Source organism: Pogonomyrmex barbatus, unplaced genomic scaffold, assembly GCF_055798465.1.
Source record: "Pogonomyrmex barbatus isolate J1 unplaced genomic scaffold, ASM5579846v1 scaffold13, whole genome shotgun sequence".
NCBI lineage: Eukaryota > Metazoa > Arthropoda > Insecta > Hymenoptera > Formicidae > Pogonomyrmex > Pogonomyrmex barbatus.
Genome location: NW_028297109.1, coordinates 7,020,831 through 7,159,625, shown reverse-complemented (window position 1 = coordinate 7,159,625; position 138,795 = coordinate 7,020,831). Strand labels below are relative to the sequence as shown.

Below are 138,795 nucleotides of genomic sequence, written 5' to 3'. Positions count from 1 at the left end.
TGTTTCCGACGACAAATCTATTCTTATAAAGTGCGACATTCCCGGAAATAATTTGTTCGACTTATGAAGAGAATAAATAAAAGAAGAAACACGAATTATTATTCGAAAATGCGTAAGTTATTTTTGTCGTATTCGTTCATCTTTCCTAAAGAAGAATTTATTCTTTATCATAATCATCATCATCATCATCATCATGTCACGTTCCTTTCCTCCTTTGACAGTGTCTATTGCAGCGATCACTAATTGACAATCCCGCATTATTGGTAGACACCAGTAAGTAAGTCGACATGATATGCCATTAATTTTGCGCACAGCTGCACACGTTTGTATGTCGCGAACATACTTTGCCTCTTCTTCCTCGGCCAAGGAAGAAGAGGAGACGAGCTGACCCGACTGTCTACGCCTGATATCAGCGAGAATGATAAAACCGAATTGTAAACACAACATGCAACTCATTAAACCCATTAAAATGAGAGTACGTAAATCAGAGATGTAACTTCCATACAAACTATTCTACTAAAACAAAGATTTTATTCTGATAAAACGCGAGAAGAATGCTGAACTAGATAACGTTAAATGAACAAGATTAAACGTGACAAGGCACTTTGTGTTCTTTTTTTAACTGTAGATAAACTAACTGTCGAATTAATGATGGTCGATAGCGTTAAATCAACGGAGAAGAAGTGTGGAAGAATTGAAGGAAGAGCGCTGTCTTCGTCGAAGAGTGCTCCGCCGGTATCTTTCGGGAGCAACGAGTTAATCTCTTCTTGTGCAACAAAAATGAAGCGGTGCCTGCGGCGAGGTTAATTAGCAAAAATCATGGAGGGAGCAGATAAAACAGTTTCCTCCTCTCCTTTTCTCTTCATTTGCTTCCCTGTCTCTTTCTCTCTCCTTTGCTGGGATCCCTCGCTCCCCTTTCCGCCCTAAGTCATCCCGCTTTCTTCTTCTCCCACCGCCGCTTTCGTTAAATCGAAGGCAGGAGGGGAACTCCTATCGAACGAATAAAAGGCTTTTCGTCTGCGATGAAGCCGGCTGCAATAAAAGCTTAATTTATAAGACGACCTTCGACCTCGCCTTTGGTAAACGAGAGGGGTACTATCTTTACATAAGCATGGACGAGTACGAAGTTGAAAACAGGCGTCCGTGAAAAAAAAAAATGATGGAATGCGCGTAAAATAACGAATTTGCATTTTCTTTGAGAAAGAACTGCGCGGTTATCGCAGACAATTATTAAATAAATGGAAATAGAGATTTAAGTTAGTTTGCCAATATCGTATATGCTCGAGCCAAAAAATTGTGCGTTGTCTAATCGCAAGCGAGACGAGAGCACGACGGGAAAACCATTAAGAGCCGACCCGTTCCCCCGAATGACACGTAACGCGATCCGTAATTTCGGATTTTTGTTTCCGAGTGAAAAGCCGGCGTAACCCTTTAATTCCGATGTTTTCGGAGTCATCGGCCGCGCCCACGGCGCGACGTGGCGGTCCCCATGGGAGGAATGTGAATGTGGCGTTGATTGTGGCGGGAACGGGCTTCCGGCTCCGCCGTCCGAAGCCGCGGCCGAAACTTAAACGGCATGTAATCCCTCGTTATATCCCGGTCGCAAGAATTATCTTGCTTAATGTAGGCGCAATTGCGCGTACCGTCGATAATAAAATGGACAGCGCGTTAATTTCCTTCTCGTGGTCGTTCGATTACTGATCGCTGATTGACCAACAAATTACGTACCGATATTACCTTTAATAATCGCATATCGCTACAACTTGTACTTTTTATACAATTCCCACGCCGGTTTTTGCGTGATCCATGAAAACGCTGAGATGTTGCATGCATTAACTGTAAAAACTTTGAACTGTTTGTTACTAAAAAAAAAAAAGAAACGAAGAGATATCTTATTTTTTTTTATTTTACAGAGTCGTACGACCTTAAAGTATTAATATAATACAGTATGTAGGAATAATGGAGTGTAAACATATTTTGTTACAACTAGATGAAAGCGTCGACAAAGACGATTGTTCGTAAAATTATGACGGTCATAGGGCGGTATGAGCCGGCATTTCCGGTCCACCGGGAACCGGAACTGCACGCATAGTCGGCTCGGCTGTCGCATCGCGGATACCTTCCCCCCCCCCCCCCCAGTTGCAGTGAGAAACTCGCCCAAAGTCATTTCACGCCCGGCAGAGCGCGGAAACGAGCGTTTACTCGAGATTTCGTTCATAAATCAGGACCTGCCCGAGAGTGTCCTGCCTCTGTTCCCTCGCCGCTCGCCCGTTGCAGCACCCCCGCGGTCCGCCATGGTTATGAGGGTTCCACTAGTAGTCAACAATGAAATCTAAAAGCTACTAAGCAAAATCGCTACGGAAATCAGCATTCTCAATGGGGGAACAACACATTGCAGATAAAATTATCGTGCGAAAGCGGAGGAGGAACACAACGATCGTTTATGAATTTACGAGAGATAAAAGGATCGACGATAATTTTTTTTTTTTTTTTTTTTTTTAATAAAAACTGTCGTTCATAACTTTAAAAAAACTTTCTATTTTTCTTCTACGTTTAACAAAAATTGCCACTGTAACAATTCTAATGGACATTCTATATTCTAGCAATGTCATGGAAGAGCTTATACATAAGAAAGAAACAGGAAGCATCCTTTTTCTAATATGATAATGACAAAGATATAAAATTTTATCTCTCGTACGCGCCGTAAGTTACAGCTTCCGCCACAATATTTATGTTTCCTCGGGAAAATTTGAGAGAAAAAGACGACTATCGAGAAAATATGGTAACCGTGATATTATTTTGATTTGAGTGAAAATCAACAGGTGACTGTCGACAGCCGGATAGCGAGTGCCAGGAGCATATAGAGGAACACGTTTTGTTCTCTCTTCCTCTTTCATACTTGTTTCGGATCATTTTCGATGTTATCCCTGTAGCATATGCCCGATACGGGGCAGATGGTTGAAAGTGTTAAGTTAGTTACCTATATATCGTGCGACATCGGGCGATTTAAAAGAGGTCCCGCATTTTCTTCGAATTATTGACTAATCGCATCGGCCGAATTCGTTTTGTTGAAATATTGGCGCAATAAAAATAATGGCAGCTCGCAAATTATAATTTGAACAAGAATTATGATATGCGAGGCTTGTTGCCGTTAATGTTGCTGTTAATTAATATACATTTCGAGACGCAATTGGAGCAGCAGTTGCAGATGTGCCCGCGTCGCGCAAGAGACGGATGAAAAATCGCAACAAAGGCAACTCAGCTCTCCGAGAGAAGGAGAAGTAGCAGGAGCCTCATGATCATGTCTTCCACCTGTACGCTGGTACACGCATGTGTATACCACCAGCACCAGCAACGGGGGATACGTTGGTCCCTTATGTACAGCTACAGCTGCCGGAATGTCTCTCGAGCGTGTTCCGGCAGAGAGAAAGGGACGTACAGGTGCGATCATTAACTCAATTGAATTTCGATATGTAAAAATGCGCGAGCGGCACTGTTTCGAAATAAAATGCCTCTATCATTCACACCGCGATTATCACACATGTCCGAATCAGCGAAGTCGACGATCTCTCATTCATCCGCAACAATCGACTGCTTTTCACGCACGCACGATAAAAAAAAGGTACAAGTTCACTTTTCGGTAACGTTTAATTCGTTCTACCTAATGACGCGCGTTTTGCCGCGCGACTTCCGAGGCGTTTCCTATTCTTCTCCCTTTTCTTTTTTTTTTTTCCGTTTCCTTGGGAGAATTAGAAGTGCCACGTACACGGCCCGGTGGCACTTCTGGCCAACGGAAACTCGGAAGGACCTCAAGGAAGGCGAAAGGTGCTCGCGTGTATGCGTGGTTGCCCGCGCTCGTGTGGGACAACGTGTCATTAAATCGAAAAGGCACTTGTGCCGCCTGCACTTGCCGTCCAGGAAGAAGCACCTGACGGTTCCTCCACGACAGGGTGGGTTTTTAACGGTCGAAAACACAACGTGCGGCATATATAGTGATTCCGAAGGGTAGGCTGCGAGCATAGGGAGCGGATCGATAGATGATCGATAATAAGACGCAGGTGCTTCCTCCGCGCGGTATTGTTCCCGCTGGTTTCCTCTATTCCTCTTGATCTTCTTCCTCTTCTATTTCTTCTATTCTTCGTCGTTCTCTCGTTCCGCTTTTTTGTCCCGCCACTTTTCCGCTTGGCCTCTCTTGTTTCCCTCCTGCCTCATTGCATCGTAGCATTCTTTTGCTCGTGCGCTGATCTCTTTAAGCTTCTCCTTCTGCCTTCACGTTCTTTCTTCTCTTCCTTTTCTCTTACTGACCCATTCGTATTTTCATTACTATCCCCCATCTCTTCGTTCATCATCGCAATCTCGTCAATTCGTTTTTTCTTTCTTCGGCGATCCATTCCGCGCGATGTTTATTACTTTGCATGCCTCTCGGCGTACGGATGTCGTTCTGTTTAATATTACGATTCTATTATGTTAAATTTTATATTCTGTCGGGAATAATTTATTACATATTAATTTTATTGCATACCACTATTACAAAGAAGCCTTTCCGTTCCTTTCATTATCCATTGTCTAAGTAAATTCTGCATAAAAGGTAATAATTATAATCTCAATTGTTGATCACGATATATCTTTCCTAGACATTCTAGCGTTCTTTCAATCAAAAACCAAAATGCGTAGAGACCAAAGACCAATTTGCTCAAGATGTCGTTATCCGTTGTCTCGTTGGTACGACACCTTCGTGGGGTGGGAATGCTGGAGGGTGGTGGCGCTCCGCCGAAAACGACGGTTGAAAGTCGCGTCGGCTTCTCGCGTGGGACTTTCAGGTAGACATGAAACTTTTCAGCTCTCCGCAACGCTCTTCAAGGCGTTCGGGGTGTGCACCTGCTATACACCTGTTGGCCGTTGGTCGCTTCTGCTGTCCGTCGCGAACGAGTGCGGCCGCGCGTACGTGTGCGGAGAAACGTATCTCTTCGAGACCGTTAGAAAAAAAAAGCAAATTGATGCAATCTTTAGGAGACGATGGTAACAGGAAGTGGTAAAGGGCGGAAGAAGAAAAGGAATATGCTAATAAAAATAGAAAGAAAATCGAAGCATCGAAGACTAACGAAGATCAGAGCCTCTGAAGTTAGTATGTTTATACGCTTAGAAGCGCATATTTAAATGGCTTTCGTCAAAAATATGCATTTCGAATGGACGGGAATTTTTCAAAGAAGAATCCTCGCGGGCTCTTTTTCTTTCTTTCTTAAAGGCATTCTTTTGCGCGCAAATTTCAATTGGCGAATTCTGCATAAAATGCAAAATCAGGCTTTTGTGAGGAACGTTTTGCCAAACGAGAATGTTATGCCGTTCAGAGTCGTTCGCAAAAGGCGACGCGGCGAAATTGTTTCTTTCAGCAGGTAAAAGCTTGGCAATCATACGCTATTAGCCTCCTCCACAGCCTGATCCAGCACGCGCTCAGGCAACGTCGGTTGCGAGAGCAATTTTCAAACGGGCCAATGGCATCGGTCTCGCATCGGTAGCAAGCGAACGAAGAAAAGGGTAATCGAAGAAGCACACGTACCTACATCTAAATGTCCATTGAAAGTCTTCGAACTCTTCGTTTTTAGATTTTTAAAAATAATTCCTTGCACTTGCGTTCCCCGTTGTCATAAAATTTTTCCTAACTCGCGAAAAAATATATAAAAAGTGTTTTACAGCGTGAAAATGTTCGTTGATAACGATTACGACGTATAAGATATATTTTTTTAGGTCTTTTAATTAATACTTTTTATAGAATTGCATATATACTTTATGCTTGAATGGTGTCTCGCGTATCAGCGGGACAATCGCTAACGGCTCGCAATTTGCAGGAATGGGCCCGATCGCGCGCGCACGCACAGCCGGATCGTTTCCACCAAAGGCGAAAGACGAAAGACGAAAGACGAAAGACGGTTGAAGGGCAATTATCGTGCGAAGGGCCATCAGGTATTCCGTGGCGTGCGGAGGAGTATACAGGCGAAGGAGGACGCGGAGGAGCAACGGAGAGGTATGGCGAACGGAGGGAAGAAGGGAAGCAGGGAGCGCCTGATACACTTTTAATACGGGACCGAAGGAGCCCCCTGCACAGCAGGTGCACCGCAGGTGATTCTCCTCGTCCTTCTCGCACACCGCGCGCAGGCTTCCTCTCACGATTCCTCATGGCCGGCCCGCACCCTGCGTACGCGATCTCCCACAGTGGTGGACTCGTCTTTTTTCCACGCGGAGGGGAACAGAAGGAGGGCTTTTTCGCCGTCGCCGGGACTCGCTGAGAAGAAAGGATCGATCGGTAATAGCTGTGCCAAATGTGCCCGCCTGCCTAATGATTATCTAATCATTACCGATTTATCTCGCTCTCCAATTTTCCAATTGGACCATGCCTCGATCCCGGTCTTCGGTTTTATTCCCCAAAAATACACAAGTATACACAAGTGAGAATGAGAAAGAAATGCTAAAAATCGCGAACGAAACGAAGTTGAACGTTCTTATTGAGATATGTAAGTCAGTTTTCTTGAAATGTGTTGCTAATTTGTCATAAACTTCATAGACTAAAGCCTTTGTCTTACCTATGCGTTTGTCTTACTTCTGTTGTGTCGATTTTTTTACTCTCAGAGATCCATAAAAGCCCTCTCGGTTTTAAAAGGGCGTCGCTTGTGGGCCGCCCGTAGTCGAGATCCTCGCGTGGGAAAGAAATGGGGCGCCAACCCTTTTTTCGAGATGCCGTGCAAGACGCTGGGGGTGGAAACGTAACCGATACGCTCGGCAGGACCCTGTTTGAATTTCATTAAGCGACCTGACGCCACGTCGGGATTCGTTCTGCTTGACTGCCGTGTCCGTCGAAGCGACCAGAAACGCCACACAAACTGGATTTCTTGCGTGCATTCCATGACTTTAAATGCCGAGAATAAGAATAAACGCATATTAAAAATACGTGGCATTAAAAATCTCGAAATCTCGAATCGACTTGCAAAAAATATATACGTCATCTTGACTAATTTATTCGTTCTTATATCATTGTTGAATTTATTTTTATGCTCTATGACACTTTTTAACATAAAGTACGCATTAATTATATTACATTGTCATTGTATATATCTACTAATATAGTAGTGTGTGTATACATATATATGTATAATATCTATTAATAAAATGGCATACGCACAAATAGAAAAGGATCTTTAAATATGTTGATGCTAATAAAAAAAGATATACAAACGTGTTGCTAATTCGTGCTGCTGACGTAATCGATTCAAATTGATTTCAATTTTAAAGAAAACCGTTTCTATACCGTTCACGAACGTTTGTCAAGCGATTTCGAAGAGGCTATTTTGTGCTGCGAAATTAAGCGACGGTTATACGCGCAAGATGATTCAAACGCGATTCCCTCTTATCGCCGACGGGCGCGCGTGTTACAGAGTAACTTACGGCACGAAGAAAGTAACTCGTATTCTCTTAGCCGGTATTATCTAAATTACGCGAAACACGCACATTCGCGCGCGCGCCGAACGCGCTCTTGGCGCCGCAGATGAATAATCCTTCATAGATCTTCGGTATCCCGATCGGCTCGTCTCACCTGCTGAATAACGAATAAATTTTGTCATAATATGTTACCCGTCCGTGCTGTCGCGCGTTAACATTACCGTTGCGTAATGCAATTTGCATCGTGCGCCCGTTGTCCATAAAAGAAAAAAAGAAAAAAAAAAAAAAGAGAGAGAAATGAAAAGAAACGCACGACAGGCCGCGTGCAGGCGAGGCGCTAACACTCGCGAATTGACACTTACTTTCTCTCGATAACCGTCGTCCACTCGAGACTTGAAGCTTCACGGCGTAAGCCGCGAAGCGTAGAGCAAATAACGTAAAGCGAGAATGAGCAGGAGAATGCAGTCGAACGTAATGCTGGAGAGTAACCACTTGTTGTTGGGGGAATGCAGTGATAATAAATTAAACGATAACCAAGCGGCCGATTAAGCTACGTAAATAACATGAAGCCTTGTTACCTAGCGTATACTCTAGAGCGATTAATTACATGCAAGGTCGTCCATCCGACCGTCACCTCGCCTCGCCTCGAAAATGGAATATGCGTGTCACAAGTGCGCAAGCTGCGGCGCACTTGGGAGCGGCCGGACCCCCATAAAAGATCGGCGCAGCTGGATTTTTTGGAAAAAATCCCGAACGAGCACGGGCATGCGGTTGCCTCGGGGAGGCAGCCGCGGAAGAAGAAGAAGAAGAAGAAGAAGAAGAAGAAGAAGAAGGAGAAGAAGAAGAAAATGAAGAAGAAGGAGCCAAAATGCTGGCGGGATAAAGGCCGCGAAGACGGGGAGTAGTACGAAGCAAATGAGAAGACGAAGGAAGACGGCCTCGGTGAAGAATGAAGGTAAGGCGCGAATGGAGAAACAAGAAGAAGATGAAAAGATGGAAGAAAGATCCGAGGCAGCGGAAGAAGGATAAGAAGATTCGAAGGAAGAGTCCGTCTGCGGCGGTGGAGTTGAAGGAGGACAGTGAGGCGGGCAAGGTGCTGCCAAGGTGGCGGTTAGGGCAGCTGATCTTCGAATAGCAGCAGGTGAATGTGAAGAAGCTCACGTGGATGAAGCGAGACGGGAGAACATGGCGGTTGTGGTGGCGACCATGAAGGAGGAAAAGGTGGAATCCACGCGTGCATAAAAGGTGTTTCGTTATTGTTACCAGGCGAACGGCAGCCCCTTGGATTTATTAATCTTGTTCTGCCGGCAACATGGTCCCGTACCGTCGCTGTACGACTGATAGACCAAAAAAGGATGATGCCTTCCGCTCATCCGCGATGAACGCTGCCATACATATGCTCAAATTTCAGAATGCTGGATCTCAGAATCGCCAAACAGGCAGGCAAGTGCCAGATCTTTAATTACGATCAGCTGCGCGATATATCTATATCGTCCTACATTCCGTATCATTGATTGATGTAATCTTTATTATATACATAATAATTATAAATTTTATAATTACAAAATACATGAGATGACCTTCCTGAGCGTTATCCGTATTCATTACAAATTACATATTAATACAATATAATTATACCAAGTAATATTCTTTGTTAAATATTTTTGCAGCTGAGGGAACAGCCTGTATATGTTTTTAGAAAGATTCGCAAATCAGTAATAAAAATTAACAATATTGGAATTTTATCATGCTCGGATTTAAGGATAAAAAGCTGAAAGTTCTGCAAATATTATACATACATCTGCGATGCCACTTGAATAAACTGTAACAAAATATTGCTGCTCCTAATTGATCTATTTTCAGCATTGATATTATTCAGCGTATGATTTAAAAAGATATTTGCGGTACGCCGCGACGGTGATAGCCCTCGTAGAGGTTTAACGTTAATTATTTCTCGCCAACAAAATATCGCTGTTCGTTCATCATCGCGTGTACATATACCTGATCGACGACATTCTTTCCCGTATCGAATACTCCGTGGAGGGTACCGAGAATGAAGCCACGCAGTGAGATCGGAAAACACAAACAAGCCCTCTGGTCCGTGCATTCCCGTTGCGGTTTTGGGCGTATACGAATACGTACATATTTACCTTCATTATGCCTGTTGTTTTTTACCAAATCTTATTCCCCAATCGTATTTTAAGAGAAATAAAGAAAAGAAAATATTTCAGATGGCCACATTTTTTTACTTTTATTTCGCGCCAACCAAGAAAATATAAAATATAACTTTGTCTCTTCGTCAATATAGAATATCAATATTAATTTCATCAATGATTTTGACTTTTTTACTAACATTAGCTCACATCAGCTAATTGTCAAACTGATATTATAATATTCTATAAAATATATTTTTTTTACATAGAATTTAATTGTATCTTTTTAAGATTTGTGTTATATATCGCGATGTTCATTGCTCGTAAATATCGTTTTTATGCAATTTAATCGCAATCATTCGAGCAGATCGTCGACGAGGATGAGGTCACACGCACACCCCCGCGTTTACTTTGCCGACAGAAAACGAAGGGGGACATGCATCATGTAGGGACCGTTCGACTTCCTTGCAAAGGTCCGTTCCCATGTTCTCTCCTGGTTCTCGCTTCATGGGGCTTTCCGTTGTCGCCACTTCCCATGGACTTCCTAAACATTGACTTCCTTAAAGGAGGCTCGAGGAAGAGCAGATGGTCTAAAATTAATTCGATGACCGCGAAGAAACCACCGCCACCACCACCACCATCATCACCATCACTGTTACCACTACCAACGCGGACACCTTGCAACATGCATGGACGAAAAGAAACCTCACGAGACGCCCTTCCCAGACGCAGTGCACGCACTTGTCACGCCCGTTTTCAGCCGTTAAATTTGTCGAATTCCCCAGTGACCTCGCAATGGCACAGCGGGAAAGCGGAATTTTGCATTTTCTCAGTAACCTTCTAAAGCTAAATTTATATACATGTAACAAGGACAAAATTAATATGCATAAAATATTGTAATTAAAATCCAATGATTATCACGTAGATCATATTTAAGAGTGACACAGTCGCCTCTCACTGTTGCTGTTATCTCAACGTGTTCTGTAAGATCAACGTCATGCAATGTGCAACAACTGTAACGATAAGTAAAAGACACGTAATGGATGTCTTATCCAGGAGATGAACAATTTGCATGCTGTTAATGACAGAATGTTCTGCCGGGGGGCAAAAATTTGGAGTGTCTCTCTTAACAATCCAATCTGCGATGGATAATTATTACTGAGTCATTCAAGTTTTTCTTTTCTTTTCTTTTTTTTTTTTTTTTTTTGAAAGTCAGAATAAACGATAAGCGCGTCGGAGAATCGAGAGCCCGTTTTATCTCATATCAGTCGATCGATCGATCGATCGACAATAATAACAGATCTGACGGTGCACTTTGCACCATAAGTCGTCTGTACGAAATATAACATTAATAACAAAGCCGGCTGGGACGACACTTTCCGACGAGCGATAGCGATGGGTATCGCTCATGAAAATCTAAATTAAAGCGATAAGGGCGATTTTCTGCCCACTTAGAGGTGAGGCACAAAAAAATCTTATCATGAAAAATATATTCATCTGACTATTATCAACTAAATATCATTATTTATAATTAATTTCATCAATGAAATAAGTTATTAATTGTAATTAATATTATTAATTAATAATCTATACAAACATATTTCAAATTTAAATTTATGGTATTATTATTAGCAACTTTCTCTCGTTTCGTCGGACACATTAATTGAATAATTTCAGAAATTGCAATGTTACATGGGAAAACTGCACTGTCATTCGCGCGGGATTGATATCGAAAATAATGTGAGAAAAGACATGTGTGCCTTCGTGTCAGACGGAGAAATCGGCGAAGATGTCAGGTTCACTTATGCAAGTAGGTTTTATACAATCAAATATTATGCAATTAATTTCCACAGAGATCTATACGCAAATAGTCTACGCAATAAGATGCGATAATGAACGCTGAACTCCGCAATTCCTTCGACTTCCACTTGAGTTACGCGTTCGTTTCCATTTAAGTGTTCTTCGTTGCGCTTCAAACTTCCTCTCGTTCTTATATTACATGCTGATTATTTTTATCAGCATCTGTATATATGTATGCGCGACTGATCACTTGTATAGTCATTTTAAAAATACAAGCTACACAATAAAACAAGCATGTATAATGCGTAAACTGATGCGTATCAACGAAAAAAAGTTTTAGAATGTTATATTTTAGGAATGTCAAATATTTATTAAATATTTGTATATCTTATTAAGACACATGCAGCAGACTGTCTTTGTTTATATTTGAGATGGCCAATAACTTTTCGCATTTCTTATCTTTCGTACATGCGATCATTGCGGAATACATAAGACAAACAAATTAATTTATATCGACATGTGCACGCCGATAAATGAAGCTATTTTTATTTATTTAAACTTTCTGAACGATGTATATTTGTAATCTGTTGTATCAGGCGTTAACCAATAAAGTGATAAGTGGATAAATTTTTCGATCAATTTTAAGGTAGGACACGCGTGATAAAAACTTACCAGCGTCAAGATTCCCGTCATAGATGAAAGAACTCTATTCGAATCGTTACGATCTAAGAAATAGATAATTCCGTGGAATGAAATAATGTCAGAAGAAGAATAAAGATCCAAGGACCGTGGAAAGAGAATGACGAACGAACGGGGTAGGAACTACCGAGGTAAACGTAGAGAAAGAAAAAGGGGAGATAAAGAAGAGGGGGATGAGCGCGATACGATCTACGATGGCTCCTGTCTTCAGCGTGACTCGTAAAGGGCTTGGATCTTCGGGATACCCTTTGATAATTGCCGACCGTGAGCAGACCGTATTTCAAAGTATACTCTCAGGTACTCCCAAGTATTGTTTTGACGTTCAATTACGTTCTCTAAATTGTTGAAGCATCTAAATCATAAAAAGATATCCATAAATTACAAAAAACAATAAATAAATAAATCTTTTTTAATTTGTTCCAACAGATAAATATAATCTTTTTTTAAATATAATCTTTTTTAACCTTTTTTTTTACTTAAAACATTTCACGGATGTGATTATCTGAAAATATAGAAATTTTTTATATAATTAATTTCATAATAAACAAATAAGAAACCGTTCTCATTATGCAAAGTAGCACAAACTTTTACTTATATTTTATATAAGTTATATTTATTAAATAAAAAAGTCTAGTCAGTTATACAAAAATTTTATCGAGAAACTTACGGAACATGAAGAAATGAAATTTATTCTGTGGCAGAATGAATCCGGCTTGTAAAATTATCCAATCTTCCGAGAGTTTATAATAATAGCTATTTTTAGCAATATATATATAGTTACGAAAATTCTATTTTAAATTCCAATCTGAAAAAAGCAAAATACGTCGCGACGATATCACAAGTGAAGTAGACAACTAAGAAATCGGAGCAGTCAAACCGTCATGACCCAGTGATGATACTGGAATCTCAGGTTATCACTTTTTTGACCGCTAGTGATAATTACAAATTAGTAAATTAAATATTAGAGAGAGTCAGCTATAAACTATTCAACTCATAAATATTTTTAATTTCCGTCGCTAAAAAAATAAAAACGTTTCTTTCCTTAAACTATTCACGAAAAGGAAGATGCTTATATTTTTTCCTCTCCTTTTTTCTTATGTTAAATTTGGTTTCCGGAAAACTGCAACTTCTTTTCAATTTCGGTCATCTCCCCATGAGAGGGAGGTACAAATCGGAAATCGGGAAGAAAAGAGAGACGGGAGGGGGGGGGGGGTACGGCTATTCGTACGAACGACAATGGTTGCATACGACTGCATATGCGCTTAATGTGTACGCACATGGATCCTCTTGCCCTCCATGCGTTTTGTGCCAGCTCAGTGGAAAGAGCGTGAAAAAGAGCCTCAGGAAGAAAACTGGTTGGCGTCCTCACAATGGCGGGTGGGATTACGTAGGCGCCCTTGGGATCCCCTATTCAGGATAGGCTTCCCCTGAATAGAATCTCGGAAAGGATAAGTGCCTGCCTGCGTGATCGTGTGTTGCCTGTACGGCGGCGCATATTCAACGTTCTCTACACGGATTGCAGAGAAAGGGAAAGCTTATAAAAAAAAAAAAGAAAAGAAAAGAAAGGAAAAGAAAAAGAAAGTAACGGCAACGACAAAAGGAGGAAAGACACGGATCCCGTAATAACAGTCGAGTATTTTCCCTTTATTCGTATTACTTGCGCGATATATTGATGCTTATGCATCCAGACGCGTTGGCAAGATTGAACCGTGCGAGGTCCTGTATCAGTGGTGAATTAGTGACACGCAGATTAGAGGATTGCCCGAGGATTTGCCTGGGTAACGATAATTATGAGAGGTAAGATGACCGGTCTTTCTTTTACACTTGGAAAACCGATCTGGACGGACCGACGGACGGACGGACGGACGGACGGACGGACGGCATGTATACGCGAATACATGCATACGTGCGCATTATACATATACCCGTATTATTCAAGACGCGTATGCACGCATCCACCTGTTGCCCCTCCTTACCTTCCTTACCACCGCACGCAGTAAAGGCCCACGCATATGCGTGCGCTCCACGCACACGCCTGCATGTACGTGGGACAGCCGTTTCCTGAAGGCACGATGAGTTCTAACCTGAGAGGATGACGAGGAGGGAAGGGAGGGGGGGGAAGGGATGAAAGGAAGAGCAAAGAGAAGAACGGAGATGAGTGGTACTGCGTACAAGAGGAAAGAAACAAGAGGAAGAGAAACGAAAGAAGGTAGGGAAAGAGAGAGAGAGAGAGAGAGAGAGAGAGAGAGAGAGAGAAAGCTGAAAGCAAAAAGAAGATTGCCAAAGAGATAGATAGAGAGAAGAGTGAGAGAAGAGAGGGAGAAAAAAGGATAGCGTTGAGCCGCCCCCAGCAGAGAACGCAGCATCCGTAGCTCGTCCTGTCCCACGCCAGGATACGGTTCGCTCCGTCGGAGTTCCAGAGAAGGCACTTTGAACAGTTTTCTTCCCGAAGAACTCGTTGCGAATAAAACGACAAATTTATTTCTACAAATTGTATTATAATTTGTATAATTTTTTTTGTGTAATTTTGATAATTGCTTCTTATTATTATTCTTACGTTAGAATTTCTTCAGGATAAATTTTGCTTTTTATTGTGGCATAATCAGAAATTATTCTATTAAAAGTAACTAAGAAGATAAATAATTAGCAATATGATTATTTATTTTGATTATTTCATTCTTCAATCATTTTTTTGTAATATTATTAATTATGAATTTCTACTTCTAGATAAGGAAATAAGAGCTCTACCCCCAGCAGAGTCTACAGCACGTGTTTCTTTTTTACTCCCACGATAAAATATACTATATTCGATAAAAGTTCTATGGTAATTCTATTCTGAATAAAATTTATACAATTTGAAAAAATTATTAGTATTGTAAATATAATATATGTTATTTGTAAAATTCGATAGATAAAATATTAAAAATATTTTTTTTGGAACAACTGTAAACATTTTTCAAGACACATTTTAATAAGTCTGTTAAATTTAAAAATCATATAAAAACTAAATAAAAATCAATATTTGTATAAAGATATAAACAAGTGCGTGATTTAAGCTTAAATGATATCAGCACTTCTGATTATCAAATCTATCTCGTGTTCATTGAAGTATAGGAAAATTTCAAAGTCTAAAGTATAACTTCAGTCATCATTTTGTGATAATAATTAAAAGATCTCTTGTCGCTATCTTATTATATACTGATATAAATTTAAGATCTGTTTGCTAAGATGCGCATATATATCAGTTGCATGTAGTAAAATTTGCTACAATATAACGCGTAATTTCTTAAATACTGAATTTATTAAAACATAAAAGATTCTCAGAACTTCACAGTATTATTTACCTTAAAATTTTAATCGTGTCTCAAATCAATTAAAATATATCTATAATATGTCTATAATTTGGATGAACATTAATGTTATTAAAACTATAAAAATATTAAAATTCAAATCTAAACTAGATAAACTATAAAATTAATTGCGAATGCTGATTATCTCCTTATTTTTTAAGAAAATTCTGAGAAGACATCCTCTTTTGTAAGAATCGAACGAACCATAACTCTTTCGTATGACTAGCGAAAAATCTAATTGTCTGATTGAAATCGTCACTGATCGTCAGCTGGTTCATCACAGTCCTGGTGGATGTAACACGAGCTCTTTTTCGGCATCCCGAGTGACCTAATTGGGACCACCGTGCTCGTGATCCCTCATTGACCAATCACAGCATGCCACCGCCCGCGTAATTAACCCGAACTACTGCGGTAGGTCCTACAATATTTTAACAAACATATTTATTCAAGATATTCAATTTTAGAACTATTTGTTTTCGGAAGAAAAGACATTGTAGTTTCTCATCGTTGATCCTATTTCTATGTCGTGACTTTTTTTTTTTTAAATTGCTAAAAGAAAGAAGGCACAATTTTATTTATATAAAAAAAAATATTTCAAGCGTTTAAGTGTTCTAAAGTAATTCCAGATCATCTTCCGTACGGCGCATTCATGGTCACGTGATCGCACACAAAGGGCGCTCTCACGTGGCGATTTAATTTTAAATCGCGCAGCAAATTTTTTGGGCTACCTTAAATCTTCGGCCTGACTCACGGATCTCACGGCGAACGCATCGTGAATGCACGCGCCCAACAGCGGGTGCATTACACGCACCGCGAGCGTGAAACGCATTCGAAGCGGAGGGGGAGGGGGGGGGGAGGCAGATCTGCTGCCTACGTCTTCTCGGGATATATTAGGATGATTCTTCTCCTTGCTCGCGCGATGCACGCGTGTGCGTTACGCAGAGAGAGACCCGCGCGTGTATGCACGGGAGCTCAAGCGCGGGAAGCCGATGTCCCCCCTTTGAGAGCGTACGTGTGCGCGTGTGGGTCGCCCTGTGGGAGTCTCTGCAGCTTTCTTATTCCTTCCGTGCCCATCATTCCGCCGAGTCCGGCTGCGTTCGTACATAGAGGGATATTATAAGACGTTTGACATTTTGATCTTGAAAGATGGAATTAAGCGAATTAAGTGGATAGAAAAAAAAAATAGAATAAATATTTTGCGAGATAAATCTGTAATCTGTAATCCTTGCGATCGAACATTCGTCGTAGGTCGTGTCTAGGTTGTCTATATACTCGACTTGTGAGAATAACAACATGTGTCTCTATTTTGATTTCAATGATTAAGACACAGATATAGAAACTCTGTTTATGAATGAAATACGCTCCATCCAGTCTATATTTGTTCTTCGTCATCAATTTCATAAACAGTCGTATAATTATTGTTAGATAACACACGCTCAATGTGTCATAATTAAAAGATTACGGCATGTTATCTGGCTTCAAATACTACAGCCACACAACGCACGTGGCCCGTCACGTACCTACCACCGGCGAGCTGGCAAACACCTCCGCTCCTTTGCTGGGTTCCGCTCACAGCAGAGGTAGGGGTTGAGGGTAACACATGGTGGGGAGGGTGTGTTTCAGTCAGGTTAAGTTAGGTTAGAATCCCCCTCTCCTGATGGCACAACGACCGCCTCTCAGGGGCCCGGGGGGCCCACAAACGCCGCAATGTCGGCCCTGACGAAGGTATGAGAGAGAAGACCGGTCGAGAAAGAAAGGAGTAAGCGAGCGAACAAGTGAACGGAGACCAGGAGACCAAACCTACGTGGCGAGAAAGAAAGAGGCGCTAGACGGGAACGAGAGAGAGAGAGAGAGAGAGAGAGAGAGAGAGAGAGAGAGCCGATCACGAGAGCGAGAGTGATGGAGAGGAAAAAAAAGGGAAAAACGAACCGAAAACCCACACCCGAGCCGGGGACTCTTGAGGGACCTCTTCGTGCTCTCAGTTCAAACCGAGCATCCTTGGAAACCGGCGGTTCGATTCCAGTCTTCGATTTCTTCGTCGTGTTTCTCATCCTTCGCGTATTTCTTCTTCTTCTTCTTCTTCTCTATCACCTTTATTCTTCTTCTCCTATCTTCATTATCATCATTATTGTCTTCCTCTTTTCCTACCTTCTGGTGCTCGCACGTGTCTGCGAGAGGAGCATGATATAATCGTAACCGCGAAAGATTCATGAAGAGATTTAGCGTCACGTAACATAAATATCTCACTACTTGTGTCCGACCACGTGGAGGAGATTTTCACTGATCTGTCTGCGATCGTACACCGTTGCGCGGCACACGAAACTTTGTTAATCGCATGGGATGATAGTATTTTCTATATAATATTAAGACAGCGGCAGTGGCAACGAGGATCTTCTCGGTTTTTCTCTTCCTGTGAGGTGAAGACACTGTGAGACTACCCGAGGAATTTTTTCGTGGATTTTGGATTTCGATGATCGGAAAGAGGATCGAAAATATCGACTAATCTAACATTGGTGAGTTACAAATTACTTTATAAATATATTTCTTTCCAGTGAGAACGATGGGACTTCTTCATAAGTTTATTTTATATGTAAATGAAATTTTATCTCTCGCAATTTCTTTCAATCGTAAGAATAATCAGACGCATAAATTCTTCTATTATTTATACATAACGTATCTTTAATCAATGCTATTGAATAATATTCTGCTTATTATTAATGTTGAAAAAGAAGAGTATAAAAAACTTTTCTATAAAGTTTCTATAAACTTTTCTATAAAGTTTAATGTAGTCACTCAGTAGCGATCTCCTTCTCTTCGACTTGCGAATTACACATTTTCTTTTACACATTTTGTTCTTTGCATGCTTCTTGTAATTGTTTTGGTTAGACAGTATCGATCTATTAATAAATACAAACTTTCTACAAATCTTCTCGATTTGATTCATCCCAATGTTCTAATTGCCGCATACACACAAAAATCGTTAATTAATATCAAGATATTATGCTTATCATGATTTAAACAATTTTAGAAACCGGTCAAATTTAAGTAATTTAAATTTGATATTCAAATTATATCTTAATTTCTTATACATACGATTACACTGAAAAAGTCAGATTCTATATCCTCTACATCATTATTTACAATATCTATTTTATATTTTATGCAATATGATTTAATATTACAATGCATGAAATAAATTAATTATAAAAAGAAATTTTAAAGAAATTACGAGCATTTTATATAAAAAGATCAAAGACGAATATAACAAAAACCTTACAAATAATTTTACATATTTTTAAGGATCAAATTTTTAAATCGTTACTTTTTCACTTTATGTATGTATTATGGAGAAGCCACATCGGGATTCGACTGGCCCAACGAGATTTTCGAAGCTGTCATCTCGCGCTATCCATATGAGAGATCATTTTTTCTGTTTTTACTTGTTTTTCGCTTGACGTATCGAAATCGATCCACGATTTATCGTGATCAAATTTTCGAGAAGAGCTATCGATCTCCCAGAGATTCCACGAAACGACAGCATCGAAAGGCCTTTGAAACCAGTTTCCTAAGCTCGCGGACGTGAGAAAGATTGCGAAGGACGAATCGCCTTTACAATTTTACAAAACCGATCAAAGACGTGTAGATTATAATACTTGTTTGCCTTCCGACTTGTTTTTAAGATATTTTTCGATATCCGCGTTAAAAACATAATATGTCATTAAATTTAAATTCATCGATATGGAATTTTAAAATTTGTATCCGGTATTTTTAACTTTGCTTTGAAAAAATGTTTTCAATTTTATCTGACATACAAATATGTCTGCTGACATTTCTGACGCTGAAATCCTCGAGAAAAATCGATCTTGGAAATTGGGATGATCTATTTTCCAAATCCAAAGGTAAACGCAGAATTTCCCCTAGAATTTTCAAGCGAGAAAAATGGGAAGTGACAAACGTCGTTGTTGGTGCGAGATTCGCCATAGCGTGACAGGCCAAGGGGAGGAATGACAGATAAAAGGAAAAAGCGAAGCGAGGATGGGGTACTTTCGAGCAGAACCCCTATAGACTTTTCGAATCTGCGGGAGAGAAGCAAGTAGGGGGGAGAGGGTACCAGATTCCCTGGGATAAAGCACACATGGTACCGGGATGAGATTATCTCAGGTCAGGTATGAGAATTGAGAATTCTCGGACGCATCGTGTCCCGGCAACAATGTGACCCATTGCGAGTTCAATGAAATTGCGTAAAAATCCATGCGGCTCATTCAAAGTGTGGGAGCTGCGCGCAGGCAGATCCTCTTACGAAAATATAAAAAGGCCTTGATGCGACAAACAACGTAATTTTTTCATGCCGCTTCCTGCCAGTTTGGCGCGTCTCAGAAGACCTGTTTAAATATTAAATTTAATAAAAGATATTTATAAACTTTATAACTTTATAATATAAATATATTTATATTAATATCTTATTATAAATTATTATAAATTTTATATTAACTTATACTAAACACACAGCTAATTCATTAGAAAATTCGTTATCCAAGCTAAAACGAAAGTCACCAGTGAAACCAGTTCGATTTGGGTTACATTTTTTTTAATGCATTACTCAAGACGGTCGCATCTCGTGAAAGAGAGGAGACGCGTTCGTTGGTCGTTTATCGTTAAAAAAGAAATCCCGAGCCTCGTCGTAACGAATCATCCGACGTGTCCGTGGAAGGATCGGGTCCAGTCCCTAGAAATCTCCGCCTCGCGCGGCCGTTGACCGAGGCTCGCTCAAAAGGGAATCCAGAAAGACGATCACCTATGAACCCACCGGTGACCGTTACACGGTTTCCAGCTTCACCCGAGTCATTTTTCGAATTCGCCTAATCTCGGCCTAGACAATGGTGCGGCGGTGCGCGGCTGGAAACAGGACGAAACGTCCCGCTTCAGGATGCGCGCCGGAACCGGTATCCTGTCGCAGGACCGTTGGCATCTCCGGGACACCTCGCGGAAGGGGCTTGGGGAAGGAAGAAGGATAACGGGGACACGCGGAGGGAGTGTTTGAGGAAAGTTGGCGGGATCTACGGGAGGGTGCATATGTATGCGCACGTATGGGACGACGTATGACGCCTTTGCGTCTAGCGCGAAGCGATTGTCCTATTGTTACGCGGGATAGGCGAGACAGGTTTCATTTATGGTCACGTATGGTAATGACTCGCCGTAGAAGGAGAGGAAGAGAGCGGCACGACTCCCATAGGTCTTCGGGCTCCGGTCGCAAGTGGGTAAACCGGGCAGTCAGGCAGGATGAGGAATCGCGCGCCGGGATATACGCATATAAATTTGCATATTTTCGGCCCGCATCCTTCGACGCCCGGCCCACGTGGGAATCTATGGGCTTCTGAGCAACCGGTGTCCCGGTAAGTCGTCCGGAGAGTGACGTGAGCTCTTAACGGTTTCTTTTGTCACGGGCTGAAGAATTTCATTTTGGCCTCGCGAGCTGCGAGCTGAAATGACGAAATTGCCGCAATTGCGTGTGTCGCGCATTTAATATTATCGTATATTTACTGTACAATGGCAAAATTTGATTGGAATACGAATATTGAAATTAGAATATGAGATGGTTACTGAGAAACAACGTCACCATGCCAATTGTCCCGAGATTATCCCTAGTGTATCGGAATGCAAGCACGACAATCGAATAACTTTTTCCATCCTTCGGCGCATTAATGATAACGACAACCGGAATCGGCCTATTTTCGACCAGATTTTCGATAGGAAATCACGATTGCATCCTGCATTGCAATGAGTTTTTGCGGACTGTCTGCGCCGATAGCACATCGTTTCAGTGCACGGTATAACGGAGAAACCCACCACTTTTCGTAGGCAAACCTTTATAAGCAAGATGATCGCAGGGATACCCAAAACATGCCATAAACGGAACAATGAGATGTTTTGGTTGGCTGGTCAACCTTTACTCTTTTCTCAATCCACAAAAACAGTTCCCGCAACCGATGGTCGTAGACGAGAAAGTCGTCCCTTTTGTAAGACAACCTCCGACCAGTATCTTCAGTTCCGTTCGTAGGTGGTTGGTAGTAAAGATTTCGCAGGCACATTGACAATCGGTTCTGAATGTAAAGAGGACAATGAGCCACCAGCGTTTAAAGAGGCACAATTAATAACAAAATACGGGAAACCTCCCGCCAAGCATGCCAGCAAACTTCGGTCTTCTTTTCAACCCGCATGAATTTTAGGCAAGCAATCTGCCACGCTTGTGGTCCTTTGTCACTTTCATCCTGCGACGAATATCGTTCGATAAAATCGCAGCTTATTTTGTCAACATCGATCACCGTCATATGATCGAAAAGATTTGAAGAAAATATTTTATTCCCCGTTATAACCGATAAAAATCTCATATGAACGAATAATTAAGCGTAAGTGCCTTTAATGCCTCCCCCCCCCAAAAAAAATCATCATAAATGTTTCGAACTACCACATTATCTGACCCTTCCAGAATAGCCGGTAATTGCAACATCGTCCCTATTAATTTCGAGCGACAATTACGTTTTCAATTACGTACGACTCGCGATTTTTCGTGCCGATGCCGTAACAAGGCGTCATGGACGGATGCTGGAACTCTTTTTTTTTTTTTTGAGGCTCCCTTTTTGAACGTGGTTAATGGCATGACGGTTAAGTGACTCCTCTCGGTTTTCTCTCCTCCGCGCGCGCCCGCCATCGCGCTGCGTCCTTCCACCGGTGCTGCTTTACCGTCCTTTTATTTTTCCCAAGGAACAAGGAAGAACGCGTAGAGGCAAGTGAGTCGAGGAGAAAGAGGGAAAAAGTCGAGGGGAGGGGCGATCCTTCGTGTGTGGTCTTGCCGGAGTTCTCGGTCAACTCGGTCGGCCGAGGTGTCGCGTTGTGTGTGGTATGCCACGGTGTCTTACGTCGCATCGAGACATCCCATGCGAAACGCTATAAGCACGAGAGGGCTCGAGGGAGGACACCATACACAACGACGAAACGCTCATGGGCCGAGCGTACGATCTACGCGAACCTCCCCCCTAGAGAGATGTTGGAAGGTCTCATGGACCACGCGTCCCCTATTTTTTGCCCATTTGTCCGGATATCTTCTGTCGGATGTCGACTTACTATTCTCGACATTTGGAATTTAGTACGTTAGAAGCCTGAACGTGACTCATAAATGGAACTTGACCAACCTCAAGTTAGAGTGGAGAAGTTTAAGTTAGAGAGTAAGAGTTAAGTTTTCTTTATAACTCGCTCTATCACATTTGACGTAGTCTCACATCTTAGGCTGATAACAAAACCTGTAAGAAACCTGAGGAATTTAGGCTCTGTATGTGTTGTTGGTTACATGAATTCCTTAATTCTTTCTTGTAATTCTGTAAACTCAATAAGAATTGTATTTCAAGATTTTTAAGTCTACGATTCTAGAGATATTTCCTTTTGTATCTTTTGTTCAATTTGTTTTTGTGTAAGTATGTATTTTATTGAGACTTTTATGTTGATCTTTACTTATTTAATCGCTTTTATGAATCCATTAGAGCCTTCTAACAGGTGATATCCTATTATATGTTGCTCAATCGCGAGCATAATGCGGGTGCAGTGTTTGTATTATTATTAGGAGAACGATAGTCTCGTTCAAAGATACTTAAGAGATATTATGTAATAACAAGGCTTACAATGCCACCATTCTCTTGTAATAATTTTCTTTATTCTTCTTTTATTTTACGTTATTATGTTACTATCTTATTATCTTAGAAAAATAACAAATTTTTAAACGATTTCGGAAATAATATCTAATAATTAAATAAAAAAATAAAACAATTGTGCATAATCACACACTCAATTGAAAAATTAATTAAAATATTGTTAAAGATATATTCTTATAATTTTAATTAGTAAAAATTCGAATAAAATGTATTTATTATCAGTCAAAATTTATAATTAATAACGTTACATATATATTAGTACAATGATTATAATTAAATGTTTGATACACTAAAGATAGAGAAAAATACTTATCTTTTTTATAAACAATAAACATAAAATTACGTAAAACATAAAATTAGTTGTAAAAATTAACGAGAGAGTGATAAAAATAAAAATTTTGCAAGAGAAAGGATAAAATCTATTTTTAATCTCGATCGTGTCATCTCAGCACGGCCTTAACCTTGAAGCAACAGAAAATATATAAAAAAAAAAAAAAATGAAGGATGGAAGAAGAAAGCTACGAAAACGTACGACGGCAGCGTTTATTCAATGTGGGAGGTCCTATGGTTTCCCTGACACAAACTGTTCGAATCATTTGTCAATGCAGTCCAGTTTAGCGATTCGTCTCACCAACACAGAAGTTCTACAGAGATGCCATGGGTGTTGGCATCGTTGGCACGGTCTAGAGATATCTCCCCCCCCCCCTCCCGTGTCCCCCGATTCTTTTCATTCCAGATTCCCCTCCGGAGTCTGAGCGAGGATGCGGAGTGGGGTTCTTCCGCATCTTTCTGAAATGGTTTTCTTTCTTGCGGTCTACCGAAGGTGTGAAATTCGTGATTAATTATCGGTTTTCGTAAGCGGGTTGAAAATTATGATTCTTTGTGTCTGAAAACTGTGGGTTTCTAGAGAAGATCACGCTGGTCCCCATATGGTTACTCGCTGTATAGGTACTACACTGTTGTAACTTGGGAGTTATAACCGAAAAATCGAGAGAAAAGTTTCAAAATGAATATAATTATTTTTTTCCCCCATCGTTGACATTTGATATTTCCGATTCTGCAAGATTGTTGCATAAAAATCGTGATTAATTGGTAAGTATAGTCTTCAAAGATGCATGCATTCTCTGAAGAAGAATGCGCAGCTTTCAAACCTGACGTGGTCGTGTTTGCAAAAATATTCCTCCAACCTCCCGTGTAGCCATTCGCCGAGACATTCCTGCGCGTCGTACAAACAGGGGGGAGTTGGCAAATATTTTCCTTCCTGCGTTACCGCACGCAGCATGCTCTTTTCAGAAACTGAGAAATGTGCGAAGGTGAGATTTCCGATCTTCCCGATGGGTCGAGCATTTATACAACGCGGCATGACCAGAGAGATCTTTGTGGATTCCAGAAATCTGTGCACTGTTCTATTTATTTTTGAACCCCCCGTGAACCCTCCGTGGACCCTTGCCCAGATTTTTCGGGCAAGGTAAGGATACACCTATTTGAACCACTGTGGATTTTCTGTGAATCCCTTTAAACAAACTATTGCTACGGTCGAATAATATCTTCCGCGAAAAATAAGCCTTTGTAGACTTCTTTTCTATTAAAGGCATTAAGTGAATAAAGAAAGACTTGGCAATTTAAATAATCTAATAGAAAAAAGTGTAAAGAAGCATAAATTTTTAACCTCTATACATCTGCCATTGACGTTTCTTTTTTTCAAGCTTAAAATAATTTTGTTATGTCAACCATACTTTTATTGTTATATTTCAGAAATTTACTTAAAAAAATTTAATAAATTAAAATATAGTATAGATTAAGATTTTTAGATAAAAAATTTATATTAACTTCAAATTATAATTAAATAGGATGACTCAAGAACATTACATAGAAAAACATTGTTTTCAGATAAACATTGTATCGTTTGATCAAGATAATGAGTAAAACTGAAAGAGATACACTTCCTGTAACAATAAAAATATATATCTGGTTGCACAATGTCATCACTATAAAGTTATGTAAACTTTGAGTCTTCTAAAGACTGTTATCAGCATCTCTAAGCAGAAAGAGCAATACAAATTATTTTTTTACAATTCTACACAGGTTGTATAAATGATGTGTGTCCTAAAATATATGTCTCACGGAATAATATAAGATAATACATTCTACTTATAAAAATTTATCATTTCTTATCGTGGGAACTTTATCGGGACGTTAAAATCTTCGCGAATTTGATGTCGCTCTGCGATGCGTTTCTAAGACAGTATCGCTATAATAATAACATCAACGACGTAAGATCGCCGCGAGATACCGTGTAATCGCAAAATTATTTAATTGGCGAACAACATGTATCGCGCGCACGCGTACGAGATCAGCTTCGCGAGGAGAATGCAGGAAGAAACGAGAGACGGGAGACCCCAAGGCGGGAGGATTTAATCTTCAATTCCGAAAATCAACTTAATGTATTCCACCCTAAAGGAGGTGGTTCCTCTTGTCCGGCTTAAGAGTTGGACGAGTAGGTAAGGGAACGAGGGGGAGAAGAGGGAGTAAGAGGGACAGGGAGCTCGCAACCTGTAATTTCAACGCGAACGAACTAAGTCGTCGGTAATATGGGAGCCCGGAGCTAGAATAACGGCTCATTTCCATAATTCGTTCTTTAAGCATCATTTTTAATAGGCCCCTGGCGCCGAGCGAGCGAGCCGCACGGCGCTCCGCCGCCGTCGGGCCCCATGGGCTTCGTCAGACCCCCATAGTGTTTACACGACATCGGTCAGACTTCTGTTGTCCTTCGCCTCTTCGTTTCTATCGCAGTAATGTCTTCATATTCCCACACGAACATGAATTGCAATCTTCAAAGAAGAGATAAGTGATATAATGAGATTTCCTGGAAATCTTATCGTTTCTTTCTCACTTGATACGATGGATTATTAGAATCATTGTAAAAAGAATACGCGCGTTTCTAAGTTTGAGCCTCCTTAACAAAATCATAGGATAGACGATGATGTGATTATAGCTCTTGAATAGATCGTGCGTGAGTTTCTTAAATCTTTCTCGGGACAATCGCACTTTTCTCGTTCCGCTCTTTTATGATTTATATAAAGTGACGCACACAGATGCTGTCCCATTGTTCTCCGTTTCTGCCGCGTGATGGGCATCGGTCGACATAATTATTACATCCTACAGCAGCGACCGCGTTACGCCCGCGTTGCACCAGTACCCCGAATTTCGGCCTGGTACGAAAGACCCTCACAAAAAAAAAAGAAAAAAAAAACGGAAGTACGGTGCAGCTCGCGAGGCGAGACGCGGCAAACAAGTGGCGCACCGTCTGCCGCTGCTGGCCTTATAAACCGGTCACGTGACTGAGCGGGATCGACGAATCAACGCGTGGTAGCGCCAGCGAAGATCGGCACGGAAGGTTACGAGCGCGAGGGGGGAAAGCCTCGCGGAGGAAAGAAGGAGAGATCGATGAATACATACTTATACGGGGAGAAAGAGAAAAATAGAAGAGAGGGAGGAGGTGGCACGAGGAGAAGGTGGTGGAGGAAGATGATGCCGGAGCGAGATGAAAGTTCACTTCTTCCTCGGTAGCAAGGTTTCGAGTCGGCGCGGAGGTAGAGGACCCCCGCCGTGCTCTCCCGCTGCGACCGGTAGCCATCCTCCTGTCCCGTACGTAATACGCGTTACGTACATGCGTATGTATGAGTGCGTGCGTGACTTAGGTCTGTGAGATGCACACGCCGAAGAAGTCGGGCCCGGCGCACGCCATTGCGATATTAATATTCCGTCTTTAAGCGCGGTAAATCAACGGGAAATACGTCGTTCATCCCCCGATTCCGCTTGCGGCGACCTCCGTCCGTGGTTTCGGGTTACCCTGTGCCGGAAATCTTTCGGAAGAAAACTCCCCTGTTGTACCTTCATTTATTCGTGCATTTCATACATCGTATTTTCGCGCGTATTTTATATCGAGGAAATCAAGTAAAATAAATAAAGGTGGATGAAGAGGTATGCGCGAGGTATGTGGCACAAAACGAATAATGTGTATGACCCTGTCATACAATCACTCATTCGACGAAATCGACGAGGATCGTTCTAGAATTTTGAAGAAGTCTTTACAAGGGACAAACCCGAGACTTTGCTCTTCCATATGTTTCTCTCACGGCACTCGAAAGAACTGCACGACTATCGGCCGCCGGCTCTGTGCCGCCAGTGGGATTTCGAAAGAGTGGAAGATAAAAAAAAGGCAAAGTCTCGACAGAGAGAGACCTCCTTCCCTCCTCTCCACCACCCTTCCGACGGCGCGACTAAATAAAAAGTACGACGAGAAGCACCGAGTGCGACTCGGCGGCGGCTGCTTCATGGACCGCGGGAATTTCAGCCCCCGCTGTGAGCCACGATGGTGCCACGGGGAGACCACGCACCCCCTTCCTTCCTTTCCCTTCGTACGTATTTTTGTGATGCAAACCACACGCAAAGCGCCACGCGATCTATATACCTCGGTTTCCCACCTCGTTGCGGCTGAAAGTGGTCTCTCGCTGGGCATGGGGCGATCCAATTTTCTCCTCAAGGTTTCTCCCTCGAAACGGGCTTCCCGTAGGGCTTTCTTCCCATCGAGATGGGAAGCTCTAAGGTTAATGAATGAATTCAACGGAAGAACTATAACTCCTGAACTCTCTGGCAGAGTCATTTCGTCTCATCAACATTCTATTCGAGGTCGATAGAGAGAAACCCCATGTCTGTTTTTCAATTTTTACCAATTTTTATCAATTAAACTCAAACGCGCGCGCATCCTCTTAACAAAATTAATTAAGAAAACTCAATGCTAAATAACTATACGGATCAGCTTGTACTGTCAAACTTTACTATCGCGCGCCAGCGGCATAATTTTAATTAAGGAGACATTTGGAATGTCGAAAGCAAATTATTAGCTGCGGCAACGTCAAGCACGAAATCGCCGCCGGGAATAGCCTGTACTCGTAAAAGGTGATTCAATTTTTCACAATCGTCGTAAACAGGCTCCAAAGAACATAACAGCTACCGAAATGGTCATCTCACTGGTAAGGTTGGTAAGGCCGAGGGCCTCCGAGAGATCCCAGGACTCGATGGTATTCCTAAGGGAAAGCACGGGAATCAAATCTAAATGAAAGATCTGCGGGTGGAGGGGCGAAGGGAAATAAAATCTCTTTCGGCGTTCCTCGGACGCATCATAAGGAGTGGAGGTCGGATAGTGGGAGGCGCAGAGGTAGAGGAGAGGGTGTGAGGGAGGGGGTCGTAGGGCTATCTCTCCCGAATCTCAAATCTAAAGACTCCGAACATATTTTCTCGAGTTTAGAGTCAGGCCTGGTTCCTCCATTGGCTGTCGAAGAATCTACGTCCGTCGGGCCCGGGATCTTCTTCCTTTCCCTTCCCTCTTCCGCCTCCCTTTCTCTCTCGCCATCGTTTTTTCGCTCTCATCGTCCTCCTCTCGAGTTCTTCTACCTGTTCGCCATGTTCCCCCGAGATCAAAGCACGCCGACGCCAGCAGCCCGGTCCGTGGGGTGTCATCCGAGATGAAGGGTGGGAACCAGCGGTTGCAGGAAGAGTCCGGAGAGGAGGGCCAGAAGGTAGGGCACACAAGGAAAGGTGGCCATACAATATTCATTAATGTGCCGAGGTAAGGTCGCTGGGGGTATTTCTCGGAGGATGAATCGAGAATTGAGTATAGCCGCCGTGCTGATATAAATCATAGCATGCCTGTGAAATCGATCGGGAGGAAAGGAAGAGAGAGAGAGAGAGAGAGAGAGAGAGAGAGAGAGAGAGAGAAGAGGAGAAGGGGCCTCCATTGCCTGACCTCATAACGACATCACGTAAAAGAGCTAAAAGTCCTTCGGGAAACGAGGCCGATTCTCGAACGATGATTTATACGTGAAAGCAAGCAAGATGTATTATAAATGACTTTGCATAAAAAAATTATCTTGGCGATACCATTGTTCAAATGAATGTTTCCTGTACGTGTAACAATTTCTCTCCGCTAAATCTTCGCTGCCCCGACAATGACTAAGATTGTAAGCGACACGCCATAAAATTTATAAAACGCATCCGAGATGAATGATACGATACGATCGTTTAGGATGGACACAATGCTCCGACGAGAATCATTTTCGAAGTTAAGATCGCGGGACAATAGCGTTCGTGTTCTTCAGTCAATCCGGCATTTTTTCAACGGCTATCAACCGTCTGGCATCTGGCTTGTCGTCGAGAAAGGCGATATGACTCCATCCTCATTTTTTTGTCCTGTCAAACGAGTTATCTCATTATTTGAAATTTAACAGTACTTGTTTTTAAATATACTAGTTTTTGGGAAATCTATTAATTACATTTCTTTATTCTTCAATTATTCCGATACGTCCATCTTGAAAGATATATATGCGATATTGAGTTTCGATAAAAAAATATTTCTGCAGGATATGACAAAGCAACAGTAACAAAAAACGGTAAATACGCGATATTAAGCCGCGATACCAAAGTAATGGATGGTTGCCATTAATTTTGTATTTACTCGGTTATCTTACGCAGTTAAAGCAAGAAGACCCCCTCAGTGGTGTTATCGCCAAGTCAGTGCCGATAATGCGAGAAATGTGCGCTCTCTCACGTATCCCATCACTTTTACAAACCTTCTTTCTTGGAAAAAAGGATAGGACATACGATGAAAAAGATTATTTGCGTTAGAGATAAATTTATAACGCGTAGGTTAGACAGAGCGCGCGAGCAATTGAATCTTCGTCGGTTCTTCTTCGGTCATAAGACGTGGGCAACTTTTCCACGAAGTATGTATTGAGAACCGCTCGCACTGATAGCAACAGGTGGATCTTGATCCCGATAAGCCTGAACTTGTTTACTTCGAACCGCCAGACGCGAGTCGCGACGAGATTAGATTGCCGTTCAATTAGCACCCCGACGAAGAAATGTCGCTACCAGACGGCATTTCGTTCTCTCATAAGAGTATAGAAAAAAAGTCTCCCAAAAGTTTTGGAAATTTCTGAATGTATATTCGTAATTCTCATAAAAAAAAGAAAATAAATAAGAAAGAAGTGCGGTCGTGTTAATGACATTGCGATCGTGCTGTAAATCAGACGATCGACGGCCGAATAAAGCCACGCGGCTTGCATAACGCGATAAAGGGAGATTTCTCACGGATCATCAGGCCCGTCTTCCCTTTGTGCGATCGAAGAAAGTCGACGGGTTTTTCCCGGGTTTTGTTCGCGAGGCATCGGCCAATCGATGTGATCATCCTCCACGGGATGGAAAACGGGACGAGCCTTGTCTGACTTTTCATCCGTGGAGAATGGACCCATTATCTCACGCGCGTGATGCGCATTTACGACATCTGTTATGTCTACGAGAAGCGTATTTTCCACTCGGGAACGAAGTGGTCTTTATAAATCGTTTTTTGGCGTTACGATTTACAACGGGGGGTTAAGCATCTCGATTAATGGCGCCGAGTTAATTATTTACATACGCATATTTACGCAGCCTCGGTGCAATATAGCGCCGAGACAAATAAACGAAAAACAAAGAGAAAATTAATGCGGTCCGCATTTTCTAAATATAGTAGAGTGACATTGAACTTCACATATCGCGCGAAATATTCCTACTTCAAAATGTCTGTTGAAAGAGAAGAGAAATGTCTACGTTCGAACAGCGAGGCATTCTCGAGATACATTCGAATAACATGAATTCTAGCTTCCACTGTGTGTTAGATAATGATTCTAACATGCCGCGGAGAATGAAAATAATATCACCTTGACCAGTTGTCCGAATGATTAATGACGATGCGCCTGCGGAAGATTAGTCGGTCAAAGGAAACATCATCACTCCCCCCCCTCCTCCCCCTCTCCATCCTTCATCCTAATTAGCGTGTTAATTCCGAGCTCTTAGATAAGGTTTGGCCGATGTTTACGACGGTTTAGCAAGAGCCACCAATCGCAATTCGCGTGATTGCTCGGTGCAAATGTTGTCGCGACAAATAATTCGTGGCAAATCGAATTATATAACAGGGAATTTTTCCTCTGCTGTGACGCGATATTTCTACGCCGTGTAACGCCGCGACTCGACGATAGCGTCGGACGCGTCAATTCCCCTTTTTAATCACATCGTGAATTTACGTTGGACTCTGTTCCACGCGTCGAGAGCATATTTCTGCATATAGACGTAATTGCGGATGCCACGCAGGTTGACTATAACCGTCGAACGGCATTGCCTAATGAGAAATGATGCTGATCTCTCCGAGGTCACGGCACACTCGGACGAGATCATCGGCGCGTGCTCGTCCAATTATGAAGGCTCACGCCTACGGTCAGATGTCATTTAATTCTTTATCCGCTCTAATATTTCTGTCGATCGCGTCGGCTCGCCGGCGCGCTAATCATCGTTCCTCTTAAGCACCGCACGAAGACGCAAATCGCCTCTCCTGCCGTTATCAATTGCGTCATCGGGCCAAGAAACGTGTTCTCCAACAAGATCACCGACGACCTTCACCGGATCGCCTTTCGGAACGGCCACTTCCTGATGACGAATGCCCCCCCCCCCTCCCCCCGGATCGAAGGTGCCCCCGGCGGCCGTCGTCCAGGGTCGCCGTTGTCATTTTCGCGAGCGCGTGATTCTTCGCCGCCGGGAAGAAATTACCGGGCCACGACCGGGGCGACTCGTCGTGTTGACTCAGCTTGCAGTCCGCCCATTCACACCGACGCGTTAATACGGGAGATAACACATCATCGCTCAGTTGTGAAAGATACGCGCGGACTTTGTTCCCCATCCGCGACGATCAGCAGCGAGTCGCATGAGAGACGAAGCCGACGATAGCGCGGTCACGTCAAATTCGGCGGGTCGCGATTACAATGCGGGGGGTAACCGGGCGACCTTATCTCAATGTTTACGAGAAAAATCTATATTTGCCTCTCTTCTTTTCGTGAATCAGTACGGATCGATTTTTTTTTTCGTTTTATCAATTGGGACCGTCCGCGGAATGAGGCCAATTCATAATTAATTTTTTTCTTTTTTATAAAATTCCATCTCGAAATTTTTAATTTAATTCACTAATTAATTCAATTAGCCTGATTTCGTCATCCTGATCCAATTTTTCTAAAATGTATCGATCATTGCCTACTGTTAGAAACTATAATGCTAAAATAATTGTTAACGTGCGCGAGCTTTTTTCATAATGTATATTTATACACTCGGCTATACAAATATTTCATAACAAATTTCTGTTTAATCAGTTCCACGTCGAATCTACTCGATATTAGCTCCGTCTGTCAAGACGACTGTTACGAAGCCGACACGACAAACTGTTATCAGTCCTTCTTCTCTGTGCTGGTGATACCTAAGGAGGGGCAATGGAGGCGATAGCGCAACCATATATAAGCCTGCACATTCGTCATCGCAATCAGTTTGATATTCCCTCACGTTTCATTTTACTAGAGTAGCGTTCGTACGACATTCTGGTCACATCGAGCCTTCGTCTCAAGTATTTTTAAGCGAAGATAATTTGATAAAAAAAAAAAAAAAAAAAGAAGTACGGTAAATAAATATCTATAGTGTCTTTCAGCGTGCTATAAAAGGAGCATCCAAGGCGTAACTGCCAACTCAATTGGCGAAGATTTATCGAGCTTTGTTCGTCGAGCTCCGAGCGCGATTTTTACATCTTCCTCTTTCTCTTCGAACCCTTCGTCGTTTTCACCAGTCAGTAAGCGTGGCAAGTAGCACGCAACCAAGGAAGATGGGATTCTCTTAGCATCGACTGGGCTATTCCCGCGCTGACTTCCGCGATTAAGTTTGCTGTTCTCTGAATAGATCGGACCCACCGGACTTCAACTATTTTCAATTGTTATTAAAAAAAAAAAAAAAAAAAAAAAAAAAAAAAAAAATCCTGTCAAAAATCATACGCACGAAGACTGTCTCCGAGAGTGCTACGGCAGTGTCTTATGATTTCTTTGTCGCGATCCAGCCCAGTTATGTTTTCGATCAAGTACAGCAAGCAATTCCTGAGCTACCGTATACTCAAGTCCAACCGGTTCAAGTATATCTGACGATACGGACTCGGACTACGTGATAGAGGGTGCGCGCAAGGTGGTGTGTGTGTATTGTACCGCGGACGACTTGTCGTACCTACGGGGCTCAGGAAGATCGAGGGAAAGAGTGTTTCGGCAAGACCTGGAAAGTCTTGTATCATCCGATGGCCGAATCGCTTTGCACAGCGACGCGAGCTTGAGGAAGTACGTCGACAGAAAATCGACGTCGTCGAAAATCGCTAGTAAGGCGAACCTTTCGAAAGCGAGAGACGGAGAGACGAGCTTGGGAGAAAAAAATCGTTGCAAAAAGAATTAAATTAATTGGTAACGACAATTGATGATTTCATCGTCCGGGGAGATTTTCAATCAGAAATAAGAGATTACAATTTTTGGAATAAGCTCGCGAGAAAAGCGATTCAGCGAAGAAAATCTAATTAGCAACGTATTATTTTATTAACAAAAAAAAAAATTGAGAGAATTGAGATTGAGATAATTACAATTAAAAATTAAAAATCAAACCAGCCTACGCTGCGGCAGCTAATGATTTTATTACGGAAGCAATTTTTAAGTAGGAAAATAAATTGAATATTAGTCATTAGCGAGACAAAAGACTTCCGAGGGGGAAAATCCCTTCGAGGGGGATAGATTTATCTAGAGTAACGACATTGCTCGAGGATGACATTGCGCTTGCGTATGTCAAATTCTGAGAGATCATTAGAGCGAGAATAAAGCGACAGAATCAGAGTTGAGTAAATCGGAAATTTCTACGAGAGGCACCGAACGCGACTTTTCACGACAACCACACGTATACATTCGCACGTATACACAATCGCGCGCAATTAGGTCTGCATAAAACGCGAATTAAAGACGGAGCCTCTAATTAAAGCGACGATCGAGCGGGATCTGCACGTCTTTGGGGAAATCGGCGAATCGGTTAAAGTCGACGGCAAAAATAATGAAAAAAATGATCGTTTATGTTCCGGGCAGAATGCCAACTCACGTTGGTCCCTACGGCGCCGCTCGTTACCCGGGCACCCTGCTAGGAGCTGTCCCGGGTTTTTACAGCCCGGTTTCTGGCTATTCTACCAGCCCGATCCCGAGCTACTACGGGAGCCTTAGCGTCCAGCATCAACCACCGCTGGACCTTCCGGTGTGGCCGCGAAGGATGCCGGCTGAGGAGGAACTGGGAACCTCGCCGGCCGCTAGTTTGACCGGGCTGGGAACATCTCCGGGTAATGGCGGTCCTCCGAGTCCGGCGCAGAGCGACTCGGATGCATCTAGCTCGAGCTTGGAACTGGGTACCATCAGAACCGGCGAAAATGCCCAACTAAAGTGCAGGTAAGGAAAAAAAGGAAAATATACACACTTGTATCGCTCGTGTAATTCGCTTAATAATAATTAAAAAAATAAACAAACAAAAAGTCGTTTCAATAATAAAAAAAATCGTGGGATGATAATTATCAATATCTAAAAATTATAATATAAATTACATGTTCTCTCTAAATATCTCTGAAAAGTCACAGATTGCTGGGTTGACTGATGGATATATTAATTTTCAACGAGTGCATTGTGCTCAGTATTATTGTTATTAAAAGACCAATTAAGATAGCGGTACAAAAAGATAAGATTCACGTTATTTCGAAGAAATTCAGTCATCTTTGTTGAATATTACTAGGAAAAGTCAACTCACTAGGAGAAGTCATTCGGCTTCTAAATCGGATTATTCAATCGGATTTCATCGCACTAAACTCTACATTAGTTTAACTTGTTTATAATTTAAAACGTATAATACAGATAGCTTCCCAGATAGCTTCTCTGGTTTCTCGAGATATATGAAATCGCGTTATCTAAATGCAACACAGATTTCTTGTATCAAGTTGCTATACTTGAATTCCGATTGACGTCGTCGTCTCTTATCACAAAGTAAGCAATGTAATCCTAATGAGCTTTCCTATTTATCTTTCCTTCTTTTCTTTTTTGATTATATATTTATCCAAATCAATTATTTTATCTTAATTCGCGTATTTCTTTAACATTTTTAATAACTTCCTTAACGAGTTTATCTGCTACATCTATTAAAAAATAAAACAAAACAAAGTAATACGCTTCGCAAATTTTTTTACACGTCTCTCGCGTTATTAAGAAATTATCACAACAGGAGGCAATCGGGCGTTGCGTCGTTGTCTCGCTTCAGTTTGTACTTTGTCACAGACAAAGTCGCGTTCCTCTTAAACGGCGCTAATTTATCTCTCTCGACATAGATGTGCACATGTCAATGTGCGCTCACACACGTGCTGGTTACATACCAGTTACAACCAGTTTTCCGTATCTCCGTTGATATCACGGCGGTCTTTTCTGCTTCTCGGAATACTCGGAGAAAATTCTATAGTTCAAATTCTATAATTCATCTCGACAAGTGCATCTCGAGCGTCTGAGATTAAGAGCTCGCGATTCGTTTTCTTCCTCGCGCATTTTCGCGGAATTCAGATCTATCCGGCGCTCTCTTCAGGGACAGCCTCTCACGGGTACAGGATCGATATCTTTAATGGTAAACAGGTTTGCGACCGGATCGATTTATATTCAAAGTCTACGCATTCTCGATAAAATTTAGATTCAACAACAAGACGAAACGATAGCGATTTCCTTCGGATAACGATAGCTGCTGATTTCACAAAATGAATCATTGACCGCCGTATTGTTTAAACATTTTTCGTAATTAATTTATCTTCCCAATATATATATATATACATATATGATATGCGAATATGATACATTGAATTCTGCTGAGTACTGAGTTACGTCGATGTTATCATGATGCGAATAAAAAAATAGTGAAGAGGGTCTCTCTATTATCGCGGTTTCGAAGGACGTGATTATCATAAAGAAATTATTTCTTTCATGCGACGAAAACGTGAAAGTCGCAGCACTCGCTGTGATCGCAAAATATTTTTCCTTATTAAGAGACTCATCTGTTACATCAATTATATATTCTTCAGCATAGCTTCTCTTACCGTAATTTGTTTCTATCTTAATAGAAAATGCCGTTAATCATAAGACACCTTATATGCATACGTATGACGTATTATCTTAAGATCATATCAAGCAATATAACGTATCCCAAAGATACAGCTTGTACAATTCTTGCTACTTGTGAGTGAAATAATTGAAGACAAGGACCGCCTCGGAGTCCGGCCAATCAAATCAGGATTACCTTGATCCACGACCTCCCGTGGACACATTTGTGCCTCTTAATTGGAGGAATTCGTTGTCGTTGACTGGAATAGTACCAAACTCCAGTCTCTCCCTTGTATAACGAACTGGTGTCAAACGGCGGCAATTGCAAAATGGTCACAATTGGCATCAATTGAACGCGCCAGCGAGCATTCATGTGACGCAAATTGTATTTCGATACGTCAGATGGCTATATTTACATATCATTCTTGATTAGTCACAATTTGCAATTTGCGAGCGGCGACTAATTCTAAAGAAATCGGATAGTAGCTTGTCTCATTTTTCTCAACGTTCTCCGCGTGCGAGAAGAGTTGTAACATTGTAACGTTTTCCTTTTACAGATGGCAAGACTGTGGCCGATGGTTCACGTCTCTGGAGCAGCTTGCGGGACACGTTGGAAGATTGCACGCGGCGCCTGGTCCGCGGGGCCTTTTTTATTGCGGATGGGAGGGATGCGCGAGAGGCGAGCGTGGATTTAATGCGAGGTAAAAAAAACTTCTTCAGATATAGTAATGTACACGTGTAATATAAAAATCACTTTTCCATTCTTGACGTATACTCGTTGTGTTTCTCTCGTATACAGATATAAGATGCTCGTCCATGTACGGACGCATACGAACGAGAAGCCGCACCATTGCTTCCAGTGTGACAAGAGTTTCAGCAGAGCCGAGAATCTGAAGATACACGCTCGCTCTCACACTGGCGAACGTCCCTATGTCTGTCCTGTCGAGGGTTGCAACAAGGCCTACTCGAACTCCTCGGATAGATTCAAACACACTAGAACCCACGCCGTAGATAAGCCGTATTACTGTAAAGTGCCAGGCTGTCCAAAGAGGTACACCGATCCGTCGTCATTGAGGAAACACGTTAAAACCTATCGCCATTATGTGAACAACAACGATAAAGTCCAAGAAATAAAGTCCGAAAGAGACTTCGATGATAATAATGCTCAGGAGAAGAGGTTTGATGTTAACTCTCCCGATAAACAGAGCATCAGCGCGCATTCCGAGTCAGATAAGAAGGATTCGAGCATCGAGAGCAGCATGTCGGGTTGTAGTCCGAAAACTAGCAACAGCTTCGAGGAGCAGAGGAATTTCGTCGAGTGGAACAACATGTATAATCTTCAGGATCAACCAAAAGAACAGGAACAAGTCACACCGCCGAAACCATATGAACAGGATGTGAAAAGCTATCCGAGAATGTACGATGATAATTACTTCACTCCAGACAGGATCCGAGTGAATCCTATGTATGCCTCCGGTAGTAACATCATCAAGGATTACTCCTTAGCGTCGCCGCCTCATACGAGTCCTGGTCGAGTATCTGATTCGATGCCACGCTTCGGGATGCAGTCGACTCCCATTAAAACCGAGGAACCGATGGAGTACAGCGTCACCAAAACTAGCACGGTTGATTACAGGAACATTGAATCAATCGTCAACAGCACGCCCTGCAAGAAAGAAAACATCGTCAATTGCGATCCAATAAGGCATTCAGTGATCATGCGAGCGGAGGATCTGAAGATGGAGGTTGAGCAGACGCCGCTCAAGGAGGAAACGAAGGGCACCAATAACGATTGTTGTTGTCGGCACAAATGTTGCGTGCATAGTAACGACAGCATTTTACAAAAGACGAAAATCCTCTCAGATCTCATTCTCAAGACGCAGAATCCACTCTTTCGGCATCTGTTAGACTCGGTGGATTTGCAGTACGGCTTGGAGACCATGTGGAGCAACATCGTAGATAGCAGCAACACGTGCGGCCAAGATCTCAGGATAAAAAACGAGAATGTTACTGAAATAGAACAAGATCTACCATTGGATTTGACGATCAACAAGTAACAAGCAATCAGCTGTTGACATACCAAAAAGCTCGTAGTCGCCAATACGAATTTTATCTTCTTCATTGTTTGACAAAATACAAATTAAACGAAACACCATGAATTTTAAATGTGTCGGATCAATGCAATGATAATTAATAATTAATAATTAATTTATCATTGGAATAAAAATTTTCAATTATAGATTGCAAAACCAAATATGTTTTAACATCTCTCCTGACGAGATGGAAGCAATTAAAGACCGAACAAGAATTTGCTCAACCCGTTTAAATAGTTTATCTAGAAACAGTTGCATTAATTAAATTATTAATCAGAAATAATCAGACTAACTTATAGATGCAACTTGATAATTTTATAATTAATCTGTTTGATTAATTATTTGAAGACGGCATTCCGCTTTCAAATTGGCTACTAAAACCGCAAGTGGCCGAAATAACAATGAAAATTAAATTAGGATTTTTCTTTAAGGTTGTAAATATATTTGAAAAGTATACACAGAAATGTGGTATAATTGACTCTTGCCCAATAATTTATCTATTAGAATTAAATTTCAAAAACTAGTTTTTATAGTAAGACGCGCTTAACAATCGTATTTCAGTACTTTATGTAAACAAAACATATGTATCATATGTATATAAAAAGTATATATATGTGTATGTGTGGCGAGTCAATTGATAATATGGAATAAAATGCCTTTTCCTGTTAAGCAGAACATGTTTAATGATATGAATTAAATAAAACAAAATTATTTAAATATTGCTTACTTTCTTCCCTTTATGGAAAATGACCTGCGTATTTAATCATGATTGATATAGTTAAAATAAATATAATATATTATAAACATATATATTATATACATAATATATCATAAACATATGTTATATTATAAACACATTTGTAAATTTTGTAAGTGTAAAAAGCTTGTTATGTATTATAAGACTATTTATAATCTACAATACAACTACAATATTAATTGATTAGATTCATCAGTCATTCATCAATCAGTCAATAAAGTTCGGACAATTCCAAAATATAAAAATTTAGATGACATGAATTTATTAGAAAGACATTTGTAGATATGATGTCGTTGAGACATTTTTAGACATAAATGTCTAAGCGAAAATTTTATCGTCAAAATATATAATATTTTATCATAAATACATTTATATTTGTAGGAGTCTTTGTAAACTAAAATAATGAATTAATAAATCATGCGTTTTTTAAAAATTAATTTTTTGGGGATTTATATCAACGGTTGAGAGACTTTTATACCAATAGTCCATAAAGTCTTCAATTACTATTCGATCGCTAGCTCTGTTGATAATCACGAAAATTTGTCTGATATGAAGCACTATTCTTGCAACCAGAGAGAAGCTGAGAGCAGCCATCCCGATCCATAGACATAGTATACTTAGATCTAGAGACACTACACAATCATTGTAGCGTCTCTAAGTCTGGATCCTCATGCAGACACCGGCGCTTTGACACCGAGCGTTGATTGGTGAAAAACGGATAATGGGGATAAATAGTAAAGATTCATTCGCAGTTTTATCCCCACTATTCATTTTTCACCAATCAGAATCTGTGTCAAAGCGCTGGTGTCTGCATGAGGATTCAGGCTAAGACTACCTAAAACGCGGCCATGATCACTCTCAGGCTTCTCTCTGGTAGAAACATTCCCTCTTTAGTTTTATTCATCTTATGACGAAAATGCAACCTAACCTAATGGTAACTTCCCGACTGTTTGTCGTCAAGTTGTATTTTAATTTACAAATGTACTAGTACGAGTATATTTTTAAAGCAATGGCAAATGATCGGGAGGTACTGCGAGAAATTTGGGATGGAAAGATCCCAGTCTGTTTTACTCTCAATTCTGAAGAAATTTGTGATTTACAAGGACCCGACCCATTTTATCTGATGGTGCCTAGATTAAGTTATTTTCCACTATGTACAGAGAAGGTAATAAATTTTTGCACATTATTTGAACAGAATTTTATTGCTATAGCTTTACAAATATTGCGAATAATAGGTAGACTAAATAATTTTGTCTATAATGTTGTTTTGATATTGATGTTTAGGTTCGGAAACACTTTATACGACACATACAGAGTGACAGTAAACAGGAGCATGAAATGTGGTTGGAATTTAATGGAATGCCATTAAAATGGCATTATCCAATTGGTGTTTTACTGGACATTTATTTCAATGACATCCAATTGCCTTGGAACATTGTTGTTCACTTTGACAAGTTTCCAGAGAATGTTCTAATGCATTGTCAAAACAAGTATGTAATAAATTATACTATATGTATAAATTATATGTATAATTATAAATTATGAAACGCTAGTATAATGGGTGATATAAATGCAATTTTATATGATTTTAGAGAAGTTGTAGAGGCACATTTTCTTTCTTGCATTAAAGAAGCTGACGTTTTAAAGCATAGGGCCCAAATTGTCTCTAGTATGCAGAAAAAGGATCATACACAGTTGTGGAATGGTATAATGAATGACAAATTTGATCAGTTCTGGTCTGTAAATGGAAGACTTATGGAAACTAGTACTGAAGAGGGATTTAAATACATACCTTTTCGCTGTTATACAAGTGAAGATAAATATATACAAAAACTTGTAAAACCAATGAGTGAAGAAGGCCAAAGAAAAACTTTGAAGCATTTGTTAAATGAAATATTTCCAGATCAAGAAAATGGTATATAAAACGTTACATAAATTTTTTAAAGAGATGTTATGTACATGTTTATTTAGTGAATTGAATTGATTGACTAACAATTAACAATTTTATAGTTACAGTGCGCACCCATGGCATTGTACCACCATTAGAGACGCCGCTTCAGTGGATGTCAGAGCATTTAAGTTATCCGGATAACTTCTTACATTTAATTGTAATTACATCATAACGTCTAACGAAAAACAGATAATGTCATTATCACAAGTGATAAAATAATTTTTCTGTGATTGTTATGTACAATACTTTTTGTTATGTATGTTTTGTGCTGTATTTATTATACAATAATCTTTTCTTATAAAAGAATCTAACAAAACCGAAGATTCGGTCTATTGGTAGAATGAAAAAAAAAAATAGATAAAAATCGTTGTTTATTAAATACTTATGACAAAATTCTCTCAAATGCTGTATATAAAATGATTTGTATAAACTGAATCGCAAGCTATTTTCATTGAAGGCATTTTTAAAAAATTTTTTTATTGACACTACATGCGACATGAGATATCGCAGGATTTCTAGAGAGATGGAAGAACTTTATTTTTAAACTTTACGGTTTTGGATACATTAATCGACGTAATTTTTAATTTTAATTCTTTACAAAATACTATTATAAAATTATACATAGAAATTATTAATTTAAAAGTTATTTTATACTGGAAAAAGATAAAATTGACTTTGCAATCTTTATTCTTTTATTCAAAAAGTAAGTTTGTTTAACATACAATGTTTCTTGTGTGAAACTTTTAGTATAATTATTTTTTGTATGATCTTAAATTTTGCAAATAATCATATCATTTGCTTTATATAAGTCACTCTGTATGGTTACAGCACTTGAGAGGATATAAATTTTTAGATCAACATCATAATGTTAACAAGGATAACTAAATTTATTAAACTAATAATTTATTAAACTAATAATTGTAACATTTTGTATTCATTAAGTTATCGCGCATCTTTCATCTGATTTAAGATATTCTTTTGACATCCGTAAGGATAAATGACTATTCTGTGTAATCACAGAATCTGTAGATTTATGTATAATAACGGGATGATTTCCGTTTCTGCTATATTCCATTGTCCTGCGACTGTTTCCAAAACTAAGATAGCTCACAACTTCCTTCTTTCTGCTTTGTTCCTCCTGCAATTTAAAAAGTCCTCGATTGATTTCGTTCGATTTAAAATTCGATTTAAAATTTTTTCTTACCTTAAATATAATCAGCGCGGTATCTTGATATCTCTTGTGAATTTCTTCCTTACTTAAAACAATGATCACCTCTGGAGATTCATAATGCGCAGTCATTTATGTATTATGTCGTATAATTTTGTTCGCACATTTAACGTGTGTACTTTCTCCACGACGTTTATCGCCTTTTTACATCTGTAATTATAAATCCGATTCACAGTAGTTTTTCGAATCCGATATTCCTTTCTTGAGACATTTTTAAATACAAATAATTTCAACAGATGAGTCGGAAGAGATAAATCCTGTATTTATCGTAATAATGTACAAGTAAGAATAATGTAAAAGTGACAAAGACAAAACACTGAGGAGGAAGGAACTGAAGAGAAAAAGAAGACAAAGATCTCGCTAAGATAAAACTATGTATGGGTTAATCTTTCGCAAACGGTGATTTTTCTCATTGTTGCAGAAATTACGACGAGTAATTCTCTCCGAGATTTCCTTTCTTTTTTCCTCCTTGCCGCGCGAGACATCGAGAAAACACCATGTACCAAAGAGGCAGGCTTTCGGAGTGCGAGTTGCACTTTATAATTAGCAACCATCGCGAAAATGATCATCTCTCCCGCTTGAATGTTACGCGCCTGAAGGTCTCTTAGATCAAATGTTACGTTGCGGATTATATTCTTGTCTCTTCGGTCTACCTCGTCTCGATTGGTATATCTTTATCGTCACATATCGACTTGCAATTACGCTATATAATCTCAACCCTCAATCATCAGTAGTTCAATCCCGACTAATCGCGGTGACATTCAATTCCGAGCTCAAAAAAAACCAATATATCGCTGTTGTATCGATAAGTCGCGATGCAATTCAAAGTTCCTCCGATCATTAATTTATCGTTAATTTATTTTACTGAAAAATATCTCGTTGTAACGACGACAAGTAACAATGGTACGAATTGAAAAATGTAAATCTACTCTACATAGTTTGCCAATAAATAAAGCAGAGAGCGTTTATCTATCGGAGCGGTGTTAAGGGAAGGCTCTAATACATCATTCGAGCCTTATCTTTAATCTACAAAACGGAGGAGAGAGAACGAGAACACTTTATGTGGGACATAGAAACTGTGGCCGTCAGGTATCGCGATTGCTGAAAGATGAAGGAATAATAATAGTATTTGGCAAATAGCACGTTCGACTAGGTTCGGCCAGCGACGCTGGCTCGTTATTTCACGGGAACATTTCCGATTTCTCATTTTGATACATTTCCCTTTGCCAGTTGTCTACCTCACCTCACCTGCCGCGACGTGATTTAACGTACAAAAATCAACGATCCGCAGTGGGGACGACACGACTGAAAGGAATAATCGCCGAAAGTTCAGACTTTTGTCTGCCCGTTGCGCTGGTTGTCTGTTCCGCAAACAGAACTCGTCGGGGAGCCATGTCGGCTCTCGGACGACGTTGGAGCAACGCCAGAAATCTTTTCGGTGTGCTTTTGTATTTCCGGTCGGAGAATGGACCGGAGACGATGGTCCCGATTCTCGGGAGCGCGGCTGAGTACCTGCCACACAGATTTGCCTTCCTATTGTATCCCTAACGCTTTTCGAAACGTCATCGATCGGAGACTTGAATTTGGAAACTGACCGAATATATATGTATATTGAGCGGCATTAGATATACGGAGATCGTTAAATCACGGGAGGGAGCTCGATCGGCGTCGATCGTCGCAAATTGATCTTCATAACATACAGTCGGACTGTTACATTCCGTCGGAGTCATTTTTTTTTTTTATCGTGCCACTGCACCCTTCCTAATTGCATTGCACCAGCCGGTGGCATTTATTGGCGTTGATTGGTGTGTTGCAACAGTCATGGGCTTCGATTCAAGGTTCTGCTCAGCGTACACGCGGTGGTTATAATAAAAACAGCTAATATTCTTATTATCGCGATGTAACCACGACAGTACGGCAGGCAAATCCTCTTAAGAAATGCAATTGATTTCCCTTTTCAAATCGAATTGTATATGTCGCCCATAATCCAGAGTTGGGTAAATTAATACTATTTATTTTTTAATTAAATTAAGTTAAAGTTAATCGCCTATAAAATTAATTTAATTGCGTTACATAAACAAAAAACTAACTCAGTTAAAACTTGCGTTAAAATTAAATTAAACAATTAACTTGCGTTATAAGTTAAATTAAAAGTTAATTTTAAAAAGCATTCTTTATATTAAATTAGAACGTCGCGATTTTTTTTTAAATTAAAATATTCTAGACAACAATTACAATATAAATAAAATAAATTTAATATTTTATTTGTAAATTAAATTATATAAAATAACAAAGAAATATTGTTTCCTTTATGGGAGTGGTAATAATATTCATGAAAATTTTGTGAAAATTCTTATAAACAATCATAATGAGTTCTTTATTATGCAACAAAAACTTCGAGATATATGCATATATATAATTAAAATGTTAAAATAGCGAGCTATGAAATTAATCTTAAATTTTCATCTTTTTCATTGTCGTATGCGATTGCTCAATCCACTCAGGTGCCATTGGTACCAAGTCATTTACATTGCAAAACGACTGAGAAATTTTTTTATTATTATAATTGCTAACTCGTTCAAGTCTTATTGTACATGAATATTTACGGAAATATTTTTCATTAAAAAAATCATTAACCAAAGTGCTCAACGCATATATCATATTATTATAATAAACTACGAATATAAAATTGGAATTAATAATTAGAAAGTAACATTCATTAATAATCCTTTTATTTTTATTCATATAATTAAAAAATAAATCTATAAATATTTTATTACTTTCTTACTGAATGATATTTATTGATTAATCATCATTACCATTAGCTGCGGAGAATCGGCATAGAGGATATGAAAACATATATGTCATTCATTCTATATTTTCCTTTCCTTTTAATAGTAAGCGTTTTATTCCCTGTTACCGGACTCGCAATGATAAACATCGGCAATAAATCATACATTTGCATAGCAGGAATTCACCGTGCGGTATGCATTCTACAACGTTGCTCGCGAGAGATTTGAAAATCTGCATACAGACGTAATACAAATTCTATATACGCATATATAATTCTCCAACAAAAAAAAAAAAAATATATATATATATATATATATATATATATATATATATAAAAGATTAAAATTTTTTTGGCAAGATCAAACATCTATAGGCAGAAATTGACACGGTTACGTGAGTCCAAACAGCGGGAAATGCGGGAGACAAGCAAAGCAAACGTGAGCGAGGAGCATTCTCCTTGCAAGGCTCACACGTGCGACACACGTACCCGTGTGCGTGCGTGTGCGTGTGCGTGTGCGTGTGCGCGTGCGTGCGCCGCCGCGTTACGCGTTACGAGCGTCCGATGCGTTCCTGGAGAGCCGAACGCGCGAGACCGCGGTTGCGCGAGCTGCCAATCCAATCGGGCGCGATAACGGAAAACAATGCAATCGGCGCAGGGTATCGGTGCACGGGTACCAGACCGATGTGCGTGAGGCTCTATGACTTGGCTCGCGCTTATCTCGCATCGCGCCTCTAATCCGCGCGGCGGGGCGAGATATCGGAGCGAGTGAGGCGAGCAGAGCGAGCGAGCGCGTTCCTCTTTAGGAACGCAGTCCGTAAACCCGCAAATTACTTCGCGTAAGTCGTGCGCGAAATTACGTAAATCGTTAATTGCGAGAGGAGCGCGATTCCATCTTGTCGTGTCTCTCTTACTTCTCGAGAACTCGAGATTTCCCCCCCTCCCCTCCCGCGCAACCAGGCGCAACTGCTGGAAACGCAGAATTTGTACCAGAAATATATGTCTTTTCGAAACAAATCTCGTTAATTAGGGATATGGAAAAATCAGCGTTTCCCTCTGTGACGTACGAATTATCGCTTCAAATTGGAAAGATGTATGCGAATTAAAATGTTTGTAAAGCAAAATTGATTTAACTTGGAATAGATTCTCACTCAGATGGCCTTGATACCATGAGATAGAAATTGACGTAGTGTGTTTATTTCCATATTACGATAAAAATAATTTCGAGTGCGAAAGGTTAAAGCGGCGATAATGGCAAAATTTAATTTAATGGTGATGTTACGAAATTTTTCGACTCGTCATCGCTTGCCGTTTCATGATCCAAGCGGAAATGCTTGAATCGATGTAACGAGAGAATGGAACTTTTCTCTCCCATACTGCGTCACGCGTAACCACTGAAATGCTCGACAGAGAGATAAGTGCTTGTAAGGTTTGTAGAATCGCGTGAGACAGACCTCGTGAATCATATCAGTAGAAGAAAGAGCTGTTGCGTCAAATGCAATATACTTTCTTTAAACCATTCCGATAAAATCGTGTCTTCTTAGGTAAAAAAAAAAACAATGTGTACATACATGGCTTTTCAGAGTCCTTAGAACGGATTAATGAACACGTCTGGATGCAATAGACGCGTCACCTACAATATTAATTAAACGTTCAACATAAAATATTATTATACAATTTTTTAAATATCAAAAACTTTCATTATTGATCGCAATATTACCTTCACGTTTACAGAATAATCTTGAAGTAAATTAATTTGATTTACTTTCTCAGACAAAATTGGAAGGAACGTATTTCATCGTTCATGTAAATTATTTTAATTAATTATTATATCATCAAGAATGATAAATCAATTGCGTGAATAAGCTGAAAAAAGAAACAACAAGTAGGATAATAATGAGAGAGAGAGAGTGTCTTTTTTTTAAAATAATCTCTTATATTTTCTCTCAAATTCGTTAAAGATTCTATGTTATATAAAGCGTGTCAAAACATTGTGAGTACCAAAATGGACATTTCCGGTGTTGTTTGGCGCGCTTTATATCATCTATAGGCATGTGTGTATATGATACAATATTTAATACAATTCTTGCGTTTCAGAACGTACAAAAAAAAAAAGAATTTGTATCTCGATGCCTTTCTCTTGCACTCCTCGGACATTAAGATCATACATTTTCATTCTCGTTCTCCGATATTCTGCTGCGGATATTCACATACGTACACACGTACACACACACACACACACACACACACACACACACACACACACACACACACACACACATATTCACGTACTCTTTCTCTCTGTCTCTCTTCCGTTCGTTTCCTCTCGATAAATCACAATGACGGATATGGTTGTTTCGGACAAAACTCGATAATGAGGAAAAAAAACGTGTAATAAAATAACATAAAATACAGAATTGATAACAGTATCGTGATCGTTTGCAACATGAAAATGCCGTTCAATTTTTACTTTCGACTGTCATACGAACCGTCGAAGAAACCGTATGCTTTCTTCTTCTTTTTCCTTTTCTTTCTCAACGTTGGTCGAGTACGTGCCAATAAACGCAAGATAACGCGTTAGCGGTGATAAGCACCGGATAATCGCGGAATCTTCGACCGTGCGAATTACGTCGATTGCACGCAAGAGTGTGACAAGAGAAATTCAAGTGTGCGACGTATGCGATCGGGAAGGCATAGAGATGACGACGGACGCAAAGTTAGACCAAATCTACCAAGTCTCGTTACGAGATCGATGAATCTTTACGTCATCGCGATACAATAGAGCAATAAATAAGGAATCGTTGAAATACTGATATTGCGCGTGAGGAGGGCACTGGCGTATCTGTACACTAATTGCGTTTCCGCAATTGCGTTCGGATACAGTGCAATAAATATATACGCTTATCGGCGAGGAATACTTGGCGACACTTTTGGTTCTTGATTCCTCCTCGCGTCTGAACCTTAAGGCACGAGCAATTCGAAGGCACCGGGCGAATTTAGAGGCGCGTTTGTCGTTGTAAGTTGATCGTATCAAAATATAATTTTTCGATATATATAGTCAGATAAATTTATGTGTTTCTTCTAATACACATATATATATATATATATCCGCTTTAAGATTTTCATGTATATACACATATATATAAATTTTTTTGTACACATATCATACGAACATTATGCTTACAACATATTTGTTAGTGTGTTGTATAGACTATAAAACGCGGGGGTTCGCCCACGAGACTTCCCCCTTTTTATGCACTTAAAAAATATTGCTTGTATACGCTTTATGCCTCTCGTTAACAGACTCTTGTGGGCTGCAGTGTGTACGTGACACACACACACACACACACACACACACACACACACACACACACACACACACACACACACAGCGCACTCGAATGCATTCGAAACACACGCACACAAGGCACTCTTCGGCAATGATTTATTTTTCACGCGATCGCAAATTTTTTTTTCATCAGTCATACCTTGCCCTTATTATGTAAAATGTATTATGGCATTACGTAACTTATTATGGCTTAGAATTACGCTAGATTATTTTATTGTACACTGCCACCTCGACCACTTTTAACGATCGTGGACAAGGCACAATTCCCTTGTTCGATTTTTCGATCCTCGGACTTGGTTGGCGAATTGTTCTACAATAAAAGATATATCCTCTCTTAACTCAATAATTAATTAACAAGCTAAAAATTAAGTTTATTCCGCACTTTCTAAAATATGAGAAAATTCTGATAAGATTAAATAAAAATTATGCTCCTTCCCACTTGAAAAAGAAGTGGGAAGGAGAGAAATGTTTTTGATCGCGTATATTGCTCCACGGCAATAATTATTATAATTATCATGGCGTGAGTTTATTACACATGAGACGATAAATTAGAGCTCGGTACGAAGCGATCGCGCGGGCAATCGCGTTGGATAATGCCGCACCACGAATGAGCTCGATTAAGCGTGAATATTGAAACATTAACGTAACTGCCCTGTCTGCAGCAGTGATTTACAGAATTGCCCTTCTTGCCAGTCGCCTAGCAACCATTTGATTGTTTAAAAATTCACCGAACATCAATTTCCTTCGGTAATTAAAATATTAACGATCTCTATAAGTCGACAATTGCAATTTCTTTTGCTTTTACCACGTAAAATCTATTTTAAATGTGATAGTCTTAGAATTTCATCGTCCGATACAAAGAAATTGAGGAAAATCTACATTATACAATGATCAATATCGCAATGTTTTTTTCCGGCCTGAGGAAGATATCTCTTACAATCTAATATGAGTTTCCTTACGATCAACTAACAATGATTCAGAAAAGTTTCCCCCTGATAATTCGCCAGCAAAGTCAGTAAAGTAATTGCTTATCTACTCGAGGATCGTAGTGTACCTCGATCTCAGTGCACCGAGAACGAGGTTTCATTCATGAAAAATATTTATCTATGATAATTATGACTGTTCATCTGTCTTTACGTGAGAATAAAGAAAAATAAGAATAAAGTTCAAGATTAAAAATCTTGAGTTTATAAATCTTACAAGTTCCTTTACAAGAATTTTGGGAGTTAAGTATAGAAAGACAGATGTTTATATTTAAAAAATTTACTTGTATAATAAATTAATTGTAACATATAAAAAAAAAAAATAAAGAAAATTTGACTTTTTATATATATATTTTTTTATATTTTTTATTTTTTTGAACAGAAATTTTGTGGAATAAAGGATTCAAGAATAAAATAAGTATATTAATTTAAAAATTTATAGCTTGTCCCTCTTCTTTAAAGAGACAGTTGAACAGGAGTATCATCACTGATCATCAATACAGATATTTCAATGTTGCAGATGATAGTATTTCTTGTGTTCGTTATTCATATTAATTCATATTAATTCATAGCAGAGCATTTCTCTCAATGCCGATGCCAAAGCTTTTTTTTTGTTTAAATTACTCGATGTCAATTATCAGTATCGAATGCAAAAGAAACTTTTATAATTTGAATATAGTTAATTAAATATATAATATTAAACATAGATAACATAGATAATCCGCACTAAATTTATGCTAAATATTAATTAATATATGTTAATATATACTATTAATGCCTAAAAAATATATGTATATATATATATATATATATATATATTTATTTATAATATATATTTTAAGCATTATTTTATAATATTATATGTAATATAACTTGATTTGTGTTCTTATCTCACGACTGAGTTTCGACGCACGATACTTCGTGCAATTATAATTATAATTATTTCTAATATGAATGTATTACATAAGGCACAATTTTCTTTCAGAGCCATTCTCGTGTGTCTTTTTAATCCTTTCTACATATTTTGTTTAATTTTATCAAATTAATTATCATCGTTTTACATTGGTACGAAAAACACAATCACGTTCGTATCTATTGTTAACAAATTAATTAAAAGTAAAACATCATTATTATTTGCCAAATCAATTTCGAAGTGCATAATAAGCAAATCTGTTTACTCTTTCTTTCTGTCGTATCTATATCTTATTTCCTAGAAATATTAATATATGCACTATGACAAACCCATAAATATATGCGTCCATTCGTAAAAAATGATTCATATCTTGTACCGATATAAAAAAGGCACGAGAAATGGCCTCTGCGGAAGTGGTTCATTTTATTTCAAATTTTCATCTTCTCTCTTATAACTTTTTTTTTTTTACTTTTTGTTTTTTCAGACGGGATCATATAAAAATAGAATATTTCTCCCCGAGGAAGAATCGATTAAACTCTAAACATTTAAAATAACATTATAATACATATATTCACCGAATGCATTGCAATAGTCCTCGGTGCGGCGAAAAATCAACAATGTCACATTTCTTCCCGTTTCTTTTGATATTTACATATTTACACATATATATATATACAAATAGACCATCATCTAACTAAGAGAGAACAATGAAAAGAAAGAACAAAAGCAAAAGATAGACAACTGTTAAACAATAAGAAGGCGGGGAGAAAATGACAAAGTATCATTATATAATGGTGGTACGCGTGTGACACATGTGCGCACATGGAAGAAATTGTTTGAGCAATTAAACGATTTCTGCAGATAGAATGCATATTCGTAACCAGCGATGAATGCGATCACGCGCCCAGTTCGCGGAAAGTCATGGGTGGCGTGTTACCAAGAAATAGTACGGTCAACGTCCGTCGGTGAATAGATTCCCGTAGAAAACAAAAAATGGAAGAAATATCGTTTCCAAAAATATTGTTTTCGTCTGATGTAATCCATGCAGCACAATGTACAATGATGATATAAGAAACCGAATAGACTCGTACTCATGGACTATGCCAAATCAAAAATATCTTGCATATTATAAGACTACAATATCAATTTTTATTCATCACGTTTCATGCTGCAAGAATAAATTCATCGCATTTTACGAAATTTTTCGGCTTTCTTTCCGCGAACTTTTCTTTGATGCGACGTAGTAGACGACTGCGCTCTCTGACATAATTCTGTAATTATAGCAAACGCATTCGACCTCTAAACGGCCTAGCCGATAACCACCGATCTCTAATCTCGATGATAAATGATGAAAAAAGATCTACCAGGATATCTATACGATTTTTCGAGAGGAGCGAACGGATGGAACGGTGGAGGGGAAGAGAATCAAGCAGATCTGGTGAAGTTAGAAGACGCCAGCCGAGGACGCGACCATGTAAAATCTCCTTCCACGCCTCGGTTCGTCCAATGGCCGATTAAGACTTTATCGCGATGTATAACGCGGTACCAACGATCCGTGGAAACGATAAGTGCTTACGTGGTCTGCTACGTGTAGTAGATCACGCACCAATCGATCTTTCGCCGGCACATTCTCACCCGAGAAACCTGTAAGCCCAATTTTTACACCCTCGAGCCAATTAACTATAATATAATCTGATCGTTTCCGTGTTTTCCCTACGCTGAGAGAGAAATACATTTAAATAAACTTAAAGAACGAAAGAAATATTGACTAAAAGATAATTGCTTCATAAATTTATAATGTTCTACTATCAAATTTCATCATTAACAATAGAGATTTAGAAAGAAGTTACATATAAAGTGAGGATACGCTAACAAATGCACTTCTTTGCGGGAGTCTTGTATATAAACCTACATCAGGCCTCCAAGAAACCGGCACTTGTAAATTAAGCTCAAAATCATAATCGTGATTTTGAGTCTCATTTAAATTACAAATTATCTGACAATTATTATTATTATTATTATTATTATTATTATTATTATTATTAATATTATGACCACTGATAGGAGATAAATCGCGCTGAACAACGCATTTCTTCGTGGGTTTACTTACAGGATTATCTAAATAAGGCTTGAAGGTGATGGCATCAGGATTATTCGAAGTCGATACATTACTGATTGGTTTTGTAATCAATTCCGTTTGAGAAGGGGAGACTTCCCGTGTCAATTTCGGCTTTACAAGACAGAGAGGCGTGAGTTGAGGAGGTACATCGTCTACGTCTAAAAATCTATCGCAAAATCTTTTCGGCGATGGTATCATATCGTAGCAACAAGAAAATATACAATGTTGTCTCTTCAAAGGTGAAAATCTTTGCTCGCATCCTTCAGAAAAGTTAGAAACCACGGAGTTTGCCCTAGGCGAATAACAATATGTCTTAATTGAAGGCTCCGTGTAGCAAGATTCTTTTAAAGATAGTTCCTGATACGAAGATGTCGTCGATGTTGTAGTACGGCTATCTGCAGAGCAAGATAGATTGCAGGGCCCTACGGATTCCACTTCGGAAGATGGCTCTACTCCAGCGTTGTATTGATAATACAAGGGATGTTGAGAAGAAACGGAACCAACATCGCAACGATAGGCATGCGATGGCGACTGTTCATGTTCGGTCTCAAGTCGGTCACGCAACAATGAAACACAGTTCGAAGCGTAACTTATCGTCAGATCCAACGGTGAGTCACCGGAAGCGACATCCTGGATAGGGCCCAATCGTTGACGCGAATCTCCTCGAAGGGCAATCTCACCTCTGAGATCCGTTTCTTGTTCTAACCATTTTTGTACTTGACGACGATTTATGCCAAATTTTCTTGCAGTAGCTCGTTGATTATCTTTTACCTCTTTGTCATGATGGAAAGCATCGAGAACGTCGAGTTTAAAACGCAAAGGAAAAGATCGTCTGCGAGTAAAATTGCCGGATGAATTCAAACTGTTGGAGGAAATGAGAGGATCCATCTCGCTATCAGACCAGCTACTTCTGGATCTTCCGGCGCTGGCGGAATCACGAGGACTCGAAGGCAAAGAGTAACCATTGCGATCGTATATAGGGCTTACGGGACCTGAACTATCTGGTGACGACCTGCTAACAGGTGGTCGTTGATAGTCAATACACGAAGATGCTTCTTCCCCATCGTCATACGGCTCTTCTTCCAAATGCACCTCTTCTTTGATCAATGTCGTACAGTATTCCGTCTTCTCTTGTATCTCCTCCTCTCTCTTTTCCTCGATATGCTGCGTCGTCTCATCCGACTCTCTCCTCTCCTGCTGCAGAAGCGACGGGATCGACTTGTCGGAATTCAGCGGTGGACACGTGTGTGCGTGTTCATGCGTGTGCACATGCAGGTACGGGCTCGTAGGGGTTCGTGAGGGGTCCACAAAGTGAACGGACGACGACGACGAGCCACCGTTATCGGCGCTTCGATGTGGTATCGGTGAGAGTGGGGCCCGTGGGCCACTGGGAGATCCCGCCGATTCGTACGGACCTGACGTCGCCGCTGTGTCTGGACTCGCTGGCTCTGTCTTTATCATCGACGGCGCTAGTAGCAGGCTATATGATCTCCCGTCGAATGAATCGACGTTCCCATAACTTTGTTCTCGCTGCTGCGGGTGATGATGATTCGGCGAATGATTATGCGTGCTGTTGTTGATATCATTCGTGCCATATCGATGCTCTTGATGTGGTGAATGGTAGCTCGTCAAAGTTTGATATACCTTCACCTCGTTTCTACCAGCGAATACTGGGGCTGCTTCTGCATCTCGCTGTCCGTCTCCGTTCAATACATAATAATTACATTCCTGATCTACTTGCGCGTCTGAGTATCTATGAACCTCTGGTAAATGAACTCTATCTTCTTCAATCAAACGAAGACGTTGTTCCGATGAATATTCTTGATAGACCACAGATGTCAAGCATAGGGGCAAAGCCGTGCCAGTGGTAGTAGTCTGAAGGCTATATTGGGGCGAGGAGGGTGCACTGCCATGCGGAGGATGAGAAGGTGGGGGCCCTTGCTGTGTAGTCAGCTCGTCGCCGTGCTGTCTGGCGAGGTTGAGGTTCAAGGCCGGCGTTGCTGGAGTCACGGTACTCCTTGTGGCTTCCGTCACAGTACTATCCGATTTAGAAATGCTCGTTGGGGAAACAGTCGCAGATGAAACGGCCCCAGTATTTCCATTTTCAACGCTATTTCTGAGTTGTTCTTCACATTGTAGCCACTTCTGTATTTGACGACGATGAATACCGTATTTTCTCGCAGTAGCACGTTGATTTTGGCGGCAATCTTTATCGTGCCTATAGGAATCTAGAACTTTGATTTTAAAAGCAGTTGTGAAGATACGCCTCGTACCCATAACGCCCACAGATTTTCGCATATTTTGCTGCTGGTGTTGTTGATGCACTGATTGTTGGTGCTTCGAATGAATCATTTTCACTGAATTATCTTCACTAAGCATCTCTCACTCACAGAATAAAGTTTTTACTTAAAATATTATACACACATAACTTTTTCGCACCCGTAGCGCAATGACCGTTACGTCGCTCACGAGTCCGAGTATAATGACGACGCAGGTTACAGCTATCACAAAGTTCGAAACCGGCACTGTCAACGACGCACGAGGCTACCTTAACGCTTAACATTGCACGATGCGATCTGACCGTGCGGCGCCGGAGTTCCTTTTAGGTCTTGGATGCCGTAACTAATTTTCATCCCCACCGGCGAGTCTGCCGCTGCTTCTCACTGGTCTTTCCCCTCCGCTCTATTGCCGTCTCTTGCTCTCTCGTTCCCTCAAACCTCTCTCCTCGCATTCCCGGCCTCTCTTCTATGTATCCCCACCTCGCTCGTCACTTCGTTTAGCACTATCTGCGTTCAACGTATCGCCTTCGTCATTTTAGCTCTTTCTATCTAATGGTCGCCCCCTCAACACATCGTTGCTCCATTCGTACAGTACGACGAACACTAGTCTACCGCCGAAGGCGGCTACCAGTCATTCTTCTTTCTCTATGCCACCGACCTAACCTCCTCTCTTTCTACAGGGTCCTCGTCATACTGCCTCGATCGCCTACCTAACTGCCCCCAGGCATAGATACCCTCTCTGTTCTCTCCTTTCTCTCTTCCCTTTCACACCTCAGCGCCGTAAAACTCCGCCATTTTGTGGGTTCACTTCCGTTAATGACGCGCGCGGGAAACGTCACGCCGGCGTGACGACGACGACGCTCTCGGCGCCATGTTGTCTGCTGTGAATGTCTGACTGCTTGCTTGCGTGCCGCTTAGCAGTTCGCCGTAGCAGCCAGCATGGAGCCCCGATTTTTCTTCGCCTTTCTCTTCAAGTTGATCCTGCCTCCGTTCGACTTCTCGAAACACGAGGTCGAAACACGCACATGGAACGTAACATTCCTGGCTTTTCTATAATTTATTATGATGTACAGAGCATTTGTAGATTTTAAAAGCGGAAGCAGTATTGCAAAGAATCGAAATGATTCAGTCACTCTTAAGACGCTTCTATTCCTCGAAAATCTAGTTGTATAATTTAGATCAGGTCGCAAATCGTATGTCAAGATATGAATATTGTGATATGTATATCGTACGCATATCCAACTCGACGGTAGCATATAGGAACTTTTACCGTCAGGTAAAGCGGCTAGTGGGTGAGGGGATTTTGCCTTCCAGGAAAAGCGCTTATGGCTTACAGCTAATGTTAGCCTTATTGAATTAGAAATCGTTTCTGTCTTATAACTCTACATTAAAGCAGAAATGGAATTATTTTTCCCTAATTGAAACCAGTAACCTTTCAAATTTACTATTAAATACCTATTGTCTATTATTAATACATTTCTCTAAATATAATTATATAAAAGAAATCCTGCTCCTTTTTTTCCTTTTTTTTTTCTTTCTCTCATCTCTTTCCTCCTTTCATGCTGTCGCAGTTGCTTTTGAATGAAATTTTGAGGTATATGATAGCCCCTTGCATATGCGCCGTGGAATGAGATCATGTTGTTTTTGTGGCGTGAGCCGACAGTTAATATGTTTAGCTTCACGCGCCGTTGCCATGTCTCTTCTTAGCCACACGTAGGCCGCAACGCATACGGACGCGCGGAGAGACCCGCGAGGCAATGACGCAAGCCGTACACGCTCGCATGTACTTCGATGAACGAGCGCGTGAGCAAGATAGACCGATAAAAAGAAGCGGACGAGGCCTCGTAAATTTCCACGATTCGCGCCACCGGCAGAAACCAAGGATGCCGACGAATCCTCTCGCAGTTCTCTGAAGAGGCACCCTACTCTATTTCCAAGAATCACGGCGGCTATTCTTGTGCCCGCTCATCACGATGAGGCCTGCTTTTGAACACGTCCGCCGTGCAGCAAGAAGGCACCTGCCTTCTCGCACAGATCGGCCTTCGTGTAGTTATATAGGCACGACTCATCGCTCAAGTATTCCACAACCTACGTTTGTGAAACAGAAATCTTCCTGTCAATTTTCTGCAATAGCAAGCAATTGGCAGTAATATCAACTGCATTACATAGAAATGTTAGGCGTTCTATTAAACGATTTATAAAATTTTTCTACTTGATTATGTGTAATTAAATTAAATGAAGTTTCAACTTTTCTATATTCTACTTGCTGCATTTTTTTCTATATCTCTCTCATGCCACATCTCTCCTTCGCATTCTAGCAGGTAAATGAAAGTAGTAGCTGAGAATAATATCGGCGTCATGCATCGTAAGGAAAACATCGAGGCAACAGCAGACCGACAGTCGCCTAGTGCGCCACGACGGCTGGCACGGCTCGTCGGATTTGTCCTTGGGGCCGAAGGTAGGCGCAGCACGAAGACAGAGGACGTGGCAACGTAGCAGGCGCCCCCTCTTTTGTCCGCCGGCCGGTCTTGCCAGACAGGGTGTCGCCAGCTCGGTCGGCTTGGTCGTCCGGGATAGTGCGAGGGACGAAGAAAGGGAGAGCATGACGGAGAAGGGGAAAGGGAGATTTACGTATGCGTGTGTGCACGTGTGTGTGTGTGTGTGTGTGTGTGTGTGTGTGTGTGTGTGTGTGTGTGTGTGTGTGTGTGTGTGTGTGTGTGTGTGTGTGTGTGTGTGTGTGTGGTGCGATAGAGCAGCACTAAGAGGGAAGGGACGCACCATGGGGGGAATCATTCGTGCACTGGACGTAGGAGAGACGAGACGAGAGACGAATGCAACACGCAGCTCACAGCCTATAAAAGATCGTTGTGTGCGTATTATAGGATCGGTCATGGACCTACATTCACGCAGGCCAGGCATGTTTGAAAACTCGCGTTCTTCTGGAATGTGGCCTGCGGGGCCCCCTTCGGCAACCTCCCTCTTTTCTTTTCGTTCGCCAGCCCTGCAAACTTTTCTTCAACGCAGTGGACGTTGGCTCGGACGCCTACCTACACGTTCCCTCTTTACCCCACCGTCCCCTTCCATAATCCCCGTTTACTCGTCGCGGCCACCAGCTTGGCGCCCCAAATAGTCGCGTAACCAAAGACGCGCCTCTGGCCTGGCTTGGTCGTGCCAGACTTCTCGGCGCCCAAATGATGTACGTCGACCATTTCTGTCTCTCTCTTTCTCTCTCTCTCTCTCTCTCTCTCTCTCTTCTCTCGCATTCGCTTACGCGGCTGTTATAGCCTTCGCTTTCCGCACTCTTCTTCCATGTACTTATGCACGGGCACGGCTGACGGGAAGAAGGCTCTATAGAAACGATAAAGAGCAACAAAGAGGAAAAGAAAGACAAACTCCAAGTCTCTATTTACTAGTATTATGATATACGATACTTTGCCTTTAACCAAATATATATTCATGTAGCTCTTACCTACCTTACTCGAAAAATTAGATACAAATATGAAGTAACCGAGAAAAAAAAGATTTGTAATGTATAAAGATTACATACTTTTAAGCGTACTTTTCAATTTTCTCATTAAATTCTCATATATACAAAAAGGATTTTATTGACAAAAGCAAAACAAATAGTCGCTTGAACACCCAAGTTTGTATAAGTGAATTTTATCTTGGAAGTGTCAGGTTTTGATGAATCTGGCCATCGTTCAAAAATTCGCAGTAATTTGTGTTGATCACTGTTGCCAGAATTTATTTCCGTCCATTTAAACTTTCATTATTCGCCAGATCAAATTTTAGTTTTAATCGTGCGTTAATTCTTATTATTTCATTTGATCTTTTAACTGACTGTAATATTTGTCGAGACTACTTATAGTACAGATTGCGAAGTAGACAAGCTGAATTTCTAATTCAGTGATTGATATCTGGCACTCTGTTGCATTTTCGTCATACGCAAATTTTCCGCGTATTACCACTTTGTATTTATAGTTTTACTTTAATATTTGCATTTTGGATTGGCATCGTGCGTATAATCCAAAGAGTACAGTCGCGCCCGATAACAGTAGGTTCGCTGCGGAAAAAAATTCGTGAACTATGACACATTGCGAATGTAAATGCGATAAGCGACCATGGCCGCTGGAGAAACAATATATATATATATATATATGTATGTGTGTACACTCATCTTTTATAGAATAAAGAGCGGCACACTCGTTGAAATCGCAGTCTACAGTTCATAAGCTAAACTTATTTATGTGCATACTAACTGGGAGAGCGATACACATGCGTCATACACATACAGTTGCGTTAATGCATGCGTGCATATGCGCAGCATATATTACGTATCGTGTATGCGTGCATAGCGTCGAGTCTAATCATACGTATAAAGCAGGGACGGATCGACTAGACGTTGTATATTTTTGTATATTAGACTATTAGACAATTTATAGATTATCCCAGTGATTTTAACACAGAGAGAGAGAGAGACCATCTTGGAAAATAATATTGATAAGAAACTAGTAGCACTGTGGTAGTGATGATTTCTCATCAATTATCTCGTTACGTTTGAATCGATAATTAAAATGATTGATAATTTGCGAACTTTCATAATGAAGTTTACATTTTATGTTTTGATAATAATAATAATAATAATAATAATAATAATATGCATTTATATTTCTCCTACAATCGGAAACATTAGCTCTCTTGAGGTATCAAATATCGGATGGGCTCCAATCCTAAAATTTAATTCATAAAGCTGGCATTTCTAATTAGACAGCATATAGGTTAAGAGCTACACGGTTCGGTTAAGTCGCAAGATAGCCCGTGTCCGCGAGAACGTGCCAACACGTTCATAGAAGTATGCCTTCTCCGTAGGCGGTCGTGCGATGGCGCCTACTCACGCGCATACCTACCTACCTGCAGCCCCCAAACGACTAACCTCACAAGGCGGAACCAACACGGATCACGAAACTCTCGTTTCAACGAGATTCTTTCGTTCGTGCGTGAGAGAGAGAGAGAGAGAGAGAGAGAGAGAGAGAGAGAGAGAGAGAGAGAGAGAGAGAGAGAGAGAGAGAGGGGGGGAGAGAGATACTCCATCGTCGCCCACTAGCCGTTTCCACTGAGAAAGTGGAAATATCAAAGAAGCGGACGGACGGTTGATGCGACCGCGTAGAAATTTCCGCAAAGAACGAAAAGGACCTTATCATCACGAATGTGTGGATATCTAGCATCGACATTACACGCACACGAGCGAACCGCGATGCAACGTGATCTCTTCCTACGAGCCTGACGCACACACGCCGCACGCACGCACGTATGCACGCACGTACACGCACACGCACTAACCTTTATCTTATCATTGGCGAAGGCGGATCGAGGTTGACTGCCATGTGTTCGCTTTAGTATCAAGACCCGACGATTCAATACGTGTTGCCCAACGTCCTTACTCTTTCTTTCTCTATCTTTTTTTATCCTTCTACCGGGAAAGTAGAATTCCACGAGGGTAAACATATCACCCCACAATTTCGATCGCGAGCGGTTCACGTCGCGACGTAAGACACGCTGCAAATCCATTTGGCGATTCGCTTTATCGGCCGAGCAATTGAAAAAAAAAAAAATGATACGCGCGATAAAAAGATGCTGTTTTATCCGTGGAACAGTTATCGATCCTTAAAGCGGATTTAATTGATCGATATTTTTCGTGAAAAATCGTTTAGCTTTAGAAAAATCTACTATAAAAGTGTAAATAGACAAAAATGCAATAATTTTAATTGTAAAATAGTAAAAGAAATAGAATGATTAATAAACGGGAGGAGGAAATGACTGAAAGAGTGAGAAAGAGAGAGAAATAATCTTTTTTGAAATTAATTTTTTGAAGAGACTTAATGGAGACCTAAAGAAATGAAAGTCGTAAGTAGAGTTAGCTAAAGAAACAAGTGTGCGTGTTAAATACACTGTAATCAAAATTAATACTGATACAGAATTTAATAATGAGACTTTGAGTTAACAGTATTGGCAAATAATGAAATATATATATATATATATATATATATATATATATATATATAAATATATATGTAATAATTATACTAGAAGTTCTTTGTACTTCCACGACTGACAATCTAATATTTTCAGTTATTATATAAATATCTCATTATTAATAATATAAAATATAATATAAAACTTTTAATTCGAGATGACATAAAATTTCTAATAAAATACTTATGGAAAGAATTCATACTTGGTTTCAAATCCATTTGGAAATAAAATTTGTAATCATATCAGAGACAAATATTATTGAGTTTGAAAATTGATTTATAGGGACTCACGTTTCTCGAGGTGTTAGTTAAACAATCATAGTTGCTCTACCTTTAAGTATGTCAGCGATATCCGTCTATAATTACTCATCATAATAATAAACTTACACACGTGCACCGTCCACCGTCAAATATACGGTTCCTATATTCAAATCGATTAGTCATAAGTTCGACGTGATGGTTTGTTGGCGCTCGACCAGAACGATGATTTATTTACACGAAAGAAGTTATAAAATACCGGTTATTTGATCGACAATTGGATCTACCTTTAACGTATTGATTCTTAAGATAAGCAATCTTTGATATATTTCTTGATATATTTAAAGTTTTCATAAATAACATTCATAAATAACTTGCAGAAGTCGATCTTTTTATAAGGCAATCTCCTGTAAACAGGACGTAGATTTTTGTAGTTATGCAATTACTATGTATTACGTGGTATCGATGGTATTGCAAATAAGTGGCTAGAAAAGAAACAAAAAAGTTCTGTCAAAACTGATTTGAGTTTAATTACTGAAACATTCGCGTATATAAATAGGATACAAATATATGTGATTGATGCGTATTGATGGATATGTGTATTCATTTCTGAATATTCTACTGCACACTTCTACTGCACTGTCCAACTTAATAATAATATATTTATATATATAAATATATACATTTTGTAAGTTATTTTGTAAACCATAAGGAGTCACACTAATAAGCGTTTTTTAAATTAATATTGTTTTAATATAGCATATTTTTTTTTATTATCGCATCAAAACATATTTTAAATGTCATAAAATTCAATTATTAATGAATCTGTCTTTCTTAATCTTCCTCCATCATTCTTTTAATTTAAAAATATTTAATTTTGATTGTGACTCCTTTATAGCAAGCACCTTAACCGGAAATCTTAATTTACTCCACCCAATTCGTGCTGTTTATGAATCATTACATAACGTCACACTAGAGTAGGAAGAATCCGCCCGTCATACCAAATCAGTACCTCATCATATCGCAAACAAAAATGAATACATATTTATAATTAATAAATTATTTAATAATTAATTGTAAAAAATGTGAAATAGTTGTAAATGAATATTTTCGTATCAAATATTTTTACTTTTGTTCTCATAGTTGTCAACGTGTTTCTCTCGTTTCAACATTTACGCCGTAAATTCACACAAAATATAATATATTGAAGTATTTATTTACAATTCATTTTTAAAACGAGAAAAAAGGTTTTATTTTAGACACAGATACTTGCGTGCGACTCATTCATTATGGCAGTATTTGAAGAAACGAGAAAAGTATTCTGCAGGAATTTTTAGAGCGAGCTTATTAATTGAGTGGAGTCGATAAATCGAGAGAAAATATGATTGTCCTTACAAAATTACTCGACCATTTGTTCCGCCGGCAGTACATTTTACCTCGAGTATTTCTTGTTTTAACACTCTGAATGCACGGCTAAAATTTCGAGGGCCCTCGAGCTTCAGAAACGCGCAGACTATCTACACTTAAGTAACCGAATGCTCGAGTGCTTCTCTTCTCTCATCAGTTCCAGTACGGGTTTCACGAGTAGAGGTACTCTTCCTTGTAAATCTCGAAGGAGTTTCAGCGGCTTCTCGTAAGAGGTTCGTACTTTAACATACATTTTCTCCGACTCATCCATTAGTTTAGCTAATTCAAACATCAATTAGTCGCTACAATATTCCTGAATTGATATTCTTATTGAGAATGGAATTCATGCACGTAGTGCTAAAGTTTATTGATATCTTCTTTCTTGTAAACGTCTTTCTTTGTCTTCTAAAAAGTAACCAACCGCTTCGAGAATTCGCTAAATCCGAGAAAATATCTTCTTGCTCATTTTCTTTTCTTTTTTCTCTCTTTTGTCTATGCTTAATTGCTATCTTAATGCTATTTGTATCGTTAAAGACGTTAGTGAAGCGTGAACCTTTAAATACCGCTAGTCTTGATGCGGGTTACAAATCGATTTCTGTTAACTAAAAACAGTAACCAGGGCCGCATTAATCGTTCAAACAGTACCGAAAATTTCAGTTCGAGCAACACGAAGAATAAATTCGTCCGCTCGCTCCTGTTCTCCTTGCAACCCGATCAGAAGTAGCCACTAGAGGACACAGTTAGCTGTTTCTAAAAATATTCTTAAATAAAACCTACTCATTGCATTTTCAAGGTGGTCTTAGTCGCAAGTGAGCTCCGCGAAATATGTCGTATGTGTATGTATGCGTGTGCCTGTATGTATGTATGTATGCAGAAGAGTCGGTCGCCAACTTTTCAACAAATACCTCCAAAGTCCAACATGCGCAAGCCATCATTCAAATTTCAATCACAGTCGCTGATGTAGCATTGTGCTTTCCTCATAAAGATAAACCGCGTCAGCAAAATTCAGTCGCGATTGCTATTTTAACTTAATACTTCGGCACATTTTGGTGATCAAAAATAAATGTCGAGCATACGCATCTATATACGAAGTAGATGCGTATGTTAAAGCCTGCCAGACATTTTATATATTTAGTGTTTTACGAAAATGTAATATTGCACTGTTACAACGTACACGTTTTGTTATATAACTTGTGACCATCTTAAAATACGTCACCTTCATAAAAGTTACGATATTCATGAGCTGTTCCTTGCTAAATATTACTTCAGCTAAGAAGAGTCGAGTCATCCTCTTCGTTGTAGATCTCAAGTTCGTGTAGGTGTTTGCATTCAACGTTTTTGACATTTATGTGATTTTCATCGCGTCAGTCAAAGTAATTTTTAATGTTCATGTAAACTTATTTTCCCGCGTTCTATTATCGACATATTATCTTTTAAATAAATCTTCCAAAAATGTCGGCCTAATGAATATCTACTAATGAACATCTGTGTCGATATGAATATTCACTCGAACATTACATAATCGATTTTTGATTCTTATCAATGATACGTTATGAAAAATATTAAATGCATTAAAGGCAGTTCAGATGCGCGATGCAAGGGATAAATGTCTCTTTTGGATGTTGATCTTTTACATTCTACCTTCTTACACGTGCGCATTTCATCCATTGCAAACATAATGAAAATGAATAGGAATGAAAGGGCGAAGTATATGAATTCTTTGATAACTTACGATTATGAGTATGCATATGTGTATATGTGTGAATGTATATGTGAACTCTTGCATTCTTCATTATCATTTTTGCCGTTTACTTTTGCGAATGCGCTGTACGAACGAATTCTTCTTGTCCTTTAAGGCATCATTTTGCGTGGTGTCAGCCACTTCTTCATGTAGTAACAGAAGATTGTGGAGATGTAGATGAGTACCAGAAGAGCACACGTCACCCCGAGCGCCAGCACCGAGGTTTTCGTTGGACATGGTTCCACGATGGTCACTGTTTTGTCTGAAAATAAAATTATCATATCCAGTTAATAACGTTACGAGCATTTCTGCCAAGATTTAAATGCGTCTTCCTCCGTAATCTTACCCGCTTCATTGAAATCTATGCTAGCGTCGCTCTTTAGGAAATCAGATTGTTTCTCATCGCCAAAATCGAGTACTAAGATCTCTTGAGACAGAGTCATATCTTCGGCTTTCTCCTCCGTCGAGTTCGCAAGACTTCTTCTGCGTCTCTTGCCCCATGATTCCACGGATTCACGTCCCCACTCGCAAACGGCCTGACATCAAAGAGAAAAAAAGAAAATGAAATTAAAATTCTTTTTCTATGATAAAAGAGATGAGAGAACTAGATAGTTAGATTACCGGATCGCAAGGTCCTAGACAATATTTCACGTTACACTGGAAGATCACACCGTAAGATTCGGTAAACCTGAAGGCCTCGTATACAGATTGCAGAGCGTTACCATCGGGAGTGAAACTGGGGAAGATGGAAGGATCGACAGGACATCTGAAAATTTAAATAATATTTATATTTATATATATTTACAATTTTATATAAGTTTTATGCTTTTTGCTTTCGTGCGAAATAAAATAAAATCATCTTACCCTTCGTCGTCGATAATTTGAAATGTGCTTTTCGAGTCCTTTGCCATAGCTACGCAGCTGCGAGCGAAAATACCGTAAGGAGCTGCATATAAAACATTAATATTAATTGTTGTGTAACGGATTCGTCACATTCAATTATTAAAATAATTGATATTTCTTTAAAAGAAATTAATTAAATAAAGCGAACTTACTGTCTTCCGGGATTTCGATTCTAAATGTCAGTTTGTCCCCGATGCGCACAGTTTCAACCTCACGCGATCGGCTGTCAAGGATGCGAATCCTCGGTGGAGGTGCTTCCGGTGCGCTGGTGATACTGATCATTTCCGGATCTCTGATCGGCATCATACCGAAAGTAATATTTTTCGAGGACATGTCGTACGTACATTTAACTTTGTAGATTTTGTCAGCCTTTGTCATTACCACGGAATGATGTTGCAGTACAACCGTGTTCGAATATATTCCAGTCTGAAAACCGTCACGCTGCCATGGTGAAAAGAAAGGATGAACAGAGATTATGTACTTAAAGAGAGAGGGTTGTGTGAGGGTAGTGAATCTTTATCAACTTTATAATAATATATAAATGCCTCGAAAAAAAAAAAAATTTTAAAAGTGCATATTGTATATTACATAAGAGTGCAGTGTTAATCAGCGATCAAATAATAAATGTGACACATCGAGATGTAACAATATTGAATGTAACAACGACAAAGCGTTTGTAACCCAATAATAATGCTAATTACCTAATGTAATTATTTCTAAGCATGCATATTTTAAAGATAGCAATAAAAAATATTGTAATTGCAATGTCGTGACTTTTATGATATACAAATACTTAGAAAAATACTAATAAATTAATTAGTATAATATTGAAAAATAATTGTGAACTGAAAAAATATGATTTATAGTACGAGTTACAGCATTTTTTATTATTATCATCTCATATATACTTACCACGCTTTGAGTGTTGCAATCTTGTCCGCTCATTGTGAGATCAAGCCTGAAGAGATCGCTATTAATAACATCAATATTGCAAGTCTCAGATCGTCCGAGAGCGTAAATGCGCCCATTGAAGGGCTTATTTGTACGGACTTGAACGGCAATACGGGTATCTTTGCAGTCCACCGATACTGTAATATTGATCGTTAAAAGAATTTGCACTTTCATACATTATACATTATATTACGTTATTAAAATATTAATTCTACCATCGTAGCAAGTTCCAGTTTTATCGCAATTAATATCATTTCGGGTGAGGTTGTTTATCGTAGGGTCTTCCGTGGTCTCGAAAACGACCGGTAATGGATCCGATATTAGCCCGGTACCCTCTGAAATAACGTATACATATTACCAATATATCGCGTATGGATGTGTAAGCCTTTTTAATTAGCATCCCTTACTTTCGCAGAAATTCTCGAAGTAGGTGCCAACTCGTTCTCCATTGTCGATCAAAGGCCTCTCCGCGTTGAGATACGTCGAAGGTCCATCCGGGAGAGTCCAGTGATCCAAATGGAAGAGCTGACAATTATGAGCTGACCCCTGCGGCGCGCCGCGATAAAGGAAGGATCTGCAAAGAAACTCGTTCTCGATTTCGCAGGCCAATCTGCAAGCGGATTCGCTTTGAGCCTGCAGCTCCTTATCGGTGTAATAATGCAGGCCCGCGTATTGTGCCACTTTATCGTCCGCCACGCCGATTCTTGGCATTTGGAAGATCCTTTGAGCTTTGCAGGCATCCTTTGCTGTCGGTGCCCGAAATAAATGTATAATTTTTATTCTTTTTCCTCGAAAATATCGAGAATAATTTTTTCAACATTTTTTTAAGATCGATTTACCTTTTAAGCATAAATTCTCAAAGTAATCCACTCCTTGCGCATCCACGAATTGTACATATTGACCCGTCGTTCGACGATCTGAATCGCTCAGGTGACATTGAAGCGTCACGTAATTATACTCCACGGAACGACAGGTAAAGCGATGTTCATTTAAGCAGGCAGCGAGACATGCCTCTTTTGTGGACGTGTAAATTAATGCGTTGTCCAAGCCGCGGATCATCTTGTTCGGAATGCGCTCGAAGGCCCATGGTCGCAAACAAACGTTTTCTAAAATAATATATATAGAGATAAATTTAGTTCTCTTTTGCTTTCTTGTAATATGATCCTCGATGTCTGGTTACAAATTTTACAAACGCGCTTATAAATTTGTAGCTATATAAGAATTTTAATCGGTTTTTATTATATACCTTATAAATCAATAGCCGATAACATTCACATTAAAATTGTCAACTTTCTTCAGTGTTTTTTTTTTTTTTTTTTTTTTTTTTTTTTTTTTTTTTTTTTTTTACAAAAGTTGGAAATTTGTCAACAGAAAGATTTCTAGATAAAAGCCGGAAAAATTACAGTTTCAGAGTCAAGTAATTTTATGGCTTGTGTTTAGGACTGACGGTGTCAAGGTGTAAGGTAACAGATTAAACCATTAAAAAAAACTAAAGATAGCGTCGACGCTTTGCTTTGTAAGTTATTGCTTCCTTCTCTGAAGCGACAATGTGCTTGTCGAAACACATCCGGGGTATGCCGTAACAAAAGAACGGCGGGAACTGTCGAGCGCAACCCGGTGAAGATCCCGTGCTGAAAAATCATAAGACGCTGGCATGTGACTTGATCCGATGCCGAGCGATGACGCACATGCCCGCGCTCTTTGGCACACGGGCCCGGAATGTATTTCAGCCGTGCCCGTTTGGCGTTCCAATTTCTTTTGTTCCACCCTCAAAACCGGCGCTAGAGTACTGCCGATGGCGGAAGCGGTGCCAACGAACCGCTGTGACTACTTCACGGATGAATCATCACCGATCGTGCAAGTTTCTGGTCGCAGCCACTGCGACAAATCGCTCGAACGAACTGACTTCGTCAAAAACGATAAAACACGGTAATTATTTTGCGAATCAATTATTTCAACTATATTTCTTGACATTCTAATATTTAATTTCAAATACGCAGGGAGAACGGTTTCTTTGGATTTAATTAAATTTTATTAGAAATTAAATTTCAAAGAAATTTACCTCTTGAAATAGAAATCAATAATTATTGATTCAACAAATCGATTCGTTTGATTTTTCAAATAATAAATAGCTTTATTTCAAATAAAACATTTGTTTAATAAATTGTTTGAAAAAAAAAAAAATAATGCTCTTTATGTGTTTCAATAATATAAAAAATCTCTTTCTTTCATTGAAACAACATTTAATTTAGCCAAACAAAGTATTATTTAGTTCAAGGATAAATTTTATTTCCTTTAAGTAATAGTGTCCTTTCTATTAAACATAGTATACTCTAACGAGACAACAAAACTCTTAATTCAATAAAATAATGTTTAGTATAAAATTATGATGTTTAAATTAAATAAATTCAAGTCAAACAAATAGAATTGGTAAATCTAAGTAAGGAATTTTTTTCTCAGTGTATGTCGCTATATTTTGCGATCGAGCATAAGAAATAACTGATAAATAATATATCACTTTTTTATTTAAAAAAAAAAAAAAAAACTCTAAAGAAAATAAAGAAAAAAAAAACTTAACTTGAATATCATTACCTAATAGCATATATTTATCTTTAAAGGATTATCTTAAATTAAAAATTATAGAAATATTCAAATTATAAAAGTGCCCAATTTATATAGCACGATAATATTCAGAACCATGTTCAACACATTTAGAATGAATGGAACGCACTATAGAATTAGACTCGGTTAGTTTTACAGCTGCTGTTTGAATGTAAAACTCTACCAGTTTGTAAGCTGATTCATAACGATCAATGAGATCCATCCTTTTTCGAAATTTTTCATTCGTCCTTCGTACAAGGAGCAGGTACTGAGTGATTTTACGACGAGCAACTAGACGCCTCACGACGCGGAACAACTCGCCAAGAAAATCGCCCTACTCATTAAATAGACAACACGCAATTTCTTCAAGAAATTTTCCTCCAGAAATTCCTGCTCGTGCCACACGCACGTTAAGTGCTGAATGAGATTTGATTGTCAATTACTTGAAGTATTATAGAATTTCACAAAGATATTGAGCAATTATTAAAAATATGCACAACTGTATAAGTTTATGGAAATATATAAGATATATATATATATATATATATGGATGTATAAGAAATGTTATAAAAAAATGTAAAAAAATTCTCTGATGAAATAATTAAAAATATATAAAACAAAAAAGTAAATAAATAAAGTAAACTATATCGATCAATATTTGGCATATCCAAAATAGTTTTTTTTTTTTTTTTTTAACTGACTGGATACCTAAGCATTTCGATTTCATTCGAGATTGAACATTCTGAATGCGATTATTAAATTTCATATTCATAACATTAATCATAGATGTCATGAAAAGAATTCTTTTTGAAATCCTTTCGTGTTCGTGTTCTAACTTGATAAAGCTTTTGTAAATAACAATTGGCGGCAAACATCAAGAAACACTAAATAACCTGTAACTAACATTAAAATCTTCTTCTCCAGAGAACTCCAGGAAACTCCAGGAATTTTCAACACTCCTGCGATTCTGCAGGTAGTTATTTGGGACAGTAGTTCTGTTTAAACGCGTTCGACAGTTCCACCAGTGCCCCAGCAGATTACCTTGCACGATCAATATTCTATGACTAGATTTTCTTCACCGGTGAAAAGTAAAAGTTCTATTTTTCGCAAATACAATGGGAAACGAGGGAAGGATCGGCTACCTGACGATCAACTATGAAAAGCATTTTGTTTCCTGTTTCCTACGAGAGAAAAAAATTGCCTAAGAAAAATTGCCTAAAAATTGCCTACTAACAAATGATTTAACACTAGTTTCACAGTGTTTGTTGCAACAATTACTGATAATATCACTATAATAATCATAAGTAAAGTTTTTCAAAAATGATGTCAAACACAAAATATGCTTCCCCCCCAAAAAATATTTCTTCACATGATCTTACTTTTATCTTGATCCTTATTTTTATTATTATAAATCGATATATTATATTATATATTATCATATTACTTTTTTACATATGACTTTAAAATATATATTATATGCGCGCCTGATTTATATATAACTTCATCTGTAAAGAGACATTTGTATCTCCAAGCAAGTCGAATCGTTCAACCTCAGCGAACATTTAACTATTGTATTATTTGTTCTGGACAGACCCTTTTCTCCTTTCGACGAAATTCTACCAGTTAGCACTTGCCTTGTGAGATACCGACCAATCCGCCCGCTTTGAGTTTTAAAACTTAGATTATCATGTTTCACGGTCTATTCTTCGTACTATTCCGCCGCGCACATAAATATCGTTATGGTCTTTCCCATCGTAAAAATTTTAATGTTTCGTCAATTATTTTTTTTTTTTTGTGTTTGCCATTTTTCTTTCTCCATTTACTACGCTTTTATCCGCCGCTTTCCAAGTATCGGACCACATTGACGCTAACAAAAGCAATGCGCCTTTTAATTTACAGAACGTTTAGAGACGTTTAAATGCGAAGCGAATGGGTAGGTATCGAATGATCCTATTCGCATATATGGACATGCCAGTTTCTCACCGGATCTTATCTGTAGTTTCGTCATGTAGTACATATTGGCCGCCCTTTGAGGCTGCGCAGCCGGATTCGTGGCCGCCGTTTCGTTCTGCAGCTGGCAGAGGGTGTCCTGCATCGGCGCCAAGGGATTCAAAACGAATGAGAACGCGGTGGCCTGACATTCCAAATCCTCCCTGCACCATCCCTGGCATTCGTCCAACGACAGATTCCTCACGCTGTAATAGGTAGTGCCACGGTAATCGTAGTCGGTGAGCTTCTCGAATGCCGTCCTGGCTGAAACGTGGAAATAATTTTGCCTCTACAGAGTGCATGCACCTCCAAGTAGCTTCACTTTCATTACACCCGAACAATTTGGAGGGTTCTTTTACAGAATCTCAGAATTCAACAGGCGAATTCCCAGACCCAGAACTCGAATGACGAAAGCCTCGTCACACTAATTTTAGAAAAAAACTTACCCAACGCGGCGTCGCCGCTCGCCAACAGCGCCGTGAATATTAGGCTCGCGGCCGTGGCTGCTACCGTTCCGATCGCAAACGAGCCCATCTGCAATGAGAATAAGGAAACCTCAGTTACAGACATCCGTAATTAAAGAACCAGCCTAGACCGAGTATGTTGTTCCTCGCGAAGCGCCAACGCTCCCACGGCGTGCCGTGATGAGGAATAATTTTCGCGTGCGTACATACGTCAAATAATAATTTAAATAATAATATGCACGAACGTATATATAGGGATAGGGACGCATTGTTAGGAATACCCGTAGGCATTGTTCTCGAGGTAAGCCAGTGCTTGAATACTAATGCAAATGGTACACGCCGTGCGCGTTGAAGTACCACTTCCAAATGGTATCACTTCCAACGGATACACGCTAATCCGGCATAATTCTCGCTCGGATGGAGATCTCGATAGAAGGGTAGAGTTAATCGTTCTGGTTACGCGCCTCATCAGCGCAGAGATTCCGCCGAGCGACGTGATCGCTACTTGATCGAGACTTTGATACTCATCGGGGAAGGATCGACGAGACGATTCCGTACGGATACGGATACGTCGGAGGAAAAATCGTTCGCCAGATGTATTCTCGTAATTCGCTCACGCTGGTTGGGAGCATGCGAGCAGTGCTCAACTTTTCGCGCATCGCGTTTTTTACTCGCATTTCACGAGACCACTTCCTAATTTCCTCCCGCTATTGTTTTTCCTTGTTCTGTTCTTTCCCCGCGTGTGGTTATGCAGGAGGCGCCCCCCCCTCCCTCCTGCCCCTCCGTCGATCGTTCAACGCACGTCTCGATCCTCGATCGACGGGGAAACGGGTTCGCCTAGCTCGCGAGGTTGACTTTTCATTCGCATTCTCTTTTTAATATCTCGAATAATTTATCTTACGGTAATAACAGCGCCGTGCCGAAGAAATAATTCGACCGCTGTGCGTAAGCATCGAAAATAGAAAAACATGCGCCCTACTTCACAATCAATCTTTCTCTTGAGCCCGCGGCAGATTCCGCTGATACGAGTAATTTCTGAAACCTAGTTGCTTTCGTTATTGCCCTTAATTTCTTCACAAGATAGCAGATGTTGGAACTGTAAAAAAAAACAAAAGCCTAATGCCTGTAAAATTAGATACGCTTTATATACTCCTTAATCTGCATCAAGCGATAATAAAACATATCACTTGGACCACTTTTGTCCTTTTTTTCCTATCGAACGCTCCGAGAATCCGAGCAATGCCGTTATTACGTAAATCTGCGCGCAACTGTTGCTCACCCGATTTCACAAGTCAGCTTTGCTGACCAACTTTCTTCCGACATGCTCGCGCACGATTCCGCCAGTTCACGTTACGATGATGCGATATAACGAGGATGGCAGATACGATCATCATGCCCAAACGGCTCGAGATCAGCCACGTAGTTTCGTGGAGTTCGAGGTCACCGAGTATAATAGAGCTCCAGTGGAGATCGCCAGAGGGAAGGAGAGCCACGTCGTGGCCTGTACCGAGGCCAAAGGTTCATCCTCCCCTCTCCGGGCTTGCGGCCCCGTGGCCTCTCCTCGGCGATCCCGCACCCACGAGATGCACGTCGTGGCAAAGTCGCGCGCTAACAATGAGGAATGCGCTTAGGCGCGCTCGGCGCAGGCAGGTTGATGCACTGAAACTACGAAGATTAATTGCGACTATGCGAGGTGAAAGAAATACGTGCGCGCGAGCGGAAGAAGCGCAGATTTCTTCTTCGTTTTGAGCGAGGTCGTGAATCGAGGGCGAGGAGACTCCGGATTTCCGGAGCATCTCCGTGATTTCGCTACGCCATCGTACCCACAACTGAGAACAAAGCTGAAGGAGCGAGATTGAAAATTTCGATCGAGATCGCTTCCACTACGCGGCTCGTTGAAATTTGCGAGTCCTAGTAAACAGAACCTACGGCGACTAAAAATCGAGCGATTTAGACAGGGATAAATGAACCCCCCTCGTTATCTGGAATCGAACGAAACAATCTCCAATTCGTGTCGATTTATATCGAGTGGCGATCAAGATACGCGATATGGTAGCACGAAACGACCTTAACGATCTCTCACGAAGTGCATGTCGTGTCTCCGGCCCGTCGTGGGCGCGGGAAAAAATTATCGCGCGTACGCACGACGCCCCTGACCTTTACGTCACAACCGGTCCTGGTCTCTCGCGGTACCTGGTCGACGGGTTCGCAGGCTGATGATGTTCCGCAGACGCTCAAGGCGCATTCGCCACGCGAGATCGACACTTCCGGTAATCGTCGATGCGCCCGTGCGAACACCGCATACCTACCGGACTTGACGCGAGTCGTCTTTTTCCAGAAACGCGTTCCCCCGATAGCGACGGTTTGATTACTTCCCGCCACGATCTCGTCGACGAAAGTCATTATGATATGTGCGATTAAGTGCCAATTATAAGAGATTGTTAGTGACAGTTCAGTGATTAGCGAAGAAGAGAAATGGGATCCCTCTCTTATAGGGATCTCTCTCGACGATCGTATTGCAATTACGCTCGCTTTTGATATCATAAAATGTGCTACGGATTAAACGCGAGACGAGACGGAAAAAAATATCATTGCAAATTTTACGACGTTTATATGTAAACGCTTGACAAACAATTAGGTAATTTTACATTAATGATTATTACAGTTAAATGCATGTCCGCAACGTTTATCAGTATCCAGAAATCCCTGTAGATGGTTAATTAACGAGTCACGATCGCCATCTTTGGATAATATAGCGTCGTGGAGGTCTCGTACTACATAATTATGACAGGCTCCTAAGAGTTCATGAAGATTCAATTACATCGTCACGACGTTCAGCTAGTCTTTTCGAGAATAAATCGGGCATTTATGAGATCGTTTATGATTCTTACAAATCCATATACATCAAAGGAATATATTTCTATGACGAGCATAAGAAAAGCAGTTAGCCATTTTACTGCTTTATTTATTTTTATTTTACTGCTTCTTTCAAAGAAAAAAGAAAAAAAAAAAAGAAAAGAAAAATGAGTCGGTTTTCTCGAACGAGAGTCTTCTTAGAAAATGTTATAGACGATCGGCAATATAAGATAAACTGCCTAGAAATGCGATCGTAATCGCGTTGTGTATGCACCAGGAAGATTACGTCTTGACGCAATAGCCCCTCGGCTACTGAAGCATGCAGATTTATACTCCTTGCAACGTCAATATCGTTCGGATTAATAGCTTCACCGGGGAATCTCTCAGAAATGTTAGAGATGCGGAGAGGCGGTGGCCGGTGGTTCTTTCCTATTATTTCCTGTATCTATGGAGGATCGCAACGGGGGGGAGACCGACTCGTCGGCCGGCAAATGTTCAGTATATTTTGTTTACAGGATGATGTCTCATATGTATGAGGTCTGATAATAATTATTCGGTAAACACACCGTGAATGAAGCATAATTATCTCGATTGAGGCATTAACCGAAATGTGAATCGACTTTCCGTCCAACCATTCTCCGCCAGTCCCGATCTACGTGGTTACCTAGGTGGAACTGATTAGACGGTGGGGAAAATTGTTTACTCGCTGTTGCATTGGCCCCGGCATTGGCGAAAGGGAAAGGGGAAAAGTTTTCCGGAAAGGCAGGATTGTTATTTCTGCTTAAGAGCACGTACATCGCCCACGTTACGCTCACGTATACACGTCGCTTGTCTTATAACCTCGCTTTTTCTCCCTCCCGAATGATGCTGCGATAGGAAGAGAGCCCGACGTTCCGGCGTTCCGAGGAGAGGAATCCATGTCTTCGTCTGGGGTCGTTTCACACCCTCTCGGCGCGAAGCGCTTCCCGTCACGATACTACATCCGCTTTCGTGATGAATCGGGCCTGCTCACGGCTGGAATTTACATGAAAGCGAAAAGCAGAAGCCTTCGTGTGAGCGCGTGGTACACGAGAGATGTGAAGCTCGCCTCAGCGCGAATAGCGACAAGACAACAAGAGAATACGCGATACCCACAGCGTTTGCGGTTAAAATCAGATAACTCGTTTACAATTATATAAATAATATATATTTTTATATATGTTATTTTCTCGTAAAACGCGTTTCTACATTTTAAAATGAAGCAGGAAATAAATCGGCTGAAAGTCTCTCTGTAGCTCTCTTTGAAAATTGATTTCTCTCTCGACACGTCTCGTTTTTGCGGCTCTCGAGTCTCGTTGAATATTTTCGCGCAACACTGGGTTACTGCGATGAACTCGATGAACCACGTACTACTCCCCCTCCTCCCCCTTTCCTCCACGTAACCAGTAGCGTCGGTGTGGATTCATAAATAATGAGTTCGCGGGAACGCGAGAATAGGAGGAAGAGAATGATAGAAAAGAAGGAACGAGACGAAAACCAGCGTGGAAAAACGGATTCATAAACAATGAAGGCACGTAAATCACCTTTATGCTTTTCGCTGCGAACGACTGGCAGCTTCAGAAAGATTTTCACGAAGCTGGTGAATGTTTTACTTATTTATTTTTTTTTTTTTCTATATTTTATCCATCGTACGGATCGTGAAATTGACCGCGAAATTCTTTTCCTTCTTCCGTGAGAAAAAGTTAGTAAATTCACATTTCAACGCAATGATACATAAGAAATTTCTCAAACAAATATTACAATTGATTGAAGCTCACGTTGAATTTAGATAAAAAGTATGTCGCGTTATGTGTGTGTGTGTGTGTGTGTGTGTGTGTGTGTGTGTGTTGCTACGATTCTAGATAGCGTGAGACTCGAATCACGACGTTTCGTGAGAAACGTGACGAGTGCAGAAACCCGAGGATCCATTGCCTTTCAGCGATCGGAGCGAATGATAACTTGGGTCCGGCCGATCGATCGATCGATCGATCGGTAGATCCGACGGACCGTACATTGAAACGCACACCGGGCGATCTCGATAAATCCTCCTCAAGTAATTAGCAGCTAGATCGTCGTCGGTGTACCGTGCCGAGGACGGACGAAGACAGGCGAGCCGAAGACGGAACAGGCGAAGTAAAAAGGAAAAAATATGATTACGTTGCTATGCCTCCCCGTGGCGGAAGGCTTCGTCCTGGTGCAACGACCTGCGCGCGGCCCATAGGAGCCCTTTCCCTCTTCGCGCTATCACAGCACGGGAATAATAATCAAGCAGGCGAGAGGGAAGGCCGACCTTTCGAGTTCTCATCTCCATCCATCCGGGATATTATCCGAGGTGAATGCCATAAACGTACTATTCCGGCGCGACAAGACTTGTCCCACAGCGGCGAATATTAAAATGACGTATCGTTGTTGTAACGAGTTCTATAAATCAGCGGTCTGAAATAGCGTTCGCCGAGGACGTTTCTCCTCCAAGTGAATCCCATGAAAAATTAAAAGGCAGGTCGTGTCCCGCGTCAAGTTCACGCGCGAGCAAAATAAGCACGCTAAGTAAGCGGGAAATAATTATCTTCGCGAAGGTGGTTGCCTCTCGCGCGAAGGTATGAAGAGATCATCCTGCTGATACTTAAGAGGATAAAGGCGAACTTTTACGGGGCGTGCGTTCTATTAGAAGCCACGTTATCGTGGAAAACTCTGACATTTAATGATGGGAAGAAACATTCAAGGGAAGACCGAAGATAGACGCGTACAGAAATCTACGGCCTTACTTTAAGGTTTCATATCAGGGAAGCGGTAATCATACGAAGCTTATAAACGGCCTTTCAACTCACATCTCCTCGTCTTCGTCTTCATTTTCCACGGAGATTATTCGAGGTTTTATCGCGCGCAAAACGAACGATTGGTAAAGCTCGCCTCTCGAAGGCATTGGCAAAACGTTAACGAGATAAATTGCGTTTCAAAGAATCTTATCTATTCTCGCGCGTACTAACAAGCGGGTCTTAAAAATTTTTGGATTTTCTCACTAACTGTTTCGACTTATAAGCCATCGAAGCACTCGTATGCGGAATTCTTAAAATGAAAACTTTAGCACTCGTTGACTCGGCTTTAGAATCTCCAGTCGTTGACTTCGCTTGAGAGTTGTTCATAGAGCGAGAAGGGAGAGAAGCCATGTGATGACCTTCACGTCGTGCCACCCGTAGCCTTCGACACTTCTTGCTTCTCTACCCCGACATTTCACATTAGGGAGATTGTATGATTGACGATCTTGCGCATTATTCAAACGAGATTGCCTCGTCCTCCGTGGCGAGCGGGTCGACAGCAGGTCGTGATGCATCGACAATGGTAATACTGGCGTTTAACCAAGACGAATTAATTACCGAGGGAGGCGGAGGAAAGGAAGGCGAACGGTCAGTGGAGATGTCCACATTTATCTTAGATTGAGGATTTCGCGTAGCTGAAGAAGTTACCGAGCGGACAACTTCATCATCTCGCGTCAGATGCGGATTTCTTCGTTCTCGAAATTATCCGCGTGGCGAATTACGGTCGGACGAAGAGAGAGAAATGAGGCACGGAAGTATCCCGTCCTTAAAAGTGGCGATTTGCACGTAAACTGGAATAACTAAACGTCGACTCGCGTGAGATGGCGATAACATCTGCGGCGAGGTAATGGAAAGACTCGAGAGAGAGGGGGAGAGAGAGAGAGAGAGAGAGAGAGAGAGAGAGAGAGAGAGATTACTTTTCCGCGACCGCGAATCGGATTGCGCGTGTAAATCACTCCTGTCCCGAGAGTGGACAACGATTACTAAACGCAAACTACCGAGGAAACGCAAGCCGGATTTTGCAAAAAGATGCCTTTTTATATCATACCTCGACGCGAACATGTTAAGCCACCAACGGCGAGATAAACTTAAACTAGACTGTAAAAGGCAAAAATAACAGGTAAAAAATAATTATACATGTTATAATCAAGGTATAATATTTTAAAGCGGTTAAAATAAAGCTCGTACAAGATCACGAGACGATAACTGTAAATTAATAATAAAGTTATCTTACTGTCATGATCGCCTCGGGGTAGTACAGGGAATATTCCGCACGAAGGATCAATAAACGCTCGGGCTATTAGACATATCCTGTCAGTACGAAGTCGGAATGAAATATTAAATCTTTGACAAGTTCCTCGATGTACTTGGAAACAAAATCGAAGAAATGAATTTCATAGGAAGTACCTATCAATTTCATCGTTTTGATGTTGCAGCTTGGCGGATATGCATGAATTATCGTGCTCTCAATAATGGTGTTTAGCTCGCGGAAAGAGGAAAATAAGGTAGAAAAGAGACGGAGAAGGGGCAGAAGAAAACTAGCGGAGGATAGGAAAAAGAGAACGAGGATTCCTTCCGCAATGAGGCCGCGCTTATCTTCTCCGTAAAACAAAGTGGCCCGCGGCTATTCCTCGCTCCATTTGCACGAGATAATCTTAATATCCGTGAAGCGAGGGAAGGAAGCAGCTGTGCCGCGATGATGGAACGATAACGCAACGCTGAACCCTTCGGAAATTAGATCTCCCGCGAGAAAAATGCGTCCCGAGCTTTCAGACTCGTTGCGCGGGTGGTTTTCGTTTTATATCCTCGCAACTTTCCTCGTCGTCGATGCCATCGTGAGAGAGAGAGAGAGAGAGAGCCAGGAACGCCGGCCGTTAATAGAAAAAAAACTTGTACATAGTTACGTCGAGCAAGGATAATGAAGCGTTCAGTTAATTAACCAGTTGCATTGCGCGGAGGGAATGTTCCGTTACATCGTTCTCCGTTTTACGAGGAAAGAATTTGTCAGGAACTTGTCTTGCGAGCTACACGGAAGCGACGACCTTGAAAATATCACCATGTTCCAACGTGAAAAGCAGAAGTCGACGAGGAAATTCTCACATCTGGAGACCAGACTAGATAATTAAGCGGCGACCGTTACCTCTATCTCAATCCTGTGACTGAAGGATCATGTAATAGGCTATTTTACGGGGGTTTCAAGAAAAACGACCTTGAGGTAGTAGCCACTTCCTGGGTGGAAAAGTTGATAATATCGATACTTAACTTAATGACCCTGCTAATAATTTTGAGATGATAAAAGACTGGTTTTATCAACCAGTGTCCTGATAAATATTTTTAACGATATAACATTAAAATTAGTTAACAGTTTAAAGATATGAATTAAGATATGACAGATAAATAGCTAGGCTTACGTTATTTAAATATGCGTATTCAAAATGATATTCTTTCTGAGCAATTAATAAATGTACGCAAAAAAACATTTAACAATTAAATTGTTGTTATTAAGAGAGTAATCTTCTAACCAACTGACTCAGCTACTTGACTGGCCTATACCAATTTTTTTTCTGCACGTACATGAAGAGAGCTTGGCTTAATTGTTCGAATCTTGATATGGAAAGATTAGAGAAAACGTTAACAACGAGTTTACATTTCTCTCGAGGACAGGAATTGATAATTAACCGAGATGACGGTCACTATGCCGTTACTCCGTATTATAATGAGACAAAGTGCGAAACTTGAGGACAGCGCTGAAGGATGGCGGGAAACGGTGCGCGTCCTCACGTTTTACAGTTAAGTCGCTGTCATAGCGGATCGTATCGTTTAATCTTACCACGGCGTTTCCCCTGTAATGTGCTATACCACGAAGAATTGCAAGAAATTTATTCTGAAAAAGGAGGAAGGGGGATGTAATGCAGAGATACAAAGCCGAGGTGGTATCGCCGTTGTCCGTTACCGTTACTGACGTACGCCAGTGATCTAATCGTATCTTATGAATGTGAGTCGCATCTCGAGACAGTCTCGGGATCACGTTCACTGATGAACGAGTGTGGGAGTGAGTATTGCGTCATGCATACGTGTACGAGTTCTCGAGAGAGGAATCTTGGAGAATGCAATAAATGCGAAGTTTCACGTACAATTACGTACAATTAATATATCAAAATATATTTTTACATTTTTTAAAATATATTATTAATTTTTTTTTTTTTTAATAAAGTATATACGTATATACGTATTTAAAATTAAAGTATATTTTGAAATATATTAATTTTTCTTAAATTAAGTGTTTTAATTTATTTCAGTCTTCGTTTCGAGCGAGAAAATAAAATTAAATTTGTACAAGCTGAAGAAATGAAATTAGATGGCTGATAAAAGTCAAGCTGAATTTGATTTTTGAAAAAACGAGAGAGGAGAAAGAAGAGGACAATTTTAAATTCAATGAACTTCTAATCCACTTAACGGATTACCGTCTCGGTGCCGCAGTCCTCCTGTGTCGTAGAGTATCATATAAATTTAATTACGCTGGAGGCACCGGTTTGCAAACTGCCGACATGACAGCTGCCGGCAAACGACACGCGCTACCGAGAGCGCGATAGCCGATTCTACACCGTTCGCCAAAGATATTACGTGGTCGTGCTCGTACAAAGCTGCAGCTACGACATTCCGTCCCCTCATTGGGCGCCGTTCCAGCCAGCGTGTTCCGCGATTTTTGTGGCAGGCGTCCTAAGCTAATCTCCCTCGCCGTACCGTCTTGTCTCTCTCTCTCTCTCTCTCTCTCTTCTCTCTCTTCCTCTTTTTATCTCCTCATCATGCTCATCCGGCTCCTCCGGTTGGCCGATGCAAATGGAACGACCAGGAATAGGAGCTCGGAGCAAAACCAGCGAGGCAGGACGGCGAGACAAAACGATCTCCAGGAGGGACCCGCTGCACTGCTCAAGGACACGATCCACCTCGAAAGCAGGCTCCGTGACAAGCGATAGAAGAAGCGGTAGGAGGAGAAGAAGAAGAAGAAGAGGAAGAAAAAGAGGAAGAAGCTCGCAACTAAGAGCGATCGAAGAGGGGAATATTCGCGGATCCTGGTGTGCGTTCACCAGGTTACATAAAGCCGCTTGTTCGCAGAATTTTTCCCGATTAACCAGCGACGAGTGCAGCCACCAGGGAAGCTCGGAGGTTTACCAATTCTAAGGCAGAAGAGGCGGCCCAACGACAGCTGGGAACGGACACAGAGGACAGAACGAGGAGGAGAATTCATTTCTTTATCGTCTCTCGGGATCGCGGTGCAGATGCGATAAATTAATACTCTTGGGGGCGGCTGCGCCGACGGCAACACTTAGGATAATTTCCATCCCCCCCCCCCCCTGTCCCTCTAGTCTCTCGGCATCTTCGGCTCCGGAGTGGTATGCTCACGGTGAAATCGCGATTTTCGAAACGCTTTTACTCACTCGCGCACGGCAGAAGAAGGGTAAGCGTAATGAATATCCATGCGAACCTTCTTCATACCGGAGAATCGGTAGTTCCACTTAATTCGCGTTAATCGTCTCGCAAAGAGACGATCTTTCTGCCGATGCCGTGGTGCCGCAGCTACTAATCTACGTTACTACCCGCCGCGCCGAGAGGTTTCTACCTTCCCTTTTTCGAAATTAATACTCAACCCGGGCCTTTTTTCTTCCCTTAACTTACGGCACGCGGTAATATCAGCCGACAGCTCGTATCGAGCGCGACGACGGATGGGCCCGGCTCCTCGGTGGATACATCGCTTTCCCCGACGCGAATCACCGGCGCTCAGGCACCGGGGGTTCAATGAACCGGTCGATAAATTGCGCGTCTACGATTCCCCCCCCCCCACTTTGCGAGCGTTAGTCTCATGCTCGGTAATTATGGATTCGCCGGCCGGCTAATGGCTATTTAGAACGGACCAGGCGTGATTTAGCGTCGCGCTCGGGTACCTTGCCCTACCCGCGGCGCAGCGTTGCACTTTTCGTGGCTCGCGTATCGCGATTTGCATCGCGAGAAAACGCATAACAGGCTCCGAGGTAATAGACTCGTGCCCAGAGAGGGTAAACGAGCGAGTTCGAACCAGCGTCTGGTTCAGACATTTTTCTATCACGCCGCTGTGCCCGCTGGCGACCGCTGTACTAAGTAATAAATTATCCGAGGATTACGCGATGAATCTAATTATGAGCGGTGCAATTGCGATTGCGATTTACGTTGGACGTCCAAGCCGGACGTTCGACCCGCGTGTACGTAATTTGCATGTTAATGGAACGAATAATAATCACCGCGTGCTCGAAGCGGGCGCACCGATACCGCGATGTCTTACTCGCTCACGGGAACTAATGTAGCTCGCAATTACGCGGGCTCGATTTAGAAAAGCGACGCATCGCGAGAAGAATTACGCCTACGATTTATCGATTTGGACATGGAATGCGTTCGTGTAACAAAGCGTCTCGCGGATAGTTCACGGTCGTTTAAAATGCGGGTCAGTGTCGTGGCGGGTGGAGAGACTTTCACTATGCTTACGCGAGTTGGAGGCAATCTTGATTATCCCGCTTACGTAACGCAATGGCCGCGGGAACAATAGCGTTCGTGTTTCAGTACGCGAATCCCCCATCGGAGTTGCCACGTAAGACGACTCGAGTCTTCCGCGCGCCGCGAACGGACTTGACGGACGAGACTTCGACCTTCAGCGTACGTTGGCTCGTCCCCGAAGAGGGGAAACGAACCGGCGGAATCGGAAAAGAAATAGCGCGGCGGGTGTAATCGTGACGTCGCGATTATGCGAGAGCCGCCCGCGGTGAGCGAAACGAACCCTCCGTCGTGTCCCGCTCGGCCGCGGCGCGTAATGAGAAATGATCACGAGTTAATGAGTTACTCGAGTTGACGAACACGCGCGCGCACCCGCGCGGGGCCAGTTATCGGGTCGGCGTGGCGCACGCATGCACGCAACGAAATCAAGTGTTCGCAACCGTCGAGGGCGCGAATGCAGATGCGGCGACGGGCGGCGAGTATCGTTCCGGGAAGATGAGTAGCGTCTGCGTGCGGACAGGAGAATCCACCGCGGTGGTCGTGGCCGTTCGAAACGCACGCAGGACGTGAACGACCTTGGGACCTCACCGAGTCCTGTGCTGCCATCCGCGACCGGTTTTAGGCTGATTCGCCGCTGGTACCCGGTAGCACGGGCGAAAGTGATGCGGGCCGGCGTTTTTACGGACGTCCCCGTAACGAGGCCGGAGGTCAGCGATTACTCGCGAGGTAATTAGACATACACGAGCCCTTTTGCGCGCTTCCCTTATTTTAATTCAAATATGCCAGGCGGTTAAGGATGAAGGCAGCAGAAACGTGCGTGTACACGTTCGTTTCGTCCGTCGCGAGTGGACGTGCCGTGCAGTAAAATTGCGTTGTTACGCAACGCGGGGCGTAAGCTCGAGTTTTCTGAATAACATCTCATTTAAGGTAAATACTTTTCCAAGTTTTTCAGGGTGATACGATACTTACATGTTTAGTTAGGAAAAAGAAATTATTATAATTACGCACGTTACGTTTTGTATCGCATCTTCTGTCTGCTGCCGTATCAAAACAACCGGGATGTACAATCAACGAACCCGTAATCAACGCAATTCAATTCGCGGTAAAAAGCACGGCGGGCGTCTTACACGGATGTAACATAAAGATAATGATGTAAAATGAACCCGGGGGGAGAGTCGAGGATTACACGGTCGATCAACACATCGAGGAAACTCCGCGTGAGCAAGTCGGTTATATCATTCAGCCAGAGGCGCTGGATAATACATTGTAGCTTCAAATCAATTTGCCAACCTATGGTGCTGGTGTTCATTTCTTATTTGATTGATTTTGATCTTGAATTTTACGGTCACGGCGTTATCCATCTCTCACGGGCGGAATTGAATCGGCTTAAGTGTATTTGTAATACCCTGTATCACTGGCGGAATTATAATCGAGAAATCGGTGTGTAATACCAGAAATGTCCTTCTTAAATGAATTTTCCGCATAGAAAAGGAAGAGAGAGAGAGAGAGAGAGAGAGAGAGAGAGAGAGAGAGAGAGAGAGAGAGAGAGAGAGAGAGCGAGAGAGAGGGGGGAGGGGGGGGAGAATATTGCACCTGCCTATGCAATTTGCCTTGCCGCCAGCGTGCTATCCTTCAGATCTTGCATTCATTTCGCCGGCCACGTCGTCGCTGCGCCGGATACACTGGCTGCATCAACAAGAGCTGCATACTGTGTAATCAGTCCGCAGGCGCGCTTCCCGAATAGCTGCAACTTGATGCGCGGAGCCGGTGGGTACGGCGAGATTTTGTCAGAAATATCGTTGAGAGAGAAACAGCGGTTTAAATTAATAATTAATTACAAATGCACCTAGAATTCGATCTTGAGGCACTTGAATGAAACTTGTGCAAGTCCATCTCTCTTTGTCTTTCTATCCTCTTTATTATTTTTCGCAAATATAAACGAAAACGAAAAATCAGCCGAGAAAAAGGATGTTGTACCTATTGTAAAATGAATACTTATCCTGCGAGCCGAGGGTTCGCATATATCGGATTATTCGACGCAGGAATTCTCTCGGGCGATTTTCGTAATAACTCCACAAATTCATACTCCGTTCTTTTTTTTTTTTTTTTTTCTTTCTTTCTCCTTTCCCGTCGATGTATCGGAGTTTCTTGATTTCGAATTACGATCGTGCTATATCCCAATTATCCAATTACGTAATTATTGGAATGCTATTCTAATTACCTTAATGGGCAATTCTCTTGTCGGAGCTAATAAGCGCCCTGCGGTAGATTAAAGTAGGCGAGATCCCCGTAGTTTCGTGAGAAAACGGCGCCTGCTACCATCTCTTTGCCCATAGCAACTATGCCGGATGCTCTCTTACGGTATGTATACCTCACACACAGTGTATAAACGTTACACCGTCGGGAGGCGAGGTGTACCGCGAAAAAAGATGGATTAAAAGCGATCCGAGGGCTATACATTTCCCAAGACGGATGCGGCGGCCGGTGTATATACATTCGCAATAGCCATGCAATCAATCCGCGAGATGACTGCGTACTTCTTACCCCGCCCCGCCACGACTACTAACGACATATCTAAGTAACCGCTTTCTTAGCTAGCGGTTCACGGGCGTGAACCGCATTTCATCGAGAGCGATGCTCCTATTTTTCCGCCGCGTGTTGCAACGCTCAGATAATTGGCTTAACGCCACTTGCGTTCTCTATGAATAATTATTTATGAATAATTGCCAGTCACGCGCGAATGGCCTTCGGACATCTCGTGCAGGAGCGATCCCCGCGCTAGCCGCGTCCGTTTCTCAAGGGATTGAATAAAGACCGCACGGAAGATATATAATTATCGGGCCCTTATTTTGCCGGGCCTCGAAACAAGAAGGCCACGAGGCGTCCCAGTGCGAGATCGTAACGGTACGGCGAAGGGCCGAAACGGTCAGTCTAAGTCAGCTCTCTTTCTCTCTCTCTCTCTCTCTCTCTTATGACGGCTGGGTGTTCACGGGACAATTAATCAACAACTTCGAGTGCGGTTACGCAACCGTGAGTTTTTGAACATCATATTTCGCCTCAACTCACGGAGCGAAGGTACCGTTACGCAAGAGATGGTCACGAAAAGGAGGAGGAAAAACGGTAGGCCAGCTCGCGAGAGAGCGAACCTCTTTCTCCTGCGGACCGTATTTTTTTTTTTTTCTTTCTTCACTTAGTTCTCCTTTCTCTCTTCGTCCTCCTCCTCCATCCTTTTCCTCCTCCTACGCTTTATCCGCCCACTCGGTGGTTACGGCGAACGGTTCATCGCGACAAGACTTCTCACAGTCACAACTTTCTGTGGCTTTCGGCGTCGAAAAAATTTCAATTCCGGAACCGTCCGTCGCCCGGTTACAGGCTTCGTGACTGCGACTTGCGGCGCGAAATGTCCCTTTTTTCGTCCCGTGTAGCGAATCGTCAAATTATACTGAATCACATTCCCGAGGCGGAAACTCCACGAGGCGCGTTGCGTCCTATTACTAAATCGCCGCGACACTCATTTTTTGCGAGAATTAGCGATGACGTATGATGTCCGGTCTGCGGCATATTTTTAACGCGCGAACCAGCACGTTGACCCAGAAAATGACGTACATGAAGAATCGTTTCGTTGTCGATGTATCAACATTTAACGTACCATTTAATACTAATCATTTCAATATTTTGTAAACGACAAACGTCAAGGATCATCTTTCGTCGATGCTTTGTCGCGAGTGTCATCGTTTGCCTTTTTAATCGAATACGAAGAATTTCACACATTTTACAATTTATCGTTTGGACTGGAAAATGAAGGTGATTTATTTCTTTTCCAATTTTTTTTTTAAATAAAATAAAAGAAATTAAATTACTCATATACGATATTTTTTTAAGCTTTACTTTTATGACTTAAAAAAAAAAAATCATAAAAAAAAAATAAATAATCATCCTCATTTTATTCTAAAGGATAAACCGTGGGAATTTGTTAAATTATTCGTATACGATATTTAAAAAAAAAAAATCGTAAAAGAAATAAATTATCGTTTTCATTTTATTCCAAGCGATAAACCGTGAAATGTGTTAAACGTATTAAGATTAAAAAAGAAAATTCGTGCGAACATCAATCACGGAAACATACGATGATACGCCGTCAAAGCGTCGGCGAAAGATGATCGTTGACGCTTGTCAATCTCGATGCACAGCATCTGAATGCGAAATAACCCGGCAATTAATGAATCATTCCGCGTTGAGGATTCTGGTGCTGGACTGACGTGCCGTCACGCGCAAGTATATCGTGACTCGTGAAGGTAGCTATTACGTCGCTATGCTTATTTAATCGCAGACGTGCTTGGTGGCTAAGAGCAGACGTTGATACGACGGACGATCAGCCAGGATCGCTCCGCCTTTCCTCTCAATCAATCCTTTTCCGAGAGGTTTGCGTGTGTACGTGCCATGCGCCAAATCGATTTTTGCACACACAAATCGAATTATTATATTAGGAAACACGACAAATAACCATCGTGAGAAGTAAAGAACAGACATACAGGTGGATCCTTTAGTTTCCAGTTTTTATATAAAAAAATCCTTCCTGTCCGACTTGTGAACAAAAGAAGAAATGAGAACGCGGAGAATTGAGAGTACATGCTTTCTGTTCGGATTTAACGGGATTAAATAATTTTTCTGCGGAGCCATCACATACACAGCTTACTTACAGCATTTACGGTCGTTTCGTGCGCCGCGCTATCGGCGCTTTTATGGTCAACGCTTGTTATGGAATTCATGCGTGAACTCGATAACATGCGATGGTAGAATGCAACGAATGTAACTACCGAGGAAGTCCTTGTCGGTTTGAAATTATCATTATCTCGAGTGCAATTGAAGAGTAGAGTTGCAACAGTTGATTCGTCCTTCCTGAGAAATTGAGAGAAATTCAATGTTGGAGATGAAGAAATAATATTTCTTATATTTTCTATACCATCTTGATGCGATCTTTCACGCCCTTTGTCTCTTGTAAAACGTAAAAGCGGTACTTCTTCATTATTTTTATTCTAAATTATAAAATAATTTTATATTATTTATATGACCGATTAGTCGGGATTACAGACGCTACATTACAGCCGCTTCGAATAATATTCATGACGTTGAATACTTAAGTAATCTTCGAGTGTATACTTAAGTAATACTCGAAGTAGCAATTAACTTCATGCAGCTGCGAGAAGTTGCCATGCATTAAATTGTGATTTAATTATAATTCGCATGTTTTTTCAGTTTTGCGGAATTTAGTCGGGAAAAAAATAATCGCGCTATTAAAACACGTGTCTACGAGCGACATGTAGAAATAATTTACCGAAACAAAACGCATGAGAAAGATATTTTCGAAACACGCAACGGCTATGTTCTACAAATTCAATCGTCCTTAAATTATACCCTTCGATGTCGGGGGTCCATCGTTCCTCGTAGCTAATGAAAATAAGAATTACAAGTAATGAGGGAGAGAAGATAAAGAGGCTGAAGCCGACGGACGGACGGCAACACAAGCAACGGGCGAAAAAAAAGAAATTGAAAAATGCCTAAACCTTCGAGAGGCCCGCGGCGAGGAAGGAAGGGTTCTGAATATGCCGACCAAATAATAAGACGATAAATCACAGAAAAGAAATCCCGCGAATTTTTAAAGACATTTTATCGCAACGTAGATTATAGCGATACAATTATGAAGGTAGGGTGATAGTCGGGATATAGAATATGCTCAGTTAGGATTTAGAATATGCGGTTTAACAATCACGCGCTTATTGAAATCATTATCACTGATATGTAGTGGCCAGAGAAACAATGAAAATCCTGAAAGTGCGATTCTCAGAAAACCTTAACCGCTAGCCATTATCGTTGTCGGGGCGTCGTCGTCGTCGTCGTTAAAGTCACGTTAAACTTAGCACCGATTGTTCGCTTTCCGCAGTTACGACTTACAGTTACCTACATACACATTGTGCGGAATCCAGATCGCCGATTCTCACCAGGCCCGCCCGCTGCGTTAAATCTCAGTGTAAAACTCATCGCGGAAATGACGGTAACGGTCTCGCACGTAAACGTAAATTACGAAATGCTCCTGGCATTGACCGTGATATCAATTCCGAGCAATCTATATTTTCCCGTATCTGCATCGGTGTATTCATTAACGATTTTTTTTTTTCACAATATTTCATTACATAATGACATTGTCATATTTAATATGGAATTGCTAATTAGTTCGATGAACTTTAAAGAAGGAAATTTCTAAAATAACATGAAGATTATGGAACGGCACTAATCGGCAGACAGGATCTTAGCGTCGAATAATTTTTCCTTTGTCTTCTTGAATATACAATAAATTCAAGGCAGATGCTTTATATCGCGAATCACGTGTCGTTAAATTACATCAAACGTAGCTCGCAACGTAGCTCAAAGCGATACCTGGAATTTTTTTTCTCCAGAATATAATCACACGTGTTACGTTTCACAAAGAGAAAGAAGTAATCTTCTGTGTACTTCATTAATATTTTTCTGATGAAGAAATAACTTCTGTGTGCTTCATTAATATTTTTCTTATAAAGCCCGTGTAGAGCGTAATTGTGATTCGGCATTTTTGCCAAATAAAAAATCGAAAGACGCGCGCGCGCGCGCCTAAACTATAAACAAACGCCTTAATGAGACTCGGCGAAACCGGTTAATTAATTTTTAATAGTCGTTGGCGTTGCATCGCGGAAACAGAGTGCGCTCTCACTCGCGTGTGCACGATCACTCGGCCGGCGCTCACGCGTAACGCAAGATCACGCATGTTTAACTCGTATCTACCTCATACCGGCAATTTCGCGTCGGATTATCACATATATCGACTGGAAAAACTTGAGAGATGCCGCGCCCATATTATTTATATTTTCACGTTCCATCGCTCTGGAATTCAGACCAGGAAGCTGTTTTCGCGAAACGTCCCGGGAAGTCGGTAACGCCTCGAGTGAATCGCCGTTAAAGTGGAGACTTGGCTAAACCTGGTCGCCCGCTCGTTGCTGCAAAACGACCGAGGATGTTTTCCAACATCCTCGGCATCGTCGAACGTCATCGACCGGTCGTATCACTAGAATTCAATCGTCACCGTTCGATCACCGATTTGCTCGTTGATATCCCTTTAATCTTCCCGTTCGCCTGAACAATCCGCGATTTGAATTAATTGCCTAATGATGCCGTTCGTGCACGATGTAAACAGCCGTGATCTAGAGCGTAGTACATGAATAAGTGGAATAAGTCGCGTGTGTTGTCGTCAGATATCATTCTTTTAAATCGTTACATCCTTTCAGATCCATAACTGGTCGCGATGATTGCGAGATTATGAATGATTAATCGCTCTGGTTTTCGCATTGCCGATAAGAACGATCTATGTAGCTTATTTATTAACTGTTATCCCATTTTAAATTTGTTCATCAATTCGAAATCAAACGGTGATAATGTCGTCAATTAGCTCTTTTGCAGAGTTCCGTTTCAGCGGGAAATCTCTCTCTTTCTCTCTCTCTCTCTCTCAACTTGTAGCGATATCTATTGATTCTTTTAAAGGGGCATGAAGAACAAGGTCGTTTGAACTGAAGACGGCTGAAATCACTATGTGAAGCAGGAAGCGCCGAGGCCGTGCAAAACGTATCTCACGAAGGATAATCGATGCGAACCGCGTTTCACCGCGTTTCGAGAATCCATAGGGGTTCGAGGAAGCGATAAAAGCTCAACGAGTCATTTTCGTGCTCGTTACACGATGCGCCGCGAGCCGTCATTAAACGGACCTCCTCGCTCGCATTTAGAAGTGATAAAATCCGTGTACGAATATCAGAATCGCGAATTACTGCAATCTCACGTCTATTCGATACGTTTCACAGATCATCTAAGTTTCTGATCATGAAAATTCCGTGTCTCCTGATTATGGCGGTTACGGCATCTCTCTCTCTCTCTCTCTCTCTCTCTCTCTCTCTCTCTCTCTCTCTCTCTCTCTCTCTCTCTGTCTCCCTTCGTCTGTCCACCGCGGGTTTTGACGTTTCGCAATCTCGCATTAAATTGGCGTCCAACTGTGATGATATCATTCCGAATAAGAACTACCGACTCGCGTGCGACTACGAGAGATGGGCCCTCATCCTGTTCTCCGGAGTCCGACAGCTGGAATAACGAGACGGACGTTACGACTAAAATCGTGACTAGCGGTTTTTGCTCCTTTGACGAGGAAACTAAAATGAACATCCGCCGTCGTATCGATGATGATGCTAATTGGATTGAATTGAACCGAGCGGTTTTTTCATTCTCGGGATGAATTCCCGTCCAGGAAGCGCTCCGTCGCTTCAAAAAAAAAAAAAAAAAAAAAAAAAAAAAAAAAAAAAAAAAAAAAAAAAACTGTGTCAATTCGATTGAACTCGCGAGGTGTTTCTTGCGTGCAAATAAGTATCCACGGGCTTAATCCTTGAATTTTTTTATCGGCGATGGAATGAGCAATTTAATTGAAAGTGACGGGATGCAGCCGGCACGATCGTGAGGCACGACCCGCGAAATCTCATTTGTCAGCTGTCCATTATAACGCGCCCGAGCGACGCGGAATTACATTAATTCCCGCGGAAATGAACGGGGATTGCCGTAGTGACCGTAACGGTCTTCTCACATAGGGACTTAACATCCCGAGGTTTTTTAATTCGTTCGATACGCATTAAGAGCAAATACGGGATTAAGAGCGAACGGTTATCGTTTCGTAATGGACGTGTGTTTCGATCGGGGGGCTGAAACCCGTCCGGGACTCGCTCGTTAGACGCGACGTCCCGTTAAATCGCTATTTGCGATACTCGTTATGCTCAGTGTCTACATTTAACAAATCCATCTTAATCCGAGTAACGCACGCTTTCCGCGCGCAAAGAGGCCGAACGGAACGCAACGGCGGAGGCGCGGAGTAGCGCCTCCGATTCGTCCGGAAAGTAAAGCGCGGATCTCGCCGCGGACCGAGAGCCGTGGACCTCCAACGGCGACGACTCACTGGAGAGTGTAACGGTCTTTGGATGCAACAGCGAGAATCGAAGACGAGCGGTTACCGTTGCGCGGTCCACAAACTCGGGAGGGGGGAGGGGGAGGGGGGCCTGGCAGATATCTCCATGCGCCACGTCGCGGCTATCGGAGTCGTCTGCCGCTGTTTGCTTTCCATCGTTTGCCCGTGCTCGTTCCTTTGTCTGTCCGCCTTCGTTACGCGCCGTCGTGACCGCACAGGAACGACTGATGATCTGAATACAGTTCGTACGACTGCTCATCACGGGAAGTACGGTAAAGCTCGGAATAATGGCGGCACGCCGGGTCGTATAACAGAATTTCTATTATAAGAGGCCGTGAGCAATTCGCGATGGATGCTCGTTTATTAATTGGGTTAAGGCGCTACACAGTGGAAATAAAGACATTCTCAATAGAGAGAGCTCGTGAGATAAAAGATCCCGGACGTCTATACGTACAACCATATGGTTTCATTTTTAAACGCGTACGGTGATCTCTTTGTGAATTACAATCCGCAAGGTACTGCACATACATGGCACGCACATGGCACGTTTTCACGACACGTTAAGTCAACATCTCTCTTCTCTTTCTTCTTCTTCTTCTTCTTCTTCTTCATCTTCATTGTCGGGCATAACTCTTTCATTACGCGCGAATATCTGGATTCGACGGGGCGATACGCGCGCCCAGCTCGTAAGTTATGAGAAAGGATCGCGAGGATCCGTCCCCTTCCCCCCCCCCCCCCCCCGAGTGGGGATTCGGGAATATTTCTCTGTTCTTCGGCGACCGTGCGAATATACCGTTGGCCGTGGCACAAATTCCAGGAAAGGGATATTTCTCACTGAGCCTCGGCGGTGTGCAACGTATTATCTCGCATGGCATCGCCCCTACGCTGCGATAATGCTACTTAATGCGGCTATCCTAATGCCGTTAACTCGCACGACGTGTGTCGAAAATGAATGGCAGCGCCCGCTCGAGACGGCACGGCTCTCACATTCTGCCGAAGAATGATTGCGCAAGCTCATCTCGAAGCTCAAAGAGCTCAAATCCGAATTACCGTTTAGCGACTCGCGCCGCGCCGTAATCTGGTCGCGGATCGGCATGAAAATCGCGCTGTTATCTAAGACCACTTCTCCCGTTAGTCCGGTCCCTGTTATCTGGCTAAACGATCATACGAATACCGATTAACACCGTGGGCCGCACTATGATTATCGACGCGGATATCAAGTGGCACAGAGCGCTCATCTCGCAGCGGAGGCCTGATGCAAATCGACGTTTTAAATTAAGCTACCTGCTGCGATCGGAGTTCGGAAATGAAACGGCGATGAGTCGCTATTTAAATAAAATTATAGACGTTATAACGCGAGTGCTCGATAAGACCGAGGCAATTTTCTAATCGCAATTCATTACTCGAACTTCGTTGTGTACACAGATAACACAGATCGCACGCCAGAAATCTTCATGTAAATTTTTATATAACGGGACCAAATAGCCATTCTGATACATCTGAGAAATTTAGTTGTATCATCATTTATTTTACGCGTCACGCTGACGTATTTATCGACGTGTCATAAACATCGTTAGTCTCATTTGCATTCGAGATATTTTTTTCTTTTTCATTAGAATTTATAAATGAATTTAACTTTTGTTGTCTTCTTTCATATGTATTGAACACATATATAATTTTTTAATTCTTATTCTCTTATTGTTCTTAAATTATCTCTGTTAAATCTCGCTTCTTTAAATATCTACATATCATTCGTGTAAATATGTCTTTCGTACAAAGCACTGCGGCTCACTCGTGAATTTTTCTGAAATACCGGTCGCCTCGAGATCGCTCGAATGCCAGCGGTCGGGAGCGGTCAAGGGGTGGATCAAGAGGCTGGGCCGATATTTGCGGTCGATCCGAGACCATTATTTCAACATTCAAGCGCAAACTGTCTTTGTCACACCTCGTGCAAACCTCGGCTATAATCCATTCACAATGTCCAGCTGTTCTCCATCTTCCGCGTTCATTATTCTCAGAAGAGGAATGTCGAGTACGCTGCACGTCCGGCGTCGACGCCGAGATATCAATAAGACGCGGTGGAATTCCTTCGCGGTGGACGAGCTGAAATCGTGACGGCGGTGACGAGGGACGGCGACCAGTTCCGTCGAGCGAACGACTCGATTCAGGATGGAAAAAAGATTCTGTGGTCTCGAGGACCGCTAAGCATAGGCGGACGGATGGACGTGTGGGCAGTCATTCGGTTGGAAACTCCTCAAGAAATTGCTGTCTAACCAGGTCAAAGGCATGTAATATAAATAACGTCGATCGTTGTGCGTGTGTAATATCACCTCGGCAAGCGGATCCACTCCACTTTTCCGGTGCCGTCGAGCCTCGATCGGCTATCTCTCTATGTCGTCTCTCGCCGGCCTGTAATTTAACTCGCATAACGCGACTCGCTCGCGTCCACACGGTTGCCGGAATCGATTATCTCCGACGAGTCGGAGAAAGGCAAACATATCGCGAATCATTCTAGATATCGGGATTCGCGTAGCTCGCGCTAATAATAATTTGTAGCCGCCACGTCGCAGCTGTCGGCGCGGATTAGTTCAATACGTTTCCCGGATACGTCGAGTGTACCCCGTTTATTTCCTGAATGACGTCGCTCGTGGGCACAGCGCGACGACAATCGTCTCCCGTTCGTCGCTTCCTCTATTCGCAACTCTCGAAAGTCAATCGACCCGAACCGACTGTTTGGAACAAGAAATTCCTTTCGCGCTGTCGCACGACCGTCGCGTTTCACGCGTCCCGATAATATATCTCCGCCGCGGCATCGATGACCCCCTTTCACGTTACCTCGTGTCTCGTTCCTCCTCGTACCGTTAATCGATCAATTTGCAAAGCGCACGTTTCGATCAGCGCTTCTCAGCGCCTCGACGTCGTGTAGCCAGGCACGTTGCCGGCTTACCAGATTGCACGACTTGATCCCGCGCGGCGTACGGGATACGGGGCCCCCTCTGATTATTACGTGTCCGCCTAATAGCCCCGAGCGAGCGAGGGTTCGATATTGATGACCCACTAGCACGGTTTATTATCCGCTACGAAGCGCAGCGGCGATTAGTTCCTTTAGCGAGTCGACCAAATGACGTTTCCACCGGCCGCGCCATATGCATCTTTCGCGCGCGCGCGCGCGCGCGCGTGTGTGTGTGTGTGTGTGTGTGTGTGTGTTATGCGAGGGAAGTATTTTACAGACTGGCGGAGCGATAGAGCACCGTAATACCGGAGATATGGACAATGGACACGAAGGAGTTTTAAGATACGTAAAGTAATTCGTTTCAGGAATAATAAGAATCCGGCGAAGAAACGGCCGGATGAATTAACTGGATAGATTAGCATTTTTTCGTTTAGCCGGATAGTCAAGATCCTGATGACGACTCGCAAGAAATCGACATTGGCCAAGATTCTAGGCGGATATCTATTTCCGTTTTCCGACGTCGTTCACCATCCGACGTCGAGTTGCGCATTTTGCGCGCGGTATCACGCACGAGAAACAACCGCGCGTCTATTTTTTTATTTTTAAACGAAACAAACGAAAGCAATTAGCATTTCGAGCAGGCGCGAAAGACGCATCGAGGAAGAAACGAGATAAGACGAAATTAGACGCGATCGGAGTTAATTTTACGGTGATACTCGTACGCGCTGCGCGTTGCGTTGCGTGGCGTGGCGTTGCGTCGAGTGCCGGCCAGGAAGTGACTCTGAAACGTGCTAAGCGTTTAATAATGAGCGTCGAACTGTCACCGTTCCCCGAACGAGGTTCGTTCGCCCTTCACGCACCGTACGCACTGTACGCACCTTACACGCGTTCGCGCGTGTACCGGGAGCCTTGACCTGACGGCCGGTGCGCCTCGAATGGAGCGCTCATGTGTCGGCTCGCGATCCGAGATTGCATGCGTCGCATGTTATTGTCAGCGGATGGGAATTCACTTGCGAATTCATTCGCAAGTCCGCCGACCGTTATGCCGTGTTCTTTAGAAAAGACCGGCGAGGCCTGGACCTCGCCGATGCATCATCCCGGACAGGTGACATATTTGCCCCGAGAAAACACGAGCCTAGCGAGTTTAAGCCGATTAATATTAACGGTGCAGGATCGACGATTGTCTCGAGTGATCTCCGAGATTGAATTTTTCGCGTAAAATAGGGATAAAGGAAATGCAAATTGCGGACTCGTGCGTCTATTTCCATACGCCGATTTAGATCGCGATAGGATTATAATCTATGGAATTCCGATGGATGCCCCCTCGCCGACGAGGAAAATCGAGGTCTCGTAAATGTGTCGGGAAAAGTAACACGTACGCTAAGATTATCGCGGTGAATTGAATTTAGTTATCGGTCGATATACTTCTGTCGGAATTACTCATCCGGAAAGGTGTGGCGATTATTTCCATCGTACTTTATTATTCCCGATACGTTTCGCGTGCCACTGTAGGGAGTTAATTTCAAGCTACGTTCAATCTATGTGATACTTCCTGCAGAGCCAGATGGACAAGCACCTGCGTAGGGACGAGTAGTCAACCGTGCACAACCGGGTACAACCTGTTGGAATATCCCGTGGTATCTTCTGGATGCCTCTTTTTACGGTTATTGGTCCCATTCCTCTCTACCTGCTTCGAACACGTAAGAGTGGCCGATCAGAGAAAGCGAGGATCCCTCTCGTCTTTGTCAGCGATCAAAAATACGAAATACACGCTTGCGCGAGCGAATTTCAAAATCCCGCCGCGAATAAAGAAAGCAGCGCGTACCTATAATTTTCTTAATAAGACAGGATATCTCTTCTTCTGAGATGTAACAAGAAGTAAACGGCGATTTCCTTCCGCCGATAAGTCGCAAAGTCGTCTTTTTCGAGCGGGAGGCTGGATTCGCCGCGATCACGCCACAGGTGGAGCACGGCATTGATTTCTTTTCAGGCTCACGGGAGGGGAAAAAAAAAATCATCGCGGATTCGCACGTACGACGTGCCCGGGTATGTGTCGGTCTGTTTGCACGAGAGCGGTGGATGGAGATGGAAGGAGCGTGCGAGCTAAACGGAGTCTTGGTCAGGGCCGTTGGCAGCTCGGGGTCAACGGCCAGGCGGCGCCTGCGAGAGATCCTCCGTCGCTCGAGCGCGAGATAGTGGGGCAGGTCGTGCTTGCAACGACGTCAGGGAAAAAAGGAAAACGAGAGAAGGTAGAGAGGAGAGAATGAAAAACATACTCGCGGGCGCGGACTCGAATGCGCGCCGCGCGCGAAACCGGGTTCTTACGCCCCTTAGATACGATGTTTCAGCAACCCCCCTAATGCAAAATCCTCCTTGACGAGGTAAACGATTTGCGAATAGACTTTAATCACGGCTAAAGCAAAGCCTCCGAGGTTAATCTCACGTGTTACGACTCACGCGACTTAGCTGCATCATAATGACCTCTGCGGCGTTCGCATCCCGATGCGGAGATTTTTACATCATTATTGTCGCATCGCATTTGTATGCATTTCCGTGTATTTCACTTGTAAATGTCACTTTTTTATATATCATTATTTTACATTTTAAAATTAATACGTAACTATAAGCTTTAAAGTAAAGTATTTTAAAAAATGTACAATATCGCGTGCATCTTATTTTATTTCATTTAATTTCTCCCTCCCCCCCCTCTCTCTCTCTCTCTCTCTCTCTCTCTCTCTCTCTTATCGTCATTGACATCTTTAAAAATAACGTTTCCTATTTCACGGACGATATCGCTCCATAAAAATGCCAACTTTGTTAAATGATCTATCTGTCAACTCATCGTAAAAATTAAAAAATTCCATTTGCAAGCATCGTCAAAGTGCGAAAAGAACATTACGTGCTTTCAAGATCAAAGACGTCTCGTCCCTCCTATTTGAGTTCAACGCCGTATGAATCTCGCCGCAAGCGATAAAGCAAAAACCGATCCTGGTTGATGCCGTGATCGAAGCGATGTCGACGACGACAATGACGACGACGACGACGACGACGACGACGACGACGACGACGACGACGACGACGACGACGAAGAAAAGCGAGCCGGTCACGCCGCGGTGATTTTGCACCTGGGGACGAGGGTACTTTGTCCGGGTCCTCCCTTTCCTCGTTTAAATTGTCTATTGTCGCGATCTCGTGCACGCTAATGGGATTTTGATATCGGTTGTTGTCCTACGTGCGGAGGTAGGGCAATTCTGAGAAACCAAGATATCGTACCAATGATCAAGCAGTACATCGTTCAAGCACGCTCTACTAGCGAAGGTCGCTCTCGGTGCAACATCACAGGGAATTACAGGGGATCATTCGGGGCAGTCGGCCAATAAAGCCGAGCGCTATATGACGATCGCGCGCAAATGGGCTTTCCTAAAGACGTTATACGATCGCGGAGCAAATGTAGTAATAACCAGAGGTAAATTGAGGGTATACTAATAAGCGTACGGTAGCGAAAAAATGTGAAAAGAAATGCGAAAGATGATTAAGATGCGAGTCTCAATAAGACGGCTGCGGAATATGAGAGAGCATTTATAAAGCGGCAGTTGCGAATTATTATCCGTTAATAATCAAAAAGCGAATTGGCTCAACTTGATGTACTACTAAAAATAACTTTACGTCCTAGAAAGTAAGATAAAAGTGTGGACGGTGATGAATATTGATTTTTTATATATACATATAATAAACAAAAATAAATTAGCCAATATAACTTAGAAATTTATCTTTTAACATCGTCCATTTTTAAAATTTTGTGTGATATTCTGCACTGAGTAGTAGTCAAGGATCGCTGAATTTTACGGTTGGAGTCGCTAGAGTCTAAATTATATAAGAAAAAACATGCGTTGTAAGAAGAGACTCATTAGTAGATCAGTAATTATCAACATAATACTAGTTTTAAATTAAAATCTTGCCAAGTATTTGGGGATAACCTGGTAGCAAAACGTGAGAAGCGAATATAGTACACGATCAAAATTGCTATGCGTAATGAGATTCGCTGGAAAATGTGTCTAGTAATTTTCATCTCCTCTGAGATTTAATCAAGATCGTGCAAGCTGCGATATATTATGCGTAGATAATTAAAACGCATTTCGTAAATAATTAAAGCACATTTTATAAGTAGCTGCAGCTACGTAGAACTACGTAATGAAAGTAGATTTATAATTATATATTGCTTAAGTTCACACGTGGGCTCTATTGTATATAATATTAATAGATTATTTTAATAAAATTGTTTTTTTTTATTAAATATATTATTATATATATTTATTACAAGTCTATTATATAACTATATAAAAAGAATGGACACAAATGAGGTTTGTTAAGTTTCCTATTAACTAAAGCTATTAATTAAAGTTTAAGCAACATAAAATTTTGTATAGGGTCTTCTTTTACACGGAATAACGAAACGGTGCGGAACGGACAAAATTTTGATATCTTCGTCACGTTGCTCACACATGTGTAATAAAACATCTGCATTATTCATCAAGTCTCCATCGTACGTGTGTAATTCCTGAACGAAACGAATATTATAAGTACTTTGAAAATAGTAAACGTTATACCTATGTATTGCATACAAATTGTATTCACGGTCTCGCATTTTTTGTCAAAATTAAATAGAAAAAATTAAATTAATGTGAGAAATATCATCTTATGCTTAAAAAAATCGCACTCGTTAAAAATTATTAGAGATGAAGGCACTAAAAACCTGTGCTACTTCGGGAAACAAATGATTCATAAATTTCGCGGAAGAGTCTTTGTAGTGCGGAGAGTATCGGAAGACGTTACGCTTCCCTGGCGTTGAACTCTCCGTATTGAGAACTACGCTCATCGCTGAAAGTACAGCTGGCGATGAGATTCTCGCGGCACAATTGCTCAGCAAATAAATAATCGCGGAGAATTCGAACAGATTTTAATTTAACTGTTATATCTATACAACATCTGGATAGAAGAATAATTTATTTATATATTTTATATATTTATATATTTATATATTTATATATTTTTATTGTCTCGATCGTCTCGAGTTTTGAAAATTTTTGGCATTGAACGTTGTAGCGTACCTTTTAACGTTTAATTTTATACTCTGCTGAGCAAATGTAATTGATTACTGATTCCACAAACGAGTATTCGGTATTTCCTGACTCATAGGTCGATGGACTGGCGATGCATGAGTACCAGCATGAATTCGGGACACGTGGAAAGAATACACGAAATTAAACACATCTTATCTTGAGTGTGCTCGTTTTAAAAACGATGGTATTTCTGGCTAAACAATGCGCGTTTTATAAACAGACTTTGTATAGCTTCCTTTAAGTTATAAACTTGAAAAATCATTGAAAAATATTGAATAAATCGCGAATGAAGACTAGAAGTAATTGTACTGCGACATCGAAGTCACTTGTAGACGTCTATTTTCTTGCGTTCAACTAAGAATAATCTCTTCGGCCTTGAAGGGCTATTCCATTCCGCGGCATCGAGCTCTCTCCCATTCGTTACGCGAGTGCAGAGTTAATCCATGAACGTGAGGCAAATCAACGCCCGTGAACGAGACCGAGAATCGAGCAGTGCGTATGCATCACACACCGGTTAAGAGAAATGAGTTTCGTTTTCGCGCTCTCAGCTACAGCCTCCGCACACTCGTCTCGCATTTTAAAGAAACCGTACCCGCGTACGTAGCCGTTGCTATGTAACAATACCCCTTTGAAGCGCTGTGGTCACGTCACATACAACCACACGTTGTAGTAGGCATCCATATGGGATACTAACTACTAAAAATTAACAGTATCTTTTTTTTTCCTAAAATACACCTGTAAAAACGAGGAACGCGGCGGCGCGTTGTTGAATATTAAAAGAGATTTCAACATTGCGTTATTATTGAGATATACGAGCCCCGCGATGGGGTGCATCTCGGTGGAGGTTCAAATACAAGAGAATTAATTATCTCATCCTTGAGAGACACGAGATCTCCTCTCGGGGAGGGGGGGCGTAGTTCGTGCGCTTTTGTAACGTCCGCGTGCTATTACCGAGCGATTGCTCAACAGCTACGGCCCTGACTTTGAACCGAACTCTCATCGTGGGAATGGCGGTCGCCAGAGAGGTGCCGGCGATCGACGAGAAACTTATATTTTACATAGATGAGATTTGTATTACCGTCGTTATTACCCATAGCAAATTTACTTTTGATAAATTTAGAAAGAGTAAATCCTATTCCCGTGAACGCAAGTTATACGTATCGTATAACGTATACGTTTCCATCTTTCTTCGGAGCACTGGGAATGAGATCCTCACTGTTACGGGATATATCAGTGCGCCGCATCGCGCAATTCGAGGTCGATCGGCTCAACGAACGTTCACCTAAGGCACCGCCGAGGAGGACCTTCGCCGTGAACTTCTGCACGTTCTCCGCGCGCAATCACTCCTCGATATCTCGCAGGATCGAGATCCGCAGAATCGTTAAGCGATCTTCTCTAGCCACAGGCGTCTCGCACTCAACGAACCCGTTTGGTCGTTGACACTTTTTATCATCACGTCGAGGTACCCCGTCGGCTGTGCCTTCCGTAAGAAACAGATGCGACACTTTTCGCACTAGCGTTAGCACCAGAATCGCACGTACCTTAGCCGACTATCCACTGATCCTGAGTCTCTAGATTTCACCCCGGTCTCTAATCACTCGATAGTTCTAAATCACTGATGTCGTTTTTTTTTTCCTTTCTCAAAAACTTGTTCGAGCCCGAAAAGTCTCTGCCTCTCGAGCGAGAGTGGCGGAGATCGACCGGCGTAATCGATGGTGATTTCTCCGCCAGGATTTTTCGACACCGGGCCGATCATACGCGACTCGAACACCCGACGTTCCGATCGCTTTCTCGACGTGAGAAAAAAAAAAAGACGCTCCTGTTGGCTGGACTGTCGGCACGGCTCTGTCTTCGAGGCAACGCATCCGCCTGACTTTATAAACCGAGCGGGTCGAGTGGTGGTCGCAACTGCTTGCCGGTTATAACTGGAGAACGATTGGAGAACGCCGCTTAAAGGCGTTCGTGGATTGGCCTGTAGATCTAGCGGTACTGAGGCTCCATCCTGGGGGATCGACTGCCTCCGCGGAGCCGCGATGTTTCCATGCGTCTCTCTTCCTGCGGCCCGGCTAGTTACCCGATGTAATTAGGGAACAGTGACATTTTACCGTTTTTCCCTCTCTTTCTGTTCTGCTCCGCGTCTGAAACCTCCTCGTGATCGCGCTATCGGTCGGCCGATACGCGAAAAAAGAAAAATCTCACCGCGTCATTGCACGTCAGACACGGATAATAATAGTAGAAGTGTGACACGAACAAGAAATCGATTTTAAATTATACCGCACACGCGAGCGCCTTGATATTTTTTATAGTAATAATGGAAAATAAAATAAATTAATAAATTAATGAATTTTAATCTGAGAATTATTATCCTCTTTTATTCCTGTTTTGCATTTAATTAGAGGGAGGTGAAGATTGCGGTTGAAACGTTCGTTGCATCGCAACGACTATAAGCCACGAGGGACAATTTTCAAAAAAACTGAATGACACCTGTGAATGACATATCGATCAGCTATATGGCATAATCGTGCCTAATAATATTTTATTGTTCGTCTACGCAACGTTTAACGTGACGAGTAACCTACACCGTACATTAATTCTGATCGCGGCATGTATCGTACGAGAAATAATTCGCATTAATGTAAACCCGACACTAAATAAACGTAAACGTGCCCGATAGGCCACCATCGGCGCCGCAAACGTATAATTTCAGGCTAAGAGCTAAAAGAGCGACGCAGAGTTCACGACAGCGCGGAGTGCAACCAACAATTTTTGCGAGGCGTCACGAGAGAGGAGATACCTCGTAACTTCGGCATCTATGCGGCACCGTAAATATAATGGCGGTCGCGGACCGTCAGCCGTGAAACTGTTATCCACGAACTTGAGCGGCGCGAAGAAGTCGATAGGATCTGACACGATGGAATGTTAGCAATCGACCGAAATAACACAATCCTTTCTCTTCGAAACCATGTAATCTTTGTCAATAAACTTGAAGTTGTACGGCTATGGCCTATCAAAAAATTATACAATTTAAAAAAAAAAAATAGTATTTATCTCCAGTCTTACAAAAAAACAGTCTCTTTCCTCTTTATAATTTATTACGTATCGGATGTGCATATGTAAAATATATTTCACTAGAGTTTTATTTTTATTAAAATATAATATTTATTTTATTAGAATACAATTTGATTATTCGGGAAAAATCATGTAACTTTTATTTTTGAAGAGAAAATCGTGTCATTTATTTGAATGTTGAGCTTTGACTCCTCCTTTGTTAATAGATTATGCTACTAGTTCGATTAATGACAGGACGATCTAAATTTACGAGCAGCATGTATGGTTCACCAGAATACATATTGCTTCGATCGTTAGGCAATTGATGGTTAATCGGATATTTATATCACTACGCAACTGCACGAGTTGCGAACATTATGAGCAATATCAATAACGTGAGGGGTCGACTCTTACAAATAAAAAGAAGCATCGTATCGCATCGCATCATCTCGCTTGGCAACCGTTCGAATCTTAAAAGCGGTCGATTTCATGCTCGATATAACTGTGACCAATGCCCAAGACTGCTACCAATCGAGAAAGCGCCCGCCGCTAATACAGTCGTAAAATTATGGTATATGTTATTGCTTAACGTTGCGATTAAGATTAAAGTAAAAAAAAAAAAAAAAAAAATTTAATTGAAATCGAAGCTTCGTTTACGTTCCACGAAGATGTAATCGTCTTATGATCTTAGAATGCACGTAAAGTATTTCAGTTTTAGTCTTTGCAATGAAATCCAAGAAATAGCCTCCATTACGTTTTAATGTAATAACATTCGTATATATATATATATATACACGTTCATATATCTATACGCATGCTGACTAATTTTCACTTACAGTACGTAATATCGATCAATTGAAGAAATGATTAAGTAACGCATTTAACAAAGCTAAATATAGTCTCGTGGCTACACTGTGGAGCGGTGTGCTTTGAGGATGTTGTTAAGAGTCGCGAAGAGCAAGAAAACCCTGCGAACAATATTGCAGACTCATTACCCCGTTGCCCACAGAATTCTTTCTTTCTAAGAAAAACTCAAGGAGCAAATTGAAGATCCTCGCTTTAATGCCAGTCGTTATACACACGCAAGCATCGTTACCGGCTCGCGCGGGAATTGTCAAAGGAAAATCTCAGAGGGAAACCTACACGAGTTCACGTACGTTTCCACGGAAGGTCGGCCGAGACATCATTCCGATTGCCTAAGCGGGACAGAAGGCTAATTACGCGGATTTAAGAGATAAATTTAAGAGATCTCATAAAACACATGAAACTGATGAATAATCAATTCACTTTTTATTTCTCGCGGTGAGATATCGCGGGCACAGTAATGTAAGAGCGATAATGAAGCCTCGAGAATGGATCTGTGAAGCTGATCATTCATAAGAAGAAAGGTAAACGCGCTACTCTCGCGAAAAGAAGTGAATGGCACTCTCATCAGGAACAAATCGGGCTATGACAATGATGAAGAGCACGTAGCCGAGTCGTGATTTAGCCGAGGGTTATCGCTAACCTTGGGTGGTTACCATCGTTGATTATTCAACACGGGTCTCTGTCCCGCACACCGTCATTGGATTCTTCATTTTTTTCTCCCTCTAACTTAGAAGGGGTCTTGTTTGTCTCTTCTCTCTTTTGTTCTATCTTGATTCTTTTCTCTTTGGCTTAGGTATATAATAGTTGACTGTGTAACCATTAGAGGTAGGATTCCTTTACGGCGGATCCCTTCCTGGTAGTGATTTTCGTATTACTCCCTTTCTCTTCTTCTCGGACATTCGTACTTGGTTCTCTTCGTTAACGAGTCTTTGCGGCGAATCAGCAGAGATCATATCCGAGGCATACTTAAATGTCGGAAGGATGTATTATTATACCCGAGAGCAATAATTTTTACAAATTTTTAAAATCTCATCATTAAAATTTAAAGAGATAATTTTACTGTCTCTTTAATTAATATTTTTATATAATTAGAATATTAATTAAAAAGAGGATATTCCGGAGATGGGAGATATAATAAAAAAAAATTTTTTAATTAATATCAAAAATATTTGATAATCGAATTGTTGTAGAACCACTACGTTGTAAATCTGCTGAAAATAGTAGACACGTGATTGTTGATATAATTATGTGAATTTATTCATAAATAATTTATTTCATAAATATTTCAGGCATCTAAGATCTCGCTTCCGAGGAATTGGCTGTATTTTCTTTCAGTTGTAAATTAATTAAAAGATATAACTAATAAATTTAATACGAGTTGGCAAAATTTTTGGTAAATCGTCAGCTCGATAGTTGGACAGTTGGAGTGTGCAACCCAGGACGTGTTACACGGTCGCCAACGCAGGCATCGACCATGAAGAGAACCGTATAGCACGCGGACAACCGAAATCATGTTGGTCAGCCTAAGTGCCTAACTGTAGAGTTTTATGCTCGGTGATCTAACGCGCACATTAGCGTGCGGCAATGTCCATGTGGTTACTATGTAAATGGGCGTTCCTATAAATCAAGTTAGGTGTCTAACTGTAGAGTTTTATGGTTTGCTAGTCCCGCTCTAAAAAAATTCATAGACCCGTTTCCGCGTTCAAACGCGGCGATGCAACGTCGCGAATTCGCTTTTATTTCTTAATACTTAAGCGGCGCAAAGATGCCGATGTCGGCGCCCCATGTGTGGATCTTTTGATCGCGATAATAATCCTACGAGCGACTTAACTATCCCGGCGCGTTTTGGCAATGTAAGGTACGATGTAATGTACGATCATAAAACTTTCCGCGCGATTTCAGCCTCGCGTCGGACAACAGTCGGACAACGTTGGAGAACAGAGAACGTGGAATCGCGACGGAACTATGGGCTGCAATAAACTACGACTACCGTTTTCGCGAGCTTACGCCGTAAATATTGCAACGGTACAAAGAAGATGTATAACACAGTTGTTAACGATATAATGAATGCGCGGTTTGTCGTAGGGGCGTTTGACTCGGACCGGCAAGAAATGGGTTGACTATGAGTCCGCTAGAGCGTACACGAAATTACCCTTTTGTAAAATCTGCGAAAGTATTTGCAATTCCTGAATACGTGGACCCTTCTTCATATTTACAACCGCGTAAAATCCGCAGGTAAAATTCACAGGTCGCAGGTGAGATACAGGAGATGAGGAGCAGTTGTGAGTCAGAATTCAGAGAATATTTACTTTCGTAAAAATTACAATAGATTCGTAGCGAATCTTGTTTTGTCGTATAAAATATAGATTTGGAATAATTTTATTCCTCGATTGCGGCGTAGCGTGCCATGGCTCTTCGGTCGACACGATAAACTACATTAATAGCTCATTGTGTAAATGCATCTTTAAAACGGCCGTATACGGATACAGACGCGTTTACCTGCACGCGACCATTATAACCCGCGCGAAAGTGTTACGCGCATTTACTTCGGCGAAAGGGATCACGGGCGGCCGTGTTACGTCTTTCTCAGCATCTCGTTCCCTCACTGGTGTCGAGGTGTCGAATCGTGCGAAGTTATTCCGACGATGATCGGCAGGCCGAGGCGTCTAACTGTGGCGTTTGGGTACTTTACGAGCTTGCTGCACACGCGGCCGCGTGCGTGGGCGTGGAAAACGCGCCTGAACGGGTGTGCGGGGGTCACGAAAGGAGCGTGTATGGCGGCACAGGGATTACTTCAGGGGTCAACTGTCTAACTGTGGTGCCCCCTCGAGATTTTACGATGTTTCGTTTTGCCGCGACCCGGTGCATCGGGTGATTCGCGCTCGGCGCGGAATGAGGCGACCTTTCCTCGGAAAATTTCTCTCTCTCTCTCTCTCTCTCTCTCTCTCTCTCTCTCTCTCTCTTTACGCGTTTCTCGATTCTCTCGGATAATTCTTTTCCAACAATGCTGCGTAAATTACTACCAAGAGCGATAGAAGTAGGCCGTAGGTGCGTGTGCGTTTCTCGCTCGCGTATGCACGAAATGCTTTGAAACAAAACGCGTTATTTACGCGCTGTTAGCGTTAAGAGATATTAAAGACTCGCACAAGACTCCTTCCTCCCGAGTCGTTAGACGTTATGGCAAAAACTGTAATACTCGCGAAGCGTCACCTTGAGCGGGTGCAGCGTAGCGCGAGTGCAACAACCGATCCGCGCCACGCTCGTTAGGATCGGACGTTACGCCATTGTTGTTGAACTCCGAGTTCACATTTGATTCGCTCGATCGTTCGTTACGCGGCGGCCGACGTGCAACGCGTCGAGGAAGCGAGCGTCAGAAGAAAAGGCGAGACCCTTCAGTCACGGTTCTACGATCCGCGAGACGCTTTAATCCCTCGAATGCTCACGCATTGAAATACTGGGATTCTCACTCGTAATGTCTCAGCTAGTTACACGAATGTGATCTCAAGTTATTACATTCATATCGGTTACCTATCTTTAGCTTTTTATCGCGATCCTTTCAATTTATATTCCACTTCTTGCCGATATCGATTTCCTTAACGATCCGATATCTCAACGGCATCGAAAGTGATATAAAATTAACTCGAATTTAAGTTAAATATTACCGACAGTTCAAATTAGATATTCTGCAGATTATAAAAAATTCAAATTAAATAATGATATTTAAATAGATTAGGTAGATTAGGTAGATTTAAGTTAAATAATGAATGATGATAATGAATGTCAAAAAAGTTTCTTGATGTTCAATCTTATAATATCAGCGAGCAACTCTCTCTCATCAAAAATTCAAACTAAATAATGATATTTAGATAGATTAGATAGATTAGGTAGATTTAAACTAAATAATGATGCTGTAATCGATTGGATTTGATTTATTTCTAATTATAATCAGCCAAAAAAGTTTCTTGATGTTCAACCATAGTATTAGCCGATAAGAAATGAGCAAGCTAACTGAGTTTATTATAGTTTGCTGAAAAAGAACGATCTCATCTAATAAGATGTATGCTAGCTTGATGAGGTGTCGGTCTAATACTTTGATTCGAGTACCTTCCGCATCTTCCTGTCTCGGTGTCTATAATAGAACAGATGAGAACACATGGCTTGATCATCGGGAATTATGGCTGATTAACTGGAGTGCCTCCGCGATGCAATAAAGTCACCCGGCTTTGCAATGAGTCCAACTAATACGATTTATCGCGCGCCGAGTTCACGTTTGATATTATTAAAGCACCATCCGTAGATCCATATATTGTCGTCAACAACGCTGTTATTGTTGCCGAGAGAGCTCGTGGAAGCGCCGGTACGGAAATCGCGGTGGTTGAATTTACAACGTCCATTCAACGTTTGAACTGGTCGCATCCGCGCCGGGAGCTCTCTTAATTTGCGCACGCAAACTTTTGCGTTACACAAACTGGTTTACGAAACATTCTCGTTCGCGATCTTCATTCTCATGTAACGCAAACTCTCAATCTACGACGAAGCTACGTCGCCTTATTGTGGAACAGAACGAAAAGCAATATTCCCAGCATCCGGAAATAGATTAAAATGAATTGAAAATTTTTAATTTCATTTTAATTCATTTTAATATATTTTGGGTCGAAAGAATAGGAAGTACTTTGCCTCAATTCCGTTTCGTAGATTAAAACGGATCGCGTAGTATCTTTTTCGGATTGACATAGAAATCTCGTAATTTCCCACTTTATGGATTAAAATGAATTCAAAGAATTCTCAAACTTTAATTGGCTCGAAATGAATTCCAAACGCCAGGAATTTGAATTCGGCAACGAATGCGACCATGCAAAACCATTTCTATTCATTTTTCTATCCATTTCCGTTTGCTGGGTTTTTCGCAAGAAGCCGCGGAAGTGCCGCCAGAGAGCCAGAGCTGCCAGATGCTTTCGGGCGCGTAATCGGGTAATCGAATACACCATTCGCGTTCCGATTTAACAATCGATCACCGTTAAGCCATATACCGCCCGCCGAGTCCGGATTCTCACGCTCGTGCGCTTTAGCACATAGACGAGAAGAACGCGTTACATTCTTTCTTCGAGGGAACGAGGAGCCGCGAATAATCGAAGGGAACGACAACGGCGTTGCTTCCTATCGCGACCGCGGCGAGGATACTTTTTGTCGTCCAGTCAAGACGATTCGTTCCGCGCCGCGAATCGCGCTCCATGCCTGTCGTTCCAGGGTGCCCGGAAAAAGAACACCGTTTCCCTACCCTCCTTCCCCTTCTCCCGCCCCTCCCCTTTATGCCGGCACGGGCGATCGGTACGTCCGCGAGGCGACTCGCTCGAACGATCCCCTTTGTGTGCGTGAAATTGAGATGAAATTATCGACGCGCGCGCGAACGCGGCGTTTTCGGAACCGACCGCCGCCATAGTCAGTTTCATGGTTGGACTCGATGTGTCCCGTTAGAGAACAAGGGCACCTCACGAAATCGTACGCACGAAAGGGGTCTCCGCAACGGGAATCTCCCGGTGATAGAGTGTGGGATCTCCTGAGAGGAAGTCACTAAAAAAGAAAAAAAAATAGAATTCACTGCTTTTATATATATAATTCGCGTTTTATATATATATATATATATATAATTCACGCACACGCGGTATTATGCGGTAGCCATTTTGCAACTTTATTTCCCGTATTATCACTCGCAGTCCGTTAAGGAATATGAAGCTATCGCAGGGATTGTAAAGCCAATAACTATGTACTGGCTACTACTTCTATAAAGATTAGAAGATTAGTAGATTAAAGTGGGAATCACATTCGTATTTCTTGCGCACAAAATGTCTGAGATATACACAATATCTGAGGAATACACATCGATCGGAGGTCGATGATTTAACATCGAAGATAGATGTGACCGGAAAGTGACTAGACAGGTTCTGCGATCATCAAATGAATGTTACGTCGTTATCGAAAATCATTTTCTGATAGATAGATATCTTGAGAAAGTAAAATGTAAAAATTACACTGGCGCATCAGTGAGGATTTCAATTTACTGAAACATATTGAAAGATGATTTAAAGATGTTTAAAATAAGAAAAAGTTAAAGGGAGAATGCAGGAATGGGATAATTATGTTGAAAGTATTTGTTATTAAAAAAATTCAATCCTCTCATCATTAAAATTTTTTTCTTTGTATAAACTAATATTAAGCCTTCTTTCAGATTGAGGTAGTAAATACCATTATCAAAAGAATAGTATAAAATTGAAAAATTTTATATGAACTATAGTCGAGCGTTGCCTAAATTATACGGAAAATATAATTGTACGATTTATTTTATTTGTAGATTATGCAAATCAAAATTTTAACTTTACTTGTTTTATATAATAATATATCATTTTTCAATACTCGGGAGTAAATATATAATGTAACAAAAATTTCTCGAAAAATTAAAGGTAACAAATGATCTTCCGTATTCGATGACGTCATCGAATATCTGCAAAATATTGCAACTTAAATTTTCTTCGTCGTGACGGAAATGACATAAGCCAATAAGCAGACCTCCGGCGAAAGGAACAACCCATTTAGATATTCCCCGCCGATTCTTCTTCATCTAGTCGTTCCTCACGATTTCTTAGTTCCTTCGCATAAGTTTCCTCCTCCGCCTCATCCTCCCACACCCGCCCCCGCTCGCAATCACTATATTTTAGTTTCGCGTCCGTTCGAGAGGCATTGACTCTTCTCGTGCGGCAGCCAATGGAGTACCATGCGGCTTTCCACTCTTCTGGGTTCAGGGCCGGTCAAGGACTCGCGCGCAATGTTGGCACAACGTTAGCGCAGGTTACAAGCGTTACAATGCGGCGCGAAGTGAGGAGGATTCAAAAAGAGAGAATGCGCAACCATCTTCTATATCATTCGGTGCCCTATCATTCGGTATCGGCGAACCGACGCGAGCCCGATGCTCGCGATATTTCGCGAAGGTCGTCACCAGCGATAATTACGGTTATTTCTCATTAGACCGTGAATTACCGGGCAGTAAACAACTTTACTGGCACTTGCCGATCTACGGACATCACCGCGCGGCGGTGCCGCGTCCGGGGCAAAAATACCGCATCGATACCGAATCACCGTGAATCCTGGAAGGATCCGATTCAGACGGATTATTCCGGTTACGGTGGATGCGGACGGTGCTTAGTTATTAAAGCCTTCGTTCGTTGTAAAGATTCGAATAAAGGTTTCCGTTTTTGCCGGGGACGGAGACGATAGTCACGAGGAGGCGGCGACCGCGAAGGACGCGGAAGATACGGGCTTTCCCCCCCTATTATTTTCCCTCAGATCATAGTTCTCCTTCTTCTTCTTTTCTTCCTCCTCCTCTTCCTCCTCCTCCTCGGGGTGCCTCGGGGAGGTTTCGACGAATGGCGAAGGGCAGATCTTTCTTTCGTCCGACCGATTATTTTTATCTCGTTTGATTTCTGCAATTTCTGAGCCGATGCTCATTTTCCATCACCGCGCGGATGCGATAAAGACTTTAAAGCGCGCGTCGCCTCTTATCTGCTTTCATTACAATTATCTCCCGCGCTAATCTTCCCAATGACTTCCGCCCTGTCCCCATCGTTCTCACATTCTAACGTTAGTTCCCTCGTAGCGCCTCGCTGCACGCAATAAGCACCGAAGATCATCGATTCATCGAACACGCGGAGCGACGACCGTTCAACAAGTCTTCCTCTCCTCCCCCCCTCCTCCTCCCCTCCCCTCCGCTTCGACACTCTCGCGTTTAGCATATCCGTTCTTATCTCGACGTATCTGTGAAGTAATATAGCCGCGTATCATATATCGGTGTAATTATTGTGCGCCGCGAGAAACTGCACGTCCTATGTACTTAGCGCCTTCTTCACTTCATCGATGACGAAAATAACTGCACCGTATGATGAGAATAAGAGGTTGATTGAACGATTCCGCGTGATCACCAGCGTCTTTTTTTTTTTTCTTTCTCCCTTCATTTATTAATTTCGCAGGCAGCGTGTGACAAAAAAATTGATTTTACACAATGGTACACGCCGGGACAAGATCGGTATGCGTCCGTTCCGACATCGTCTCACACACACACAAATTATTTGCAATCTCGCGGCCGGGCTGAGTGGAAATAATTGATTCCTTTCCGGCTGTCTCTCGGTAAACGCCTGAGAGCTATATATCCAATCGAAGCTCCTCGAAGCCCGCCTTCGCGGCAATTTCATCGCGGCATCGACGGTTCATTATTATCTCCGTCGTGCTGCCCACGTTTTTCCGATACGTCCGAGTCTTGCGTTTGTGCGTTGCCCCATAAATAAGGCCCCCACCGTAAGGTCGCCACGTCGAACTAGACGATAATTGCTCCGCATTCCGAACGATTCGTTGGCACCTAACCTGTGCCACGTCCACGGGTGCCGCTCACTCACTCAGTGGAAAGCGTGTGACATGCACCGCGAACGTCTCATATGAGCACGTAATAACAGGCTCGCAAGAACACCGGCGGTCGTTCTGGTCTTCCTCCCTTTTCATCGAACCGTCGTCCGCATTGAACCGCCTCATTTTCACGTACGGTGTTCCCTTACCCCATCCGCCCCTTCGAGTCCCGCTCGCTTTTCTACGACGGGTCTAAAGATGATTTCTCGCCAAGGTCACACACAGTCTACCGCCGCGGAACGAGTCTATTTATAGGACGTGCGGCTGCAGCATCGCCTTACGCTTGCAGCTTCCATCGTTCCCGAGAGGGTCGTTCCCGCCGTGCGTTGCGTGCCGCGGCAGCGTTTTAGATGATATGGCCGATCGAGCCCTCCCGTCGTTACGTACGCATAGGTAGCATAAACCGAGCATGAAAATGACCCGGAAGACCAGATCGTTTTTTAAAGAAACTATCATCGTCGTGGCGTGGTTGAGCAAAGCATCGGAATGAGCTGAACGAGAATGGTACCGGTTGATCTCTGCAAGCGCATCTCGAGCGGAAGTCGATGATGCGCTCGTCAAAGCAAACGAAATCGCCTCTCCGCGCCGGTCCGTTCCGCGAGGGTAAACGTTAACTCTCGCAACTCTCGATTCAAAGGAGGAAACGCGATAACCTGTCCACCGCGAGAGATGAATGTGTGAAGTTTTAGTGAAAGAGTATATGCCCTGCCTCGACTGCCGCCCCGCCAATCGCGCGGCTCGGATTGTATTCCCCCGTATGGAGAACAGCGGTGGCATTTTTTCGAACGCGGGGAGCGCGTTCAATAGAGTTATTGTCGGTAGCCGCGAGGACGGCAGAGAGGGACTTCCGTTTCAGATGCCCCGTTGATAGCGTGCCTCCGAGCTTGCAGCACGTCGGTGCGGCATGCCGAGTACATACAATAGTTTCGTGGGATTTATGATTCGCCGGTGATACGTCGTAATCTACTTTGCGGGCAAAATTGCACGAAATCATTACGGAAAGGATATCTCGCGAGCGCGAGAATATGGCGGAAGAAGCGTAGCGAGCCTCGCGATAACACACACATACCCCCCTCGGCATTGTTCGGGATCTCTGATTATTTTTAAAGAATCGTCGCTTCAGCTCCCAGGTCCAAAAGAGCCATCCGAGAAAATATGGTGTTTGTTTAGCGTTAAGTGCAAAAACTCAAAGCAAACTTGCGCGGCCGACCACTTCCCGGAGGCCGCGGTGGTGTGCAATCCATCTTGCGCGCATCGCCACCGCGTACCTTCGCAACTTCTGACATTACGTAACACGATGAGCAAGGCAAACTCTCGGGTGTCTCTCGGACACACTTTGTTATTCAGCGATTCTGTACGGTTTGCAACGGCTGTGCGAGGCCGCCTGTGCGAAGCCGGTAGCGGCGGCAAGTACTCAAGTAAAACGTCGCGCGGCAAACGTCGCGAGAGCCGCTTCTGGGTAATGCGCAATAACTTTGTTGCGCTCTATCACGGCCCGGAAGCTGCGGGCTCTGGTATGCACTCTCCACTTCATCGAGTCGCTTATGCGCTCTTCGCTCCGCGAAAGGAAACGCTCGTTTGTAATGCCTGATTCCGAGAGGAGAGCGCGAGATATCCCGTCGAGCTGGTTGCCACCGGCTAACAAATGCGAAAAGTTTAGCTATCCGTTTCTTCCTCGTGTTACCCCCTCCTCCCCCCTCCCGGCCCTATTCCCTACCCTCTTCCCCGCTCCCACGTCTCGCGGGGATTACGGGTCTTGCAAATTACGCGCTTTGATTAATGAAAATGCACGACTTGCGCGCGCATACCGCCTCCTCGCACAAAAATTCACTTCTCCGCTTGCGCCTGTATATATATATGCTAATATTACGCGAGTTAACGTCCACGATATTTACGTCGTCGTGATTATAGCACGTAACGCGTCCTGCAGCAGACGTTATCAACGCGGCCGCACCGGCCGCGTCGTTATCTCCCGCGATTGGTTTATTTCTAATGACGCCTTCCGCTCCCGCGCGCGGATTAACTTCGTGCAATCTCCGCACACCGCGTACGCTCGCTCGCCCCCAAACGCGTCATTTGCAACAGTTAATTAATCGCTCGATAATAGCCACGGCCCAGCTTAAGGCGAGATAGCAACGCTTAATTCAATTAAGTGAGAAGAAGGGGGAGAGGCCGGCTGATTTATCAGTAATCCCTCTGTCCAACAAATTATCCGAGCGTCGAAGAGCATGTTGCGTCACGACGGCGCACGAAAGTGTACTCGTACTTTCCATGATGTATAATGATACGTGATACACGTACGTACGCCCCACACCATAAATCGCGTACGTGCGTCCGCGATATCATCGGATGTAACCATCTCGCATCGCGCTCGCTGTCGTTTCGAATTTCACGGTTCCGCAACGATCGCCTCGGTTTCACCCGCTAAAACTATCGTCCGACTGTTCTCGATCGTCCGTCTGATCGAGGATCGAGATCCTGACGATTTATCCGAGCCTTTAACGTCGCAGTCACAGCCATCGTCGCTGAATTCCGACACGTCTGACGCGGCTGGTCGCAATTCTCTTTTCACGGTAGACCGCAGATCCCTACTCCCTCCTCCCCCCCCCTTCCCCTTCGTACGAAATCTACCCGATCGATTCTCGAGCGATGACACGCGTCATCGATGGAAGCAGAGGTACATTGTTTTATGAAGACACAAAGTGCTTTTGTAGCAAGGCACCGTAGAAACTAGGGAGTAAAATAGGTACATTTCTTCTTCTGTTGCTTGCCATCGACACGCATTATTGAATTTCGATACTTTTCTACCGAATGCCTCTATAAATGTCTTTCTTGTAATCTCTGTTCATAACATATAAAAAGAAAAAAACATTTGAAAAGATACAAATTTTCTTCTTACAGTTTAATAAAATACAAGAATTTATAATTCATGATTCATTGAGATCTAAAGATTGGAATCTGAAAATTGAAATAGTCTCAATGAAGAGAGTGAGATTATTGCCGCATGACTCATTTGCACCGTGAGTGCGAGCTCGTAAAATAAGAAAATTAAAATGATTCATAGTCGCGGTTAGAAATAATTCCGTAGAGAATGGAAAAGTGATATATCGTGAGAAGTAAATCCTCAGTAAATTATTGTCATGAAGATTCAAACGTGATATTCATAATAATGTTAAAAAAAAATCTCGTCTTAGAAAACAAAAGTAAATTTCCTACTGTGCGTCTAAAAGACATGATTTTAATAAATGCAATTATATATATATAATGAATTTAATTTTCCACATAATGAATTTCTAATCTACTCCGAGTGTTCACAATGAGAGCAAACTTGTTTACACAATTTATTATTCGAAAATGATTGGTAGCCTGAACTCGTATAAATATCCTGCACGAGAAACACGAGATCCACGCTAACTAATTACTTCGCCTTTTCTCTTCCTTTTCTTCCTTCGTGACGGAAACTCTCTTTTCTTCGACACATATCCAAAAGAAGCTATTGCACGGTAGCTTCTTAGTATCCTGGCAATTAGCGAGCATGAGACGGGAGTATTAAGTTTATCGAATCATTTATCGACTCTGTACGATTATCAAAGTCGTGCTTTTCAACGTTTCACGATAGCGGTATATGTTTTCGTTCCCCGGAATCTCCCCTGGTCCTCCTAGAGGGTGATTGCTTTTCAACCGCATTCTCCCTTCATTAGCCTCAGCGTAACGAAGGGAAAAGTACAGAGGGGCGTAAGCAGTCATGACTATCTTCATAAATCTTCCCTACGCGGCGTATATCAGCTGTGTAATTGTTTCTTGCGAAGAAAGTTATAGCGACCATTTCTAATGATGACTGATGAGACTTAATTCAGCAATCATCTTTGAGCCGCGCGCAGAACCTCCATGTGATTAAGTTACGCAGCTTAATTATTTACTAAAAATCTGCCTTATTAACTTAAATCAATTAAAGCTGCTTAATTTTCCATCTGTCGTGATTTTCAATCAAGTTGCACTCTCTATATCTTGATTCTTAGCTTCAAAGATCGAACTCGACAGATTCCATGTTTTATAAACACCATGTTTCGTTCGTTATAATTAATGGAGTCTTAATGTAATAAAAAGTTTCGTTCAATTACTATAACTAGCACATTGTCGCCTTCTCCTCGTAATTCCTCCTGTTTCTCTTGTTCGCTGTACACGTTTACCTTCAAACCGAAGCAAGGGAACGATCTATAGAGAAAAAGTCGAACTAACGAAGACACCTACCTGACTATCCTGTCAATTCTGTCTCGTGTCCGTCGTTTCAAGTCGTTATCTTCTTTCTTCTCATTTTTCCAGTTGACAGCCGATGTCAATCTTAACGAGAAACAAATTCAACGAAATGTTTTTTTTACAATGCGCGAAGAAACGAGCTAAATTTATATCATGAATAAGTAATAATAACGAACTCTCATTGCCGAGATATAGTATCGATCTGTACCGACAATGAAGAGAACGAAGTAGCGAGAAGCAAACTCGCCGTGTACAAATTTAACAAGAGACCCAGCTGACAAGCTGTCGTAAATTTCACCCAATATTCTCGTCGGGAACAGTTTTCTCTCTTCGAGAAGAGAGAAAAAAATATAAACGCAGAAAAACGCGATCGCTCGCGGGACTACTAATTTTCCTCGCCCGGCCTTCCAATCGTTAATTTCTGCGTTCTCGCTGCGCCTCTATTCTTCTCCCCAGATTGTTCGTTCGCGTTCCACCCGTCCTCGCGACAATCGATCTTCTTTTCTGCGCAACTTTCCTTGTCTCTAAATTGGAACGACGTTGCTCTTCGGTTCGACGATTCGCGTCGACGAAACATACGCGTGACGAGAATTGCCAATAATGGCGCTCGCAACACGCATTATCTTCGCGGAATCCTGGAAATAATTGGCTCGTTCTGAATTCATAGTCGCGGCACGGGGAAAAGGCAACGTGCGCGGCCGTTCTTTCGATTAAGCGAAAACGTCATTTTTCACGCCGCCATTGTCGGTTGTCGGCTCTAGAATCGATAGTTAAGCGCACAGAAGAAATATTTATGAACGAAAGAAAGGCGCAAGGATTAAAAATGGCAAATCTAAATTCCGTCTTCCTTTTCGCAATTATTTAATATTTTTATTTCATCAAAGAAATCATCAAGAATTTATTTTTAATATAGAAAAGAATATATAACTATCGATCAATGGTGCCGCAATAGTTGAAGCATAAAATCACGTTCTAAGAATCACAATTTTAATTGCAAACTGTATACTCCGCAGGCCACGCAGCTGTCTTATTATTAATCGGTTCGATTGTTACGTTCAATAAACAGCTAAACGCGATGAAGCAATGAACATGATTGAGCACGACCGTGTGTATTCTTAGTTAATATAGCATCACAGCAATTTGCGTCTGTCGAATGATTTCCACTGACAGCGGACTATTAATATCGAAGATAGATTGCGTACCGACATCGCTCTCGTACCTCGAGAAGAGGATCTTTTTCCAAAGTTTCAAAGACCACCGATGCGGCAACGCATCGAATGGATCGTAATAAAACTTGTTGGGTGGTCAATGTCCGGGCGCCCACGTCGCACGTGGTCGAAGCGGAATCGAGTTAAAGACAACGCGATGGAAAAGGAAGCCGGAAACCCCGGAAGGAAAACGCGAACTTGCGCGTCGACCGTACGATATCTCGACGAGTGCGCGGCGAATATTATGACAGAGGAAAACACGGGCGCAAGTTTTGCGGCACGCGCGATGCGTGTGAAGGCCGCTGATTACGTGGAAAAGAATCCGGAAGAGATAAAATCGGCGTCGGAGATAAGAATCGAAATCGAAATAAATAACTCGCGTCGATAATAGCGCAACGTATGCGGACTTATCGTCAGAAAAGCAGCGTATTACTTCAAGACCGCTGAAGAAGAGTAACTAACGGGGCTGGAAGAAAATAAGAGGACAGGGAGGAAAAAGAGGAGGTGAGATTGCAGAAGAAACAGAAGTACGGCCGATGGAACGGAGGGAGAAGAGGAATTCTTCTCGCGATGGAACGAGGAAATTGCGAGGAGGAAGAAGCGACAGCGAGCCTCGGATGTCACCAGCGGCTGGTCCACGTCAGCCGTATCGTAAACGGGACGGACACGCTTCACGGATGTTGCACGCACGGGGGTTAGACGAATGCTCTCTCTCTCTCTCTCTCTCTCTCTCTCTCTCTCTCTCTCTCTCTCTCGAGAGAGAGAGAGAGAGAGAGAGAGAGAGAGAGAGAGAGAGCATTCGTCGCCGACGAAAAACCGACCAACACTCGCGGCCACGTGTATTCGCACATTCGCACGCGTGTATTTAGATTAAGACCTACAACGCTCCGAGACTCCGGGAGGTCGCCGACCTCCGCGATGTACCTATCGCGAGAAGAAACGTAAATCCCGTCAGAAGAAAAGAAGAGCCACTCAAATTGTCGAGTCAATTAAAAAAGGTTGACAATCTATAATTTTCTCTCGAAATTCGATGGGGAGATACGAGTGTGGGAAGGAATAAAATCGATTCAGCTGATTCATGTGAAAATCGCAAAGACGCGCGTACGTACGTCTGATTCGATCGATTAGAGAGAAATTATCACATAGGCCGAGAGATGATTGTTCAAAGAGTTATGAAATTTAATTACATTTTTCATGCAGCTTCTTCATCTATAAAACGCAAATATGAGATACGCTTATCACGGACATATCCCGTTATGCGTTTCTCGTCGAAGCTTTGAATTTTAATTCGTACGCACTTAAAAAGTTCATTTCCTATCATTTACGGTAGAGAATTATCATAATCTGATAATTAGTTTGGATCTGCCATTAGCAGACCGGAGCTCATTAGATTGTTAATGTTGCCCACGATGTTACCAACGTAGCAATCGTCCTTTAATGCGCCGCATCATCTTTCGGTCTTTTTCCGGGACTCATGCAAACTACAGGATGTTAAAGGATTCCACACTCGTAAAGAGCACTCGCACGCACGGCGGAAGATTTTTCTCAAGTACCAAAGCAACTGCTCGAAGTTCCCCTATCCTCTCTTATAAGATGCGAATTTTATACGCGGAAGAAGTGCATAAAATCTTGAGATCTCGAGATCACGAAAGGCGTGTCTACGGAACGAAAGAAAAGTGCCTCGACCACGATGCTTAGCTTCACCGCGAATACTCGCGAACATTAATACTTGTGAATATGGCTGTGCAAACTACAAAAAAGATGCCTATGCTTGACTAAATGTAGCGGGGTTGGTCGGGCCCTGACTCGGGCATATCTACTACCTCGCAGCGCCGGTCGAAAGGTCGAGACTCATTAAGTCGGCAATGTAATCTACAACATTACGACGTCTAATCGTCTCTAATGCGCCGCGTCGTCCTCAAATTCCCCGTCCGCGGCTGAAACACGGAAGGCGTCGAATACGCCCGTAGGGACTCCGCAGACCCCGAAGATTGAAAACTCAGGCGACGGCTTTCACGGACGCAGGCTGGTTTACGGAATTCTGCGTGCGGCGTGTCGGCATCGGTGGCGACGGCGGCGGCGGCGGCGGCGGCGACTGTGGGAAACGGGAAATTTACTCGAGGGACTCTCAATGGTAGGGGGTAATACGTGCAGGATGCTGTCATTATGCTCGCCACGATTTACGTACGACGGCCGCTAATGGATGGACTATGTCGATCGATACGGAAAATTGGAACGGGATGAAGGCAAAACCACGGTCGTGTCGCAACTGCGAGAGATAATCCCGTCGCACGCATGCCTCGTGGCTTTGTCAAGTTATGTAGTTATTTATATAAAATTGTATGCATAAACACAATTCCTTTTTATAAAAATCTTTTAAGAGGACGTTAAACTCGTCTGTATTACCGACAGAATGCTGTAATTTTTGTGTCGGTTTAATTTTGTATTAATTTTATAGATTTGGAAATTCTTTTCCATAATTAAAGTTTATGCATTAATACATGTCCAGCATATGAATTTCAGCAATATGAATATAATTTAGATCTTTCTTGGTACTTTGATATGACGTTCAGAGCTGTCAAATCGCGTCAATATTTGCTTTTGCAGCCTATATCTATAAAATTGATATTGCTAGATTAGAAGATTAGATGAAGAAACAACATTGAGTTCTTAGAATTAGACTAGATACCTAATATAATACAAAAAGTTAACATGAAAATTTATTCATATGTGTGCAGAAATATAACGTTCTCGTCGGAGTTTGCTCGTCAGTTCAGCATCCCCTTAAGATAGAAGAAATAGATGAAAAGCAAAAAAAAAAAAAATGATTGATCAATTTGTGAAATTATTATAATAACACATTACATTGTATGTGCAGCACAGGAGTTATTTGAGCTTTTCGTATTTATACATGGGAATTAAACCAATTGCTCGGCACGAATCATTAGTGGTCGCATTTAACGGCTTGCGGCCTGATGTTTTACTATCATTTTCGGTAATTCAACGAGAAACAAGAAAAGGAATTTCTCGTTGAAGAAGTTTCAGCAAACAAGGACAAGTACCCACATCCGACCTACAATTTCTCAAAACATCGAGTTTCGAACGTTGACTTATTGCCGTATACATTAAAGACTCGTTGTCAAGACCGTAAGCACTTTAATGCAGTACAGTTACGTGATACCAGCTCTGTATATATCATAACTGTACACCTAATGGAGATACACGATTGTGGAGATTGGACACGGTTTTGCCAGACCCGGGCGAGTTACCGACCTCGTGCGATCATCTCACGCTACGAGAGAGAACAGAGAGAACGCTTTCTCGCATTCGACGCAATCCATTTAACAACGAAACAAGCCGAACGATGCTCGGGCGACCAGAAGTTCCCGTTTAATATCGAGGGAACAATCCGATCTTCACGACGCGGTACATAAAGCAAATTCTTGCATTCAATAGAGCAAGAACGCGGAACGTCTCCTCATTGTAAATCCCGGGAATTCTGCTTCGAAAAGGAAACTTCGTGCATCCGAGGATATTCAAATGTGTTGTTCCTGATATATTTTTTGAGAACAAGGAGCCAATGATAAGAGTACGATTGTATATGCATGACCCCTAGGAACGAGAAGAGAGACACGAGCGTTAAATTATTGTGCACATTTACAAATGTTACGATACGATAAAGTAGAATGAAATTATGCTGACGGAATTCCCTCGGTGTATCTTCCTTTTCTGCAGTAAAAGATAGAATTTATAGCTTCTCATTTGCTGCAAAAGAGAATTCTATTAAGGCGCAAATTGTTATGGAAAGCGGAATTGTTCTTGGAATAAACGAGAGGCTAGCGAACCGGGAATCAAGCGCGTCCTCAAAGCACGAGGAGTCACACGGTGCTACCGCCACTTTGCGTCGTTCAAGGTCGTCCAAGGTCGTTCGTCGGGGTCCTTGGACTCGAGAAACGCTCGTAACAAACTGGTCCCCCTCGACCTTCGGTGTGGCGTGGCCGTTGAAAAGAAGGCGAGTCGAGAGCGGATGTGTTGCGCGAGAAAACGCAAGGCCTGCATTATTACTTTCCTTTATCTCTCTTCCTCTCGGCCGCGGTGCTCCGTGCGCCTCTACCTCCTGGGTACATCCCGCCTGGCCGTTCCCCTTTTTATTCCACCGACAAATACGAACGCTCGGTGTAATGACGATAGAATCGAAGGACTGCTCTCAATTTGCTTCTTTGTCGCTCAACCCCGTCGTCCATTTTTCTTCGGCTCCTCCCGGTGTTCTTCTTCACGCGCGGCTCGCCCGTTTCCGGCCGTCCCCGCCGTTACACGCTTGCTCGTGATACTCTTCCGGGCTTTTTCTCCCCTACCCCAAGGATCGTGCGAATCAGCCGGAGCCTAATATTTCATAATTGCGGCCCTTCTTATGTCAACCAATATCGTGCAAACTATACGCTTAATAACCCATACAAGTTTTCATCAATTTACTTGCGGCCCTTCCTTTTCAAGATTAATACTCGTCATGCCGCTGTCCATAGTCGACCAGCGATGACTCGCATGTATCGCAATCTGCGTTATAATCGTGTACGCGGCAATTTCGCGTGCTAATTATAACCGCACGAGTGCACGGAAATTTCTTCCTTTTTTTCCCTCCCCTTCTTCCTCCTCTTCCTCCTCCGATCCTTGTCATCCCTTTCTTGTGCCGCGCCCCGGCTTTTTCCCCGCTTCATCCCCTCCGGTTTCTTCTCCTCGCAGCTTCTCGAGCAAGATATTCCCTCCTCGGCTTGCTGACTAATAATATAAAACGGCCGATCCTCCCCGATGTATTATACGCCGAGGTACGATTCACGCACGAGCGGGCACCGTAAGGGGGCACTGAAGGAGGAGGATCGGCGAGGATGGAATCTGGTCGAGCGTGTGTCACGGCCGACACGGCCGACACGGCGCACCGCTGCGAGGGAAGGGGGAGAAAAGGGGGCGTCGTCGCGCGAGAAAATCATTTCGAATTACGTAGCGGCGAGGCGATTCCATCTCCGACCCACGGCGAGGCGTAGATCACTCGCATCGCCGCATTGCGCGATGTCGTCTTATGTATTATATGAGGACGCGACGGGCCTCCCGGCGATAGAATGGCCGCGATCGCGCCGTAAGATTGGGATAATGAAGTTGCATTTACTTCGAAACTATCGGAGTAGAACCGCGAAATAAAGCGCGTGTACGGTTCTCGAGTTACGTCGCTGTTACATTTTACACCGTCCCGTCGCTCCTCTCGGACACGTTCGACCGCGTCCGCGTCTGTGTGAGAGCGACGCACAATTCTGCGCGAGTGACACTTGTCCAGCGTACTTGTCGCGCGAGATCGCTGGGAAGATGGGCGCCTCCGAGTGTTCCGAGAAAGCGTAATGAGCGCATCGTGAACCATCCATAAACGATGTCTTCGATCAAAAAGTGAGTACGAAAGAGGGGGGCCTCGCACGAGCACCGGTACCACGCCGTCCCGCTTCTCGCGCGTAATTTCCCAATTACGGGGTCTCCGATCAATTTGTACACGTCCTCGCGATGAATGTGACGTACGTTATCGCACGAACAAGGTACGCGTTATGAAAAACTACGAATCGTCCGTAGACGCGATTAGAAGTTATAAAGACGATAGAGTAATGGGACTTGTGGTGCGTACTCGATCGACGAACCTAAATTCTCTTCGTTATAAAGCACCTCCTCGAAAACGACACCTCTCGCGTAATCGTCCGCGACGTTGCCACGCTTCATCCTGCGAGCAACATAAATCTCCTCGCTTCCTCGTATAAATTACACGAGGAGGATCGGGCCGAGGCGGCCGACAGAATCCCAGATGTAATACCATGACACTTTGCGATAATCTTCTATGGTTCACTAAGCCGTGCCGTAATGTCATCAATTTACATCGAACAATTTACTCCGGAAACGTTGCCGCTACGACGCTAATTGCATTTGGCGCACACGAAAGGGATTGAAACTATGATATTTCATTGACACTACCATAACTGATAAATTAACCGTTACAAACAACTCAACGTTTTACATTTTCTCGACGCTCACGCGTGGTGCATACCACGGAATATATCAAGGCGAGAAATAACATAAAACATGAATATTCTGAATATCAAAGGCATCATCATGCAAATGAGGTTAATCCAATCTAATTATCTCGTGCGTTTTAATGTGTCTATAACTTTCGTTTCGTCGGCAACGTTTTCTCATCTCTCGCAGATATGTCCTCGAATCCTTTTTACGTCACGAGAAATTTACACCGCGTCGCCCGGGAAAATAATCATCGGGTCAATTAATGGCGGGACTACATCGCGCCGCGCATCATGCAATCTCTCTCATCTGACACTGAGCGAAGATAAATCTTATTTAAATGAGTAACACGCGGGCGGCGGGAGGAAAAAAACGGTACCGCGTTGTGCTCGAGTGTCGTGCGCGAGTGTTTACTCGCTCAAAAAGTCGTTTCGCCATCCGGTTTACTCGCACGCTCGTCGCTCGTTACCTTTCCGTACACCTTCCGCTCCTCTTCCTGTTTGTTTCCAACTTTCCGTGTCACTCTTCCATCGTCGATTTGCACTTGTCGCTTCCGCGTGTGCGTCTCCCCCGTTAGAATGACGTCGATATTCAGTAACGTGCTGAACGCCACACGATGACACGGCATACTTGCCATTCATAAAAAAAAAAAAAATCTTTACGCTTACCGTGTAAATTGGATCTCTATCTAAATTAAATTCAGTTGAAAAGATGTTCTATTGTCTACGGCTCTTTTGCACCCATGATTCTTGCAATTTCCTACTACAATCGTGCGAATCATCTTCGAGAAATCCTTCCCTTTATCGCTTCGCGTCGATACGGGCCGATAAATTATAATCAACAGATAATAAACATATCGCCGTGAAAGATGTTAACGCGACGCGAATAAGAGTTACGTCACTATGAGAGTTCATAAATCCTCGTTCGCGACCATTTCTCTCTTCATTCTCTTACACTTCTTTCCCTTTCTTTCTTTTTTTTTTCTTCTTCTCTTCATTCTCGTTCCCGCCATCTCCCTCATCGTTGTCGTGCGTCCAAGCCGAGTTAAATTGGCATGAAGCGTGACCGGTGTCCAGTCTTCTCTTCCTCTTCTCTTCCCTTCTTGTTTATCCTGTATTCCCTCTCATTCTGTTTTTTTTTTTTTTTTTTTTTTTTTCCGGCGTACCTCTCTACCGCTCTTTCTCTCTCTCGCTGCGATTCACCTCCCGCATTCTCCTCTTCTTCCTCGCCGCTTTGCGCAGCGGCTCGGCGGAGCAGTAGCTTCCGTATCGCGCTTTAATTACAATCGCGATCCCGTTTTTTGCAGTACTTTTATTAATTGAGGGCCGCGTGTGCGTACCGCTGAGCGCACGCGCGCGCGCGCGCGCACACGCTCGCGGACAATATAATACGTGTGTACTTATCGAAGCCACGCGTCCCACCGTAACAAAAGACGATTACGGTACCCGATTCGTCGTGGTCACACGCGTCGCGGGTCCTCGCACACCTCGGCGACAGTCAAACATTCAGTATAAAGCCCGCAATTATTTTCCGGGCGACGCGACGTCGCCCGCCCGTAATCAAGATGAACTCGTGATCGCGGCTTTGCTCTTAATTACCCCTGGCGAACGGGTAATAATCGGCCCCATGAACGCGAAGAAAGATGTTAAGTATGCCTATATAAAGAATTGTAAGAGAAATATTTTGTATTGCAAAAGAAATATTTTACTCTTTTTAATCTTTGATATTCTACTTGGCGTTCCAGGATTGTTTTACAATAAATATTTTTATGTTTATTCTATTCAATTCCTGTTATGACTTAGACACTTATTTTGCTCGTTTCTCACCGCCTTCCCTTTCTTTTTGCTTATTTTACTCCGTGTTTAAAATTGCGTGGAATAATTATCAAAAAATGATAAATCATCATGACAGTTGCTTAATAAGTAAGAGAAAACCATTGGACATGTTAAATTAAGACTTATACGATGGCTGAAGTTTTAATAGAATGATGTAACCAATGAGAGTTGTATCGTGAAAGGAAAATTAACTCATCCCCTTTAACAGTCAATTCAAATTCATGGTTCAATTTACAAGACGCCATTACATGGAACAAAAGAATCACCTTGCGATAAAATGTATTACGGCATCTAATTCGTTATGGTCTTTCCTGCCTTCTCGTTTTTTCTTGTTCGGTAGATACTCGTATAGTTAATAAAGTTTGTGGAAGTTTTTAGAACGATATTTTGAAATGTAACTTAATTTTTTAATTTGGATATTTTTGAACCATTACATGGAAATTTCTAGATATTGCGTACGTATTTTTTCCTTTAATTATTTTCGAGATTCAGTTATTCTGATTTATTATTTCCTATACACGAATTCAAGCTTCATATTTAATGAGAATTGTATAACAATACATTTATTTCACAACATCCGACAGCTCCGAATGGATTTATTATCAGAAAGATGAAAAGAAATTTGCAACTTTCGCATGGAAGGCTTCCGCGCGAGCGGCACAGCTCCTCAGCTCTTTTTCAGCCGGTAAATTATTCGATTGTTTCGCAATCTTAACGATGTAAATAATTGCTTTCTGGTCGCACGCCCCGTCCTGTCTTAGATCGCGAGATGTCAGTTAACGAAGTACGATCCTGCAAATAGAGTGCTATGCAAATGATCCTGCCCGTTCTACATGGATTATGGCGGATAATGTGCCGTCAGAACTAGAAACTTCCTTCCTCGTTGTAAGGCATTAACATAAGGTAATGAAGAAAATAGGCATAAATAGAAAAGTACAAATAGAATGCTGATAAATTAGCGCATGATAGACTGTACAGAACGTTTCGCTAACGATACAATCTATCCTTTGAGACTGAACAGCAGTAACATTGAAAGTTTATGTCTTTCGTAGCACGGTTATCTCATAAATATCGCATCTTATAGATTCTTAGAAATACGCGTAAAATCTTTACTGTTTTTTTTATCTTAAACTCGGAAGTTTTATCGGAACAAATATAAAATTACAAAGAAATAACGTATATATGTATCAATACTCACGCTGCGATGAAATACCGTTCGACGGAAAGGTATGAAAGGAAATCCGAAGAGTCAGTCTAAAACTATTCTACCTACCAATACACTGAATCATAAAATATTTGAACAACGGAACTTTATCAGCAAGCTATCAGCAAAAACCTCTTTGTGACAATAATTACACTTAAATATCGTGCTATGTATTAATAAATGAAATTTATTAATAAATAATGACAATAACAACAACAATAATAATAGCCCAATTTTTTATATCCAAGATATCTGAAATGAAAAAAATGTTCCCCCCTCCTCCTCTTAGAGGATGTGCGAGTCGAGTGGTTTTGTTAATAATTTATTAGTAATTAATACATTTATTAATAAACAAAATTTATATTACAACAATATTTAATTTCCAGAAAATCAGGAATCTATAATCAATAAATTTCTTAGAAAGCGCGATTACTATAATTTCGCTCATCTAATTTACGTGCTCGTCGAGGCTCGTCGCGAGGTACCTTCTTCACACTGGCGTCTCAATTAGAAGTCAGATCGTAATTATCCCCTTTCGTTTGAGGGCCGCGACGCGACGCGCCACGCGCGTCTGTCCGGTTGTAAAATCAAAAATTCCAGGGGGGGGAGGGCAGAGGTCAATTGTGTTCCGCGAGAGAGCCGCGGCCGGCGCTTTCAGAGGTTTCCTCGCGACTGACGTTTCCGCCGGATCGATAATTGCTGTCACCTCGCGTTTTTCTACATTCCACGCGGTCGCGCATCGCGAAACGTTCGCGGACTATCTCGCGGCTATCTCCAGGCTCCAGAACCTAGGAAAATACCCGAGCAGCAAGCCGGCCACGTGACACAAGTCGCGTTGAAGCATCTCCTTGATGCGTGAAGACCGACTCGCCTGGGAAATTCAGCGAGCTCCTTCGGCGAGGCAACTCGCCGAGTACATCCCGCGTTTCGATAACGGTAACGCGGATAAAAGAATGCTTATTTAATCAATTTCTCCACGATGATCTCTCGATCTGACTTTCAGATTGCAGATCGAGAGATGCATACCGCGTTTAGAAACACGACAACAAGCCGCGCCCTCGATGCACGGGTTACCTCGCAGCAGCAACGATTGCCCTCGCGTATACGTGATAATTATTATCCGGGGAATCTTTTTGCATGATTTTGACGTAGACCGGGCATTTAAGCGGGAATTTTCACGGACTCTTCACAGACAGTTAGAATTCTTATCGAATCATTCAAGCATCATCAGAGCTCAGGGAAACCGCCGAGCTCTCTCGTCTTAGACTCCAGTGGAGCATCTCGTTAATAAAAAGAGGTGGCGAGCACGAAAACGTCGCTGCCAATTTGCAGTATAAGCCGTTCAGTGTGCATAACTCGCGCGCATACATACGCTTTCATTCGTTTAAGACCGTGCATTTCTTAATAGTTAAACAAAGTACAGTTACCTGGAAGAAAATGAAATCGCCGTAAAATGGAGTCACGTCGTACGCTCGATTCAAATGAGACTTTATTACAGTTCACCGCGATGAATACGGATAAAATTGCCTTTGCATACACCGGGTCTCCGATGTCAAATCAAATGGTATTCGCCGGTAGAAACGAGTCGTATATACCGTTAGAATCGCGTCAGCTAGCACAATTTTCTGCGCGCGCCGTGCCAGCGCGGCGCAGGGAAATCTTTTAAGAATCACAGGAATGCTTCACCCAAATTATGAAAAGGCCTATGAAGCGATATAAACAGACATACTCTTTCCTCTCCCTCGCTCTTTCTTACGACCATCATGTACCGTTACGCAATTCAATTGCGACGGACTCTTCGTGTCCATTCGACGGGGGAAAACGAAACCGCGATCGAAAGTAGCGATAATTTCCAAATTTTACTTCTCCGCTTCGTCCGTTTGTGTTCGTTTTTCCTCCTCGCTTTATCATCCACTCCCGCTGTCAAAGTGAAATCCTCCAGCAGCATTCCCGAGGAATTTCTGAAACATTGTACGTTTTGCGATCGCCGCTCGAATTATCTCCGGATCATCCGAAAGGAGGCAGCCGGGGTACTTACACTGCACCTGGCACTTGAGTCTAGGGAGTTTAAATCGACGCGGATGCCGGACGAGAGGGCAGCCGTAAAGTCGGATTAATCTCCGGCAATTTATGGGGCATTATCCGCCGACCTTCCGGTACGCGAGCGGCTATTAAGGTAGATGAATGTACACCGCCGAGGGGGACGAAACGGAAAGAGGACGAGCGAGATGCTCGCAGGATGAACAGGACACACGTGCGTGTGCGCGTGCGTGCGTGCGTGCGCGCGTGCGTGCGTGCGTGCGTGCGTGCGTGCGTGCGTGCGTGCGTGCGTGCGTGCGTGCGCTCCCGAGCGCGAGTATATTCACGCACATTGCGGTTGCGTGTCGCTCATACCTCATTCAATCGTGGATAGCGTTACGACAGGATGTGACGTGACTCGTACGCACGCCTGAAAAAATGCATCGGCCACGCGTATTAACTCTTGAAACACGCAAGTACGCGCGCGACGTTTTGGAGGCGATTGGCGGAACACGACGGCGCAAGAAGCGAAGTCTACAAATAAGGGGCGAGATTTATAAATGGAGGATAATTCCGCGGCTACAAAAAACGGGAACAAGTTTGGCTTTCGCGAAGTCGCTATATTTCGCATTAAAACGCCATTAGATCAATCATGCGTAGATCAGATTAGCGGAAAGCGCGTAAATCGGCGAGGCTGTCTGCGTGAGGCTCGATCGAAACAATGCGATAGTAAAACAATGCCGACAGAGGAAGGTGGAATCTCGGAGACGTTTTGCTCTTACAAATCCTTTACCGTTGTGCGATTAAATTTGCACACAGGGACACACGGTACCACCGTCATTGTCTCGTTACGATTAGCGTGTCGTTCGTTTTACTGCGCTCGAATTAATTCCGTGTAAGACGTGTAAACCAACGATGTAATGCGCGTGTAAGTCGCATTACTGTGTCCCGCACAGACCATTAAACGAATACGATGCCGCCATTGTTCTTTAAATCGCGATACGTCGTCCTAAGCGACGATATCTACGCTGTCGCACCTTCCGAGAGTAGCTTTAATTGTTATCATTAACGATAATAATACGACTACTTTTCGATTAGCATAATTTCAACGCGAAAAATTACCGATTCAAATTTACGAGGAAAGGACGGATAATAATATCTTCCGCAATTAGTCGTACACTTATTTAAATTTCCAAGAAACCTTATTAACGATCGCACAATAACGAGGAAGGCAGGATGAGATGCGTCCGATAATCAGAAGTCATTCATTGTTATTTTCGTACGCGATCTTAAAAATATCGCGAGCGAGTTCTCACGCGAACGTCAAGCGAGAGACAGGTTCGGTTGATTTATATGCGATACGGCATTCGGCCGCGGGAAATGCGAGTGGCATTCGCGAATTATGAATATCTTTTCCTACGCGCACGCGCAGTAACCGTAGCGCTATTGTCCGCTCCGCTATTGCTGTACAGTTACGTGGGCGCGTATTGTGTAACCGCGTGACGGTTTATTGTCAATACAGCATCGCACGCGAGAGGCCGCCGCCCTGAAATGCACCTGAAATGGTGGCAGGCTCGAGGCTCCAAGGAGGCGGATACGTGACATTGTAAACTCGAATTGTTTATATGCTCGCGTTGCATACCGGCCGCCACCGCGGGATCCGCGCCGCATCTGCTACGCGCGCACGTTGCAGAAATAGCGGTGCTACACACCTCGGCATTCGCCGAGATACCGAATAAAAACGCCTATCCCCGGGATTTTACGGAGAGTCGTTGAGGCATAATAAAATGAGATCTACAGCGGGAAAAAGCGTGTGTTTGCGTAACATCCGTAAATTACGTCAACCGGAGCTTCCTGACGAAAAAGCGAGAGCATAGTCGCTTCTCTAATGAACCAGCAGAACTTCCCTATACCTCGCACTCATCTACGCCGCATTACGCGCACGCCGCGTACGACGTCAATCGACGTTTTCATCGGCGAGCTCATCCTCTCGCGTTTCCAAGAATAATCCAAGGAGAATGAAAAAGAGATGGAAGAAAGCGCGCGCGAGAGAGAGAGAGAAAGAGAGACGAAAGGTCAGGGCGCGCGCAATTAAACCGTAACCCTCGATATGGCTCGGGTCTGAATCGCTCCGACAATCGATCTTTCGATTCATTTGCAAACGGATCGCATACTCTTCGATATCATGTAAAAAAGCCGCGGCGAAATCGAGCGATAGAGCAATCAGCGGCGCCGGTCGGCCGGCCGGCCGGCGGCGGCGGCGGTGCAAGAAGGCGCGAGTGGCACGCGAGAGGAATAAACGAGGATCGTGTATGCGCTATTAAATGGTACATTGCCTTCGCGTGTTATAGAGTCATCTGGTACATGCCATGCGGGGATAGGTGTACCGGTCCATCGCCGCTTTCTCGCGTGCTCCTCGCGCAGCATCCGCGGACTTCGGTAGGCTTTGGCGCGCGCGTCCCCGCCGCCCGCAGAAATTCCATCTCCGTCTCGACGGACGGACTTTCGAAAATGTCATATCGCGACACGACCGCGGAAGAGAATCGTGAAAATATCGATAGAATGATTAACCAACCTGTCCGCATTGTCAAACGTATCTAAACGCGCATCGCTATTGAAACGTGCGTGCGCGCGCGCGCGCGCACGCGCGCGGCGCTTTACGCGTATTTATTTATTTTAAAGTTCACGCAAGAACGCGTGATATATATCGCTTGATAAGTACACATAGGTGGTACGAGTGGTTTACGAAAAGTTGCACACGTGCCTGCCGACTGGTTAACAGCCAGCTGCAGACGATCGGATAAATTCGCATCGTGTGACCTTGTAATGTACCGTTGAGGATGGTCAAGGACCTAAAGGAAGTTCAAACGCGATTAACGTGACTTGATCGTTAGAAATTAACATTAGATTCCCTCGCCTCGGCTAAAGTACTCGTTGCTTTCGGATACGAGCGATTATCACGACGGCGCGTATTTTTTATCCGGCCGTTACCGTTGTAACGATTTGTAGGATTTATCGCGGTATACCGTCGAATTAACCACCGGTGAGATGAACGCGCGTGATCGTGGTTCTAATGATTTCAATCATTACAACGTGCGATCTTAGCGCGCTATGCTGTAATCTTTCCAATTGGCAAGCGTGAATGTGTATGTGTAGTAGTACGCGCGGAGCGCGGATAATAGGTGCGAATATCATGATTAATAACCTATTAATTAACTCGTCCGAGTTTTCCATTGTGAGCATAAAGAGGAAGGAAATTATGGCGACGCGAGGAGGGCGCTCGCGTTCTCGAAATTATCTCGTAAATTTCGCATCGAGAGCACGAGTTGGCGAGCGCGCGAATTTATGCGAGACGGCGAGCCTTCGCTCGTTCCTCATTTCGACATCGCGTCACGGCGACGAATGGAATTTACTCGGGTTTGAGACCTATTCACGTTGAAAATCGTATTATCCGCGGCGCGCCGACGGCAAATTTAATTTTATTCATATACGTACTCGCGCGATATAAATCATCCGCCCACGATTGCGCGGTCCGGTCCTCAAGCGACTCGCTGAAAGGTAATCCCGCTGCTTGGAAACATGTTGGAATCTTGATAAACCGTATGATGGCTCGGACTAGGAATCTCACTCGCTCTCGCACATGACTGTTTCTTTCTTTTTTTTTTTTTCTCCAAGTTCCGACTTAATAAAGTTTCTACATACATCTGAACTTCGATTTATTTTTATTTCCTTTCTCCTCGATTTGTTATCTTTTGTTTCTGCATTTCCTCAACTATACTGTCGTTCAAAAGTACGTATGTATAATTTCGTGCGCGCGCGCGTGTGTGTGTGTGATGCATAATGTACGTAAGCATTCATGATACAGAGTTTGAGTTTATGAATATGCTAAGTCCCTAAATGACTATACGAATTAGTCATCCCTGCGAAACAAGATTTTTTTAAGATTCTTTTTGAAACCAAGATATAATGGTACAACGGGTCCGCGCGAAAATGGCTGACAGTTTCACAAAAGATGAAGTAACTGCAGATTTGTCACTGACATCATGCAGGCTCGGTCGAATGCCTGCTATTAAATTTCATTGACGTTTCTTTGCACTTGATGACAATCGAATTAAAAAACGCGAAATCCTCTTTTATTTCGATCGTGCTTTGTATATTTTATAGGTCTATTCAAAGGAATGAAAGTTTTATAGCTTTAGCTCTTTCATAAAATGTCGCAAAATAAATTATATAAGACATGTAGATGTAAAGATAAGGTCAAGTATGTTGTAGCATCATATAAATATCGCCTTTAATCCTTCTGCACAAAAGGCGATGATAGTCAACCGTAAAATTACATCCTTCGTAAGTTGAAAAATCGCCTTACAAGTTACGCTACATTACGTACATAATGTATTGCAGGTTTATAAGAAGTGAGCTGGAATATGCCTTTAATTCTTCCGCTATTAAAGCCAAGGCGACGATGATCAGGATATTTCTGACAGAATTCCTGAGCAGAAATTTTTTTCAATATTATTGAAGCAATAAATATACTATACGTTAGCACAATACATACATGTTTAAATTTTTATTCACAATAAATAAATTATAATTGAGCCGATAAGTAGAGGAAGACAGTCTTGTCAAATGAAATATATTTATTATTCACCATCATTTTATGCTCTCTCACGAAGGAATATTATATTTTGTAATTAATATTGAATAAATACATTCGAGATAATATTTCAAGACTATGATGGTAGCTCTTCAATCGATTCGCGATAGGATCGTAAACCGCGTGTCATCTTTCGGAAAACAAATCTTCCGGAAGACAAGTCTCTTGTTGGCCGATTTGCCTCTCAACAAATACACGCGTAAGCGAAAATCACGAAGTTCCCAGGAAGAAGCGACGACGTTGAAGTGTAGCTTTGGCTATGGCTACGCGGCTTATATTTACGAGATGCCCATAGCCTATAATTCCTTCCTCCTTCCAGTTATCGTACCGGCAAGCCCTGTCATTATCAAGCGTGCACCTCAAACACCATGGTTAGCTAGAACGTTGTGCTAGCGAACGGCCACATCGTCTTTTCTCTCGATACTTCGAAACCGATAGTGCGCGACTTTTTGTTTCGTGTCCCTGGCTACCATCGATTGGCGCAAACGAGGAAAAATGAAGGAACACCCTCCTGTGCCTCTGTGATTTATTTAGCTTAAGCGTATCACCAAATAGCCAATAATCAGGCAACGTTATGGGCATATTATATACGTTGAATATTTTTAGTAAGCAAATATTTTTCGGTTTTCAACCGGAAATTGCTGTCAATTCTTACGAATGCATAATTAATAACAAGTGCATTGTTTAAATGTATACACATACTCCATCTTATTCTTATTTGACTTTTCTTCTATTATTCTATTATTCTTACTTACTTACTAATTTTTTTCCCTTTTCTTTGAAATTTTTCCTTCTACCAAAATTAATCAATCCGGTAACTTCAAAATTTTTATATTTATTGTTAATTTGTTAAAAAAACTCAGAAATGTCTGAAGTTAAGATTTTAGGAATTTTTAATATAAACACAAAGAAACTGCCTATTGCAACAAACCGCATTTTAAAAGCGCATTTCCACTTGTAATCTTCTTGTAAGGGAAGCCATCTTTAGACTATCCGTCTTATTGCATATAATGCATTCCGGAAATGAAAGGCAGATATTTTTTTTACGGTGGCAATAAGCATGTCAAAAATGTCATTTGAACAGTTAGTGTCTTACTTAGAATGTGGGTGGCCTGAATATTTGAATATTTTATCATGACAGTGCGTATATGTAAGACGCGTGATTCACACTACATAACAGTGTTTAGCGACATCCACAGCGTGAACTGCTACTCGACTCGCATACAAATACGCTTATGTCACCGTCATAAAACGCGCGAATAGTTTCCTTCTCGGTCGTTGATCTTTAGAAAATCGCACATCGTGTGTACGTCTTTTTCTTTGATATTAAATATTACATAATTACTTTGCACTTACCTTCATAGAAATTCTCAGTTGATATATTTTTTATAACGTTCTTTATAAAATCGCACATAATATACGTATTCTTTTTTTTTTTTATTATTATTAAATATTACATAATTACTTTGCACCTATCTTTATGGTAGATTCTATTCAGTTGACATATTTTTCATAACATTCTCGGGAATAATGTCTGCAGATCTTGCGAATGAGATCCTTGACTAATAAATCGCCAATTATTCTCTCGGATCTTGAAATAACCGCGCGATTGTAATAACACGTGTCGTTTTGGCACTGACCGGTTTGTTTTGGTCGCTCGACTACGCCTACGCTCGAGACTCAACTTCCCGTTTCTTCGCGAGCGAAACCTTGGGATCTTGAACTTGACTTGGAGCCCATGGTCGTCGTTGCAACCTTCCAGATTATTACCGTTAGCCATTGCCGCGTTGACGTAATATACGCAGGCACGTTTCTTCCCTATCACGCCTGCCTACTTGAAACTAATTATGACATTTAACGTACTCGCGAGCAGCGTATAGTCGTTCACTTAGACATTTCGCCGCGCTTCATAAGGCGCCACAAAACATATGGAGTCTTAGGTCATGTATGCACGTACCTCATTAGCACCGACAGCATTTTGCAACGTGACTCCTATGAGCGAGCGATCGTAAAGACAATCAGTTACACGAAAATAATAGTAATCTTTTAACCCTTTCGATACTGGCCATCCTCCATTTACCGAGAGAAAATTAAAATTTTTCTCTTTAAATTTTTCATACGTTCACTACTACATAGACCTCAAAGAAAATTATGTTAATTCTTGTAACCGTTCGTTGTAATTTTCTCTCTTCCTTAAGTCTAGTTCATCACGTGGACCTTTTAACGGATTTTCAAGAATGTAGCCATCAAGAAGCAAGATCCGTAAATCTAAATCTAAATTATAAACAAAATGTGTCAATCAGCTCAGCGAGGGATAAAGTTATTACGATACATTTATATTTGAAGCTAATTGTCACCTGGATGAATCCCGACGACGGTATTTTACTCGCGCGACGACGAGAAATGTCTGGCTGGTTCCGAAATAATTGCACATCGTCAAATTGCGACACCTTATCTCCGGAGATTGCGCCCCGTTAAAGTGCTGCGGATCGTAAACCCGCGGCAACTCACGGTTTTATTTTACGAGACACTCCGGCGCGCACTGAAAATGCCGTAATGTTTGCGGACCGGCTCGGATTATGGCGATGATTACTCCCCGCCGAGCGCGCGTTAGCCGTGGCGACGATCTTTAGTAGCACGCGGCATCCGTCCACCTCGCGTTTATCCCATAACGTTAATTACGAGTCGCTTTGATGCAAATGGCAGTTTCGTCAGAGAACGAGCCGTAATCAACGATATTATTAGAGAATAAAACTTCCGTAATGTGAAATTTCAGCGAAAATCTCGCGTTAATAGTCGTGCTAAGACCGCCCTAGGTACGATATAAAATTGTGCTAATTGCGTATATGGACAACGTGAGCGCCGATAATACGAGTACGAGGAGTGCGAGACAATAAGAGATGAGGTAGAATATTAATGTGAGTGATAATAGACTCTGCCGAGTTAATATATATGCGATCTCAATTTGTATAGTAGTATTAAATAGTAGTAATCCCTAATAACTTTATCAAAAACTTAATCAAAGTAAACAGAATGTCTATCTACATATAGACAAACCAGGCGTAATAACACAATTTTATAATTATGAAATTTTACATATTACATACATTATAACTTTATTAATTTTGTAATTACAAAATTGGTATTATAAATTTGTAAGATTTATAGATAATTATAGTTGATTATTTGTAAAATTACAAAATTAAAATGTAAAATTATAAAATTTGTAAAATTACAAATTTCATAAAATTTATACATATATATATATATATGTTTATATTTATATACAATGTGCATGCGAAATTTTGTTTGACTGCAATCCTATTACATGATGTCTACGCGTTAATCATGATGCATGACGTGTAAATTATTTTACGGACAGTCTATTTTAAACGAGAAAGACCCTTCAACAGAGCAAAAAAATATCGATCAATCAACTGCTTATTTTATGATATATCATTATGGGTAGCATAAAATTATACGAGATCGACGTTCAAGAATCCGATAATCAAGCCGACCTCGCTAGCTCAATGACTTGATGACGATGTTGCGGTTGATGCGAATTAAGGATGCGGAATAAACCGATTAATCATCTATCGATTTAATGAAGTTAGCACGCTGACAGCGAACACAATTAAAGCTACGCGTGTTATGTGCGCGTTAAAAACAAATATTATAACCGCCCGTCGACTGACTTGGTGTTTCTTCAAAATATTCAACATATAAAATATATAAAATAATATCTTTAGTATCTTTAGTAAATAAAAATCTAGTAAAACGAGAATTATTGTCTCTCTCTCTAGGGAGAATTAATAATTAAACAATTTTCGTTTTCTGATAAGAAAACGATATAATTAATTGATATCTTCTATTTTACTTCCCAATAAAAATGACATGGTAATAGAAAATGGAAGCCACTTATTTATTGTATCTCTGCACATGTTTCAGATACTACTTATCTAAATTTTCAAATAGCATACGACGACTTTCACGAAGACTTTCCAGCATGTAATCGCGCAATGTTGGAGTTTATAGTTAACATCACGAAAAGATGAATGAATTCTTTGCCACGATTTATAACGATAATAGAATGCAGCGTAACTTGTAGATGTTAAAAGCACCGAGATAACAGCTGCTGACATCGTCAACGCTCTACCAGAGCGCTAATCGCGGCTAATTAAATCCTTGCTATGCCATTTTAGACCCTGTCATTACGATACGGCGGGAGAGACAGGAAGAGCACTCGGAGTACGGTTACCTCGACCGGTCCTAGATGACTAACGACAAAAGCCGGCGTGGGCGGGGTTTAAAGGAGAGACCCGGAAAATGTACCGCAAAAATCACGTTCCTCCGCCTTGGGTAACCGTACCGGCCCATATTTATCCGAGTTTCGGATACAGCGTGTACAGTTATCTTCTCGCTCGACGCAATTCGGAACGCACCGCGCGCGATCGTGCGTTCTCTCTTCCGGGCTCGATCTCCGAGATTCCGCAAATCTCGTAAAACATTCCAACAGCCCTGGCAGCCTGCGCGCCGCAACGGTTTCCCGTAAGCTCCTTTTGCACGATATTCCTCACCCCCTCCCTCTTCACCTCTTCTTTTCTCGCGATACGGATAACGATCGCGCGGAATTCGAATTCTCTCGGAGGGTCTTCCCCCGCGGGGAATTCTCCCGACGTTTCGTGTAATGCTCGCTTTTTACACACGAACGGCAGAGAAATCACTCTCGGTGGCACTCGAGTACGACAATTTTCAGAAGCGAGGATGATCGACGCGATGATCAACGAATGTTTTTGACAAATAAAGTTTGGACGTTGTAAGTACCGTTTCTCTCCCGATACACATATTTATTATATGTTCTCAAAAAGTTACTTAAATCTCGCGTGACACAAGGCACGCAAGACGAATTACTTATACATATCTCGCGTGATAGATACGAGGCAGATAATAAATATAATGGGCACTGTATAGAATTTGCGCAAGATAAGGAAGACGCATTATCCTGTCGAAGTTAGAAGACGGCAAGCTATGCGGAAACGTCGAAAATATCCTGTATTCCTAACATCCCGCGGCTATGGGTCCATTTACGGGTCAAGTAACTCGAGTTCGGATGTTGTTTTAAGTTCCAAGGAACACCGACTTTACCAATTTTGTCGAGAGCAAAAGGTTAAAATTCGCCGTCATTACCGTAATGGCGCGAGAAGGCGCTTTTTAAGTACGATAGTTAGATAATAAGCATTAAATTACGCGGAGACAAAAACCACCCATGTTTCGCGGTGTAATCTTCAACGACTTCCCCATAGGTAATAATGAAAATTTGTAGTTTGACTCGGAGTCGGACGTAATGCGCGATAAAACTGGCAATTTGTATTCCATCTCGTAATCGCAATTGAATAACGTCAAATATTTTGACAGATACACATCATTTAATTCCTTGTAAAATCTTTCAAAAATAAAATATCCGTAAAAATCTTTTAATATCACATCTTATTTTTCTTTCTCATTACATTTAATTCCTTGTAAAATCTTTTAAAAATAAAATATCTGTAACTTTATGCTGATTCTTTTTGATAAAATTCTATGCATAGATTCGTTCTAACTTCAATCCCATTCTAAACGCAATTAAAATGTAAAACCTGTTACATACGTCGATATATTTTGCATTTTAAATTCCACAGAAACTCTCGACCGTGTACAAAATTTCATGCCCATGTTCAGTTCTTTCCCATGAGCGAGTATTCTAATTTTTAGCCTGTGACACGTAGCGAGTGCTAGCATTCCACTTCTTTGTCCCCCATGTTTCAACTTTGCTTTATCTTCCGCGGTGTGAACACGGCAGTAGACATACTAATGAGCGTTCATACCTATCTACATAGCGTGGTACGTATCGCGCGTGGGTACAAAGTGTTAT

General features: G+C 42.0%; 5 protein-coding genes and 1 pseudogene across 8 annotated transcripts; 3 read left to right on the top strand and 3 right to left on the bottom strand.

Annotated features, from left to right (window-relative positions):
- Positions 1-3,244: 3,244 nt before the first annotated feature.
- LOC148937601 (uncharacterized) lies at positions 3,245-6,472 on the top strand (annotated as a pseudogene).
- Positions 6,473-31,835: 25,363 nt separating this feature from the next.
- Positions 31,836-38,989, top strand: LOC105424333 (uncharacterized). The gene is made up of 4 exons (XM_011634511.2): positions 31,836-32,070; positions 32,373-34,502; positions 36,737-36,880; positions 36,979-38,989. Exons 2-4 carry the CDS (start codon positions 34,120-34,122, stop codon positions 38,234-38,236), a joined length of 1,785 nt encoding a protein of 594 aa, XP_011632813.2. The 5' UTR covers positions 31,836-32,070; positions 32,373-34,119; the 3' UTR covers positions 38,237-38,989.
- Positions 38,990-39,901: 912 nt separating this feature from the next.
- On the top strand, positions 39,902-41,344 carry Atg5 (autophagy protein 5). Its single transcript, XM_011634509.3, has 4 exons — positions 39,902-40,194; positions 40,314-40,519; positions 40,622-40,944; positions 41,040-41,344. The coding sequence occupies exons 1-4, from the start codon at positions 40,039-40,041 to the stop codon at positions 41,150-41,152; spliced, it is 798 nt and encodes a 265-aa protein (XP_011632811.2). The 5' UTR covers positions 39,902-40,038; the 3' UTR covers positions 41,153-41,344.
- A 499-nt stretch (positions 41,345-41,843) lies between these two features.
- Positions 41,844-60,215, bottom strand: LOC105424330 (uncharacterized). Of its 2 annotated transcripts, XM_089072166.1 has the most exons (5): positions 59,983-60,215; positions 46,720-46,865; positions 46,571-46,632; positions 42,185-42,358; positions 41,844-42,118 (listed from the first exon to the last, which is right to left on the bottom strand). In XM_089072166.1, the coding sequence occupies exons 4-5, from the start codon at positions 42,278-42,280 to the stop codon at positions 41,918-41,920; spliced, it is 297 nt and encodes a 98-aa protein (XP_088928292.1). In that variant the 5' UTR covers positions 42,281-42,358; positions 46,571-46,632; positions 46,720-46,865; positions 59,983-60,215; the 3' UTR covers positions 41,844-41,917. The 2 variants fall into 2 exon arrangements, with proteins under 2 accessions (XP_088928292.1, XP_088928290.1); XM_089072164.1 differs by lacking the exons at positions 46,571-46,632; positions 46,720-46,865 and having other exon boundaries at positions 59,983-60,214.
- On the bottom strand, positions 47,945-59,970 carry LOC105424329 (uncharacterized). The gene is made up of 2 exons (XM_089072158.1): positions 57,543-59,970; positions 47,945-56,730 (listed from the first exon to the last, which is right to left on the bottom strand). Exon 2 carries the CDS (start codon positions 54,740-54,742, stop codon positions 52,091-52,093), a length of 2,652 nt encoding a protein of 883 aa, XP_088928284.1. The 5' UTR covers positions 54,743-56,730; positions 57,543-59,970; the 3' UTR covers positions 47,945-52,090.
- A 1,222-nt stretch (positions 60,216-61,437) lies between the features above and the next one.
- tyn (trynity) lies at positions 61,438-101,126 on the bottom strand. Of its 3 annotated transcripts, none has more exons than XM_089072160.1 (12): positions 100,841-101,126; positions 70,971-71,058; positions 70,519-70,788; positions 66,774-67,040; positions 66,342-66,680; positions 66,150-66,269; positions 65,897-66,071; positions 65,136-65,428; positions 64,945-65,026; positions 64,702-64,846; positions 64,427-64,616; positions 61,438-64,342 (listed from the first exon to the last, which is right to left on the bottom strand). In XM_089072160.1, the coding sequence occupies exons 2-12, from the start codon at positions 71,056-71,058 to the stop codon at positions 64,191-64,193; spliced, it is 2,121 nt and encodes a 706-aa protein (XP_088928286.1). In that variant the 5' UTR covers positions 100,841-101,126; the 3' UTR covers positions 61,438-64,190. The 3 variants fall into 3 exon arrangements, with proteins under 3 accessions (XP_088928286.1, XP_011632803.2, XP_011632804.2); XM_011634501.3 differs by having other exon boundaries at positions 65,136-65,424; positions 65,896-66,071; positions 100,841-101,125; XM_011634502.3 differs by having other exon boundaries at positions 65,136-65,409; positions 65,896-66,071; positions 100,841-101,125.
- Positions 101,127-138,795: the final 37,669 nt, after the last annotated feature.

Coding starts and splice junctions, on each gene's coding strand:
- LOC105424333 (XM_011634511.2), top strand. CDS start 34,120: ATGAAAAAAATGATCGTTTATGTTCCGGGCAGAATGCCAACTCACGTT. Junction 34,503..36,736: donor AATGCCCAACTAAAGTGCAG/GTAAGGAAAAAA, acceptor TTCCTTTTACAG/ATGGCAAGACTGTGGCCGAT. Junction 36,881..36,978: donor GAGCGTGGATTTAATGCGAG/GTAAAAAAAACT, acceptor TCTCGTATACAG/ATATAAGATGCTCGTCCATG.
- Atg5 (XM_011634509.3), top strand. CDS start 40,039: ATGGCAAATGATCGGGAGGTACTGCGAGAAATTTGGGATGGAAAGATC. Junction 40,195..40,313: donor TTCCACTATGTACAGAGAAG/GTAATAAATTTT, acceptor ATTGATGTTTAG/GTTCGGAAACACTTTATACG. Junction 40,945..41,039: donor ATTTCCAGATCAAGAAAATG/GTATATAAAACG, acceptor ACAATTTTATAG/TTACAGTGCGCACCCATGGC.
- LOC105424330 (XM_089072166.1), bottom strand. CDS start 42,280: ATGACTGCGCATTATGAATCTCCAGAGGTGATCATTGTTTTAAGTAAG. Junction 42,119..42,184: donor CCGCGCTGATTATATTTAAG/GTAAGAAAAAAT, acceptor TTTAAATTGCAG/GAGGAACAAAGCAGAAAGAA.
- LOC105424329 (XM_089072158.1), bottom strand. CDS start 54,742: ATGCTTAGTGAAGATAATTCAGTGAAAATGATTCATTCGAAGCACCAA.
- tyn (XM_089072160.1), bottom strand. CDS start 71,058: ATGGGCTCGTTTGCGATCGGAACGGTAGCAGCCACGGCCGCGAGCCTA. Junction 67,041..70,518: donor GAAACTACAGATAAGATCCG/GTGAGAAACTGG, acceptor ATATTATTTTAG/AAAACGTTTGTTTGCGACCA. Junction 66,270..66,341: donor CTTCGAGAATTTCTGCGAAA/GTAAGGGATGCT, acceptor ACGTTATTTCAG/AGGGTACCGGGCTAATATCG.